The sequence below is a fragment of the Hemiscyllium ocellatum genome, chromosome 7, assembly GCF_020745735.1.
Source record: "Hemiscyllium ocellatum isolate sHemOce1 chromosome 7, sHemOce1.pat.X.cur, whole genome shotgun sequence".
NCBI lineage: Eukaryota > Metazoa > Chordata > Chondrichthyes > Orectolobiformes > Hemiscylliidae > Hemiscyllium > Hemiscyllium ocellatum.
Genome location: NC_083407.1, coordinates 107,723,671 through 107,867,849, shown reverse-complemented (window position 1 = coordinate 107,867,849; position 144,179 = coordinate 107,723,671). Strand labels below are relative to the sequence as shown.

Genomic DNA, 144,179 nt, shown 5'->3' with positions numbered 1-144,179 from the left:
CAACAACAGCTGGGTAAGAAATGCTGACCCAGCCAGCGACGCCCATACCCCGTCCACCAATAAAAAAGTCTCCTTTTCCGCCCCGTTCTTGAATTGCTCCAATCAGATTCCCTGCTGAAACAGACCAATTGGAAGTCACCGTGGTAACCCCCCATCCTCATTCTCAGTCTCCTTCAACATGACTCTCTTACTCATCCAGTCCCTCATGGACCAGCTCAGTGTGCGTCAATGTTTGCCAGGTTATTTCTGAGCAAGTGCTGTTTTATAAGGGTGGCACAGTAACTCAGTGGTTAGCCTGGCTGTCTCACAGCACCAGGGGTCCCAGGTTCGATTCCAGCCTTGGGTGGCAGTCTGTGTGGAGTTTGCACATTCTCCCTGTGTCTGTGTGGGCTCCCTCTGGGTGCTCTAGTTTTCTCCCACAGTCCAGAGATGTGCAGATTAGGTGAATTGGCTGTGCTAAATTGCCCCTAGTGTTGGGTGCATTAGTCAGAGGGAAATGGGTCTGGGTGGGTTACTGTTCAGAAGGTCGGTGTGGACTGGTTGGGCCGAAGGGCCTGTTTCCACACTGTAGGGAATCTAATCTAATCAGATCCCCTTCTAGCACTTTACCGATTGACTGTATTTGATGCCTCGTGCTTGATTTTTTAAAAAAAATTGGACTCTTTGTGATACCTTTTGGCTTTTTAACCTGGAGCAGAGGAGACCCAATTGAGGTCTATAAAATCAGGCACGGATCCATGGTAAGCCAGTCTAAAACGAGAGGGTTATGGTGAAAGGAGAGAGATACAAAAGGGTCCAGAGGGGCAAGTGTTTCACACAGAGGGTGGTGAGCATCTGAAACAGGCTGCCAGAGGTAGTGGTGGAGGCGAGCACAATTTTATCATTTGAGAAATACTTGGACAGGTACATGGATGGGATAGATAGGGAGGAATGTGGACCAAAGGTGGGCAAACAGGACTAGATTAATTGGGCAGCAATGGATAAGTTGGGCCGAAGGGCCTGTTTCCATGCTGTACGCCTCAATAACTCTGTGACCATTCCAACAGTGAGCTGCCTGGCCTCTATCCGATCTCGCAATCCCATAAATTTGAACGGATCCACAAATCTGATGGCCGCGTGTTCATTCCCTCATCAGCCCAGAGCACACTAACCTACATTGCAGCCCAGTCTTGGTAACACTTCCGTGTTTAAAACTCTGATCTTTGTTTTCAGATCCCTCCACAGTCCCCCCACCCCCCATCATCTCTGTAATCTCCTCTACCAGCTCCACTCTCCTCCATTTTGAGCCTCTATCCAATCCTCACTTTTCATTACTCGGTCATTGGCAGCCCCGTCTTCTCCACCCAGTACTTTACAAATTCCGTCCCCAAACCTCGCCTCCTCCGTTCTGCATTCTCCTCCTGTGGGATGCTACTGAAAATCATTTCCATCTTTTACCCAAATTTCTGCTCATTGTGCCGCTGATGTCTCCTTCCTTTGTTTGCTGTTCTCGTTTAGCGGAAAAAGCTCACTTGAAACCTCTGGCGTGGAAAAGGCCTCAAGGGGCTGAATGGCCTCCTTCCTGTTGCTGTGTCCCTGAGTTGTTGTTGTATCATCATCCCGCATCCCATATCAGAGGGATGGTCACCTACTGCCACCCGGTGGCTTTGTGCTGTTATTACACAAGGAACTTTTCCCCAGAAAATTTTACCAAGTCAACATGGTAGATTTAGAAACAAAAGACAACTTACATTGATGTGGCGCCTCTCGTGATGCCCCAAAACACTTTGTTGCACAGTCACTTGTCGTGTGGAGGGGGTAAATGCAGCAGGCCATAATACACAGTGAGATTCCCCCTATTAGTAAGGTGACCAGTTGGTATTGTTGGGATAGTGTCTGAGGAGTGAGACTTGAACTTTCACCTTTGGCTCCGAGCTGTCATCACCACACACTGAGGTACAGCTAACTCCTGAGGATCAGGCCAGGATGTCGGTCTCAACGTTGGTGGAAAACTGAGTGGGAGTTCCCAGGCTGTCTGGCTTCCTTACCTCATTGCCCCTCACCCCTCCAAACCCCAACCCTGCACCCCCACCCCCCACCTCAGAATCAGGGCCTTGAAATAAGTGGGATAGGGCGAAGCTGCCGGGACTTGCTCTCCCTGTGGAAATCTCAGCCCCATCCTAATACACGATGGGATGGGATCTAAACTGAAGGGGGAAATCCTCCCAGCTTGTTCATCTCAAAGATGCAGCCATGGTGAGATCCAGAAGTAAGGAGGGCAGGGGTCCGAGAGGCGAGGTGAGAGACCGGAGGTGAGCGTGTGAGAGAGAAGGTGGGAGAACAAGTGAGAGAGAAGGTCAGAGAGAGGGGAGGGAAAGAAAGAGGTGACATAAGGAAAAGAGAGGCGAGCAGACAAAGGAGTTCAGAGTGAGAGAGAGAGAGAGAAGACAAGAAAGACAGATGAGAGGAGAGAAAACGTGAGAAAAGAGACGAGAGAGGAGGTGAGAGAGGGGATAAAACAGAGTGAGGATTGCAGAGATATACATGAATACAGATGATGGTAAAGACTTGAGCAAGTTGTTTCCCAGGGCTCTTCACGTACAGTACTGAAAATGTGTTGCTGGAAAAGCGCAGCAAGTCAGGCAGCATCCAAGGAGCAGGAGAATCGACGTTTCGGGCATAAGCCCTTCTTCAGGAATTTTTTCCTACAAGAATTTGAGGCTCTCTTCCTCCCTCTACAAGGATTTCTCCTGCTCCTTGGATGCTGCCTGACCTGCTGCGCTTTTCCAGCAACACATTGTCAGCTCTGATCTCCAGCATCTGCAGACTTCACTTTCTCCTCTTCACGTACAGTAGTCTAGCAGTTTCACTCAGCTGCTTTCCAATTGCCAGACTCCATGTTCACATCATTCTGCATCTCCTGCTTCGAAGTCCCAGCATCCTGAAACACCGGGCTCCTGGCAGCTGACCTCTAGTCTGACAGCTTCCCACTCGCCATCTTGCTGAGCTCCTGGTCTGGTAGGGCAAGGAGCAAAGAAACTAGAATTCGCTGCCGCACAGCCAGCTGTGCAGTCCATACAGCATCCTTGTGATATCCCTGTCTCGCCATCCCAAGGAAATCCTCAGCGGCGTGCTAGAGGGATTAGTTGGTCCTGTCAATGGAAGAGATGTTCTTGAACTGCCTTATGTACCTGATCTTCACTGTCCAACTGCTTCACCAGAAAGTGTTTAGACTTGTAACCAGACTTGCTGTCTGGTGAACACATTGCAGTTTACAAATGTAGACAGCAAACAAACACATCATTGATATAGCTGCGTGACCTCAGTCTGCCCCAATGCAGTTTATGGTCAGTGGGACAAGTCTGAAGTCCTGGCAACGTGATAATGTTGAGCTTATAGCCGCCAATTTGCACACAGCAAGGTCCCAAACACAGCAACGCAGGTGATGACTTCAGGAATTCATAATTATAGCTAAAAAGGAGGGACACTGCTCTTGTGTAGATTTGTCACCCAGACATAGTCTGAGAAGGGTAAAAACATGGGGAGGTTTGCTTATGGATCTCACTCAACCTTAGTTGTGTAGCAAAAATGCCTCAATGCTCACAACTTGACTAAAAGCACCAAGCCCCAACAAGGACCCGGGGTGGGGGGTGGGGGAGAGAGATAAGGAGAGTTTATTTATATGATGGAGAACCTTCTGACCCTGAAATCGGAGTCAATAGTATCTTCCGAAAGGGATTGGGATAAAGTAAGAGTTGTTTTGCAGGGAAGGAGAGAGGTGGGAGTCTCGAATTTGGATAGGTACAGGACATCGGGAGTCATTTTTCAGCTCATGGAATGTTTCTGAAGTGTGGTAGCTGCTGTAAACGGAGGAAACATGATGCAAAGCACGATCCCACAAGCAGCAAAGCCCAGGTTATCAGTTCTTCTAACTTTGATCAAGGGGGATAAACATTGCTTACGACACAAGGTGTGATTCTAATGCTGTAGTTTGACATCGTGTGGGGCAAATGTCAGTGCTGAGGATAGATTTGGAGAAGTTGGGGCTGATCTCCCCAGAGAGAAGGCGGCTGAGGGGATACTTGATAGAGGTTTTCAAAGTCATGAGCAGGTTGAACAGAGTAGACGAGGAGAAGCTGTTCCTGCTCATAAAAGAAACAAGAATTAGAGGGCATTGATTTAAGGTGATGTGCAAATGAAACAAAGCTGATACAATCAAAACTTTTTGCAGTTAGTGAGTAGATTGGGTGTGGAATGTACTGCCCTCCTCCCACACTACTGCACCAAACTGCAAAAACATTTTGTGTTTTTCCCTTTGAAGCAAGCACACGGACAGATGTGAAAGCCTGTTTCAACCCTGCTGGAATGTGCTAGCTGGACTTAACACTCTCATGTGCAATACTCTGGGTTTGAACATTCGTGTGCTGTGAAGGTCTCAGTTGAAAAAGTATCCCCTAGTTGCCCCAGTACTGCCAGTAAAAACGGTCCCTCACTCCGAGTGCTAGTGGTCTGTGAACTTACAGAATACCAGAAAGAGACGCCCCCCACTCTCTCTCTTTGAGTGCCTACAAAATCAGGAATCTTGTTAAAAAGAAACCTCTGTTCAACTTTACCTGTAACCTCCACTGCAAAGGTTGCAATGTTCATCTATCCACTCTTCCTAAACAATACAGAGACTGATTCGCCATTTTAACTTGTGTGTGCTTTTGGGCTCACCTATTATGAGTTTTACACCTGTACCTCACCTAGCATTTAGTAATTAATAAACTCACTCTTTTTATATTAATTCAAGAAGGTCCAGTTAAATTGGCTTCTTTTCAAAACGGACGTTCACTTGGATTGGGGAGATTGGTATCTACAAGGAGGAGAGGGGATCCTTTGTAAATTAACTTTACTGTGACCCAATTAAAGGGGGCGAGGGGGTTAAAATTGATTCCTGGGATAAGAGAATCACTGGCTTGGCCAGCATTTATCACACAGCCCTATTTGCCCAGAGGGCAGTTTAGAACCAACAGCACTGCTATGGGTCTGGAATCATGTGTGGGCCAATCCAAGTAAAGATGGCAGTTTCTTCCCTAAAGGACATTAATGAACTAGAGGTTTTTTTTTGACAATTGATAATGGGTCCATGGTCATCATTAGACTTTTAATTCCAGATTCATTTTTATTGAATACAATTTTCACCATTTACCGTGGCAGGGATTGAACCTGGCTCCCCAGAACATTAACTGAGCGAGTAATATCATTAGGTCATCACCTCCCCCCTCCACCCACCTGACTCCCCCCCCCCCCAGTGTTTCAGGACACTATTATTCTGAACCTGTCATTTCTTTATAATTTATTCCTATGATCCACACTGCTGGACTTTTTGTTTCTTTATTTTTTCTCTAACATCCTTCCCCCCTGAGAATTTGTGCTTAAGAATCTGTACCGAGACGCCCTAAGATGGTGTTGTCAGTGGAGAGTTGCGAACTTTTCGATGCACCCATGTGAGAATATGTGACAATAAAGCTAATTCCGATGTAGAGGGGACCACATCGAGAGCAACGGACACAGTAGATGATGTGGATGAACGTGCAGAAAAATCTCTGCCAGATGTGAAAAGATCCTTTAGGGCCTTGGATGGAGGTGAGGGGGGAGGTGAGGACACAGGTTTTACACCTCTTGTGGTGCCTGGAGTGGAGGGTGGGTTGGTGGGGACAACAAAGAGCAATGGGCCCAGCACCGACCCCTGAGGCACTCCACTTGTCACATGTCTCCAATCTGACACGCATCCTTCCACTCTTACCCTCTGCTTCCCACCATCAAGCCAATTGTGTAACCAATTTGCTCGCCCTGGATTCCATGCGATCTAACCTTCCAGAGCAGCCTACCATGTAAAACCATATCAAAGGCCTTACTGAAATCCATATAGACTACGTCTACCACCCTGTCCTCATCAACATTGCTGGTCACCTCATCGAACAAATTTGTGAGGCATGATCTCCCATGCACATAGCCATGCTGACTACTCCTAATCAAACCCTGTCTTTCCAAATGCCTTCATATCTTAGCCCTCAGAATCTTCTCAAGTAACTTACCCTCCACAGATGTTAAACTTACTGGTTTAGAGTTCCCAGGTATTTCTTTGCAGCCCTTCTTGAATAAGGGCACAACATTCTCTACCCTCCAGTTTTCCAGGATCACACCTGTGGCCAACGGTGGTGCAAAAATATCAGCCCCCCCACCCTGCTGAAATTTCTTCTGTAGCCTCTTGCAGTGTTCCTGGATATATCTAGTCAGGACCAGGAGATTTATCCACCTTCGTGCATTCTAATACGTCCAACACCTCCTCTACTATAATGTGGACTGTCCCCAGGATATCAGTTGAAAATGTGTTGCTGGTTAAAGCACAGCAGGTCAGGCAGCATCCAAGGAATAGGAAATGCAAAGTTTCGGGCATAAGCCCTTCATCAGGAATGATGTCCCCAGGATATCACCATGAACTTCCCGAAGCTCCCAAGACTTCATGTCCTTCTCCATGGCAAACACGGAGGAGAAATATTCCTTGAGGACCTCGCCCATCTCCTTCAGGTCCACACATACACATCCACTTTGGTGCTTGAGAGGTCCTATTCTCTCTCTAATTATTCCTTTTTGGAATCACCTTAATCTTCTCAGCCAAGGCTATCTCATGCCCCCTTTTCACCCTCCTGATTTCCTTGTTCAGTAAACTCCTGTATCACCCACATACAGGATCCCAGCTGCCTGTACCTGAGCCATGCCTCCTTTTTTCTGTTCAAAGACTCGATATCTCTTGTCATCCAGGGTTCCCTATTCCTGCCAACCTTGGCCTTCACCCTCACAGGAACACACAGACCTTGAACTCTAGCTATCTCACTTTTAAAGGCCTCCCATTTGCTGGAGGTCCCTTTGCCTGCAAACAAACTACTCCAATCAACCCCTGCAAGCTCCTGTCTAATTTCATCAAAATTCATCTTGCACTAATTTAGAACTTGACCCGTTTTGTCCCTCACCACAACTATTTTAAAATTACTCGAGCAATATTCACTGGTCCCAAAGTGCACCCCCACTGTCACCTCCATGACCTGTCCTGCCCTATTTCCCAAGAGTAGGTCAAGTTTTGCCCCTTCCCGAGGAGGGCCCTCTATATACTGCTTGAGGAAACGTTCCTAAACACATTTAACAAATTCCACCCCTTAACGCTCTGGCAGTTCCACTGTATGTTCGGAAAATTAAAATGCCCTACGATGACACCTCTATTCCCTCTGCAAGTCTACCCCAATCTCCCTGCATACTTGTTCCTCTCATTCCCATTTAGTATTTTGGGGCCTGTAATATAACCCCAATAACACACTCTTATTTCTTAACTTCACTTACAAAGCCTCACTGGATGATTGTTCGATTATTCCATTCTGAGTTTTGCTGTGATACTTGCTTTAATCAAAAATGCAATGCCCCATCTCCTCTCTCCACCACCTCTGACCCGCCTAAAGCTCCTGTACCCTGGCACATTAAGCTGCCAGTCCTGGCCCTCCCGTAGCCATGTTTCTGCAATGGCCATAATATCCCAGTATCACGTACCTCTCCACGCCCTGAGTTCATCAGCTTACCTGTCAGCCCTCTTACATTGAAACAACTGCAAGTTAATCCAACAGCATTCCTTGATCCCTGACTTGTCTCTTCACTTTACTATTTCTGATTACTGTACCTCCTTCCAGCCTCGCACTTGCCTCCCTGCTGTTGAGGATCCCACCACCTCCCTCCATCCTGCCAATCTAGTTTAAACCCTCCCTTTTAGCCCTGACAAATCTGGCTGCCAAGATATTGGTCCCACTCCAGTTCAGGTGTAACCCATCCCTCTTGAACAGATCACCTCTGCCCCAGAAAAGATCCCAGTGATCAGCTATCAAATCAGGGATCAATTTAAAATGGCACCATGGTCAGTCCCGACATGGTGGGCCAGGGGGCATGTTCATGTGCTGTGCTGCGTTATGTTCTCCAGAACATTGTATTGGAAGTGTTTGTGGCTGTAACTCTACACACTGGCCAACAAGCAGTGACTATAATAATAGATGACATTTACAAAGGAACTGCTTACACTTAGATAGAGCTCCAGTTACTTCAGGCAAAGTTTGAGGGTTCAAGTAGATGTTTTTAGCTCTACATGAAGCTGAGGTTACCTACAAATGTGTCTGTTAGTCAACTCCTGAGAGCAGTACTGCCCTTTACAACAGCTGAATTTGTGACTACAATATAATGTACTCTAAATACACTTGACACAGTAATCTAAAAGATGAAGCAGCCTATTTTTTTGCCCCCCCCACCCCCTATAACTGTGGAGGTACTCATGAAGCTACTAACAAAATTACAGAATTGGCAGGTAACAGGAAAATGAACTCAGTACCTACGAGAGCAAGGTGTTAGGTTTTGGTAGGATCTAACAACCAAAAAGGAGCATTGTGTGTCACAATGCTGTCCATCTCTATGACTCTATGACATAAATCCCAGCATAGACCAGTTGGGCTGAATGGCCTGCTGCTGTGCTGTATATCCTACATTGTTATCTGTTCGAGTTACACTTCTTTCCCTTTACAATAGTGCACTTACAGGCACTGACTGATCAGCCTGGATATAAACTCTGTTGAGCTCATTATGTGAGATCTTGCACAACATTTCCACGGTTAGCAATCTCCCAAACTCACTCCAGCTGCAACTTAACCCAGCAGAGACGCAGCCAAGTTTAGACCCCAGGGTCCCTCAATTAGTTACTAATTAACAATGCAGTAAAGGGGCTTAAGCCAAAAAGCATCTAAAATCTAAACCTTACTCCCAATGGATGGCAATAGGAGTGATTCACTTCCAGAGAATCAGTCCAGCGTAATGACTTCGGTAGAAGGTTGGTGACACTCCATAAAATTCCAAGGCTAATTGGATGCATATTGCTAAGCCCAATTGAATTCCATATTAGGTTTTAGAGAGACATACTCCTGTTCCCAACAGAATTTTCAACTTAAAGCCAATTCTATTGGCAAGAGGGGAGCATTGACTACAAGGTGACCAAAAACTGAAATTGCTGGAAAAGCTCAGCAGGTCTGGCAGCATGGGTGCAGAGAAATCAGAGTTAATGTTTCGGGTCCAGAGCCGACAGCAGTTAGAAAAATGCTTTTTTATGCAGAAGATAGGGTGGTGGGCAGGGGTAAGGAGTAAACAGTAGGTAGAGATAGAGCCCACAGAGAGAGAAAGACAGTTGGATAGACAAAAGAGTGGATAACCATCAGCCTGGGAGAATGAGTGTCTACTAATGTGGACTGATAGTGACTAACAATGGCTTGTGTGTAATAGCAGACCATAACAAGGCCTGATGTGTGGGGGAGTGGGGTAAGGACATGGGAGAAGGGGCCTCAAACCCTAAAATTGTTGAACTCAATATTGAGTCCAGAAGGCTGGAGATGTCCCAAATGGTAAATGAGGTGGTGTTCTTCCAGCTTGCACTGAGCTTCTCTGGAGCACTGCAGACAGAGATGTTGGCCAGGGAACAGGGGGTGGGTGGAAGTGACAGGCAGCTGGAAGCTCAGGGTCTTTCTTTGCAGACAGAATGTAGGTGTTCTGGGAAACCTACACTTGCTTTCTCCCAGCGTGGAGAATGAGGTTCTACCATCAGTTCTGAGGAAGGGTCACCAGGCCCGAAACGTTATCTCTGATTCCTCTTCAGAGATGCTGCCAGATGCTGCTGAACTTCTGCAGCAATTTCTGTTTCCGTTTCTGATTTCCAGCATCCGTACTTCTTTTGTTTTTTATTGGCTAAGTAGGTAAAGTATGTCAGCAAATAAGCAACGAGAAACCTTTAAAGAAACAATTCAAAATGTTCAATGAAACTGCATTCCATAAAGATCAAAAACTTAGCAAGATCCACCAGTGACTGATTAGGGATGTTAAGCGTATTGACTGATATACCACTGGTGCAATGCATCGCATGCACAAAGTTGCAAGGAATCCTACTAAACCTGGGGATTAGGAGTTGGCAGAAAGTGAGGACTGTCGATACTGGAGAGTCAGAGTGGAACAGTGTGCCGCTGGAAAAGCACAGCAGGTCAGGCAGCATCCGAGGAGCAGGAGAGTCAACGTTTCGGGCTTAAACCCTTCATCTACGGCACCTGTGGGAATAGGAATGTGGTTGATCAAATATTCCGGATGATCTTTGCCTTTGAGGGATGTGTTCTGTGTTGGGTTTCTCTTGCAAACAGGTGTTGTCACAGTGGGGTGCTAAAATATTTCCTTCAGACAGGCAGATGGTAAACATGGAGTTACCCCGGGTGCTTTTTAATGAAATTAGACAAAAGAAGCAGGAGTGAGCAGGGTTAGGGATCACACAGAGCCAGGAAGGCTATTAGTTAAGCTTTCAGTTAGTTAATGAGAAGATGCCTGATGACCGCTAAGCTAAAGCTTAAATTCTTTGCTGGAGTGAAGCCTTAGACACTGAGGCTTCCTCTTAAAAATCAAAAGGCACAGATTGTTTCTTCCTTCTGTACTGGAGAGAGACAGTATATGAGAATCATAGCTGTTTTGCTGAATTGCGCTTTTGCCAAAGAGTATGTTTATGGGATGCTGACTATATTAGAACAGTTAGTGATTAGTAGTTTAATAGTACATTACCTTCTTAAGTATTTCAATAAAGTTAAGGTTATGCCAATTGATTCTTCTGTATTTCAATTGTGTTGTATGAATAAAGAGTATTTTGCTTACAGCTTAGTGGTGGACAAATCGAATCACATCTAGAACACAGCAACGTAGACTTCACTTTATGTAACTCTAAAAGTTAGGGTCTAGGTCATCTCCTTGCAATACTTTGGAGGGGGAGAGATCCAGTCTGGTCCATAACACTGTGCTCTGTTTCACCTCGTTCCTTCTTCTCCTCGTGACTTAATTACTCTTTCACCATTTTAATGGAGTTATTCTTTCTAGTTACCAACCCACACAGATTGCGGCTGTTCAAGAAGATGGCTTGTCATCACCCACTCACAGGCAGTTTGGCATGGGCACCAAATGCCAACCTTGGCCAGTGATGACAAAGCAAAAAGAAATTTAATTACCATAAGTCCAAGAGGGAGAGCAGCAGAATTAGGCCATTCAGCCCATTGAGCCTGCAGTACTATTTGATCTTGGGCTGATGATAAAGGTGTCCAGCATGAGGCTTTATCCTGCTGTGACCCAGAACTGTTACTTCTAGTGGTCTCCCTACCCTAACTCCACTATCCTCCAGAATCCAACTCCTGATGACTGTTCCTCACGCAAAGTAAATCCAGTTGGTGGTATTTCCAAAACTTTACACTCTTCCGTGCCTCACACATTGACCTCCGTTCACCTGACAGCTCCCGAGGGATCTGGATATTGATATTGAAGGCCTACAGTTTGCCGAGTGACCTGGTCCTTTACGGTTCAATTGTTGCAATCAGCCTGTGCAACCAAAGCACAGTTTGGACGGAGGAAACGCTTTGTGGGAATTGTTGACACTTGGTGACATCTCATTGGCAGGGAAATGCACTCATGATGCTTTCACTGAAACCATATGATGAGCTGGGTCAGTGTCCAAGCTCTAAGCACAGTTCATAATGGTTGGCAATAGGAGTGATTCATTTCCAAAGAATCCAATTCAGCACAATGTCTCCAAATTGAACTTTGGCTGATCCCCCTCAGAATAACAAGGTTACACGAAAGCAGAATGCTTATTCCAAGCATCAAGCAGCCATAAATCATATGACTCCCTGTTATAAACAGCTGGCGTGTCTTTCTTTTCATAGAAATCATAAAATCCCGACAGGCCAGTCAGCCCATTGAGTCTACACCGACCCTCCAAAGCATATCCCACACACACCCACCCCAATCCACTCCCCGACCTTATCCCTGTAGCCCTGCATTTTCCATGACTCATCCACCTGGACACCCTTGGACACTACGGGCAATTTAGTGTGGCTAATCCACCTAACCTGCACATCTTTGGACTGTGGGAGCACACCCACACAGGCACAGGGGAGAATGTGCAAACTCCACACGGACAGTCACCTGAGGCTGGAACCGAACCCGGGTCCCTAGTGCTGTGGGGAGAGCAGCGAGCCAGGAGAAGAAAGTGAGGACTGCAAATGCTGGAGTTCAGAGTCGGACAAGTGTGGCGCTGGAAAAGCACAACAGGTCGGGTAGCATCCGGGGAGCAGGAGAATTAACGATTTCCAGCACCACACTTTTTGACGGTAACTGCTGAGCCACTGTGCTGCCCCTGATGATTCTGTGATTCTTGAGATTACTTCTAAACAATAAATGAATAAAGTGTTTGTCTCTGCGACAGGATGACAACTCTCAAACACAATGATCACAGTGAGATGTTGATACATTTAAGACAAACAGTAGTGCACGTGGAGCATATGAGTTGCAGGGTAGTCTGCTGGAAGTGTACCCTCTCACTGGTCTGACTGAGCTTGCTATATACCCCTTGTGTGAAGGCCATTGCAGAGCTCACTCAGGACATATCCTGGACAGCGGGACTCTAAGTCAGCCCACAGCAAGACCCCAAAAGAAAGCCAAGCCTCAGCCAAGCGGTTAGAATTTCTGCCAGGATCCAGGCAGGCATGTCATTGTAGTTCTGCCAGTATGCCAACTTGACACTGCAAAGGAATCGCACTAGATCTAAACTGAGTCAGAGAACTCATAGTGCAGTATCCGGGAGAGTGCACACATTGGAATGCTCATCTACATCTGGTTTGGAACAGTTCAGTTGCTTAGCAACATCCAAATCACAAACAACCAACGTAATCATCTGGTCACCCATTTCTAATGGAGGTTGATAGCAGCATGGCTGTTTCAGTGATCGCAGAACCAGGCTTCAACAAGATTCACTCTGGACTCCAATCCTTAACGCTTGCAACACCTTAGCTAGACTGAGAACCTAGGCCAGGGAACCTTTACAGATTAAGGGGACAACTTCAGTTCTGGTGTTGCGAGAAGCAGCTGGTTCAGGTTACCACTGATTGCAGTTCAAAGGTCAGGCCTAAGCTCGATTGGGGTGAAAGTGGTTGAGAAAGATTCACTTAGATTGGTTCAACATTTTTTGAGTAGAGTGAAGTCCTAATTAAGTACCTGGATGTTTTGTAGGAAGGTCCAGGGACCACCAAGGGAGCCAAGGCCACCTTCCACATTGACCAGGAAGCAATTCCATGATTCTGCAAGGCCTTATGGGGCAAAAGTAGAGGCAGAAATCAGAGGGCTAGAAAGTGAAGGAATCATCAGACAAGTCCAGACTGTAGAATGGGCAGCACTGGTCATACCCATTGTACCCATCGCCTTTGTGAGATTTCTAAAACTGCTTTTCACAGCTGGATAAATACTCAATACCTCAAGCAGGGCATTTGTAGGCAAAGCTATCAGGGGGCTGCCCTTCATAAAGCTGGGCATGAATCCGAATCCCTACAGCGTGGAAACAGGCCCTTCAGCCCAACAAGTACTCACCGACCCTCTGAAGAGTGTCCCACTCAGACCCATTACCCTATCCTCTTACTCTACATTTGTCCTGACTAATGAATTTAACCTATGGGCATCCCTGAACACTATGGGCAATTTAGCATGGCTAATTCACCTAACCTGTACATCTTTGCTCTGTGGGACGAAACTGTAGCACCCAGAGGAAACCCACACAGACACTGGGAGAATGTGCAAACTCCACACAGAGAATTGCCCGAGGCTGGAATTGAACCCAAGTCCTGGCACTGTGTGGCAACAGTACTAACCACTGAGCCACTGTGCCACCCTGCTTATTTGCACTTGTAATTAGATGAAGACTCCCAGCTGCAATTAATATCATTAAGGGTTTGTACCAATGTATGGATAAGGAGTGAGATAAGGTTTTGGATGGGTAATGATATAGTACTTGGGATCAGATCTGGGTTAGCTATAGTTCAGAACTGAACACAATACTCCTGGGCAGTCATTGGGGTCCCCCATTTATAAACAGCTGACTTAGGAGCGCCTGCATTTATGAACACAAACCAGTCCAGAGGTGTACTTTTAAAGATCTGACATATTGATGTAGAACGACTATTTTATATTATCCTGTGTTCCAACTTGCAAATCAATGCAATAATGGAAAATGCTGGCATCGTGGGGACAGCCTGCACTTGACAGGAAGTATGCACTGGGCTGGGCAGGTAAGACAATTAGTGAGACTAATTCATCAGCTCTTTCACTGCGGCTAGCACAGGCTCAAAAGGACGAATGGTCATTTGCTGCATCTTAGTTCTGTCTGTGATCTAAGTCCTACTCATCAATACCATTGTCCTGACCATTGCTTGCTGAGCAGCAGAATATGAATGTGACATTTTAAAAAGCCATTCCACCTTCAGCCAAGTACGGCATTTGTCTGAAATCTGCTTGAATCGCAATCGACCTCTGCAACATAGGGATGAACACTATATCTAATAAATGGCCCCCCTGGGGCAACGTAGCCCTCCCTCAGTAAAGCACGGAACTTGTTCCCCCCAGTGCAAGAATATTCCATTCACCTAACACTTCCATCAGCAATTCAGAGGGAAGATGAGTTTAGTGTTCGTCGCTCATTCATTCTTCTGAATTGAACTGCTGTGTTTTCCTTGGACTATAAGTGTCATACACTCCAGACTTCAATGTTATTTATATGTTAGTCAATCATCTCATCAAGGATTACCAATTTTTTATTCTTGCCAATGGGCGATGAATGTGTGCGTTAAAGACAGAGCTACTGCAGGGATATATTGGCACGATGGATAGGACACTGGTTTTTAATCATGTACCCCACCGTCTAGTTTATCCAACTTATACTGATAGGTTAAATCCCTCTCCATCTGTTCACTGTGGATCCAATCTTTCAGACCCAGAGATTAATTTTAAAGAGTCTCCCCCATCCTTCAGCTATGTAAGTAACATTGCTTGTTCTGTTAAAGATAACAATGCTGGTTGTTCTCAATGAGCAATCTTGGATCAATAAGGGACAACAGAAAAATATGAATTCTGGTCCAATAGGATGGTTTCTCATTTTGAGACATGACTATCATCAAAGCCATCCTTCATACACCGAATGACAGACCTCTGAAAGATGATTGCCCTGTTATAGAATTTATCATCCAATTCTTAATAACCTGTTGAACATTTGTGCTGTAGAATTGCAGCACGGTGGCTCAGTGGTTAGTGCTGCTGCCTGACAGGGCCAGGGACCTGGGTTCGATTCCAGCCTCGGCTGACTGTCAGTGTGGAGTTTGCACACTCTCCCCGTGTCTGTGTGGGTTTTCTCTCACAGCCCAAAGATGGGCAGGTTCAGTGAATTGGCTGTGCTAACTTGTCCATATTGCTCAGGGATGTGTGGATTAGGTCAGGGGTAAATGTAAGGTAGAGGCATGGGTCTGGGAGCATTACTCTTTGAAGAGTCAGTGTGGACTTGCTGGGCCAAATGGCCTGTTTACGCACTGTAGGGATTCTATGAATCAATTCACAATAAAGCTGTTTGAGATTGGACTGCAAGTGTCCTCACTGTTAGTTTGTGTGGCACGCTGTTCAGTTGTCTGGTCAATGGTAACATCCAGGATGTTGATAGTGTAGGATTCAGTGATGGTAATGGCTTTAAATGCTAAGGGGTAGTGGTTAGATTGTCTCTAGTTGGTGATAGCTATTGCCAGGTCCTCGTGGGGCATTAATGTCACTTACTGCTTGTCAGCCCAAACCAGATATAGTCCAGGTCTTCATGCATTTGGGCATTGACTGCTTTAGTATCTGAGGTGTCACAAATGGTGCTGAACATCGTGCAATTATCAGCAAACATCCCCATTTCTGACTTTATGATGGATGCAGCTAAAGGCGGTTGGGCCTAGGACACTACCCTGAGTAACTGGAGGATCCTGCAGAGATGCTCTGGACCTGAGATGATCTTCAAAAACTACTACCATCTTCCTGTGTGTTAAATATGAGTCCAACCAGTGGAGAGTTTGCCCCCGCTACCCATTGGTTTCACTTTTGCGAGGGCTACTTGATCACACACTTGGTCAAGTGTGGCCTTAATGTCAAGGGCTGTCACTCTCACCTCACCTCTGGGATTTAGCTCTTTTTGTCCATATTTGAATCAAGGTTGTTAATGAGGTCAGGAGCTGACTGGCCCTGGTGGAACCCAAACTGGGCATCACTGAGCAGGTTATTGTTGTGTACGTGCTGTTTGACAGCACTGTTGGTGACACCATCCATCACTTTACTGATGATCGAGAGCAGACTGATGTGGCGGTGTAATTGGTTGGGTTGGATTTGTCCTGGATTTGTCCAGGACATACCTGGGCAATTTTCCACACTGTCGGGCAGATGCCAGTGTGGCAACTGTAACAGCTTGTCAAGGAATATGGAAGGTTCTGGAACACAAGTTTTCAATTCTATTATTGGAATATTGTCAGGGCTTGAAGCCTTTGCAGTATCCAATATTTTTTGATAATCACATAGAGTGAATCAAATTGGCTGTAGACTGGTATTTGTGATGCTGGGGAGCACTGGAGGAGACGGATCATTCACTTCTGACTGAAGATTGTGACAAATGCTTCAGCCTTATCCTTTGCACTGATGTGTTGGGCTTCTGCATCATCAAGAATGGAATGACTTGTGGAGACTCCTCCTCCAGTGAGCTGTTTAGTTGCCCACCAACGTTCATGACTGAACAGATCTGATCCATTGGCTGTGGGATTGTTTAGCTCTGTCCATCAGTTGCAGCTCATGCTGCTCCAGAAATACTCTCCATTGAGCCAGGCTCCATCCCCTGGCTGGATGGTAATGGTTGCTTGAAGAAGGTACCAGGGCATGAGGTTGCAGATTGTGCTGGAGTGCAATTCTGCTGCTGATGATAGCCCACAGCATCCCATAATACCCAGATTTGTGTTGTTGTATCTCTTCAAAGTCATTCAGCAAGGCTGTTAGTACCACATAACATGATAGAGGGTATTCTCAATATGAAGACTTTGCCTCCATGAGGACTGTATAGCGATCATTCTTACTATACTGTCATAGATGCATTTGCAGCTGGCAGGTTGGTGAAAAGGTCACATATGTTTTTTTCCCTTATGTGTGTTCTCACACCACCTACTACAGGACCAGTCTAGCAGTGATTCCTTTAGGACTTGACCACCTCTAACAGTAATGCTGCCGCCAATCTATTGGGCAGTGAACTCCCTCACCTAGAATACAGTCTGCATCCTTTCCATGGCTTGTGCTTCCTCCAAGTTTTGTTGGACATGGAGGAGCGCTGGCTGCATCGGAATTACCATTTTAATTAAGAGGCGCTGAAACTCAGTCAGGCATCAAGAAGATTGTATCTCTTGTTGTACTCACATCTGCCTGATTACTTCATATGTTGAGAGGTGGAAGTTTTCCTGCAACTATCCAACGAAACAACGACACACAAGCCATAATCCATCAAGAAGTAGTATATTAACAGCAACCTTTGAACAAAAAGGGAGAGAAAGCTACATAGACTGATAACAGCAAGGATATTGAAAGTTCTTCTTTTCTGTCCTCTCTCCCTCACTCAGAAACTAGCCAATGAAAAGGAAATGGAATAGCAACAAAATTTAAGTGAGAGCTCCAAAACATCAGAAGGCTCACGTATACAGAAGAACAAGACAACAGTTGGATCCAGTCCTGAACTCAAGGGCTGTAAAAACTGCCTGTAGCTTCCTACCTGTGCAGTCAGCCCAAAACCCTGTGACGGTGCTGCTCCTTTAGCAAGGTTATGCTGTCCTTGGCTTTTTTTCCAGAGAGGTCATAAAAGCAGTGATTCCGAAAAGTCTATCTTAGATGGGTTTTAGGGCCATGGGATTACAGCTAACAGATACTGCTTCAGGCAAAAGGCTTTCAAGTTTAAAAAAAATTGTACAATGAAAGGGTAGTGGCCAGTTCTCCCAGCTCAGCTTTTCTCTGGTTTGGTTTGGGTTTTTTTTAAGCAATCTGGCCGTTCACTGAAAGCAGGCAGTCAGTAAGGCTGCTGGTCCAAGAAACAGCTACACATTACCATCTCTCTCTCTTCCCCGGTAAGATCTTGTGTTTGATTTTACCTTTAATGCCAAGGGTGTTTATGGGGATTGTCTAAGTATTGGGAATAGCATCGTTAAGTTGGGAAAATCTGTTCAGGTTTTGGATAGTTTAAGATATTCCGTATTCTGTGCTCTTTTAGTTGTGTTTCATTCGGTAATCTTGTAAATAAATGCTGTTTTGTTTAAAACTAAGTGGTTTGACCAGCTACATCGCTCCTGGACTATCCACTTTACACCCGCTTAAAACAACTAGCAAAGTTAGGGTGTGGGCCACTTTCTTGAAATGTTTTGAGGGGGTCTGGCCTGGTTCATAACAATCTGTTCTTCTTTACTGGAAAAGTGTGAAGTGAAGGTTGAATTTGAACGCAGAATACAGGGTTAAAGGCAGGATTCTTGGCAGTGTGGAGGAACAGAGGGATCTTGGGGTCCATGCCCACAGATCCCTCAAAGTTGCCACCCATGTTGATAGGGTTGTTAAGAAGGCGTATGGTCATTGGCTTTCATTAGTAGGGGATTGAGTTTAAGAGCCGCAAGGTTGTGCTACAGCTGTATAAAGCCCTGATTAGACCTCACTTGGAATATTGTGTTCAGTTCTGGTCGCCTCATTATAGGAAAGGTGTGAAAGCTTTAGAAAGGGTACAGAGGAGATTTACCAGGATGCTGCCTGGACTGGACAGCGTGTCTTATGAAGAAAGGTTGAGGGAGCTAGAGCTTTTTTCATTGGAGCGAAGAAGGATGAGAGGTGACATGATAGAGGTATACAAGACGATGAGAGGCATAGATAGAGTGAATGGTCAGAAACTTTTTCCTAGGGCAGAAATAGCTATCATGAGGGGGCATAATTTTAAGGTAATTGAAGGAAGGTTTTGGGGAGATGTCGGAGGTAGGTTCTTTACACTAAGAGTGGTGGGTGTGTGGAATGCACAGCCAGCAGTGGTAGTAGATTCAGATACATTAGGGACATTTAAACCACTCTTGGATAGGCACATGGATGATAGTAAAACATCAGGTATGTCAGTTGGTTTGATCTTAGAGTAGGACAAAAGGTCAGCACAACATCAAGGGCCGAAGGGCCTGTACTGTGTTGTACTGTTCTATAATCTATGTTCTTTTCCAGGTTTTTCACCTGTGTATGACATTGTGTTATATTATTTTTCTTTCGGCTAATAAAATCTTTCTTTTGTTAATTCCAGAAAATCATCCAAATTAGTTTTCCTTCATTCTGATCAAGTTAATTATGTTTCAATTCAAATGTGCTAAAGGGTAATAAAAATTTATGGAGTGGAGGAGCCGGTGTTGGACTGGGGTGGACAAAATTAAAAATCACACACCACCAGATTATAGTCCAACAGGTTTATTTGGAAGTACAAGCTTTCAGTGCACTGCTCCTTCAGCAGGTAGCTAGTAGGATCATAGGACACAGAATTTATAATAAAAGAACAAATTGTCATTCAACTGACACGATGTATTGAACAAACTTGGATGGCTGTTAAGTCTTTAGTCACTTAGAATGGGGATACAGGTTTTGATTGATTAATATATAAATCCCAGAATTTCTTTCAAGTTACAGCCCTGAGATAACTTAAGGTTTTATCAGTATATTAAAAAAAATGACATCTCAGCTCAGACAATACATTAAAGGTGTGAGGTTAGAGTCTGTCTGTATCCCGACCTTGAGTCAGACTGGTTTTATTTCCAAAATGCCCATATCTAATGGTGGTGTCCATGTTGACACTCTGTCTTGCAGTGGTTGCCATGACAGGGTTGTACGGTGTTGTGGTTGATGTTGTCCTGAAGGCTGGGCAGTTTGCTGCGGCCAATTGTCTGTTTAAGGTTTGGTGATTTTTTTAAAGGCAAGAAGTGGAGGAGTAAGGAAGAGCTTGGCGAGGTGCCCATCCTCATTGATTATGTGTTGCAGGCTGCAAAGAACATGACGTAGTTTCTCTGCCCCAGGGAAGTACTGGACAACGAAGGGTAGCCTAGCGGTTTCCCATGTCTGTCTCCTGAGGAAGTCAATACGGTTTCTCACTGTGGCACAATGGAACTGGTGATCGATGAGTTGAGCATCGTACCCCGTTCTTATGAGGGAGTCCTTCAGCACCTTGAGGTGTCTGTCTCATTCCTCCTCATCTGAATAGATCCTGTGTATGTGAAGGGCTTGTATGTAGGGGATGGCTGTTTTAATGTGTTTAGGGTGGAGGCTAGAGAAGTGCAGCATTGTGAGGTTATCCGCGGGCTTGCGGTAGAGCGAGGTACTGAGGGTCCGTCCTTGATGGAGATGCGTGTGTCCAAGAATAATACAGACTCTAAAGAGTAGTCCACGGTAAGTCTGATGGTAGGGTGAAACTTGTTGATGTCACTGTGGAGAGAAAGTGAGGACTGCAGATGCTGGAGATCAGAGCTGAAAATGTGTTGCTGGAAAAGTGCAGCAGGTCAGGCAGCATCCAAGGAACAGGATTCCTGAAGAAAGGCTTATGCCCGAAACATCGAATCTCCTGCCTGACCTGCTGCGCTTTTCCAGCAACACATTTTCAGCTCTGATATCACTGTGGAGTTGTTTCAGTGGCTCCTCACCATGGGTCCAGAGGAAGAAAATGTCGTCAATATATATGGCGTATTGTGTTGGTCAGAGGTCCTGTGCAGCAAAGAAGTCTTGTTTGAATGTGCATGAAGATGTTGGCATATTGGGGTCCAAATTTGGTTCCCATGGCCGTTCCGTGTGTCTGGATGAAGAATTGGTTGTCAAAGGTGAAGACATTGTGGTTGAGGATGAAGTGGATGAGTTGTAGGATGGTGCTTGGCGATAAGCAGTTGTTGGTATTGAGTACTGAGGCTATTACAGGGTTGATGTCATCATGGGGAGTGCTGAAATGTTCATTGTGACAAGGAATGTTCTTGGTTCGACTAAGTGATTAAAGAGTTAACAGCATTCTAAACTTGCTCAATACGTTGCATCTGCTATATGACACTTTCATCTTTTACACCAAATTCTGTGTCCTATGATCCTGCTCCACTAACTACCTGATGAAGGAGCAGCACTCTGAAAGCTAGTACTTCTAAAGAAACCTATTGGACTATAACTTGGGGTGTGTAATTTTTAACATTTATGGAGCAAACAATTGAGACATGGTTCAAAATGAGGGGAGTTGATCACCCCGCCTCATAACATATTACACATGGAACCACAATTAGTGGGCGGCACGGTGGCACAGTGGTTAGCATTATTGCCTCACAGCGCCAGAGACCCGGGTTCAATTCCCGCCTCAGGCGACTGACTGTGTGGCGTTTGCACATTCTCCCTGTGTCTGCGTGGGTTTCCTCCGGGTGCTCCGGTTTCCTCCCACAATCCAAAAAATGTGCAGGTTAGGCGAATTGGCCATGCTAAATTGCCCATAGTGTTAGGAGAAGGGGTAAATATAGGGGACTGGGTCTGGGTGCAACAACTGTTCCAGTACAGTAACTTCCCAAGAACGCACTCTTGGTCAAGGCAAGTTCAGCAAAACAGATTGTCTCACATACAGTTCTGCAGCAGACAGAACTCCAGCCTTTAGCTATAAGAGAGAGTGTAAGACAGCTTCCACAGCCAACTTCAAAGCCCCAACTACTGAAAGCTCAATTAAAACACTGGTTCTGGCAGAACCTGTCTCCACCCAGTCATGCTGCATCTATTGTTCCAATTGTTTAAAATAAAAACAAGTTTGGAGGAGACTGCTCTTCACCTCTGTCCCAATCTCTCTCCCTTGCAAAAAAAGTACAAAATACATCTCTCAAAGCCATGCCTGATCCACGGATTTCCTAAAAGCTGTCAGTGAGAGTGAGGCAAGTACCTGTGGTCACTGCTGAGTGGCCTGAGTCAATCTCAGGGCAGTACTGTAATAAATGCAATGCCCATCAACAATCCAGTAGGAGAATGTGCACTAATACTTTTGTAAGAGAGGTATTGCAGAGCCGGTCAGGCAGCTCAGGGTCTCAGACTGAACCTCAGATGATGAGCAATATGGTCACTTGCTGAGCCAGCTCTGCAGCTGACCACCAGAGAGTGGAGCAGTGAAGCCAGTCCTGCCCACAAGTGGCATTACCCATCAACAAGGCGTGGAGGCTGGCACTGGTTTACCAGGGCAGGAAATGTTTCAGAAGGCTTGGCTAATTGCTGCAGTTAATACCAAATGTCTGCAACCTCCTGGAGGCCCTGCTTTATCAGTGAAACCTCCATCCATGATATGTCTACCTCCAGTTTTCTGGGCTATCTGCCGGTGATACATCTTGAGCTTCCCGGATAATGAACCAGAGGCTTCTGAACAGTGTTATCGCTAGTCCATTAATCCAGAGACCCAGACAGAAGATTACAGACCAAATAGCCAAACTTTGGTTGTAGGTAAGATCCTGGAATGTGTTGTGAAGGATGAGATTTCTGAAAACTTGGAAGTGCATGGTCAGCATGGTTTCATCAAGGGAAGGTCATGGCTAATAAATCTGCTGGATTTCTTTGAAGATGTGGGCGGCACAGTGGCTCAGTGGTCAGCACTGCTGCTTCATAGCGCCAGAGTTCGATCCCAGCCTCGGGAGACTGTCTGTGTGGAGTTTGTACATTCTCCCTGCATGGCTTGCCTCCAGGTGCTCAGATTTCCTCCCACAGTCCAAATATGTGCAGGTCAGGTGAATGGCCATGCTAAATTGCCCATAGTGTTCAGGGATGTACAGATTAAGTGCATTAGTCTGGGGTAAATGTAGAGTAATAGGGGTAGAGGAATGGGTCTAGGTGGGATACTCTTTGGAGGGTCAGTGTGGACTCGTTGGGCTGAAGGGTTTGTTTCCACACTGTAGGGATTCTATGATTCTAAGTAACGAGTAACAAGGAGAGCCAATAAGACCATAAGACCATAAGACATAGGATTGGAAGTAAGGCCATTCGGCCCATCGAGTCCACTCCGCCATTCACTCATGGCTGATGGGCATTTCAACTCCACTTACCCGCATTCTCCCCGTAGCCCTTAATTCCTCGAGACATCAAGGATCTATCAATTTCTGCCTTGAAGCCACTTAGCGTCCCAGCCTCCATTGCACTCCGCGGCAATGAATTCCACAGGCCTACCACTCTCTGGCTGAAGAAATGTCTCCGCATTTCTGTTCTGAATTGACCCCCTCTAATTTTAAGGCTGTGTCCACGGGTCCTAGTCTCCTCGCCTAACGGAACAAATTTCCTAGCGTCCACCCTTTCCAAGCCATGTATTATCTTGTAAGTTTCTATTAAGTCTCCCCTTAATCTTCTAAACTCCAATGAATACAATCCCAGGATCCTCAGCCGTTCCTCATATGTTAGACCAACCATTCCAGGGACCATCCGTGTGAATCTCTGCTGGACACGTTCCAGTGCCAGTGTGTCCTTCCTGAGGAGTGGGGACTAAAACTGGAGACAGTACTCCAAATGGGGCCTAACCAGAGCTTTATAAAGTCTGAATAGTACAACGGTGCTTTTATATTCCAACCCTCTTGAGATAAGTAACAACATTGCATTCGCTTTCTTAATCACGGACTCAACCTGCATGTTTACCTTTAGAGAATCCTCGACTAGCACTCCCAGATCCCTTTGTACTTTGGCTTTGCAAATTTTCTCACCGTTTAGAAAGTAGTCTATGCTTTTATTCTTTTTGCCAAAGTGCAAGACCTTGTATTTGCTCACGTTGAATTCCATCAGCCATTTCCTGGACCACTCTCCCAAACTATCTAGATCCTTCTGTAGCCTCCCCACTTCCTCAGTACTACCTGCCTGTCCACCTAACTTCGTATCATCGGCAAACTTCGCTAGAATGCCCCCAGTCACTTCATCCAGATCATTAATATATAACGTGAACAGCTGTGGCCCCAACACTGAACCCTGCGGGACACCGCTTGTCACTGGCTGCCATTCCGAAAAAGAACCTTTATCCCAACTCTCTGCCTTCTGTTAGAAAGCCAAAGCTCAATCCATCCCAGTAGCTCACCTCGAACACCATGGACCCTCACCTTGCTCAGCAGCCTCCCGTGTGGCACCTTATCAAAGGTCTTTTGGAAGTCTAGATAGACCACATCCACTGGGTTTCCCTGGTCTAACCTACTTGTCACCTCTTCAAAGAATTCCAACAGGTTTGTCAGGCATGACCTCCCCTTACTAAATCCATGTTGACTTGTTCTAATCAGACTCTGCTCTTCTAAGAATTTGGAAACCTCATCCTTAATTATGGATTCTAGAATTTTACCAACAACCGAGGTTAGGCTAATTGGCCTGTAATTTTCCATCTTTTGTCTCGATGCAATGGATGCTATCTACCTGGATTTAAAGGAGGTATTTGTCAAGGTGCTGCACAGGAGGCTACTAAGTAAGATAGAGCCCATGGTGTCAGAGACAAGGTGCTAGCATGGATAGAAGCCTGGCCATCTGGCAGAAAGCAGACAGTGGGGATAAAAGGGTCTTTCTCAGGATGGCAGCCAGTGACAAGTGGTGTTCTGCAAAGCTCAGTGTTGGGACCACAGCTTTTCACTTTGTACATTAATGATCCAGATGAAGGAACCGAGGGCGTTCTGGCTAGGTTTGCAAATGATACAAAGAGAGGTAGAGGGACAGGCAGCATTGCGGAGATAGGGAGACTGCAGAAGGATTTGGACAGGTTAGGAGAGTGGACAAAGAAGTGGCCGATGGAGTACAATGTGGGAAAGTGTGAGGCCATGCACTTTGGTAGGAAGAATTGAGGCATGGACAATTTTCTAAATGGGGAGAAAATTCAGAAGTCTGAAGTGCAAAGAGACTAGGGAGTTCTAGTCCAGGATTCTCTCAAAGTAAACTTGCAGGTTGAGTCGGTAGTTAGGAAGGCAAATGTAATGATGTAATTTATTTTGAGAGGATCGAATATAAAAGCAGGGATGTACTTCTGAGGATCTATAAAGCTCTGGTCAGGCCATATTTGGAGTATTGTGTGCAATGTTAGGCCCCATATCTGAGGAAGGATATACTGGCCCTGGAGTGTGTTCAGAGGAGGTTCACGAGAATGGTCCCAGGAATGAAAAGCTTAACATATGAGGAACGTTTGAGGATTCTGGGTTCATACTCAGTTTAGAAGGATGAGGGGGATCTAATTGAAGCATACAGAATACTGGATGGCCTGGACAGAGTGGACGATGGGAAGATGTTTCCATTAGTAGAAGAGTCCAGAAGCCAAGGGCACAGCCTTAGAGTAAGGGGAAGACCTTTTAGAATGGAGATAAGAAGAAACCTCTTCAGCCAGAGGGTGGTGAATCTATGGAATTCACTGACACAGACAGCTGTGGTGACCAGATCATTGAGTATATTTAAGACGGAGATGGATCGATTCTTGAGTATCAAGGGTTACATGGAGAAAGCAGGAAAATGGAGTTGTCAGCCATGATTGAATGGTGGGGCAGACTTGATGGGCAGAATAGCCTAATTCCTGTTCCTATGTTTTATGGTCAAATGACAAATAGTGGAATTTGAATTCAATAAAAATAACATCTGAACCTCAGTCTAATGATGATCATGAATCCATTGTTTAATAATGGTTTAGCAATGCCCTTTCAGGAAGGAAACTGACATCCTTACGTGGGAGAAAGTGAGGACTGCAGATGCTGGAGATCAAAGTGTGGTGCTGGAAAAGCGCAGCAGGTCAGACAGCATCCAAGGAGCAGGGGGAATCAATGTTTTGGGCATAAGCTCTTCATCATTCATTCCTGATGAAGGGCTTGTGCCCAAAACATTGATCTTTCTGCTCCTCAGATGCTGCCTGACTTGCTATGCTTTCCAGCACCCCACACTCAATTACCGGCCTTACCTGGTCTGGCCTACATGTGACTCCAGACCCACAGCAATACAGTTTCTCTCAATTGTCCTTCTGGTGCCCACATCCTGTGACTGAATAAAAAGTGTGTTGGGGGGGGGGGTCTGTGGTGAGGGAATAGAGTTGGCATTGAGGGGACTGGAGAGACAAAGAGCACAGCTTCAGTCTTCCTGGTGTTTCACTCATGACTGCTGCTCCTGACACCCGCTGTTTGGAGGAGGTGCTTGAGGGGCAGAGGCTCCTACACTAGAATACAGCTCGGCCTTGCTCAGCCAGCTGCCACAGATCAGCTTTGCTGGCAGAGACAGAGACTCGGCAACCACGTGCTGCTTAAAGCCTGCATCCCCTTGGGGGCCGGAAGCAGCAAAGACAGGAGGGGGAATTAGGAGAAGGGGTCTCAACATGGAAGGGGTCATCAAAGGTGCGTGCAAGAGAGAGTGAGCAATCAGGGGAGAGGCCGAAACTTACTGAATAATTGCGTCTTGTGGCAGCCCAGCAAGTGGGGCACCTCCCGACTAGCACGGTGGGGACACTTCACAGAAAAATTAATAGAGGCAACTACAATGAACAGCTCAAGGCGAAGTTGTGTGCACACTTGGACAAGAGTAAGACACAGGCAGATTTCCTGGAGATAACATTGAGAGAAACAATCCCCACACATGAAAAGAATGGTAATATAAATCAGAGAGTGCAATTCTCACAGGAGTGCAGGAGCAGGGTGACTGGTGTAAATGTGCATAGATCATTGGAGGTGGTAGGACAGGTGGGGAGAGCAGTTAAGAAAGCATGTAGTGCCCTCAGCTTTATTAAATGGGACATAGAGTCCAAGAGCAATGAGGTCATGTTCAACACTGGATCATCCTCAGATGGAGAATTGTGTGAAAAGGTGAATGCATTGGAGAAGGCAGAAGCAGTTTCCAAGAATGGTTCCGGGAATGAGAAACATTGTGGCGTGAAGAAGTTGGGACTGTTGTCCTTGGACAAAGGGTGGCTGACTGCAGATTTAATGGGCTTTCAATATCCATGGGTGGGCTGCATAGAGTAGATAGGAAGTAGTGTTCCCACTCAAAAGGGAAAAAATACAGGGCATAGATTAAAAGTGATGCGAAAATGTAACAATGATGAGACAAAAATAAAAATCACACAGCAAGCAGTGAGGGTACGGAATACACTGCCTGGAAATGTGGTAGGTTCAATTGAGGGCATTGGAGGATTATTTGGTTGGAAGCAGTGGGTAAGGTTGTGGGGATAAGAGATTGGCATCGGCTAATGATGCTTCAAAGGTGCAGGTCCCCTTTTACATTACTCTACGATTCTGAACTGGCATCCAACATCACTTCAGGAGATCAAAAGCAGTACAGATTTTTTTTGGAAAATCCATTTATTGATTTTTGTATTCAGTACAGACAAGTCAAATTTGGACGCAGCAAACCGTATGAAAAAGACATTTTTGTCACAAACAATATGGACTACTTTATTGCAATGTTCATTAGAAATATATATTACAAAGCTTTGTGGTTTGCAATACACAGTTACAACAGGAACACTGCTTTAGTGTCCTGGGCCACTAAAGCCATCCAAAAGGTAAAGACAGTAAAATGTGGTGAGTGGAACAGCCTTGAATAGTATCCTCCTAAAGGGAGGAGCAGTGTATTCGCTTCCAAGTGTTTTTTTTTACTGGTTTCACCCTCTGGCTGAGTCTCATTCTGAGGGAACGCATTGTGCCACACTTCAGAGCTGGCGTGGGGCCTGATTTATCCTAAGTACTGGGTGACAGGGAGAGGTGAACATGGAGTCACCGGGCACCAAGACTGAACTGGTGGGCACGACAAGAAATTACAAAATGATGAGGGATGCCAGCACGACCCTGCGGAAGGTCTGCTGGCATCCAAAATGGAGATCGATTTAGGTCCAAACTCTTCAGCGGGATGACTGCCCTGGGTCCAGGGACTCCACACATCTCTGTCAGATGGCTCACCGTGCCTTTCCTGTTCCTGCCAGCCCCGGAGATCCCAAACGGGGACAAGCCGGCTTTCCTTCACACCTGGTTTCTTTAAGGATTCCTGCATGAGTTTAAGCTTTGGGTAAATGCCAACTTCTCGCTACCCACTGCAACACCACCACCACCTTGCCAAAGACCGCCTTCCCACACCCTCCACCCCTCACCAAACAAAATACCCCCTGGCAAAGGAAAGCAGACTCTACCTAGGCCTCCTGCACTTCCTGTGCCTCTGAGAATATGGTCATGGGGATTCAGATCAAGTTTAGAGGGTGCAGTCTCATTTCCTCCTCCTTTTACTCAGACAACTCCCACCACAATACGTAACTACGTGCACAATTCAACCTTGGCGCTTGATTGTCAGTGAAATGCAGCAATGCCTGATGTGGTTCTCCAACACAAGAACATGGCAGATCATAAATAAACTATACACGATTGCACAATAGGTGACCAGCTCTATTAAAATGGCAGCCAGCATTAACTGTCAAGCAATGGAGGGGGTCAAATCTCAGCTGGTAAACTTTGCCCAGTATGTTGGCTTGGTTAGGTTCAGCCAGAATCTGTCGTTCTTCCCTCACGGCTTAATGCAGTGCAATGTCTCACCTTCACCATGTACCCAGAGCGATAAACCAAATCCTTCTCTGCACATGGTGAAACGCAACCACTGACAGCCAGCAAATGCTGAGCTATGTTGCGATAGCTTGTAGTCGTCACTGTTCAGTCAACACTGTTTGCAACACTCTCAGTGCTAGGGACTCCAGTCAGGCTGGGCTGACCCAGCAGATACCGCACATCGTTGCTTGGGGCCTACGACGGTGGGCACGGCATTCAACTGTTCACAATCAAGTGCTTTCTCGGTCAGTGAATGGAGGTTGGTGGTGGGGGCAGATGGTATAAGGCACTGGGTTTTGGTGCTGTGTGGTCCGTGTGCCCGTTTGAGGGACAGGAGGGGCAGAGGTAAGAAGCTGGTCGTGCACATATACCGGATTCACACTTCACAGCAACAACCGAGAGGCCAACCAAGCATTTTCTGCCTCTGTTTCAGCTTTCCTGGTGTCCTTTTGTGGTTGGATGACGGCCCTACCCATTTCGCAGATTCCTCCGAAGGCGGAGGTGGGGGAAGAGTTGGGGGGGAATGAGGAGCTACAGTCCAAAGGAGCTGGCCTGGGTGGGTGGTGGAGGAAGAAGGTCGTCAAGTGACAGTGACACCTCTCGGGTCCTGTAGGAGAATCCGAGCGCTGTGGGGTGCAAAATCTGATTAGTACACACATCGAAACATGCACAAAACGGGAAAAGAAACAAAGCAGCATTGGCTGTCTGTGCAAAGGGGGATGTCTGCCTGCCTGACTAGGTGGAGGACTGACAACTCTCTCAGGGATCATCAGGGAGTTGCCAAGAACTCAGGTTGTTAAAAAAATCCAGTGTCATGGGCAAAACAAACTGGAAACATATTCCTCACTCCAGGAACAGGGTGCAAAAGGGACTCCTTTTATTGTGGACTGGAATGTACGGCTGCAGAAAATTTCCCTTAACATGCTCCTCGGAATTCTTGCCTCGCACTGACATCTACGCTGCCGCTATCCCAGTCTGCCCTTGCGTTATTCAAGTGAGGGAATCGAAGGCTACGGAGAAAAGCCAGGAAAGTGGGGGCAGGATCATCAGGCTGGCCACCAATCTCGGCCACATGGCAGAGGAAACTCAATGGGCTGAATGGCCTACTTCTCTCCTGTGCCTTCCGGTCTTAATCAAGTATCAGCCAGTCAGGTCACGGGCTCTCAGTTCACTCGTCCAGTCAGCGCGATGATGGACGTGTCAATCACCTCTCGGCTAATTTGGGGAGGGGATCAGTGGGCCCATCTGATGTATGGCAAGAGTTGGCAACTGGAGCAGAGCAGACCTGAGGCCTAGTAAGCTCGAAATGCACACGCACACACACGCACACGCACACACACACGCACACAGGGAAAAAGTACGATGATAAAAAATAATTCGATATATATATTACAAAAAAAAGCACCTTGGTTTACCTTTTCCTGAAATAACATGAAACTAAAAAAACAGGAAGGGGTGGATTTTACGTGATTTTCTTGGGGAGGAGGGAATTGCATTTGAAGTCTTTAACAGATCCACTTGTACACTCTGTCGAAGAAGCTAGGCTGCAGGATGTGAGCGTAGTCTGCAGCTCGGTAGATAGCTGCCCTCTCGCCCAGCCCTATCTGCAGGAGGACGTCCATGTCTACCTCGGGCCCCACGGCGATGACCGTGGGCACGACGTTATGCTTGCGCATGGAGTCCACCGCCTCGCCGAGGCTCTTGCTGCCGCTGGTGCCGTCGGTGATGAAGACGAAAGAGAGCTCCGCCCCGCGGCGTGCCGCCTGGGGTGAGGTGCCCGGCCTCTGCACCAGGTTGCGGATGCCGTAAATTATGGCGGAGCCCACGTTGGAGGAGGAGTCCAGGTAGGTCATGGTGGCCAGCGAGTCGAGGATGTCGGTGAGGTTACGGCTTAGCCCAAAGACCAGCTGCTGCTCGTCCTCGCTGCCGTACTGCAGCACGGCGATGCGGGCCCGGCTGGAGTCGCCGTTGCCGTTGGCCAGGGGCAGTGTGGTGGCCATCTTCTGGATGAACTCCCGCACATGCCGGAAGTTGGTGCTGCCCATCCTCTCAGAGCCATCGACCATGAAGACGAGGTCCACGGGCCGGTGGGTGCAGGGCGCCACCGCCAACTCTGGAAAAGACACCAAACAGTAGAATCATAGAATCCCCATAGTGTGGAAAGCGGCCATTCGACCCTTCGAGCCTGCAATGACCCGCTGAAGAACATCTCACCCAAAATCCCGCATTGACCACGTCTAACAGCTGACCTGAAAACACACGGACATTACGGGGCAATTTAGCGTGGCCAATCCACCTAACCTCCACATCCTTGGACTGTGGGAGGAAACCGGAGGATTTCCATGCAGACACGGGAACGACGAGCAGATTCCACACAGTTGCCTGAGGGTGGAGTCAAACCCAGGTTTCTGGCAGCTCTGCTAACCACTGAGCCACCAAGCCACCTAACCTGCATGTCTATGTAGTGTGGGGGGAAACCCATGCAGACACAGGGAGAACGTACAGACTCCAGCCACCTGAGGCTAGGTTTGAACCCAGGTCCGTTTTATCCAGCTCCGTCTACCCGTCTGGGCTCTCCTGCCCAGACGGGAATGATGACAGAGAATGTAGCGTGGGCCTGAAGTTAATTTTTTCAAGACTTGACAACTAAGGAAGCACTTTATGATAGAGCAAAGCCCGGCGACCAATTTGTCCAGTGCCAGGCCCTCGTGATCACACAAGGCCTTCACCTCCAACTCAAAGCTGATGTCTCTCTGCTCTTGGCTCCCTCACGCAGGGCAATGGTTTCTCTGGACCCTCAACAGTCAAATCCAGCAAAGAGGCAAGCTATTGCACCCTGACCCCAAAAGGATCTACACTGACACCAAGAGTCCTCAGACTGTCAGCTCTACTGCGGGCCAGCCCTGATAAAAACCTATCGTTCCGTTCCTAGATTTTCAATCGACCCTCAAATTCACAGGGTCAATGACACGTTGCACGATGTTACTCCATGAAGATCTAATGTTCAGGTGACATCCCTTGCCCTGGATTCCCCTTGAGCTCCAGCCCGGATATTTCTTTCCTTATCCACCTGATTAACTATTTTCAGAATCCTGAATGTGTCAATCAAATCATCGCTTCAAATCCTCTACATTCCAGTGAATTAAAACTCAGTGAGTCTGTTCAGAAACTCACTTGGAGACCTGGGTGTATTCTGCTGAACCTGCACTGTACTCCATCCAAGGCCACTTATGATAATGAACTGACCAGTTTAACTCTCCTGACAGAAGGAAATTCAGAACCTCATGTTAAGTCCGGCATTTTCACAGCCTCTGTTATTCAGGACGATATCCAATTTTGTCACTGGCTGGGCACGTGGATCGAGCTAAAATGCTGTGGACCCTACATCACTTCAGATTTGGTTTAAACATGGACTTGTGTAGACACAAGAAAACTTCTCTGTGATTCTAATCTACAGATGCAAAGGCCAGCAACTGCTGGCTTTTGTATTTTAGTTTGCTATCTGACTTTTAAAGTGATCTGTTCACATTGATTTTGAAATCCTTTTAGCCTTCCACTGCTTGTGGTTTTTTTTGTCAATTAAGTTACTAACATCCATCTGTTTATTCGGATAAGCTCCTACTTACCTGCATTGATATCCATCTGCCGCAGTTTTGTCCACTCGCTTAATCTATCAATTTCTCATTTTAATGAACTACTTCTGATGCAACTATTTCTCATGCCACTTCCATCTGTTTATCAGTAAGTTTGGATACATGTATTAACCAACTCTTTAATAAATACAGGGCATTGTTAAGGCCTCAACACAGATCCTTATGGGCACCACTTCCAGTTCCAGTATATACTCCTTATCCCAAATCTCCATCTCCCACTGGCTCATTGCCAGGTCAATACACCCCCTCAGTGTGGTTGGTGCAATCATATCTAATGCCTTGTGGATATCCAGATAAGGTGCATTCATATACCGCACCCCCTACCACCTCCGCCATTCTATGACTCTCCCAACTTTCTCAAAACACTTAGCTGGGCTTGTTTAAATAACACGCGTTTTCTTTCAAATCCACCTTGACTCGCTCCGGTCAGCTTGTGACTTTTCCGATCATTAGAGACTTGAATAACCTCCTCGCATCAGATTAGATTGGAGTTATCATTTCGCGATTTCTCTCCCTCACTTTTTCCTTCAGTAATGAAATCACCAGTTTACGACGTCCCAATTTAAAAGGGACAGTCCCTGAATTGAGACTGCTTTGGAAGACGTCAGCACCCTCTCGTAAAGCATCCCTCACCCACTTCCTTCCAAACAGGGAAGGGACGGCCTCCAGATTTTGTTTTATATTTTTTCAGTTGGGCCAGCAATTATTACCCATCCCTTCATCCACATGACCATCTCAGAGAGGAGTTAAGAGTCAACCACATCATTATGGGTCTGACGTCACATGGAGGCAAGACCTACAAAGGACATTGCAGAACCAGACAGGCTTTTATGACAGTCGACGATGCCATTAACCCGCCTTGTAATTCCAGACTTTAAAAAATTTGAATTCATTTTCATCTGCTGCCATGACAGGATTTGAACTAATGTCGCCAAAGCATTAGCCTGGGAGCTCTGGGTTACCTAGTCCAGTGACTTCCCCACTATGGTAACACTTGCTATTAAGTGTTAATGATGAAGTAATGGCCAGGGAGACACAAATGTCTCCACAGACCAAACAGGCAAATCTAGGTAACATCTGGAAAATGGGCATTTGCTTCTGTAATGCAATCCAACAATCACCCCCAGGACCCGGAACAAAGAAAACGGCATATCTCCAGGGACCACACCATATCAACTCGATCCACACCCAGTCAGCGACAAAAACGGATACACGCCTGCATAACTGAGGCTGTGAAATCACCGGAATTAACGTGGGGTTTTGAATTTTCTTTCCGTCGGGAGAGTTAACAAACTGTTCAGTTCATTATCAATAACAGTCCGCCTCCTCCCCTCATGAATTCTTTTTTGTAGTTCACAGGATGTGGGCTAGGCCAATGTTTAGTGACTATCCCTAAATATACAGAGGGGTAGTTAACAGTCAGCCACATTGCCGTGGGTCTGCAGTGTAGGTCACACTGGGTAAGGATGATAGATTTCATTCCCTAAAGGGCATCAGTGAATTAGATGGGTTTTTACAATTGATGATAGTTTAATGATCATCACGAATTGTACTTAAATTCCATCTGTCAGTCATTTTTATTGATTCGAACTCATGCCCCATTAGCATGGGACTCTGATCTCACTAGCTCTGTCTCTCTCTCACAGAGTATATCCATGATTGGCTTCCATTGGCATGAAGTTACTTCAGAAATAAGCAAGAGCTTTCTTTGTTGTTTTGTTTCTCACTTATCTATCTCAATTTAAAACAGAAAATGTGAACGGACAAAACCAAGAAAACTCCAGGTGAATCAAGAAAGGAATCCAGCGGTTATGAAATTATCCCGTGCTGGATTAGCTCTCCACTCAATGTCAGAAAACGTCCACTCACTAATAGCTCTGATGGTCTACTCAGTAAAAGCTACATCCTTCTAACTGATGGGGCTTCTGTAGTGTTCTGTCACAGCCTCACTTTATCCAACCACCATCATCCCTCTTTCTGCTCATCATGTGCTACTGGCCTTTTAACAGGCCCACTGAGGAACCAAGATCCAAGCAGATGTGAGCAAGTTGTCCAATGAGACCCACCCTCTTACTGACACGGGCTGGTCAAGCTGGGATGTTCATAGTCACGCAGTGTGCCACACACGGCCTTACAGTGACATAGCCTTCAGGCCATGAAGCCTGTGCAACTCTGCACTTTTGCCTTTGATCTCTCTAGGCTGAATTTTAGTGGTCTGAAGGTTTGGGAAAGGCTCTTCCCAGCATCACAATTCCATTTGTTACATCACTCCCAGATGAGGAAACAAACTCAGTCAATAATAGCCATTTCAGATATTTGCCACACAGTAGACATTTGGATCATCTGTACCCAGGTCCCATGTACACTTGTAGGTCCCAAAAGCTTATTCACCTCCAAATTAAACCTCCCACTTCCCTGCAACACTTCATTCCTCAACATACAATAGATGGAGCTCAGTGAGATAGGAATTAAAAAATAAATGCAAATTCGTTGGAAACCTATGGGGAGGCGATGACATCACAGTAATGTCACTAGACTAGCAATCCAGAGTGCCAGGCTAATGTTCTGGGGCATTGTTCAAATCCCGTCAGAGTGGATGGTGAAATTCCAACTCAATAAAATCTGAAATAAAGATGGTGACATGTAACCAAAGCCCATCTGGTTCACTAATGCCGTCCTTAGTTGGATAAATGCTAACCTGGCCGGTGACGCCCATATCCTGTGAATATCCTAAAAGGAAAACTGGCAGGTCTAGCAACAATTTTGAGTGCAAGAGGGAAGATAGGCTTCGATCCACCGTCAGAGGGATGCCAATGAATCCTGACCAAATTGACACACACAAACGGTGAACTTTTGGTTCCCCAAGCCAGGAGATGGCAGACCTGCTAGGGATTTCCAGCACTCTCCGCTTCACGTTTACTTGTGTCGTAGATTAACAAACCATTGCCATTGTCACAGTGATCCATGAGATAGCCATATCCAATGGAGAACAGAGGTTGGTATCATTGAGCACCGGGTTTTGAGGGGCATGCTTTCCCCAACACTTCCCCACTGCTCTAAGGAGGGTCACCGGACCCGAAAGGTTACCCCCCTGCTCTCTCTCCACAGATGCTGCCAGATCTGCTGACCCACTGCGACCCCTTTTCGAGGCCTGAAGCTTCCTGTGACTTCTCAGTATGGTGTGGGATGTGGTGGAGAGTCTGTGAAAATGGGAGCATCTCTCATTAGATTGGGGGTGGGGTGTAATGTCTGGGATTCTAACTCCCCCCCCCACCCACTTTGAAAAGCTCTGACTTGGAGTCCTGGTTTGTTAGGATCTGTGAATAAATGTCCTCTTTACAAATTGTACAATCCATAGTGTGCAGCTACCTTCATAAGTGTTGGTATTGAGCACTGATTGGGAACCTGTTGCTTGTGCACTCATGTCTACCAAATGACCTGTTGTAAAAACCAAAGCCCTCCTGACTTCGAACCTATGGCACAGTGAGTGGCATCTTTGCCTCTAAGTTAGAAGGCCTCAAGCCCCTCTCCAGAGCCTTCAACACTTAAATTTCCAGGACCATGCCAGTACGGCGCTGAGGGACTGGGCACTGTCATTCTCAGAATGACTGATTTTAGTCTGAAACCTTGCCTTGTCTTCTACTGTGGACATAAAAATATCTAAAGTCATTGCTTTGAAGAAGAGACCTTCCTCACATTTTGATCTGATATTAATCCCTTGACCAACTTCACTTAGAAAGAGATCACCTGGTTGTCATCACTTTGCTGTCCGTGAGATCTAACTGTGTGCCTCCTGAATGCTGCCTTCCCCATATAAAAGCAGCAACTGCACTTTAAAAGTATTTTATTCAGTCAGACATTGCTTTTTTAAGGCCCAAGGTCATGAAATGCAAGTTTGTTCTTTTCTTTTCTATTAAAACATCAGCCAGCCTCCAAGAATCATATAAGATGTTTATTAATTGATACATTTACAAGTTGAAAGCTGCATTGAAAGGGCAGAAGTGTGCGTCACCTAGACAACAGGGTGCCAGATGTAGGTCCCTCCTCTGAAGAGAAGTTGGGAGTTGGGGAGGACCAAGGACTGGGGAGTGGGGAAGAGGACTGGAAATGCAAATATCTAATCAGACAATGCTGGGAACACAGCACAAACCCTTGGCCTCCAAGCATTCCAGGGAATCCCAGTCTTTCAAACTCAACACTAACTGGGGTTACCAAGTCCAGGATTAAGCTGCAAGACTCTGATGTAGGACGAAATACCTGGAGGGCCAGGTTAGAGTCTCAGTTGATAAGGGAGTCAAAGAGGAGCAGGCGGTAAGATGGAAGCTGAGGCCTCAATCAGACCTAACCAAATGGAAGAATGGTTAGAAGAGCCAAGGAGCCTTCTCATGCTCCAAACTCATCTGAGCGATTCCAAAAATCTGAGGGGCATTCAAAAGAATTGCGTGCAATTGTCTTTTCACTGAAAAGACTCCTGGCGAACATTAGTCATTAGAATATTGGAGATGGGACAGAAAGCGCTCTTTATGGTAAGGCTTCATCCAGCGGGATGCTCAGGAGTTTGTTTCTCAGTTTGGCTGGGGAAGGCCAAGTGCTGAGAGCCATTCGACGGTGGGAGGCCTCTGGAGTGGGTGGGGCGGAATTCGGATGTAAAAGCTCAGGTGGGTGATTACACCCAGAGCTGACTCCCTCCCGCCCCCACCACGTCCATTTGGAGGGTCTCCACTTCAGCTGCTGACTCCACACTCCCAGCAATGTCTGCCCTCAGGATCCGCCGTTGCTGCACAGCTGGGCCGGGCCATTCCCCCTGGCACCACCCAAGCAACGGACCTAAGCTTGGTCCGGATTCAGGGAGAACCACAAGGTAGTTCCTGTGGCCTTGCTGCACTGCTAAACTGAATTCTTCGGTCACAGCAGCAGATTGATTGATCCAGTACTTTTATTTTAATGGCGATAGTGTGGACCATGAATCCGTTGCAGCGATAAGTGAACCGCTTTAAGCAATGCAAACTGGGCACCTGTCCTGGGACTCAAACTCAACAAGCGACAGTCTAGAAGGAGCTAAACAAACCTCTGCATTAGAATAGTCTTGTGACCCCCTTCCAGCTTGCCCGCTGACCAGCTACACTGGTGACCGGGTACAAGGCTGGGAAGGAGAAGTTGCGAGACAAGCCGGTTTTTCATTGCCCTCCCACACCATGGTACGGGCTGGTATGAACGGTGGGACATTAACCACAGAAGCATCCCTCAGCCCATTCACCTAACATAGCCCCATAGCCTTTTCGGCATTCCCCGTTATATCCTTGTAGATCATTTTAAAAGAATCTATAAATAGGTTTGTCCAATGTTTTCGTTCCTCTCCGGTGGAGAATTTGGCCATCCCTGCGGTGTAAGTCATAGTTGCTACCAGTTTGTTGTAGCTGTCTGGGAGCTTGGTAGTTTGCATGCCTGATCTAAGCTCCTGGATTGTCTGTAACCAGTTATGAGGGTAGGTCCCAAGCATAGGTGAGGGTGGGATATCTGTGTATGCAGCGTTACTGTTTAAGATATCTGAAAACGATTAAAAAAGAAACAGTTTTAGGCTCGCTGACACTGGCTGACAGAGTATACTATTCACTCAGTCACGAGTTACCTCACTTGGTCCCCCTCAAAATGCTTTGTAGGTCGGACTGGCAATTGTGCATCGAGCTGAGGCTTTGAAATGGAAGCGCAGTTGTTATAAACAGGAGCACAGAATGACAGGGAGGGGGCAGAAGGGACAAGAAGGCAGGCAATTAATAAAAAAGCCTTGCATTTATACAGCATCTTTCACCACCTCAGGAAGATAGTGTTAATGCCACTGGGGGCTAACAGTGCAGAGGTGAAATACCGTGCATGCTGAATATCTGAAGCAAACACGGAAAATGCTGAAGAAACTCAGCAGGTCTGGCAGCATCCGTGGAGAGAAACAGACTTCTTGTTTCAAGTCGAGTACGGGTCTTCTGCAGATCTGCAGTTCCCAGGACCCCTGTGCCTGATGCTGCCAGACCTGCTGAGCTTCTCCAGCACTTTCTGTGTGTGTTAGTAATCCAGCGGCCCAGGTCGACGCTCAGCCCGACAGAAATTCAAATCCCAACGCAGGTGGCATTGACACCTGGTTAAATCCATAAATCTGAAACCAAACGCTAGTCTTTTGGGAATGGTAGATGATGATGAAACTATCTTGGTGGTTGTGAAACTCTATCAGGTTCCTCAAGGAAGGAAGTTACCATCAGAACCTGCTCTGGCCTACATGAGACTCCAGAGCCATAGCAATGTGCTTCATTCATATGTCTCGTCAGAAACGGCCTAGTCAGTTCACCAGGAACAGACAGCAAATTTTCTTGCCATGACCACCTCACATGAAAGAATTTTTAACAATGTCCCTAATGCTTTAATGGCATTTCAGAGGAAGCAGCTTAGTAGGGTTTTACAGCAGGAATTAGGTAAATGACAAGGCCATTGGTACAGGGACAGCTACTGGCTCCCTTCTCCTCCTTGAAATAACATCAAGGAAACCTTTCAGTTCTGTAAGTTCTGACCAACATTTGAGAATATTAACTCTTGTTTCCCTCACTCCACAGATGCTGCCAAACTTGTTGAGATTCTCCAGCATTGTTTCATTACAATGGATGTGCCCACCTGAGAAGGTACGGTATAAACCCCCAACTTCCAACCTGTCCTTCCATTCCCCCACTGGCTTCTGTTTGCTCAGGGGGTTTGGTAATGGAATGATTCACCTGTGCTCCCCTGCGCAACATTGTGCTGGTCAGTCAGACTTGCACGTTGACAATGGCAACCATTCCATCTATGTCCATGTATCTAAAACCAAGGACTCATCTGTCTTCAGAGGAGGAAGTGAGGACTGCAGATGCTGGACATCAGAGTCGAGAGTGTGGTGCTGGAAAAGCACAGCAGATCAGGCAACATCTGAGAAGCAGGGGAATCGATGTTTTGGGCAAGAGCCCTTCGTCAGGAATGACGGGCTTACAGCCGAAACGTCGATTCTCCTGCTTCTGTTGTGCTTTCCCAGCACCACACTCGCGACACTCATCCATCTCATAGTGAATGATAAATTTCATCATTTGAAAATCTCATAGACAATTCAGAGATTACAGAAAAGGAGGAAATTAAAACACTAGGAAAAAGTTACTGAGAAACTATTGGGATTGAAGACAGACAAGTTCCGAGAGTCTGATGGCCTACACCCTAGGGTCTTTACAGAAGTGGCAGCAGAAATACTGGATACATTGGTTATAATATTCCAAAATACCCTGGATGTGGGATAGGTTCCAGTGGATTGGATAAAAGCTAATTTAACACCCTTATTCAAAAAAGGAGGGAGGCAGAAATTACAGAGCTATAAACCAGTTAGTTTAACAGCTGCTGATGGGAAATTGTTGGAATGTATTATTAAGAAAGTAGGAATAGAACATTTGGAAAATCAAAATGCATTCCATTGGAGTCAGCACAGTTTTATATGGGTTTTATGTTGGAGTAATTTGTTGGAGTTCTTTGCTGATTTAACAAGCAAAGTGGTTAAGGGGCATCCTGTGGCTGTAGTGTATCTGATCTTCCAGGAGGCATTTAATGAGCTAAGACACAAGATAAGATCTCATCGGTTTAGGGGTCATTGGATAGAGGATTGGCTAGCCAATAGAAAACAGAGAGGCTTGACCTACTGATATTATCAGTAGACTATTAATCCAGTTCATGTTCTGGGGGCCTGAGTTCAAATCTCACCAGGGCAGACAGTAAGGTTTGAATTCAATAAAAATCCAGAGTTAGGAATCTAATTATGACTATGAATCCATTGTTGATTGTTTGGAGGGAAATCTATCATTTAGAGAAGGAAACTGCCGTCCTTACCAGGCTAGCAAACTATTGACTGTCTCTTAACAATAAATGCTGGCCTAGCTGGTGATGGAGTGAACATTTAAAGAATTTGGGATAAATTGGTCTTTTTCTGGTTGGCAAGATGTAACCAGTGGGGTGCCACAAGATTTGTTCCTCAGGCCCCAACTATTTACAATCTGTACCAATGACTTTGATGCAGGGCCAGAAAGCACTATAGCCAAATTTGCAGATGAGATGAGAATAGGTGGGTGACTAAGTAAACTGCGATAAAGGAATAAGAAATTCAGATATGGATAGATTAGCTGAACGGACCAAAGTTTGGCAGATGGAGTTGGAGTTATCGCTTTTGGTTGGAAGAATTAATAGGCAGCTTATTATTTAAATGGAGAGGAACTTCAAAATGCAGAGGGATCGGAGTGTCCTTGTATATGAATCGCAGAAAGCTAGGTACAGTAGAAAATAAGGAAAGTAAATGGTATTTATTGCCAAAGGAATAGAGTATAAAAGTAGTGGTTTTGTTGAAATTGTACAAGGCATTAATGAGACCACATCTGGATTAGCAGGAACAATTTTGGTCCCCTTATTTAAGAAGGGATGTAACTGCATTAGAGGTAGCTCAGGAAAGGTTAACTACACTAATTCCAGATGATGAGTTGAAAGGCGCGTCTTAGGAGAAGAGATTAAGCATTTTAGGCCTCTACAGTTTAGAAGAATGAAAGGAGATCAAATTGTGGTACATAAGATGCTAAAGGGGATTGACAAAGTAGACATAGAAAGAATGATTCCCCATGTCAGGCAATCTGGAACAAGAGGTCATAGTTTTAGGATAAGGGGTGACAGATTTGAAATAGAAATGAGGAGAAATTACTTTCTCAAAGGGTTATGAATCAGTGGAATTCAGTACCCCAGAGTGCAGGGGATGCTGGGACATTGATTAAATTTAAAGAGAAGACAGACAGATTTTTAATCTGTAATGAGTTGAAGGGCGACTGGAAATGAGGAGGAAAATGGAGTTGAGGCCCAGGTGAGATCAGCCACGATCATATAAATGACAGAGCAGGCAGGAGGCAATGAACTGCCTACTCCAGCTCCTGGATCTTACATCCAATCCAGCAAAGCTTCCAAATGTCATATCCAGTGTCCAAGTCACTGCAATAAGAGTCCATATCTTACCATGATGCCCATTCCATTGAGGGTTTAAGGGGGCAATTCCCGCCTGCTCTGAGATCACTTGCTACCACTTCCTTAACTCCGCCTGCTGCCCTGCTTGCTTCAGCTGATCGGCTGTGGAAACCCTCATGCAGGTCTCTTGGATCTCCAGAGATGAATTATTCTACCACATTCCTGGCCAGCTTGTCACGTTTAACCCTGAAAGCCATTCGGCCCTCTGTTGACTGAGTCCTAACTTGCACCAAGTCTCACTTACAGATCCCTCTTGCATCCGCTAACCATCCCAGAACGGAAAAACCAGGAAAACCGGCAAATGGAGTTCCTGTCGTGTGGCAGCAGCATCAGTGCAATTCAGGGGCAGGCTGCAGAAGTGGAAGCAAAGAAGACCTCACTCCTATCCCCTTTACAATCGCTTGGGCTCTGATCGACTTTATGTCTGGTGTGAATCCAGTCAGTCTGCAGTCCACATGTAATGAACGTGGCCTCAGAGTGAGACCCTTTGTGCAATGATATATTTGCAACTTACCTGTTTTACAGGGGAGATCAGGGCAGATAATCTCAGGGTCTGAAAGAGAAACAGAACACGATGTAAAGGGTCAAAGGTCTTAAACTAAACAGGAAGAAATAATATCTTGTATCTCTGGGGTGATCATTTGACGGCCCATTTCAGCAAGCCCTGGGAAAATCTGGCTGCACACCAAGTGATGGCACGCCTCTCGGACCCCAAATCCCCATGAAGGTCACGCCAGGGACTTCAGGACTGGTGCCACGATGAGCGGGCATCTGATAACCTGTGCTCCCACACCCCCCCAAATCCACGTTGCAGATTCTTGCTGGACTGCAGCTTGAGAAAGGGAGGCCATTGCCCGTGAGTGGGACGTACCAGGGCACAGCAGCTCCTCCATCTGATCAATGAACTCCTCGGCCACCAGGTCCGCAAAGAGGTTCATCCTCTGCACCCGGCCGTCCTGTCGGCAGGCAATCGATTTCAGCGTTTCGTCATCCTGCGGCTTGGCAAACATGTCCCCGATGCCAATGGCATTGACAATGACGTCGCCCTTGCACAGGGAGGTGAGCAACGAGTCATCATCCCTGGGGTCGTGGCGGCCGTCAGTGATAACCACAGCAAAGACCTTGGCTTTGTCGCGCTTGTTGGCCTTAATCAGCGTGTCGTACGCAAACTTGAGGGCGGAGGGGGTCCACGTGCCGCCCGCGATCCACTCCAGCTTCTTCACAGCCTCCTTGAAGGACGACAGCGAGTTGATTTTGGGATCATTCAGCTGCACAGCTTCGAAGGTTCCGTCGTGACTGTACTGGACCACGCCAACACGGGCTCCTGCAGTCCCCCAGTTAAAACATAAAACACAATCAGCAATAAACAGAGAATGCGTGCACACACGGTGAGGTAGAGCTCCAAGCAAGAGGGATGTCAGTGCGCCTTCTGCAAGGGCTCGTCAAGTTCCTTTTATATAATGGTGTCCATGCTCAAGTCCTTGCTGAACACACCAGCGGGAGGCTATCAATAACGAGAGGTCACGCTTTCAAGGTGAGAGGTGGAAAGTTTAAGGGGGATACACATGGCACACAGAGGGTTGTGGGGCATCTGGAACACGTTGCCAGCAGAGGTGGTAGAGGCAGGCATGGTAGATTCATTTAAGATGTGGCTGGACAGATGCATGAGTAGGTGGAGAGCAGAGGGATACAGATGCTTAGGAATTGGGCGACAAGTTTAGACAGTAGATTTGGATTGACTCATGCTTGGAGGGCTGAAGGGCCTGTTCCTGGGCTGTAAATTTTCTTTGTTCTTTAACGACATCGAGAGAGAGAGACACACACACAGGGAGGGAGTGCCGTTTGGACCTTCAACCTTAAGAGGTGGGGGCTGGCTCACAAAAGGTTTCAGGAGTGATCTCATTGGAGTTTATTACATTGTTGTGTACCAACTGAATGCACAGACGTTCTACAGAGTGAACTGTCACGTGTGACTGTTTTGCACAGGTGGGCTCTCAGGAGGAGGAGGAGGGGCATTGTGGGGGGTTGGTGATGACCATTTTTGCTCGATGATGCTAATACCGCTGGTCAGTGTGAGGCACACAGAGGAGGTTTTCCAGGAATCACAGAGATTTTAAACATGAATCAGGTCAAAACAAACTAACTGTGAGCATCTCCCACCCTCAGGCGGAGGGGTAACAACTGCTCATCTCAGACCCACGTTTCCCAGGCAACTGTTACCCTCATTACACAGCCTCTAGTGATAGGCCTCATCAGTTCAGATTTCAGAAGAAAATTATCTCTGCGTGAAAAGTTTTAAGAAACACAGCCCAGTCCATTTATATAAATATTTCCTTTGAGGCATTTACTGAAGAATGTTTCCCACAACACAGACGTAGGGTCATATAAGAGGGTGACTTTTCCTGGAATCACTCACCCGTATGAGATTTGGGATCCTTGGCTATTGTGCCCAAGCGGCTGACGGTATTGATGACAAAATTCTTTTCCAGGGTGAAGTTGGTCAGGCCGATACTCTCTGAGCTGTCAATCACAAATACGATATCGAGTGGTCCACACTGCTTCTCACAGTCTGAAAGAAAGAGTCAAGAAAGGGCAAGGAGAAGGGAATGGTAAATAAATAAGGATTAAATTGAGCTCACCAACTTGGTACATCGCATGCGAAAGCCTGTGTAACACTTTTATGTGCTTGAAGGACGCAGTTAATGTAAATTCCAGACTGGCCCAATTAATTAATCCACTCCACTGACAACTTAATAAGTGGACTGACTGGTGTCCAAAGGAATGTGGGTACGTAGCAATTTATGGATGTAAAATGTTAAGGTCCACCCTGTAGGCCTCCAACTATCACTGGTCAGAAGATACAATAGTATTGGAATTGATTATTCCTCGCAATCAATGGATGATTTTCTGAGGGAGGAAAACCATCAGCGATGGAACCCTCTGACAGAGAGAAATGCGAAGGTACTGGTCCCTCCCAAGCCGCACTTACCTGTACACGATGACTAATCTCTAGGAGAGGAGGAAGATGATGTGATTATTTAGTTCTCAGCTGACACACTTGTTTGAAAAGGGGTGGACAACCTGTGACTGGTTCAATACTCCAGTACTCGTCTCTACGGTTCACAAAAGGTGATACTTTGATAGGTTGTGTAAGACACAGACAACTCAAGAGTATTCTCAACTTGCTCCTGGTAAACATCCAGACTGCTCATCTGCGTTGGAGATAGGAAGCTACCTAGTACCCCATGTTAATAAGGTCCACTCAGTCCTACCTCCAACTACAAGATTCCAAACGCACAGATGTTTGAGTTTAGATCATTGCGGTACCTTCCTGGGAAAAGAATGCACAGAGATTGCTGCGCATTGTTCAGGCTTTATTGCTATGTTCCTACAAGGCATGGTTCCCTGCTAAGATTTGCAGTTTACCGTCAGCAAGGCTTTCTGAAGGAAAGTGTCTGAATTTCATTGCGTGTTATGCGATTTGACGTCATCATCAGGATGAACTTACCACAGCACCCACACGTCTCCCTGACATAAGTCATCACATCACAATCCTGGGGAAACAGAGATCAGAAGGTGTTACGGAGGAGGGAGACATCAACTCAACCCCATCCTGAGTCCTCACTAGCGAAACAATCAGGCAGTGTAGATAACTCTGAGAATGTAGTGAAGAGGGAGAATGTGCTTGATAAGTATATGGGATCTGGGGACAGTGAGGAGGGATCGTTAATACTGCCTGATGTGGCTAAAGGGTGTTGATTCATGGATCATTGATGGTAGTTGGCTGCATCTCTGGATCTTCCATCAAACTAGCACGGCCCAAAACACACCTGCCATTGGTCCACTCCCCAGGAAGACTGCCTTCCCACAGCCAACCAGAAGGGAGGGTCCTTTGATTCATAGAATCCTTACAGTGTGGAAGCAGACCATTCGGCCCATCGAGTCCACACCAACCCTCCGAAGAGGTTCCACCCAGACCCACCCCTTGTCCCTGTAACCCTGTATTCCACGTGGTTCACCCACCCTGACACTATGGTCAATTTCCCATTGCCAATCCACCTGGCCTGAACATCTTTGGACTGTGGAAAGAAACTGGAACACCCAGAGGAAACCCACGCAGACACGGGGAGAATGTGCAAACTCCACATACACAGTCGCTGAGGCGGGAATCGAATCAGAGTCCCTGGAGCTGAGGGGCACCAGTGCTACCCACTTGACATCCACTCCCTCTAATACTGACACACTGTGGCAGTAGTATGTACCATCTGCAACATGTACCCACAGCAACTCACCAAGGCCCCCTAGCATCTGGAACTGTAAGATGCACACAGGCATCTTAAATAACTATGGGATTCTCTCTCCAAGTTACTCAAGAGGAGTGTCAAATTCCTGGAGATTTCTAATCCTGCAGGGTTGCGAAGCCTCTCAATCCTGGCCCTGAAGTTAGACACAGCTCAGAATGAACACAAAATGGCTATGTTGACCAGTTAGGAGTCAGTATACACTTAAACAAAACAGCACTGCACCTGACCCCTTCCCTCAAGTTGGTCACCTTCCTGAACTGGCTAATTAATCCTGGGCCCACTCATTCACTCTTCATCCTCAGAGATTAACACTGCTGCCTCACAGCATCAGGGTCCCAGGTTCAATTCCAGCCTCGGATGACTGCGTGTGGAGTTTACACATTCTCCCTGTGTCTGTGTAGGTTTCCTCCTGGTGCTCCGGTTTCCTCCCACAGTCCAAAGATATGTAGGTCAGGTAAATTGGCTGTGCTAAATCGCCCGTAGTGTTAGGTGCATTAGTCAGAGGGAAATGGATCTGGGTGGGTTACTCTACAGAGGGTCAGTGTGGACTGGTTGGGCCAAAAGGCCTGTTTCCAGACTGTAGGGAATCTAATCTAATCCTCACTCTCTGGGTAAACTGCCTGATATTCCAAAGTTCTCCTATGTGATCCTATGGGGGCGCTGTGTCCCCAACCAGCACCAGGTATACCAGGGCCTTATTATTCAGATACAGCGCAGGATGGTCAGCCCTCCAGAACAGTTCTGAAGTCTGCACCAACTAATGTTTAATCTCGTTCCTACTGCTCTAGACAAACAAAATCCCAGGAGAAATGTCATAGGGCCAAATAAAAAAAAGGTGTTTTTTATTCACTTGTGTGGACCTCTGTATTCATTGCCAGAAACATTTGATGTTGGGAGGGATAATGTCTTGACTGTCAGGAATTATCCAGTCAGACAAAGCGGCCTGTGGTTATGGCCTGTGTGGGAGGGTGGGACTCTCCAAAGACGGACGTGTTGGCTGACCAATGGTGAGAGGGTGAGGGTGGGTCACGGGAGGCAGGGGATGTGGCATCAAATGCTCTCGGAATACGGATGCGCAGAGCGAGTGATCCTAATGCGGGGAGAGCTCCCTGAACCCTGCCCGGCCTAGGCCAGGAAACATGTTCAACAGAGGATACTTACAGTGAGGCCAGGGTCGCCTGGAGGGCCAGGGTCACCCTGAAACCAAACAAGAGAAAAAACACATTTAGTTCAAAGTAAAGAGAGACATTCCGTGTCGGATAGAGTGCCTCCTCATCTACTAGCTTGACTAGTTAACTGGCTTTGAAAAATGCCCTCCTCTCTTGACCCAAACATCCCGCTACTCACAATGATGTGGAGCTTCGAGGCTCTTTGGGGTAAGCAAACTTGTCCAATGAGGTTAAAAATCTCACAACACCAGGTTATAGCCCAACAGGTTTAATTGGAAGCACTAGCTTTCAGAGCGCTGCTCCTTCGTCAGGTGGCTGTTGAGCATAAAGCTAGTGCGCTTCCAATTAAACCTGTTGGGCTATAACCTGGTGTTGTGTGACTTTTAACTTTGTACACCCCAGTCCAACACCAGCATCTCCAAATCTTGTCCAATTAGGTCACTCGATTAAATCCACACTGGATTTGATGGGCGAGATATTGTTTATTTTCCTCCATGCCTCAGGGGAGGGGAGAAATCCAAAAGCCCTGACTTGGCCGAAGTGGAGAGAAGGCCCAAGGTATAGGCTCCGGTCCAATGGGCTGCTTTACCGGATAAAAGCTCCAATGAGCTTTGCTGACTGTGTTCGCGGTTGAATGTTAAGAGTTTAAATACATTATCTCTATCCAGTAAGAATAGCATCTTGCAGGATCCAGGCCTGAAGATTCCTACTGGATCTATCTCGATTTGAGATCAGAAAATCTGGTCTCTCTCTTTCTCGCTAGGTTCCAGGGACTCCTGAAATGACCACAATGAGGCTTTATCCAGCTGTTACAAAAGCCCTTGACATATTAGGTGTCAAACGAAATTTGCTCACAAACTTGTCACAACTGTCATTCTCCAAATGCCACCTCCCAATTTATGGGAATGTTTTAGTTCCCATTATCCATTGGTGGTGAGGAACGTAGCCCTGATTTTCTCACCTTCCCAACATGCAAATGAAATTCCTCTGCTGGAAGTGAGGACCATAGACAGACCCTTAGGTATCTCTAAGTTCAGGTTTTGTTTCCATATATGGTGGTGGGAGCACGACTGTAATCCCTACCATTCCAGTGATGATTTGCGCTCGCTGACTGCATCACATCAGTATGGCATTACCAGCAACTGTTTCCTGCAAATATTCTGAGTAGAGTGGTGACATTTTTCTAGGCCGTGACTCAACATTATTGTCACTTAAAAGCACCCTAAGAGCGCGGATCCAGGATCTTCAACACAAGCTACCTCTCCCGATGGGATATTGAAGACTTTTAAGAAGCTGCTTGGAAGTTACAGGATCAGAAAAGACCCAGCATGTGGAAAGCAAGGGGAATCAAATGAGGCCTGGGTTAATTTGAATTACTGTGAGCCTTCTGTTTGACAGTAGGAAGGCCACTTCTGGGTCAAGAGGTGTAGGATTCATTCTGGCAGCTTAGAATACAGTCTCCATGAGCGCTGAACTGCAATGGGATTGATCCAGAGTTCTTCACCTTAACTTGTGCTGCAGACAGTTTGTGGCATCGAACATCAGTGCTGCAGTACAAGATCCAAACTGGAGAACCTTTCGGTCCATGGTGAGGTGTCAAACAAGTGGCACTTACCTCCCTACCGGGCCCTCCTGGGTTCCCTCGGTTTCCTGGCTCACCTATTGGTCCTGGGTCACCCTAGAGGGAAAGGAGTAGCACAGTGTGATGCATCCTTCAGGTAACTCGATGTTACAGTTGCTTCAACGTTTAAAGACTTAATGTCAAAAGGCTGATGGATTGGTGTGGAACTGGCAAGGTATGCTCAAAGAGGAATGTGAAACTCATTAAACTGGAGTGGAGAAGGGATTTTCTTATAACATCAGTTGATTCAGTAAGAGAAGAGGAAACCTGGAGAATACTTACTGGTTCACCAGGGTTCCCCTTAGGACCCGCGTCTCCTTTACGTCCCATTTCTCCTTTCATACCCTGTAGAGAGAAGGCCAGTCTCAGCATTGGGCTAATTGCACTTTGCTCTGCATTGAACAAGTATCCTTCAAACCTGCCTGCCACGCACGAGACTCCAATCACCCTCACCCCAGCAAAACAACCCAAAAGACCATAAGACATAGGAGTGGAAGTAAGGCCATTTGGCCCATCGAGTCCACTCCGCCATTCAATCATGGCTGATGGGCATTTCAACTCCACTTACCCGCATTCTCCCCTAAGCCCTTAATTCCTCATGACATCAAGAATTTATCAATCTCTGCCTTGAAGACATTTAGCGTCCCGGCTTCCACTGCACTCTGCGGCAATGAATTCCACAGACCCACCACCCTCTGGCTGAAGAAATGCCTCTGCATTTCTGTTCTGAATTGACCCCCTCTAATTCTAAAGCTGTGCCCACGGGTCCTAGTCTCCTCACCTAATGGAAACAATTTCCTAGCATCCACCCTTTCCAAGCCATGTATTATCTTGTACATTTCTATCAGATCTCCCCTTAACCGTCTAAACTCCAATGAGTACAATCCCAGGATCCTCAGCCGTTCCTCGTATGTTAGACCTGCCATTCCAGGGATCATCCGTGTGAATCTCTGCTGGACATGCTCCAGTGCCAGTATGTCCTTCTTGAGGTGTGGGGACCAAAACTGAAGATTCCTACTGGATCTACCCCGATGTGAGATCAGAAAATCTGCTGCTTAACACCTCAATGCTGTTTGCGCGCTCTGTGTTGCGTTTGGCGTACAACACCAGCAATTACACTTTGGTTGCATAGATTCGTCCTCGTTCACACCAGGACTAAGGGATAATCTATTTGAGGCAATTTAAGTTGATTAAGAAAAAAAGTCAATCCCTCTGCCCCCAGCGCCTCTGGGGAGGGGATGATTCAAGAGGATGTGCTTTAAAGTGAGCGCGAGGCCATTCTGAGGTGAAGCTGGGAAATCTGTTTTCCGTGTTATAATGGATGTTAAAATGCTGCAATGCTAATCTGGGAGCGGCAAATCAGAAGCACTTGTCTCAGCAAGAGATGAACTCTGCCTTTTCAATTACAATGAATTTACACTGAATCTTCTGTTTCACGGGTTATAATAACTCTTCCAAAGCAACAGCAACTGGAATGGTTGTCATAACTACAGCCACCTCCTTTAGCTTGCCACCTTTGACAATGATCTGCACAACCCACTACACCTCTACATTAACCCACCACACAGCTGTGTTCCAAACCAACAGAGGCCTCACTCACCAGATATCCAGGTGGTCCTCTTACTCCCTCTTCACCCTGAAAAGCAAAGAGGCACACAGCAAAATGAGCTGCTGCAGATCACTGAGTGAAGGAAAATATCAGAATGAAGGCAGTCAATTAACGAGTAAGTTTGGTTATGAGTCAGTCAATTTGCTCGATCTGTGCAAACACTGATGCGGCCGGTTATTCGTGAATAAGGAAGTTACACGCGCACACTCACACTTTCTCTCCCTCTCTCTCACACACACATACACACAGTCTATGGGGTGAATTTGCATTTGCAGAATTGTAATTGCAGATACACTCTATTTTGTTCAAAAAGTGCTCAATCTGCAGGCAAGTCAATCCATGTAACATTTTATAAATTCCTACTTTGGAAATAGAACCAGTCTGACTCAAGACTGGGATACATACAGATTCTAACCTCACACCTTTAATACAGTGTCTGAGCTGAGATGTCACCTTTTTTTTCATAAAACCATAAGTTATCTAGAGAATGTGACTTAAAACAAGTTCTGGGATTTACATGTTAATGAATCGAAACCTGCAACCCACTCTTAAAGATGAAAGACTTAAAAGCAATCTAGGTTTGTTCAATATATCATTTTAATTGCCTGACACTGTTATCTTTTGCTGTAAATTCTGTGTCTTATGGTCCTGCTCAACAGCTACCTGATGAAAGAACAGCACTGTGAAAGCTGGTGCTTCCAACTAAACCTGTTGGGACTATAACCTGGTGTGATTTTTAACTTTGTCGACCCCAGTCCAACACCGATTCCTCCACATCATGAATACAGATGCAATGGATTTGACTGGTGAAGAGCGGTTTGAATTATGGATTGGTGACCACCTTATAAAAATACCGTGCTCAGAACGCTAAAGCGATGGAACACAGAGGAAGAATGATTTTGATCCAAATCAAACGCTCACCATACCTGATGTCAAGTAGGTGGACTTTTTTTGTTGTGTGAGATGAATATCAAAGGGGCTCCGACAGCTGGTTTATGATGCTGTGTGATGCACTGGCTGAGGTCATGAAGGATTCTCCTTCTCAATCTTTTCCTCTGACCTGAGGTGAAACCATAACCAGTTGTCTCTCTCTCTCTCCTTAACAAGACAGCAGCCCTATGGGTCTCTGGGATAATAGTGACTTTACTTTTACTTTACAAATATCAAATGGTCAACATAGACAGTTTAACTCTGGGAAAATCTAATACGAAGAGACATGCATTTAAGGTGAGAGTGGGCAGGTTCTAAGATGGGAGGGGCAAGTTTTTTTTTACAAACAGGAAGTGGTGAGAGTCTGGAATGTGCTGCCAGGGCTGGTGGTGGAGGCAGACACGATAGGGGCATTTAAGGGACTTTTACATCAGCGCTTGAATATACAAGGACTGGACGGATATGGAGGAAGGGGAGGCAGAAGGGATTAGTTTAATTTGGTGTCATGTTCGTCACAATATCGTAGCCCGAAGAGCCCGTTCCTGTGTGGCACTGTTCTATGTTCTACAGTTGCACAAGTTCCAATTTCAGGGGAAGTGATAAACTTGATGAAACAGACAACTTCCATCCCAATCAGTGGAAATGACCATTACGAATATCACAGAGCAGCTCTTTCGCATTCAGCGGAATGCAGGTCATTCTTGCAGCCTGCTATTTAGCACTAAATGGCTGTTGAAGGATGTTGTGTGCTCCAGGAACAATTGATGGGATAATCAGAAAAAACAATACTTCCCAATATTGTGCCAACGTTAAACGGTGCAGGTCAAAACAGGCTCTGCTTCAAGACCCAGCCCATACTGAGCTCACTGATATTAATCAGGGTTTCCTGTCTCGGAATATACATGTGGTATAGGGGTAAGTCAGATAGCTCTTCCTACGAGACAACAGGGGAACGATGGGCTGAATGGCTTCCTGTGATGAAAAGGGACGGGCCATGAGGAAGCCCTGTTGTCCTTTGTCACAACAGGGGCATTGATCTATTTGCAATGAAATGATGAAAAGTGTTCACCCTTGGGATGAATGCAACTGGTGTTCCTACAGCTCACTTCCCAATCTTCCAACGTTTCCCAAAGGTGATGTTAAAATGCCCTTTGGTTTGCACCACCACCCAGTCCACTTTGTGGACACATCTTGTTTGAAGAGCTTGTACATTTTGTCAGCGGGCTTTGGGTTCGGAATGATTATGCTCCATACCTGGGGCGTTCCAGCCTCAGGATAAATAAGTAGTCTGCGAACATGCTGAAAATCTCATCCATAAAGTCAGAAGATAGGTTCAAGATGCAAATAAAACAAGACAGATCGTGTACCTGTTCTCCTCTGGGTCCAGGGAAGCTGAATCCTTGCCTTCCTTTATCACCCTGAAAGTCAATTCAAGAAAGGAGTCACATTGACAGCAAAGCTCTAACATTCAAAAGAGTTGTGTTTATAAAACAACCTCATACCAATGAGATATTTTTAAAGTATTGACCCACCAAGAACACATGGAGTACAAGAGATCTAATTGTAAAGGGTGCACTGGAAACCAGCAGCACAAATCTCAGGTTTAAAATGTTAACTAATGTTAATGTTGAGGTTGAAGGATCTAGGAGCTATCTTCCAATTCAGTTGTAGTACTGACCATCAAAGATCAGGCCCACTCACCGCCCCCTCGCCCCGCTAAGTCTTTCCTCCCTTTTCTGCTTGATCATCTTTCTCCTATATCAGTTCCACTGCCTAATATCAACCCTCCCCTTCAGCAATTTCTTCTCCTCTTCCGATCGCTCTCTTAATCTGATTACCTTGTCTCTCCATGTTATCTTTTCCCTCTGCCTTCCCATCTCTCCTGAAGTATCTCGGCAGCATCTCACCTTGATCGTTCTTCCCAGTCCCATCCTCAGCCCCCTGCCCCGGCATCCAATTGATGCTCAAGTTGAAATGCTCTTCATGTGTGAAATTGCCAGTCTCCTGTAAATGAGACCTGAGCCCAAATCAGTGGGCATTGGCACCAACTGCCACCCAGATGCCAGGCAATGATCATCTCCAACTACAAAGAATGGAACCATCGACCCTGGACATTCAGTGGCATCACCACCGCTGAATCCCTCACTGTCACCATCCTGGATGTCATAACTGACCAGAAATCCAACTGGACTCATCATGTTGACCTGCTCGTGTAGCCACTGATTCTGAGGCTAGGAATGCTGTGGTGAGTAACACACCTCCTGACCCCCCAAAGCCTGTTCACCATCTAAAAGGCACACATTAGGAGTGTGATGGAATACTTCATCACTTTTAACTGCCCTCTGGGCAATTAGGAATGGACAATAAATACTGGGCCTGGCCAGTGATGCCACGTACCACAAGTGAATAACAAAAAGGGAGTTATCATTCTTCTCTCAATTACACACCCAGGTGTACTAGTGGCTGATAGGCCGGAATAAATCCAAACTATAGGGAGATTCCGAAAGAATTACTTATGCATTAAAGACCATGAGGAGTTCTATACTTTCCCCATTGTGCTTTGGCCAAATAAACTGTTTCAAAAAAATAAAGTATGACAATATAATTTTTACAATACCATAAATCATCTATTATTACCTCTTCTTACTTTCAGGGCACCTTGTACAATATTACAATCTCGCGCTCTTTCTTTCAGTTGTGGACGTCCACTTAACAATCCTGCTTGCCTACCTTAGGACCTGATGGGCCTGTCTCTCCCCTTGGTCCAATCTCACCAGGATCTCCTCGCGTTCCCTGAGCAAAACCAAAAGCAGGTTTTAAATGGGTTGCAGATTGCCCGAACCGCATCAGACACAGCTCACGTGACCGAGGCACGCCCATCTGTCATTGGCTGGATGAGTTACCTCATTAACGGGGGCAAAACGGCAGCCTAGATGGACTGGACCTCATATGCACGTGGAAGACAGGCTGGGAAGATTCATCTTTGTTGGCACTGGCAAGCAGAGAGAGTGAAGGCAAGGACACCAAACAATGGGCTGAATGGCCTTCTTCTCCACTGTAACAACTCGGTGGTGCAGGTACCTGCTCTGTCTCACCTTCAGAAAGCATTACTTGCCACCTTGCTGGTAGCACCCTTTTTCAATTCAGCCTGTGTTGAGATAATCCTGATAAGTAACACTTCCAAACAGCCTGCCTTACTATAGCAGTGAACAATGAGTCTGCATATGGCGTATTGTGGGTGCGTGGGCTTTGGAAGGGCTTTGAGTTGATAGCGGGCTCAGAGGGTATGGGTAGATCATACAGCAGCATGGATGTGGCCTGGAGAAGGCGCACAATACAAATGGGTGAGAGGGTTCAAAACGTCTCAATACAACTGGGATGTAGTCCTCGAACATTTAGTGGCCAAGCAGCTGTCCAGGCTCGGCGCCTTTTGAGTCATGAAGTAAATGCACTCGATTCTCATGGCTCAGTGATTAGCACTGCTGCCTCACTGTGCCAGGGTCCCAGGTTTAATTCCAACCTTGAGCGACTGTCTGTGTGGAGTTTGCATATTCTCCCCTTGTCTGCGTGGGTTTCCTCCGGGTGCTCCGGTTTCCTCCCACGTTCTAAATATGTGCAGGTCAGGTAAATTGGCCATGTTAAATTGTCCATAGTGTTAGGTACATTAGTTAGAGGGAAATGGGTCTGGGTGGGTTACTTATCGGAGGGTCAGCGTGGACTTGTTAGGCCAAAGGGCCTGTTTCCACACTGTAGGGAATCTCAACATCTCAACTGCTTCCACCACCCAGCTCTGTAGCAGAAATCAGGTCTGCACAGTTACAGAATGGTGTAGTACTGACAAAGATATACTCCATGTTTATTCCTCTTCAGAACTAATATATATCCCCGGGCGACCTCACTGATGGTCTCGGTGAACCTCAGTTCCCTGAAGACATGTATTGGACACGTACAGAGATACGACACACTGTGACATCAGAGCCCTCAAAGCTGACTTGCACTGATTTAAAAAAAGCCTGCTGACTGCAGAGAGAAAGACACCCAATGTCAGGCTGATGCTCGCTTTGTGCACCAATAATGAGAAGGGCTACAGTGGCCAGTATTGCTGGATCATCCCAGATCCGTGTTGCAAATAATGCAGGAGGAAAAGGTCGGCACCATCGTAAAAATGCACGATGCTCTCCTCAAAAGTCTCCTCGTTCTTGAGCTGTAGGAATATTGGGAACTGGATTAAGAGCAGAATGAGGGAGTGTGGGGGAGGAGAAGTGAGAGGTCCAGTTGGAGGTCAACCAGAGTTGGCAACCTTAGGTTGGGCTACACCGCACTCATTGGTGATAAAGAAATGGCAACTTACATTCGAGCCTGGCGCTCCAGGTGACCCTGGGGATCCTCTTGGTCCAGGAAGCCCAATGTCTCCCTGTAAACAAAGTGAAGATCTCTGTGAGTGAAGAGTTTTCCCTGATATCTCCAGCACAGAAGCCAGTGGAATGACCAGTGTTGGCCAAACAGAGGGGAAAGCTTCTGTCCCCTTCAGGCCAAGTTGACCACGACAGATCTTCCCCTTGGCGTGGCAAAAAAAAATATTTTGCACCAAATTCCAACAAAAGCCCTTCATGCGGCATTAAGATCAGGAGAGGCTCCCATTCAATGTAATAGGATGCTGCCATTCAGCCCCTCAAACTTGATATGCTATTCAATTAGATCCTGGTTGATTCTAGTAATCTACCTCAGGCTTATTTCCCTTGACTATGAAGAAAACTCAATTCTTCTGAGTTTTTGGGGTTTTTAATTGACACCCTTCCTCCTGCACCCAAACCCCTTTTCCAACCTCGGTCACTTCTGAGAAAGGAGGGTTCCAGATTACCTTTGTGGGAACAATTGCCTCCTAAATCTACTCAGATTCCTTCCGACATTCCTTCGAGGGAATCCAAGCCTAGTCCACAGAGTCTTTCACGTAACCCTTTCAATCCCGGTCTTTTTCTGGTGAATCTGCTTTCTGTCCTCCGAAAGTCCAGTAGCCCTTCCCCTTCAAGGCCATTCGACCCTCCTTGAGGGATACTAGGCAGAACTGAACAGCACATTCAGATGGGCTCTAAGCAGAGCTCTGTACAACTAAACTTCTATTTCAGTCACCCACCTGAGGTAATAGTGAACGCTCCAGTAACTTTTTCAAACATTTTTTGGGTGCGCCCCGTTTAGTGATTCTGCACTTTGACCACGTAAGTCTCCCTGCTCATTCACATTCACAGAAAATATTTATTGGATCAGTCATTAGTTTTCCACGGCGGCCATCTTCTGATATTACAAGATGAGCCATTACCTTTTCACCTTTGAGTCCGGCTTCACCTGGCAATCCTCGTACCCCTTCATTTCCAGCGTCACCCTGTACGTGGATGAAGAACGTGGTGAGTAAACTGAAAGGCACAGTTGTTTCAGCTTTCAGCACGGCTTGCCACAAATGCAGCTTTACAGTCGCGCATTGGCGACACCCAAATTAAATGTCCGCAAGAGCAAAGTGACCCTGTTCAATGTCTTTTCCTGTGGCAAGACTGGCAAAACAGGTTGGCATCAACCCCAAGTCTTGCCTGACGACTTCTGGGTTGCCAACTCAGAGTGGGTATATTCTTGAAGGTCTAATGGTATGAACTCCTGCTTTTAGCTGCCACTCCAGATCCTCTGTCTAAGAGCTTTTTGCCTTATGATTGTGTAACAAGTAGGAACGATGGTGGAAGTTGCAGAGATAGACAATATGTGGCTGGATGAACTTGTCCTAGCCATATCCAGGACATTTTTTATAGGAAAAACATATCTTGGGCATGGCTAGGACAAGGTCATCAGGTTGTACGGTGAACCTGGAGAGGTGGGAACCCTCCCAATAACGTCACCCAATGGGCCACGAATGCCACTTTGAAAGGGGCAATGCCACCAGCTGGCAAGTACAACATTTAGCACCAGATACCAACAACCCTGGCACAGAGCAGCTGAGTAAATGGCTGACTCTGCCAATGGAGGTTTCAAGATTGCTGGGACAACTCCTGCCAAACCTCTACCCTTCTCCTTCAGCTTTCTCTCCCTCCCACATTTCACTGGCGTGATCAATGAGAAAGCGCTGGGGAAATGAAGCATAATTTGTCCTCACCTTCTCTCCCACATCTCCTTTCGGCCCAGGACTGCCTTTAGATCCCAGATCACCTCTGCGACCCTAATGTTCAGAATGAAGGAAAAATGAAGGGAAAAACAAGTTGAGAACTTCCCATTGCATTGGGCATTGAGACGTTACCATCTCAGCCTAACAAGCAGCTTGCAAATACGGTTTAATCCTTTTAATTCTAATGTGCAATGGGTTTATACAGGCCACAATTTTAACTCAAAGTGTTTTGAGTGAGTTAAATTTGGGTATAGATATACTTATATGTATATGTTTATTGCTATATACGTGATGTACACACAACCGCATGCCTCTAAAGTGCACATTCTTTATCAATGCCTGGAAATTAACTACATAAACATGACAAAGAAATTAAAGATTACCACATCGCCTTTGGGTCCAGGAGTGCCTTTGTTCCCCTGTGAAGTCAAACAAACAACGCAACGTCAGTCACTAAGAAGTCAACCTTCGCTGGCTGCTTCCCATGCGTTTTATCCCCGTTGTATTCCCGACTTGATCACGGCACATTTCCTTCCACATTGGGGCACACAGACTGGCACCTCCATGGGTCTCACTCTCGCCCGTCCACAGTCATCTCATCCCGTCTTCAACCGGGTTCAGCCAAAGTGCCAGGAGCAGGATCTCACCTTCCGCCTGATCACTGCGTGGGCCCTCTGGTCTGAAATGTGTGGGATCACTGCCAGAGCAAGGGGTAGAGCAGCACTCCATGCTCCCTGCAGCCACAATTGCCAGTTCCATCCCAAATCCCACAGTCGAGGCCAGTAATCTGTAGGGAACTGAGTCTGCTGCACCTATGGTAGGCACATGACCAGCCTGCAGATTAAAAGGAGGGGCTCTTTCACCCCACCGTCAGCTCCCAAACTAAGGGAAAAGGCCACTGGCTCCAATGGCATGCATAGCTCTGGTCCACACGAGGTTAGACGCCAGCTGAAGCTAATTGTCTTAAATCTCATAAAAAGGTTTCTTTCTCTCTTTGTGAGAGAGCCACATCAATTCTTAGCTGGTCCCAGAGCCACAGAGGGCCTGCTGAACAATGTAACAGGAGGAGTTGCTGGAGCAGTTCAGGAGATCTCCTACGTGCCCACCCAGTTGATGCAATGGGCACGGGCAAAACGTGCACCCAAGGCAAAAATGGCTGGAAGGAGAGGGGGACGGATTTCCTGATTTCTCCAGGTTGGCCCACCGGCTGGAGGTACGTTTCGTCAGCATCCTCACCTGAACTGGAATTCTGGGATCAATAGAGTAACTCCTCCCTCCCTTCCTCCCTCCCTCCCTCCCCAGTCACTTAGTCTCCACACACGAGCGATTTGTTACTGAGAAGGACTATCAGGTTAGAATTACAATTAACAGGCAGCAGATTCAAAAGCACTCAATCAAAGTCAGGATTGGAGGCTGTAATGGTTAAAAAGAAACACATTGTGAATGAATCACCTAATATTTCCTTCAAATAAACGTTACTATTGTTCCATTTGCTCATATAAAAAAAGTCTTAAAAGCTGGAGTGGAAACAATGGGCTGGAAGCATGCCACAAAAAGTAAGTGTTTACAGTCAGGGCCTCTTTATCAACAGATTCAGAATGTTAACTTGACGTAACATCAGAAGTATAAATATTTAACACCAGAGGGGAAAAAAAGCCAAGGAATGTCTTTTTAAAAAAATGGACAGAAAAACATGTGGGGAGAAAGCAAGAACGAAGTACAAAGAGAGTGGAGATGGAACAAGATACATAGGAACAGAAAACAGCGCCAGGAGTAGGCCATTCGGCCTGTCGAGTTGGCTCCCCCAGCCAATATGACCACAGCTGATCATCCTTCCTGTTCCTCCTTTCTCCCCACACAACTTTGACTCCTTTATCCCTCAATTCTTTCTTGAAGACATTCAATTTTTGGCCTTGGTAGCACTAAAGGGGTGGAGAGCATGGAGTTCAAGAGATATAAACAAGGCAGAAAGAGTGAGCGAGAGAGAGAGAGAGAGAGAGAGAGAGAGAGAGAGAGAGAGAGATTGAAGATAAAGTAAAGCTCTAACCACAAAAGGAAAATATCAAAAGGAGAATGCATAGCACAGGAAAGGGGAGGCAGGAAGACAGAAACAGCAGACAGAGGAAGGGAGGATGAAAGAAGAGAGGAAGGAATGGAAGAAAAAATGAAAGCAGAAAGACTAGACAGTGAAAGGTTCAGCGAGGACAAAGGTAAGTGACCAGAGCTACGCTCAGTTTCTAAGAAAATTTGGGAGAAATGGACACCAGACAGTAAAAGACAGTGAGAGAGCCAGGATCAGTCTGAGAAATTATGTACAGAATTCCTAGGCTATGGAAGCAGGCCATTCAGTCCATCAAGTCTATACTGAGCCTCCAAAGAGTTTCGCGCCTACACTCACCCCTGTAACCCCACATATGAGAATGGAGTAATCACCAATGCTCTAACGGTCTTCATCATGTCAAAGGGTAATTTGCTCTTACCCACTCAGACTACAACGAACCCAGGTACTAAGATTCAACCACTTGCATTAAAAAGCAGTGGATAACCCAGACCCTACCCCCTTGCTTTTGGTTCAAAATGTTCAAAGTTACCTTTGCACCTTTCTGACCCATTAGGCCTGCACGCCCAGGAGGTCCCAGTTGCCCCTAAGAGAAAACAAAAAGCATTAAATAAAGGCATCTGAAGGTATAATCTATTATTGCACATGTCTTCTGTATCAATCCGGATTCTGGCAGAAAGATGATGGGACCTGGTGCTTGGCCTGTTTTTGGTCACCTCCTATCTCGTTCCCCACCATGTTTTAACCCTCCCCCTCATTTCCTTACCGTGGTAAGAATTGGGAGCCGTATTCAGGCTGGGATTGAACTATTTAAGAAAGTTCAACCTAACCTATTGCTCTCTATTCCTTTATTTATGAAGAGCAGCAAAAGTTCAAGTTAGTGTGTTACAACTGTGTGTGTGTGTGTGTGTGTGTGTGCGCGCGCACACGTGTGCAGGCGCATAACGTGAGATAAGCATCAGCAGTGATGAGATACAATCCAGAGGGACAGCACATTACCTCAATGTGGCTCAGGGATGGATCTTACACAATATCGAAAGTAGGAAGGACATTCTAGGGTGGAGGAGAGGCACGTTCACTGCTTTTGTTTACCTCAACATGCCAGTCCTCACCATCCAGCAGTTCAGAATTCCCGGCACCGGGCATGAAAGAAAGTTGGGCCTGCAGAATCTGACACTCCCCATTGGCCAATGATGGTAGCTCTTCAGAACAACAGACCCATGTCGTCTGCCAACTGGGATTGTGCACGTGCTCAACTGAATGTGGGCACAGACCACTCAGATTGACAGAATACTCAGCCAATCAGCTCAGACTCCTTGACAGGAGCAGGCCCTGGTTTATTAGCACTGTACTCCCCCACCCTTTATTTATTCACAACGCCACAACATCCCACTGGGGTTATACAAGAATGCACAATCCCACCCCGTTAGGTTCACTCTCTCACATCGGCAGTAAAGCTTAAAGTGGCCCCTGCTATTGAGCAATTTTGTCGTTCGCCAAGTGGTTGCCAAATTAGTCATAAGTATCTGTAGCACAGAAGAAGGCCCTTCAGCCCATCAAATATGCACTAGTCAAAAACAACCACTTAACTATTCTCATCCTGTTTCTCAGCACTTGGCCCACAGTTTTGCATGCATTGGCATCTCAAGTGCCTAATTGATACTTGCTAATACTTTCTGCCTCTACCTCCCTCAGAAGCAGTGAGTTCCAGATTCTCACCAGCCTCTGGGTGAAAATGTTTTTCCTCACATCTCTAAACCTCTGCCCCTTATCTTAAATCTATACCCCCGGTTACTGATGCCTCCTTCAGGGGGAAACTTCCTTTCTCGCTATCCTGTCCTACCCTAACAGATACTTGGCTAAACATATTATGCAAAGAAAATAAAAATTGGGTAACTCCCAGATACTTCATACAGAGGAGCCATTTGGCCTTTTGATTAAGCCATGGTCTGGTATCCCACTCTGAGCACTGCGGGCAGGAGCAAGGTAGCTCACAGGTTATAGTGTTCAGCAACTCCCAGTGATTCCATGGGGCAACATGGAAACCAGTGAGAACGGCATGTAAAACATGAACAGCACTAAGAAACATTCTCAGCTTCTGATATAGCAGGACATCTTCACTCAGCATTAGATTAATTGGAGCTGTATATGACACCCTGAATTATTGAATTTATTTGCTGTGTGTACACATAAAGAGACACACACACACACACACACACACACACACACACACACACACACACTATCTTCCGAAGTCTGCCTCAGGAAAGTACTTTGAAAGCTGGACACTTCCATTGCATATGATCATTAAATTAACACTGAAGAAGGAACAGTGTTACAACTTGAGCCCAGTCTGGTGGGTACATATTTGTAGTTCCTCTCTCCCCTGACAGCCATATTGACAGAAGACCGGATTACCAACACAGGCTTCTGCCAAACCTTCACCAATTGGTGCGGGTCAAGCCCAGAATTTCTGAATGAGCTGTTGAATTCCTCAACCCTTGTTTCGCACCAATCCCCCCCACACACCCCCGCACCCCCGCAGCCCCCCACCACCCCCCCCCCCCCACCCCCTCCTAACCCCAAGTGCCTCTGTCCCAAATCAAATCACTGGACTACACGGGTACCAGTTTTCTAAAGAACATTCCCAGATTTACTACTAACTTGACGTTAATTCAGAGGCATTAAGAGCAAGAATGAGATTCTTCAAAGCCAACTCAACACAAGACTAAAACAGAGAGAACCATTCATATGGGTAGTACCTGAATCCAGTCCTAAAATTTTACAGGAGGCCTGATCATTCCAGGGACTACTCTTCACTGAGATTCCTATGATGGAAGATCTACAGCTACCTACATGACATCCAACAGGTCTAGATGTCACTCCTTGCCCCAGGCTTTTATTGTTGTCACCTAGCTAACACCTGCAGTTTCCCAGAGAGAAATCTGCCCGCAATAGGTTAAAACAGCAACATGAAACTGCTCCTGCTGAAAGGAGCACTTTAATTTATCAGCCTTTGTCTGGCTAGGTACCAGAATGCTTTCGCATCACCTCCTGTATCTGCAGCCAAAAGCATGGAGCAATTCATAGAAATCCCTGCAGATAGTGGCCATTCAGCCCATTGAGTCTGTACCAACCCTTCAACGAGCCTCCCAATAAACCCACTCTCCCCATTCCCACAGCTCTCTCCCCTCCCCCTTCATTTCCCATGGCTAATCCGCCTGTCCTGCAGATCCCTAGACACTATGGGCAACTGAGCCTGGACAAATCACCTAAACTGCGCACCTTTGACTGTGGGAGGAAACTGGAGTACCTGGTTGAAACCCACGCAGACGCAGGGAGAACACGTAAACTTCCTCAAAGATGGTCACTGGAGGCTGGCATCAGTGCTAACCACTGTGCTGCCTAAAACTTGTACAACATAGGTCTCTACAATAATTGTCCAACAGGTTATGAATTCTACCATACTCACTTTAGGACCTCGGTCTCCTTCATCACCAGGAGGTCCACTTCTTCCTGGGCGCCCAAAGTCTCCCTGAAAGAAAACACCCAGCATTATTCAACAGTTGGAGTACCCCTGGGAAGACCCACTGGATCTGCTACTGTGACAGGGCTAGAACATTGGATTGGCTCAGTAGATTCTATCAAAGTAGATCCTCAATGAATAAAAGATGCACCAAATTACAATGGGGGGTTACTGACAACTGAACTAGGTCAGAAACTAGACATTTTGCAACAACTACTTCCCCCTGCCAACTCCCCAAAGCCTGTTCACCACCTACAAGGCACAAGTCAGGAATGTGATGGAATGCTTTCAGTTTGCCTGGATGGGTGCCATTCCAACAACAGTACCTTCTAAACCCATGGGCAAGGGCAGTGTGTGTGTGGGAACACCCCTACCTGCAACTCCCACTCCAAACCATGACATGGAAATATATTGCTGTTCCTGCACTGCCACTGGGTCAAAATCTCAGATTTCCTAATATTACTGTGGGTAATGCAGTGCTTCTAAAAGGCAGCTCGCCACCAATTAGATACTGGCAAATGTTGGTATAATCAGCAGAGCTCACATTGAATGTGAAAAAACACATAGAATTATATAGGATTGATGGCAGAACGTTGACCCGATTGCTCAAGTTTGTGTTTTTTCTCCCTGCAAGCCTTCTCCCATCCTACTTCATCTCACTATACATCTCCTGTCAGGGGACCCAGTGCTGTATGGAGTCTGGTTCTGGAAATAAACTCAGACCAATTTCCAAGCTAAAGGCAAATGAAAGTTCATACCAGCAAGTTCAGTTCCATTTCTGATTGCTCATCAGGATCAAGGAAGTCCTGTATTTGGAGTCTCTCTAGTGGATGAAAAATTAGGCATTTGCTGCATGTTCTGGGGACTGACTGGCCCAAGAACACTTGAAAACAGGTCTTACCCGAAATTGGGTCAAGTTATTTTTCAGGCATATACAGAGACTGCCTCACACATAAATGAGAATCCTAAGGTACATTTTAGGTCCCCTTACAGAATCCGGACACCAATGAGATGGCCAGACATGAGGCCTTAAATTTCTGAGACTTATCAGTCACCATCGCAGCTTAAGAGGTAGAATTATTCCCCGGACTCCAAAGTTGTTGGATTGATTCCCCCACCTCCCTTCATTTCCTACTTTGGCCCTTTCTTCAAGCACTTAACTTCAGTCTGATGTTAACGAGATGTACAGCCTGACCTTTGACACCTACAAAGAGCAGCTGGCCCTGTGGAAGCACCAGCTGCTAACGTGAAAAGGTTCAGAGCTCCCAAGTTTAAACCTCAAAAGCTGAGATAAAAGGTACCTGTGAGGTGCAGGATCTTAGCCCCCCCCCCACTCCATAAAAAAAGGTCCAAACACACAATATCTCAAAGTGTTTCTGCTTTCTAACATCAGCATCAATTTTTCCCTGATCTCGGGACACAGCAAGCTGGCAAAGAATCCCTACAGTGTAGAAACAGGCCATTTGGCCCAACAAGTCCACACCGACCCTCTGAAGAGTAACCCACCCAGACCCATTCCCCAATCCTATTATTCTACATTTGCCCCTGACTAATGCACCTAAACTACACATCCCTGAACACTGTGGGCAATTTAGCATAGGCAATTCACCTAAACTGCACATCTTTGGATTATGGGAGGAAATCGGAGCACCCGGAGGAAACGCACGCAGACACGGGGAGAATGTGCAAACTATACATAGACAGTCACCCGAGGTGGGAATCGAACCTGCGTCCTTGGCGCTGTGAGGCAGCAGTGCTAACTGCTACCGTGCCACTCAGTTGTGGAGTGGGGGAACACCAGGTTCTGATTTATGGATGAAACATGCTGCCTTTACGAGGGACCTGGATTAAGGTTGGGCGTTAGGTGGAGTTCCAACTTCCCAGTATTGTGACCTTAATCACAGGAAAGGAACATCCACTGCCAGAGGGGCACAACCCTCCATGACCCACGTCATCTGACCTCTGACCTTGACATTAGAGAGCCAACCAAAACATTCACTCTAGCTTCAGCATCCATTGTTGGTCAACCAGGCTCTTCTTTCAGCTTGAACACTCACTGGGTGATGTAATAATTAAAAGAAAATGTTTCTCTTTTTTTAAAAAGCAGGCACACACACAAACCTTAGGCCCAGGGTCACCAGGAAATCCTCGCTCACCAGCTTGTCCAGGATAGCCAGGGGCTCCCTATGAACAACAGAATCACAGCTTTGTTATACACAGCACAAGGGAAGATGAACGAGGAGCAGCCATTAACCCTGGAAACTCTGGGGGGCTGCAAATACCGTGGATACTCGAGTATAGGTCAATCGCATGTATAAGTAAACCCCTTATTTTTGGACAAAAAACCTTGTATATTCCAAATATCTCCAGTATAAGTCAACCCTAATTCTTCACACAGTTACAGGTCAACATTTATGAGTCAGTGTGCCTGCCCATTGCGGTCCGCTCCAGCTTTCCAGTCTGCTGGCTGCATTGCTCCTTTCTGGGTCTTCTGGTCCACCAGCCATCACACTCCATTCCAGGTTTTCAGAATTACTGTAATGCTACGACAGTACAAGGCGACTGCCATATCCGCGAGTCCGGATACCGTGATTTCAGTTACCTGTGGTTTACCGCAGCCCAAACATATTACAGGGGGAACATTCCAGAACCAGGGAGCAGGGGACTGCCAGGAAGGTAAATTTTCCATTTAGATGAATGGGTTTGCACCGATCTTCCGCGGTAGGTCTTGGAATGTATTCCCTACAGGTACGGGGGTGCGGGACTACTGAACCATTCTACAGTATAGGGACAGTTGTTTTGTAGACAAATATTCAATAACGGCCATAATTCTTTTTTTCTTTTTCTAGTTTATTATTTTATAGAGAGATCTGGCTCTTATTTGTCCATTTTTCGACTCACACCAATTATGAATTTCCTCCTCTCGAAAACAAAAACTTGTGTATTAGTTGACCCCCTAATTTCAGCTTGAAAAAAACCATCTTCAAAATTCCATCTATACATGAGTATATACGGTGTACAGTTCTTTGGGAACACCTTGGTCACCAGTCAGCGAGACAACATTTTGAAATGATCAGTGGCCTTTCAGGGCTCGCCCTTCCTTAAACATAACTGCTGACCAATTGAGGATATGGGAGTCCGAGCTGTTTGCAAGTTGTGCTGCTGGACCACCCCTCACTTCAATTCCATTCTCCATCCCCTCGGGTAGACTCAACTGATTCGGTGCTTTTGTAGTGAGGTCACCATTCCAATGTAGGAAACGCAGAAGCCAATTTATTAACAACAATTCCCACAACCGGCACGGAAGTGATGATCAGACAATCTATTTCTTAACTGATGCTGCCAAAAGTGTAAAGACTGGCCAGGAAGCCAAGAACTCCACTTCTCCCCTTCAAAACAGTGCTGTGAAACGTTATACTGCCACTTTAGACAGGTGTGTCCTCCAGCCAATATCTCATTCGAAAGACAGTATCTTTGCCAGGGCAGCACTGGAGGAGTGTCAGTCTCGATATTTTCACTCGAATGCCACTTGAGTACTTGACCGTCTGACTCAGAGCTAGCCAGTGATGGGCAAAAGGCAATAGAGAGCTCCAGATTTGAGTGATTATCACGGATCTATTAAAAATTCTGATCACCAAAGGGTCAGGCCAGTTTCTGGGAGTCTGAGGTGGAAGAAACTGGGTGAACGCAAGTTGTTGCTGAGTTTAATGGATGGGACCTTGAGCAGCATTTAGAAACAAGGACACTTTATCCTGCTCAACGATTAATGGCATGCAATGAATGGAGCTTTGGCTCCAGTCACTCTCAAATCCCCACCAGATCTCCAAAATGCACTGCACACAACGGGCTCCCACTAACTGGGATTGAGATAATGCCAGTCATCCTTAAAATTGGGTTGCCCAAATTTAGTAACCTTTCAGATACACCAACATACAGATGTATTCATGAGAGGAACAAAAGCAACAACTTGCGTTAATGTAGCACCTTTAACATAGTAAAACATCCCAAAATGCTTCATGACAGCCATAAGATGAAAAATTGATACCAAGCCAAAGGTGTCAATAGGAAGATTGGCTGAAACTTAATGAAATAGGTCAGTTTCATTGGAGGCTGGGCAATAGCACAGGTTTCAGGAGGACAGTAGAGAGAATGGGCCATGAATAGCTGAAGGGATGGTCACCAATGATCGTACAAAGAGACTGGGATTGCATAAGAAACTAGAATACAGAATGGTTGTAGGGCTGTAAAGTAGGAAGAGGCTAAGAAGTAAGGAAGCAGGAGATACGGAGACATTGGATTATCCTTAAAATGAAGTGTTAATACTTATAGAGTCAATGTAAATCAGCAAGCAGGGTTGATGGATGAACAGGACAGGGCAGAGTGTGTGTTCGGCTACAGATGCATTGAAGTGGAGGGTCAGGAGACAATGGACTATTACATCATGGAGGAATGGAATGGAGCAGTCTGGAGGTGATAAAAACATCGTTGAGACGCAGAGGCATAGGAGACAGTTACTGCAAAAACAGAAGCAGGTAATCTTGATGATGTCAAGGATGTGGGAGACAAAGGTTCAATTCAGGGTCAAATAAGGCAACAAAATTGTGTACAGCATTAAACAATGACTAATGGAGAGGGGATAGAATCAGCAGGGAGGGAATGGAGACTGCAGTACAGAGTGGACACAAGGGGCTTAGTTTTCTCCAAGGTTTGGCTGAAGGAGGTTGTGTCAGTCACGTAAATATGGAGCACACCACCAATGCCTTCAGATCATGCAAGGGGCAGAAGTTGGATGAGTTCACCTCGTATCTTTCATGTCTTTCTGCTTTAGGACCCCACAACTTTATCTCACATTGAAGACGCTTCATAGAAAAGGCAACGCCAATCAACAGTGGTCGAAAGAGGTAGTAGGTCAGAAAATCATGATCAGATTGAGTTTAAAAGTTCAGCTAACTGCTCAAGGAAAGGTCGATGGCCTTGGAAAAGTGAGCTGGACAGGGAGCTAACTGTGACAAAACCCAATTCCAGCACAGCACTGGAGGATTGTGGGGATGGTGAGTCAGTTGCCATTTTGGAAACAGGAAAGAGGAATTTACACAGCAGTAAAGGCCAAAGAGGATTTTACCAGCTTCATTTTCACCTAGAATATGTCAGCTCCTTGAGAACTATCCTGAAATCGAGAAGAAGTTGAACCTTCAAAAGCCCTGTCGAGTTGATGAGAAACATTCAACATGGAGGGGGAAAGCAAGCATCTGCCTGTCAGATTTTAGTCATGAGAAACACATGGGAACTCCGTTTGAAGTTGGAAAAAATATTTAAGCCAAAAATATTTATAGATGAAGAAAGATTAATGGGTGAGCTCAGAATGAAGTTCTGGTGATGATGATTGCACCGGTTTGGTATGAAGACAATATAATTTGAAGAGTTGAAAGATTCAAGACTTTCGTTATTCCATCAAATATCATGAGTGAATCAAGACATCACATCATTGGAATCAGATGGACGGAGCTTTGGAAGCAGCGAAGGTGTGATCCATGAGGTGTATTATATTACGGCAGTAAAGGCAGCAACACTCTGAGGATTGGCCCTTTACCGGAATATGGCTTGAGAGCGGTTGATAAATGGGCAGGAAGGAGTAATGGTCGAGAGACAAGGAAAGTATGAGATGCAAGGAAGGATGATTGAGAGAGGCTGTAGTTTCTAACCTGCCTGATTATACTGGGTTTTGGGCAGAATGGAATTTTAGAATCCATGTTTTAAATGGAGGACTAAAGCTTTTCAAATTCTCAAAACTGATTACAAACAAGAGCCTAAAGGAGGATTTCTTGAACGACAAGCATAAAGTAAACCCTCTGGCCCATTTTAACTGCATTACTGAAAAAAAGAGAGTTGAGTACGATGGTGAGCTGAACTAATTCTCCGAAAGGCAACAATGATTCAGTTACCGGGTCACCAGGGTCTCCTTTGCATCCTGGGGCTCCAATGCGTCCAAGCTTTCCCTGAAAATCAGAAATGAGAAAAACATCACGTTCACTCCAATTTCTCTGAATGATCTAATCTTGCCAGCAGCATTCACATTTACTATACTACAGGATCCAAATCGATACATAACAGACATTTGGTCCTGAATGCTAAAGCTGTAATAACAAGTCTATTAAATACATTACACTGTGTGGGTAATGCTACTGAATTAATGATCTAGAAGGCCAGGCTGAAGTTCTGGGATTAACCCTCACTATGACAGCTTGTAGTATTTATAGACAATGGATACATCTGGAATTGAAAACTAACCTCAGCAATGGTAATGCTGAAATGATTACTTGTTCTAAAAGCCCTTCAGGGGAGATAATCTGCTACCTACACACTATCTGGGCGACGTATGACTCCAGACCCACCATAATGTGGTTGTCTCTTAATTGCCCTCTGAGATGGCCTCCCTCTTTTGGATTCCCCATTCTGGGGAAAAGAGTTTCATAGCTTCTCCCTGTCAAGTCCCTTCAGAATTTGGTGTGTCTCTACTAGATCACCTTTCATTTTTCAAAACGCCAGGTAAAATAGTTCAAGCTTTTTCAATTGCTGCTTATAGGACAACCCCCCCAAAGAGTAGTCTGCTTTTAACTGCATCCCCTCTAAGGTAATCTGTCTCTCATTAGGTAAGGATAAAATTGCACACACTTGTGCCGTCATTAATATTCTGCACAATTGCAATAAGATTCCTTTACTTCAGATCGAGTAAATAAAACTTGATTAATCAATAAATATGGAATAAAAATCTCATTTTAGTCACAGTGATCCATGATTGTTGGGAAGACCCATCTGGTTTACATATGTTCTTTAGGGAAGGAAATCAGCTATCCTTACCCAGTCTGCCTACGAGTTGACTACTAACTCTGAAATGATCGAGCAAGCCACTCAATTGCATCAAGCCAACTATAGAAGGAACATTGCTGTAAGAATACTTGCATTACACGGACTAGTCGTGGTTCAATCAGGCCTTTCACAAGTGCAATTAGAGCTGGGCAATAAATCTGGCCCTTGTCAGGGCCACTCATATTTGATGACCAACACGAAGATCAGATTCCAGCATTTTGTCTGCTACTGATGTCAGGCTTGTTGGCCTGTAGCTCTGTGATTGGTCTCCTCCTCTTAATTTGCAACACACTGTTTGCTATCTTTCGCTACCTTCGGAACTGCTCTTACAGAATTCCCTAAATCCGAGATCAGGATCAATGGATTGACTTTCACTGCACCTCTCGCTCTCATGTGAAACGCTTGGATTCAGTTCATCAGCTTCTGGGAATTGTTACACGCAGTACCACAAATCTTGCTGGTACATTTAAAAAAAACGCATACAAGATTTATTTAAATCCTTATTCTCACCAGAGCCCTGGTTCCTCGTTATTTCTGGAATGTGTTCTGTAGCTTCCGCTGTGAAGACTGTTACAAGACAGTTGTTCCAGTCTCTGCCCTTGCCCTTTTATATTTCTGCCTCCAATTAACTCACATTTACTTCCTCTAATCTTTTCATACTGACATTTTTAGAAAGGTTTGCAATCTGTTTTTCATCTCTCTTGTAGTCCACGCTGATATTCTTTTTCTGAAATAAATTCTGGTGTTTGTTTGCCGATTTCTGACATTCCCTCAACTCTAAGGCTTGCTAATCCTTTCGGCAGCATTATAAACCCTTTTCTTTGGTCTGATTTAACTCCCCCTGTCAATTCATGGGTAGACCACTTTCTCTGTGGGATTTGTTTTGCCTTGAAAATAGTATTTTTGGTCAAAATATGTATTAGTTCTCTAAAAGCCACCCACTGTTTGTTTGGTTAACTTCATGTTGTAACTTCCCAATCTATGAATAAAAATTAATTCTAACCACAGTCTTTTCCCCCTTACTGTTGCTTAGCTCTAAATCTTCTTTTTGATTCTCTGAGATAATATACTTTCTCTTTACTGTCTTTATCTCATACCTTACCATTAGGGCTGCTGTTTCTTCTTTTTCAATGTGCTCGTCTCTTCAAAACATTAATGTACATTTAGTTCCCAACATTGGTCACATTCATTGGTCACCACATCTCTGTAATGGCCATTAAATAAAGCCCACGTTTCTAACTTTACTATTAATTCATTCAATTTGTCACAAACTATTCCATACAGTTACTATGCCTCTAGCTTTACACTTTGCCTTGCGATACCTCAGTGACTAATATTCTATTCTCTTTGTTACCATCAGGACTCAGTTGGTTTATTCTTACCCAAACACTGCCCTGTCCCAGAGCCTTAACATTTCTCTCACTTCTTCTGAATTCACCTTTTCCTGAAGCTTTTCCAAAAGAGCTTCTGGAGTGCTCAATCAGCACTCAATAGTACAGGTGCAGTCCAGACTGGAAGCTACATATTTCTGACCATAGACTCATACGATATAGAGGAGGATCTTTGGCTTATCAAGTCTGAACCACCAAAAACACACTCAGCCTACACTTGTCCCATTTCCCCACACTAGGCCCAAAGCCTTGAATGTTATGACACTTCAAGTGCTCATCCAAATACATCTTAAAGGCTGTGAAGCTTCCCGCCTCAACTACCCTCCCAGGCAGTGCATTTCAAACTCGCACCAGCCTCTGGATGAAAAAGGTTTTCCTCAAATCCCTTCTAAACTACTTGCCTCTCATTTTAAAAGTGTGCCCCCTTGTTCTTGACTCTTTGACTGAGGGGACCATCTGCTTTCCATTCACCCTGTCCATCATTTTATACACTTCAAAGAGGTCCACCCTCTCAACCTTCTCTGCTCCAAAGAAACCACCCAGCCTCTCTTCATTACTGAATTGCTCCATCCCAGTGGATCTCTTCCATACAGTGTGGATGCAGGCCATTTGGCCCAACAAGTCCACACCAACCAAATAGCATCCCACCCAGACCCACCCACATACCCTATCCCTGTAACCCTGCATTCCCCATGGCTAATCTGCCTAACCTGCAGATCCCTGGACACTATGGGCATTTTAGCATTGCCAATGCACCTGGCCTGCAGATATTTGAACTGTGGGAGGGAACCGGAGCACCCGGAGGAAATCCACGCGGACACTGGAGAACATACAAATTTCTTACTGACAGTCGCCTGAGGGTGGAATTGAACCGAGGTCCCTGGTACTGTGAGGCAGCAATGCTAACCACTGAGCCACTCAGCTGTACAATCACATCCTTCCTATAGTGTGCTGACCAGACTGCACACAGTACTCCAGGGGTGGCTTAATCAAAGATCTTTACAGCTGCAACATAACCTCCCAACTCTTATAATCTATGCCTCAACTGATAAAGGCAAGAGTTTTGCATGACTTCTAAACTAGTCTCTTCATCTGTCCTGTCTCCTTCACGGGCAAGAACCACAACATCCCTCTGTTCTTCTCAGCTTCCTAGTGTCCAGTGAGTGCTCTCTTGTATTGTTTCTCCTTCCAAAGTGCATCACCCAACATTTATCAGGAGTAAACAGATCTGCCCAATCTGTTTTTATTCTCCTCTAACCTTATACTTCCACCTTCCCTCCTCACTTGTCAACCACCTGGATAATCCTCGAGTCATATAATCCTTCCCTTCTGCCCTTAACGTTCTTATCTACATCACTTATGAATATCACAAACAATAAAGGACCCAGCACTGATCCCTGTCGAACACTACTGGGCGTGACCGTTAGTGTTGAAATCGCTTCATCCACTTGGGATCAAAGAGCCTACCTTCTGTCCATTAATCCCATCTCGACCTGGTAATCCAGCGATACCCTAAAGGATACAGGAGAAATACTGATAGTGTTAGGGATCCATAGCCAGCACTGCAATCTAAAAGAGGTAAAGTATTAAATTAGCTCAGAGGAGACAGTGAGAGAAAGAGACAGCATGAAAGTGAGCAGAGAAGAGAGGGTGAGAGATTGAGATGGAGAGAGAAACAGCATCAGAAAGACAGCAACAAAGAGAGAACATGGGAGAGCGCAAGAAAGAGTGACAGTGAGAGCTGCGTAAGAGAGCATGCGAGAATGACCATGAGACATCAGGAGTGCGAGAGAGAGAGAAGGTAAAAAGAAGCACAAGAGAAATGTAAGAGAGTGAGCATGAGAGGGAGTGAAAGAGGTGGCACCCTAGAGAAAGAATGATAAAGAGTGTGAGAGCATGAGATTGTGAACGAAAGCATGAGACTGAGCTGCAGACCGACGAGAACAACAGGCCCCGAGAGGGAATAACATGAGAAAGTGCACATGATATCACAGCAGAGACCGAGAGGGAAAATGAATGAGAGACAGTATGAGTGTGAACATGAGTGAGAGTCTAACCCATAAAGAGAGTTCTCACCTTCTTTCCTTCTGTTCCAATTTCACCCTGTAATCATAAAGAGGAACATGGTAATACGATATAAATGTTGTCATTAAATTTAAATCCAGAGGATTGGGGAGAGTGAATTGGAAGATTCCCCCACTCTGCAGTGTTATTAAGGCAGCTGGACTATGGATTAAAAAACTCTCACGGCACTGAGTGCCACTGCCCGACACCTTTGGCACCTCCAATTTGCAGCCACCACATTGGATGCCCACTTAGCACCTGCAGTGTTCCTGTGGAACCCAGGTCCGGGAGCAGTGTCACACGTGGCACAGGCCACACTCTGGCGAGGCCCAGTCAGCTTCCTGGGCACAATACCTAATCGATGGAATGGGTTGGGGGACTGGGGGCCCAAACCTTTGATGACACATACAGTCATAGAGATGCACAGCGCAGAAACAGACCCTTCGGTCTAACCCGTCCGTGCCGAACAGATATCCCAACCCAATCTAGTCCCATTTGCCCACCCGGCCCACATCCCTCCAAACCCTTCCTATTCATATACCCACCCAGAAGCCTTTTAAATGTTACAATTGTACATCAATGATGCCAGTTGGATTCTAACACTTGCCGCTCTGCTTGGAAGTCAGAGTTGGAAACTTACCTTTTCACCCATTAGTCCTGGAAAACCCTGTGAAAGGGAGAAAAGAGAAACATTAGTGTAGCCAGTTGGAACATGACATACCGGCACGCCTCAATCCGGTGCACGCCAATTGTCCGAGCTATGTGTTGGCAAAGGGGTATGAGTAACGTGCTCGTGGGATTGCAAGAGATCATGCTGAGAAACAGGAAAGTTTGTAGTTACAAAGCCAAGACTGATTCCTACACAGAGTAACTCACCATTCCTTCCCCCCTGTGTAAAATCTGCAGAATTCCCACCCCATTCAAGTTCAATGGAGATGAAAACTAGGCTGTCTACACTGCCTGATTGCCACCCTGGCAACTAGGGGTCTAACTTACCACGCCCCTTCCAAATGCCCCGTGCCAACCTTCAGGCCCAAATGAGTCAGATACTGAGTATTAGGATAGTCTTCCCTCTTTGAATCACTGATGGGCACAGCTCCCACACTGTGTGCCCTCGATATTCATTGAGCCCTGACTGACCTGCCCTCTGCCCTCACACTGTGAGGGGGCCATTGCTGGGACGGAGGACCAAGCTTAAAGATGGTGGCCAACAGCTCCCAGGTCACATGTCTGACGGACAGCAGCAGCAGATGCAGGCGCCAACAATTGTGACTTGGATGGAAGTGGGTTGTTGACTTCACCAGAACCTCACCCCCTCAGGTTCCAGATCTATGTGATTGGACATCATCTGATGGGACAACTAACCCAATAGCTATTTCCCCCTCTCACTGAGCTCCCCTTTACTCAGACAGGCAAGCGCCCTCACCTCGAAGCAGTGCTTCCCATGTGAATTTATTCCTTTAAACTCCTGAGTCAGAAGCTCAGCTTAGAGTGGAACAATGTGTAGTTTTTGGGTTCACGTCCAGAGGACTTAGAGTAACTTGCATTTACACATTCCACAGTTGCGTTCTTGGACGCAAACATGGGGTCCAATCATTTAGTGTTCAAAATCATACCACTGCAATTTGCGAATTGGAATATAATTTTTGAAAGTTGAAGCATTTGCATTATAAGAAAAAAGGAAATGGAATGTTAGTACCGATAAAAGTGATGGCAAAGCAGTCGGATTATTATAAAAACCCAATTTAAAAGCGTTCTTTGGTTGACTTTTGCACTTCTCGAACCAAGTGAGACCCACAACTGGTTCGCAGGGAGAACCGAATGTAAAAAAAATACAAAGGGATTGAAATTACGGGATTTGTTCTTTTTTTTTTAAGTGCAACACAGAGATATAGATGGAGCTATTCTGCATTCTATACCCATTTAATTGAACAGGCTGACCAACTCCACATCTCACAGCGTGATCATGACCTCAAAGTTAGTCATACTTTTAATCAAAGCGTTGCTTCACCCAGGCACGATCGGCCTACTGTCACTTTTCACTTCCCCTGCTGACACTGCCTTCCATCTCCCTCTGCCTGGATCAATGAAAGGACTACAATCTTGTAGGTGAATGGCAGTGGATGAGCTTTACTCGACATAACTGCAGAAGGACATCTTATTTAGAGCCAGGTTCTAGTTGCATATGACCTGACCTCACTATAACAGAGGTCCTTTGGACATATGTGTCTATATCTAAGCTATAAGCCTCATTATAGAATCCCTACAGCGCAGACAGAGGCCATTTGGCCCATTGAGTCTGCACTGACCCTCCAACGAGCATCCCACTCTACTCAGCTTGGCCAATCCACCTAACCTGTACGTCTTTGGACTGTGGGAGGAAACTAGAGCACCCGGCGGAAACCCACACACCGAAGGGGAGAATGTGCAAACTCCACACAGACAGTCGTCCGAGAGTTCCTGCCGCTGTGAGGCAGCAGTGCTAACCACTGAGCCACTGTGCCACCCTATTCCACATTAAAATATCCTTCCCACCTGCCACATGTTGTAAGTTGTACAGAAAGCAGTTTTTGGACTGAGGTAGAAGGCGCTTACTTTTACAACCAAGAGAAATGAACAGGTTTCCGAGTTTAATAAGGGAAGATTCCTTGGTGTGGAGGGATTAGTGAGTTAGTGGGCTGGGGGATGGGAGACCCAAAGGCACAGCAAAGTCGTCAACAAATGCCTTTGTTTCTTACCTTCGGACCAGGGAATCCAATGGGGCCTTCGATACCAGGATCGCCCTACACAAAAAGAAACAATACATTTGTTTATTCAAACACATGGTAAAAATGAAGTTGGTGCTGGAAACATAAATCTCTTGATAAAAATGAGACTCACCTGCCGTCCCATCGGGCCTGTATCACCAGGTTCACCAGTGCTTCCCTTTTCTCCCTAAAGGCACAAAGGTTGCATATTTACACTGTTTCAAATCTCCACTTTCAAAGGAAAGACTTGCATTTATAATTGCAATTTATCTTATTTCTTAGAGATGCCCCAGAATGTTCTCCCACTTTGAAGTGCAGTGATTATTATCAGACAGGTGAGGCATGTGTCCATTACATATTTAATAGCATTCCACGATCTTTAACGATGAGTAGCTAGTTAATCTGTGCTTGTGTAAGGGATGAATGTTGGCTAGGAGCTAGCAAGAAGCAGTCTCTCCTTCTTTGAGGAGTGCCTCGAGTTCTATTACCTCCAGCCAAGGGGACAGAGTGGGCCTCAGTTTAATGCCCCACCCAAGAAAGGGCTCCTCTGACAGTGCCACACTCCTAGTGTGAACTGGCCACAACCCGTGTTACAGTCAGGTCTGAGCCACAGATATAACATTTCAAGGAGCTGGGTGTGCCACATGTTTCAATGACAAGGCTCCCACGAGTTCCCTGTGCTATTCTCTCCTCTGGCTGTGTCATGATCCTCCAGGACCATGACAGATTGACTCTTTAATTAGCCAGTTTTGAGAAGATTTGTAGCTCAGGTTGAGGTTCTGGATGTAGGTTTGCTCAGTGAGCTGTAAGGTTCATGTTCACACGTTTCGTCACCATACTAGGTAACATCTTCAATGAGCCTCTGGACAAAGCATGGCTGATGATTCCTGCTTTCTATTTATACATTTGGGTTTCCTTGGGTCAGTGATGTCATTTCCTATGGTGGTGACATTTCCTGTTCTTTTTGTCGGGGGTGGTAAATCAGATCCAAGTCAATGTGTTTGTTAGTGGAGTTCCAGTTAGATTGCCATGCTTCTAGGAATTCTCGTGCATGTCTCTGTTTGGCTTGTCCTCAGATGGATGTGTTGTCCCAGTCGAAGTGGTGTCCTTCCTCATCTGTATGTAAGGATACTAGTGAGAAAGGGTCATGTCGTTTTGTGGCCAGTTGGTGTTCGTGTATCCTGGTGGCTAGTTTTCTGCCTGTTTGTCCAATGTCGTGTTTGCTACAGTCCTTGCACGGTATTTTGTAAATGACATTAGTTTTGTTTGTTGCCTGTATAGGGTCTTTCAAGTTGATTAGCTGCTGCTTTAATGTGTTGATGGGTTTGTGGGCTACTATGATGCCAAGGCTACCATGGTGACGAAACTTCTGAGAATGAACCTTCCAGCTCAGCGAGCAAACCTATATCTTTAATAGACGAGTGGGCCTGTTAAGCAACAGAGGGCATTGCGAGCTCACCCAGCAGCCGCATACTGCAGACTCCTCCTGCAACTCGGAAGAGTTCAGTTATCCCAGCAGGGAGCACAGCTCTGTCACCGATACTGGGCGGACTCAGCAGTGAGACTTGTGGGTCATCGGCAGTTAGGAGCTCGTTTCCATTCCTAAATGCTTAAGCTCTGACAGAAACAACCCACCCAAAGGCACAATTGATTATTTCACTTGCACAGACTGGAGGGTCTCTCTAGCTATTCCTGAGCCTTGTCATTTCTCACAAGTCTCACGTTCTCCAGCTGATTTTCTTCAGAAACACGAAAGGGGTCATGCTTCCTCGCTCCTCCAGCCTCGTTGCTGCTAATTGCTAACATCCCACCACTCCACATTCACCTCAGAAACTGGGAGACAGTTAATGAAGAGAGGAGTACATCCCGCAGTGGCAGTGTACCACCTCAGGATTGCTCTTTTGGTGCAGGAACCTCTCTGAAATCTCAGACTAGGTTCAGAGAGTGGGATCCACATTTCTTGAGAACGGTCTCAACCGTCTCGCCAAACCAGCAACTTGCAGGCGCAATCAATTCAGAAAGCATGGGGCTCCACTGTCCCTCGTCAACCAAGGGAGTCAATGTACAAAAGTCCAGTGAATCGAAGACCGCCAGCTTAAATCTCCCAGACTGCAGTCTGAAGTTCCTTCCCCATTCCCAAATGAAAGAGCGTTTTATTTCACCTACCTTTCTTCCTTTGAATCCCTTTAATCCAGGTCCACCTGGATATTCCAGACACTTCATCTTGTAGCACTGAAAATCAAGGCAGTGTAATAGTTAATGTAGGAAATGGATATTCACCTGCCCATGTCCAAACTAGGTCTAGCTTCCCATTGAATAATCCCCACTCGATTATAATAGGTGACTGAAAGCTGAGGCAAAGTAAGTGTCGAATAACTCGCCCATCCTTCACTGTACCCACTAAATGCCTCTTTGTTACATTCATTACAAACAACTAAAGTAAGCGGAAACTCGCAAAGCAAATACAACTGGTAGTCACCGAATATAGCATGAGCAAGCAGCATCCAATACGCTCTCGGACAAAATTTAACAGCAAAGCAAAAAGCATCTCGTTTTACCATCCAGACATGCCAACATTGAAGAGGTCCTGCTCACTTTTCCCTCTCTTCCTCTCCACCTCCTCCCCTTCATCTCAGCGTTCCATTGACAACACCCACCCAAACTGGTTTACTCCTTGGCTCAACTTGGTACACCCCAAAGGCCCATTGCACTTGCTCGTTTCACACACCCCCATCTGGGGTAACCCGATTTCCCCTTCTCCGCACGGTCTTTGTGAATGACCATCTAATCCCCACCGGCAATCATCCCGTGTTTCAAAAGGCAATTCCTGATGAGGAATTGAATCAAAAATAAAAAGGGAGAAAAACTACAGCGGGGTCTTTTGAACTCTTAAAAGGAAAGCTTACCTGGGTCCCAACGGAGATGGAGATGTCATTGTCTTTGCTGGGGGTGTGGAGGGTTATGGGGAGGGGGGCGGATCCGGGGACGAATCTAGTGTGGTGCCAGCATCTACACCATGTGGTAGTGCAAATCAAAGAGAATGGAGACAGAATGACCAGAACAACACAACTGCCCAAAATCCCCAGGGCCTGAAGAGTTGGACAACCTGCCCTCCAGCCAGTCTTGCCTCCTTAGTAGTGGATAGAACCAGAACCTGAAGGTTGCCAAAGGCGAAGAGGACGATTTAATACTCTTCGAAACCAGCAGGGGTTTGGACAGAGCGGACAGGGAGAAACTGTTTCTACTTGCAAGCTGACTGAGGAGTTGGGAGCATCATTTTTCAAGAGCTTTGTCAAAGAAGTGAATGAGAAGTGAGGTAAAGCTTCTTCATACAGCAAGTAGAGAGAGTATGGAATGCACTGCCTGCAAGTGTTGTGGAGGGAGGTTCAATTGAAGCGTTCAAGAGGGCATTGGATGGCTATTAAAAAAAAAGGAACACTGCGCAGGATTACAGGGAAAAAAAAGCAGGCATTGAATTAAAACGCTCAGAGAGCTGGTGCAGAGGCGATGGGCTGAATGGCCTCTTTCTGCATTGTAACAATTCCATGAAAACCTATTATACTCAAGTTGGAAGTTGCAGGCAAAATAAACTGTGGGGCAAACGCAGCTTTCTGAGCCACCACGGTTCAATGAATGTGCGGTAATCTATCATTGCTTAGGAATTGGACCGAAATAGGGTTTAATTCAAGTAAAAAGCATTATCGAGTAGAAACGTAGTCGCACTCACATCATTGAAGGCCTCTGTTTTCTGTAAAACATAAATCAGATGAAAACCAGATTAACAGACTTCACAGTAAAACAGCATCATAGACTAACAAGTCAGATTTAAACAACGACTTCACCTGAAGCAAGCGAGTCACACATTGGGCAGTATACTGGAATGGAGACCAGGTAATGTGCCGCCATCTTTAATCCATCAGAACGGGAGACAAGAATGAGTGTTGCACACAATTGTTTAAAACTTGGATATTACCTTGAGGTCCTGTTGTTTCTTTGCAGAAACAAAGCCTCCTTTGTTTAATAAACTTTAATTTGGTTTGGATTCAGGCCCTCAAAATGCAGGCCCGTATTTTACTGATGAATACTGATGCTGGCCTAGCAGGATAGGCTACAACATTCCTTACCACATCCAAGAGCCATATGAAGACCTGCACTCTTTGTTCGTAGCAAAATGCAACGGTGATGCAGCAGCATCAACCTATCGAGGATTTACCTGCCCTCCTTTCATTGAACTGTAATCCTGAGGACACGTCGTTCACTCTCGAACTTTAAAATGGGTTCATTTGGAACCTATCAGTCATGTCTTGGAATCAGATAGGTTCCTCGTTCAACTGCAGTGTTGAGGGTTGGGTATTTCTGAAGTTAGGTCAAGTGGCGTCAGTTAGGCCACTCCTGGGCTGCCACATCCCATAAAGAGTACACCCAATAGGGCAGAAGTGTAAGATAGGGGTTGTCCTATAGGAGTCTCCAAGAATGGACAGGCCTAAAGGAAAAGGGGATGGTTCCACTTTAAAACAAAAAGACAAATGCTTTCCTTTCTGTGCTGCTTGATTCCCAGTGAGTGACCGGTGGGATTTGGGTGGAGGAGGAGACTGTTTGGCTGACTGTTATTAAAATATCCGACTGGGTAACAAAGTGTCCGTTTGGGTTCCAGTGAATCAGGACTGGCTACTCCCATGGAGCTCGCTCTGTTGAACACTTAGGAAGGTATGACTTCAAGTTATCTATAGGGGCGTTTGTTAGATTGTTAAGGATACCAGAGAACTAGAGGAGGGAAGAGAGCGTATGAGAATAGATTAGCGGGTAGTGTAAGAGGTAATCCAACCATCTTCCATAAGGGTAGCAGAAATGGGTGAGGATACTTTACTGAAAAGGGTGTGTAGGGTGGAGCTATTCTGTATCTGTTTCTTTGTGTTTCTAGTGTCACAGTAAAAGGGACGGGGGGATGGAAATTAGAGAAATTGGCTAGTGTCTAAATAGGTAAAGAGGTTTCTGACACCATTCAAAATCACTAAGGTGGGGTGTGATGCCTTGTTGGTTGCTGACAGACATAACAGGATAGAAAAATATTGGAGTGCCCACCAGCGCTATCCAGTGCTCCAGCTTATAACTTCCACATAAGAGTGTAGGTTGCCAAAGCAACTCCGACTCCTTTAGATTAGATTCCCTACAGGCCATTTGACCTAACAAATCCACACCGACCCTCCAAAGAGTAACGGACCCAGACTCATCTTTCTCTCTGACTAATTCACCTAACACTATGGGCAATTCAGCATGGCCAGTTCACCTGAACTGCACATCTTTGGACTGTGGGAGGAAACCAGAGCACCCAGAGGAAACCCATGCAGACACGGGGAGAATGTGCAAACTTCACATAGTCAGTCGCCCAAGGCTGGAATCCAGCCTGGGACCCTGATGCTGTGAGGCAGCAGTGCTAACCACTGAGCCACCGTGCCGCCCCTTTGAAGGTACTGGTTGGCTCAGTTGACTGGATGACTGGTGTGGGTTAGATTGGTACCAACAGTACAGGATTTGAGCCCCCTGCCTTTCTGACAGGGGTGGACTCAGGACTTGCCTCCTTGCCCTAAGGACCATCTTCAAACTCCCCATCCATGAGCCCAACCAACACTTCATCCAGAACTCCAGTGTGTCCTTAACTGGAAAGGTTCTCAATCTAACAACAGTGCAATGACCAGGTTTTTTTTCATAAAGCCTCTTTAAATCAGTAACTCTCTCATAAAGTCCCACCCAGGCAGATGTAAGCAGAACATGGTCCAAGCATGGTTTAAGGAGCATTCTCTAGTGGGAGATTGATGAATCCCTGTGAAATGCAGGAGGTTAAAATTGTAGGGGCAGAGAAATGTCTGTGAGTTGTACAGTGTACATGCTAAACAGCGTAGGGATAGCAAGGGATGAAACTGTGGAACAATCTGAAGATAATCAAAACATTTCTCAACAGCAGCCAGTCCAGGTTAGTAGACTGAAAAGGACCAAGAGGGGAGATATTAGTGAGGTGCCTGACCCAGTTGTCCATGCTAGTGACCATAAAACTGTTGCTGAAAATCATAAAAACACATCAGGTCAACCGATATGCTTTAGGGAAAGATATGAGCCACCCTTACACGATGCGAGCTCACACCCAGTGCAATGTGCTCGTCTCTCAACAACCCATTGCAATGGCCAAACTAATCAGTCAGTCTGGGGACAACTACAGGTGGACAGCAAATGCTGGCTTTGCCCGCAACAACCTTCACCATAGCGACCGTGCCCACATCCCATGAAAAGAATTAAAGGCTGAGGGAGCAGGACAAGGTGAGCTCAAAGAATGCACGAGAGTCGACAGGAGAGATGCTGAAAAAAAAACGTGACTCAGAGGAACAGGGGAAGGGATGAAAGCAGCTGATTGGATGGTCATAGTCTTCAAGGCAAAGTACAAAGTACAATTAACTCCTCTTCAGAGGCGGTGGGAGGACTAAACGGTAAAGGCAGAAAAAAAGAGAGTGCAAGTTAAACAACTTGTGATTGAGAAGAGAACAGAAAGTGAATTGTTCCATTCCAGAACGATCCCAGAAACCAACAGTGCGTAAAGTATTGGATAGAAAAGTGAGTGTGTGAGGAGATGTTGGGATTGGAGGAGGAGTACCTGAGTGTCTCTGAGCAAGTGGAAGGTTGACAAGGAAAGGGAGGGAATATGTGTCTGGTGGTAGCAGCCCACTGCTGGTGGTTGAAATAGTGGCTGGTGATCCTATGGATATGGGTGCTAGTGGGATGATAGGTGAGGACAAGGGGTCCTTATTGCTGCTGTGGGAGGGAAGAGAGGGGATAGCGACAGAAGAGTGGGAAATGTGTAGGACACTGCTGAGCGCCCCGTGGTGGGGAATCCTCGGTTGAGGAAGAAGGTGGACATATGGGAGGTACCCCTTGTCAGATGTAGCAATGGATAGCCAAGGCACGCGGTCATTCAAAACTGCCTCAGTAGGACACAAGGGAATGGAGACAAGGATCAGAGCAGATGGAGCGACAAGAGAATAAAGAAGTGAGTGGCTGTAACAGGATGAGGTACCAAATCTGATTGAGGGGATTGGCACCCATAGATATTCATGGTGAGTGGTACACTGAAGGTAGACAGTTGAGATTTTGTGAATGCATTGGGATTAAGGATTTTCTTCTGCCAATGGCTGACAACAGAATAAAGTAGAATTGGAGAAAGGAAGGCATGGATGGACAGCAAGATATTGAAGTGCCCAAAAATAGCCTGAGCATATCAGTGAGTGACATTGGTGAACTGGTCAATAGTGTATGCACTTCTAAGGTTGTTTGACCTTAACTCTACAGAACTTTGTATGTGGCAAACTTGTTCATTGTTTATACTGGTCACTGTTTACATGGAAGAACTAAATGTTATATATCTGGTAAACTTGTTCACGTTTTACACTGTGGAACTCTATACTGTTAATCTGTCCACAATCACCTGATGAAGGAGCGTCGCTCCGAAAGCTAGTGTGCTTCCAATTAAACCTGTTGGACTATAACCTGGTGTTGTGTGATTTTTAACTGTTAATCTGGACAGAGTGAATGTGGAGAATCTGTTTTCACTCATAGGGGAGTTTAGGATCCAAGGGCACAGCCTCAGATTGAATGATGGCCCTTTAGAACTGAGATTAGTGGGATTGCCTTCAGCCGGGGGCTACCGAATCTGGGAAATTTGTTACCAAAACAAGCTGTGGAGTCTAAGACATTGAGCGTAGTTATGGCTAGTAAGTTTTTGATTAGAAAGGAGATCAAAGATTATGGGGGAAAGGCAGGAGAACGTGGTTGAGAAATATATCAGCCGTGATCGAACGGTAGGACAGACTTGAAGGACCGAATGGACTAATTCTGCTCCTATGTTTTATGGTGTTATGGGTAATTTGTAAACCTGTTAATTGTTTACACCGTAGAACTGTACATTATTACTCTAGCAAATGTATTCAGTGTTTGTACTGCAGAACTGTACGTTATTAATCTGATTAAACTGGTCATGGACCTAGACATCAATAAATCTGGGAAGCTTTTTCATTCTTTATATTGTAGAACTGTACATTATTAATCTGGATACAGTGGACATAGAAAATATGTTTCTACTCAGAGGACTGTTTACACCACAGAACTGTGCAATATTGACCTGGAAAACCCAGTTCTTATTCTGTAGCACTGTACATTAATAATCTGGTAAACCTGTATTCTATTAACACAGTAGAGCTGCAAATTATTAATCTGGTAAACATAGTCTTTTTTTACAGTATAGAACCATACATTGTTAATCTAGAAAGCCTGGTCATGTTTACACTGTAGAAACATATATGATTAATCTGATAAATCCGTTAATTGCTTACACTGTAGAAGTATACATGACTAATCTGGTAAACCTGTTCATAGCTTACATTGTAGACCTGCACCTTAATAATCTAGTAAAGCTACTCACTTTTTACACTGTAGAACCGTACATTATAAACAATTTCACTTCCAACTTCCATCCTACTCTCACCTTCACCTGATCGATCTCCCCCCTCCCCGCACTTTCCTCGACATCTCTGTTTCCATTTCTCGGGAGACACTGACCACTGACATCCACTACAAACCCACCGACTCCCAGTTACCTTGACTACACATCCTCACACCCTCCTTCTATTCCATTTTCCTGGTTTGTCTGTGTCCATCGCAACTGTTTTACCGATGTTAACTTCGACAAGGGGTGCCTCCGGAATGTCCACCTTCTTCCTCAACCAAGGATTCCCCACCACAGGGCGCCCAGCAGTGTCCTACACATTTCCCACTCTTCTGTCGCTATCCCCTCTCTCCCCTCCCACAGCAGCAATAAAGACCCCTTGTCTTCACCTATTATCCCACTAGCACCCATATCCATAGGATCATCAGCCACCATTTCAACCACCAGCAGTGGGCTGCTACCACCAGACACATATCCCTCCCCCCCTGGTCAACGTTCCACAGGGACCACTTGCTCAGAGACACTCAGGTACACCTCCTCCATTCCCAATATCTCCTCACACTCATTTTCCTATCTAATACTTTAATCACTTTAAGAGAAGTAATGATTTGCCTGCACTTTGCTCAACCTAGTCTAATGTATTCGCTGCTCACAATGTGGTCTCCTCTGGGAGTCAAAATGCAGACTGGGTGACGTCTTTGCAGAGCACTTATGCTCTGTCCGCAAAAAAAAAGGGCCCAAGCTTCTAGCTCCCTACCCATTCTGCACACCATGGTGTTCCCCGACCAACGTTTCTGTCACCGGCCTGCTGCAGAGATCCAGTGAGCCTCAGCACAAGCTCGAGGAACATTTCATTTTCTACTTGGGATCCTGCAGCCTCTAGGACTCAACATTGAGCTCAATAACTTTAGAGCCCCGATTCCATCCTTCCATGTTTTTTACCCTTCCCCACACCCAGCCCTATTATAACATAGGTTACTTTAACACAGTCATTTATTGTCACATGCTTCTAGGCTCATTATCACATTATACAGGTTGCATTCAGTACAGCCAAGCCATTTTATTCTTCTCTTCGATGTTAATGCCACTTATTCAGCTTTTCCTCTGTGCTGGCCAGCTATTCATAGTCAGCAGAACTGGGTACTGCAGATGCTAGAGATTAGAGTCTAGATTAGAGTGGTGCTGGAAAAGCACAGCAGGTCAGGCAGCATCTGAGGAGCAGGAAAATCGACGTTTTGGGCAAAAGCCCTATATCAGGACTAATCTTGACAGCTATCCATAGTCTCCTTGTTTATCTACCCCTTTCATATCTCTCTCTCTCTGGGTCCATCTCCACCTTTCAACTCACCTCTCCCCTCTACACCACTTTCTTTCTCCCTCCCCACCCCCCACACACACACATCATTTTCACCATAAATACCACCTATCCCTAGCTACTAAAAGTTTTGATGAAGATTCGCCAGACTGGAAACATGAACTCTGCTTTATACCCTTTGATGCTGCCAGACCTGCTGAGTTTCTGCAGGGATTTCAGTTTTTTTGTTTCAGATGTGCAGCATCCACAGTTCCTGGTATAAATACCTTCCTATTTCTCCCTTTTTTTTAGCTTTGACAAAGGGTCAGTTAGACTTGAAACGTCAGCTCTTTTCTCTCCTTACAGATGCTGCCAGACCTGCTGAGATTTTCCAGCATTTTCTCTTTTGGTTTCAGATTCCGGCATCCGCAGCAATTTGCTTTTATCCACAGTTCTTTGTTTTATTGATATTACTGTACATTATTAATCTGGTAAACCTGGTCACCGTTTACAGCGCAGTGTACATTACTAATCTGCTAAATCTATTCATGGTTTGCACTATCAAACTGTACACGATTAATTTGTTGAACCTGGTCATTGCAAAAAATGTACCTTACTAAAGTGTAAACAATGTGAAGCTCAAAGTGGAATCCAGTAGATCTATATAAAGTAGTGAGGAGATCCAGTAAAGAGATCTCTCTGATTAAGGTTCCAGATCTCAGGAGAAAGAATCAGTGAAGTCACAAACAGATTGAAAAGGTATCATTAAAGGGAAGAAGATATAAAGAGGAACAAGTGTGTCAGAAGACAAGAGCAGTGGAAAATGACAAGAGATAATGAGAGTGTAATTGAAGGAGAGTTAGGCAGTTCTCAAAGTGAACCTCCTATAATTTGACTTGTTAACACAGAAATACTGGGACAGTTAGACACTGTCTTCTCATGTTTACAGAAGGGACAACAGGAGGAACTTGTAAGGCCATTGTGAAAGTATAGAGATACATCCATATGTACCACACTAACTAGACATCATGTGGATTTAGGAGAGGTAGCACCAATAAAGCAACATCCTTTTGGTTGAACCTGTTCATGGTTTACACTGTAGAACTGCACACCGTTAATGTAATAAACCTGTTCATGGTTTACACTGTAGAACTGTGCATTATTGACCTTATTGAATTATTAATTATTAGCTTTGCAAAATCTATTCAGGCATAAAATTGTAGATTGGGCAAACTTTAATCTTGAAGATTTCTTTCATTCATAACCCTGTAGTATTTTTAATCCTAAATACTTTAACATTGCTGGAGAACTATAAATCATTGAAGTTGCAGTGCTAACAATGTGTGATCTGGATATCTGTCAATGTTGAAGCTGTAAAGTTGTCAATCCTTAATCCTACAGAATGGCCAGTACTTAATCCCATAGAACCATAAATCTTTCACTTGTAGAACAACCGAACCTTAATCTAGGGAACTAGAATTGTTATGTCCTGTAAATCTGTAAATGATTAATCCTCAATTCTTTAGGTCTGTTAATACATAACCTTTCAGAACAACCTTTCTGAAAGGTCTAGAACCATTATGAACTATCAACTATCTACCTCTGTAGAAGTGTCAGTCTATGACCATATAAAACTACAAGTGGCCTCTATGTAGATCTGACATCTTCGAACTTGCAGTTTTGTCAATATTTAACTAAATAGCATATCATCAATGTTATAAAATTGGGAGTCCGTCACCCTGCAGCATCATTAGTCAGTGATCCTATCGAACTATCGATCTTTCACATAGAGACTGTTGATTTTTAAGCTTGTATAGTTGTCAGTGGAGATGGTCTTGTGGTGCACTTGGCAACCTTCCTAAATCTGAGCCAGAGATTCTTGGTTCAAGTCTCACCTCAGGAGCTGATGGCCAAGGATACCACATTCACAATGTGTGCAAACAGGTTGATGGCCAACTACAAATCCCTCCAACACACACACCAATCGGCAGGCGGTAAGCCATAGAGTCATACAGGATGGAAACAGTCCCTTCAGTCTAACCAGTCCATGCTGAGCATAATCAGAGACTAAACTAGCCACACCAGCCTGCTCCTGGCCCATATTCCTCCAAACTTTCCTGTTCATGTACTTAACCAGTGTGCGGTAATACTTGGTCAACTATATGATGGAAAGACACTGGAGTCTCGACCGTCATTATCCATAATGATACCATTTGTGTAAAGGATGTGTGTCACCATAGCAACTCAAGACTCCGAGTGATCTGTAACGCACTGATTTGTCAATCCCTAACTCTAAACCTTTGCATCATTAACCCGATGGAGTAATGAATTCTTAACCATGTAGAAATTTCTATCTCTGACTTTGCAAACTGTCCATGTTTAACACTATTGAACTGTGAAATAATCATCATGTAGGCCTTTCCATCCTTACGGGAGAAAGTGAGGACTGCAGATGCTGGAAATCAGGGTCAAGAGAGTGATGCTGGAAAAGCACAGCAGGTCAGGCAGCATCTGAGAAGCAGGAGAATATGCTCTTCATCAGGAATCAGGCTTGTGGGCCAAGTGAGCTATGAGAAGGGGGAGGGGGGCGGTCTCCATCCTTAAACTTGTTGAATGACCACTGATTAGCTGTGTTAATTTACAATCCTGATCTTTGGATGCCACAGAACTGTCAATGCTTAACCCTTTAGAACCCTTTAATCCCACAAAACATTCAATTCAGACCTTTTAAAATGTTAAGATTTGAAAACGGGATAATCCTCAACTCCAGAGAACCACGAATCCTCACCTTGAGCAATTATCCCTTTGGGTAGGCTTTTCTCAACTCTGTAGCAACAGCTAAATTTCATTGTGATTACACCACCTTTTTTCATTCACAATAAACCTGTAGAACTGTCAATTGTCACGTTGCAAAGCGACGATTCTTTAACTCACTGGAATGGTACAACTGATTTATGTCGAATTTAACTGGATTCGAACGGCAATCCAAACTCCGAAGAAATGTCAACTGTTAATGTTTTACAACTACCCGCTCTTAATGCTGCACCACTGGCTATCCTCTCAGCATGGAAGCACTAGAGTTATGCTAACCCACCAACCAAAACCAGACACTGTCCATCTGGCTGGACAACAGCAGTGGAAAAGTGACCGTTGTGTGGGAATGGGACTGGGAAATCCAATCATAGTGCAACAGTTCAGCCCAATTTTGATGAAAATAATATTTAATGACATCAGCATCATGGACATTCCCCCCCACTTTCAGGAACCTGCGACCTGTCATTGACCAGAAACCGAACGGAATTACCCACATTAATACAGCCACTATAACAGTGGGTTAGAGGAATCCTGCAGCAGCTAACTCACATCCTGCCTATCATCTACAAGGCACAAGTCAGGAGTGCATCCTCCCCATTTGTCTGGAGATGCGCAGCTCCAACAACACTCAAGTTTTACACCATCTGCGACAAAGCAGCCCACTTGATTTGCACCACATCCACAAGTATCCACTTTCCCCCACCACCAGCATTCAATAGTTTTTTTTTTAGATTACTTACAGTGTGGAAACAGGCCCTTCGGCCCAACAAGTCCACACCGACCCGCCGAAGCGCAACCAACCCATACCCCTATATTTACCCCTTAACACTATGGGCAATTTAGCATGGCCAATTCACCTGACCTTAACATTTTTGGACTGTGGGAGGAAACCGGAGCACCCGGAGGAAACCCACGCAGACACTGGGAGAACGTGCAAACTCCACACAGTCAGTCGCCCGAGGCGGGAATTGAACCCGGGTCTCCGGTGCTGTGAGGCAGCAGTGCTAACCACTGTGCCACCGTGCCGCCCTAATAGTGTGTATTATCTACAAGATGCAGGGCAGAAATTCAGCAAAGATCCTCATACACCACTTCCATTTCGAAGGTCATGGGCAGCAGATACATGGGAACACCACTTGCAAGTTCCCCTCCAAGTCAGTCACCATCCTGACATATAACACCAATCCTAACAGTCATTGGGTCAAACTCCTGGCATTCCCTCCCTCAGGGCATTGTGGGTCTACCTACATCACATGAACTGCAGCAGTTTAAGAAGGCAGCTCACCATCACCTTTGTAAGAGCAACGAGGGACAGGCAATAAATGCTGGTCCAGTCCTTTTTAACATGTAGACTCCATTGCAATTTTGCTCTCAGCAAGCTCCCACATACTGCATTGTCATAATATCTGGATCATCTGTTTCAGTTATTGGTTGAGGGATCAATATTGACCAAGACACTTGGAGGACCAGACTGACTCCTTCCAAATGCACTATGATACTTTTCAATTCTACTTACTGGGTCAGATGGGATCCTTGGTTTGACAACCCATCAGAAAATTGACACATCCAACAGTATAGCACTCCCTCAGTCCTGCACTGGGCTTTTGGCCAAAAAGACTTTGTGTTCAGATCTCTGGAGGGGCACTTGGAACCAATGTCTTCTGACTGAGTAACTGCACTATCTATTGACTCACCACTGGCGCCCTACCCAGAGCACACTGGTAGGCCAATCCGACACAGCACAAGCTTGTCCGATGGGTATTTAATAAAGCGTGACCAGCAGAACCTTTTTTACATCAAGGTTTAGTCAGTGAAGACTATTTGTAGTCCCCAAACTTGTGGGCATTGTTGGCTGGAAACCAAGCTCTGACCATAGGCTGATGCACAGAACACAACATAACTCTGGCAAAACACACTACCTACTAACTCAAACAGATTGAACAAGATATAACAACAGCTTGCATTTAATGTCACAAAAGACCCAAAAAATTGATCCAGCTACCTCAGAGCCAGCTCTCAGAGTGTATTGAACCTCTGGCACTCCAGTTGGCTTTATTTTTTTTCATTATATAGTTTTTTCTCCTTTATTTTCTTTTTGCTAAACTTTTTTATTAACCCCCACACTACTGCCTAACCGCAGTAGTGCTTATTTGTCAGCCAGTCAATCTATTCCATCAACCGGTGATCCAAAATCAGTCAGCCTGTTCAGCCAACTGGTCATCCATGCATTCAGTTGGCCAATTCATAGTTATTCAGTCATTTGGGAAGCCAGTCATTTATTCAGTCAATTCACACAGTCAGTAATTAACAGGTCCTTCTGCCTGAAGACGGGTCAATACCCCCCTGTGTGCAAATGCTTCACCCTGAGCTGTTTCCTTCACTGTTTTTGGCCAGGAGGGCTTTACCAATGCTTTCCAGCCACAGAGGTGGGGCTCTGTCTAAGCCTACATCAGCCAGAACAGGAACTGAACGTCGATGTACCTTGCACCAGCTATGCGGACAACTGGGCTCACCAACCGTCACTGCCAGCCTAGAGACCGCCATAACGCAGTCATCAATGGGCAACACAGAAACGTGACAGCTGGAAGGGCCATGAGAGACCAAAAATTAAAAATAAAGCTTCCAAAACAAAACAAAACAGAACAAAATCTCAGGTAATGGATCCTTACCATGACTTTAATGATGCGATCGATTGCCCTGGCCGGCTCGGCCCTGTTGGTTGAAGTCGCCGTGTAGCTGTTTCGGTAGAGCTCGTGTGGGAAGTTGGCGATGGTCCGGAGACCCTGCTCGTATTGCTCGGACTGTGAGTGCTTGAGGTCGTCGGTTGACACCGCGAACACCTTGATGCCGGCGTCGCGCGCCTTCTCCGCGTTGCGCTGGATGCCGCCGCATCGACTGCCTGTCACGTGGCCGTCCGTGATGACGACGGCGAAGCGGTTACGCGACTCGGAGCGGCTCTGCTGCTGGATGTTTTTGGTCATCTCCTGCAGCGCGCAGTCGGTGAAGGTGCCGCGGCCGATGTAATTCACCGCGCGCAGTGCGGTGATGAAATCGGCCTTGCTGGCGGTGATCGGGCTGAACTGCTCCACCCGATCGGAGAAGTGCAAGCCCCCGAATTCCCAGGCGATTTTCACCCGGTTCTTGAACGCACCGTTCGTCATCTTGTTCACCAGGTCCTCGGTGAAGTCCTTGATCTTGTCCACCAGGTTGCCCTGGATACGGGTCTGCAGCGCGACACTCTCCGAAGTGTCAAGGACAAAGTACACCGTCACCATGCATTCCTGCTTCCCTGAAAGACCACCGGATGACTTTTAATAAACAAAAAAAAATCAAAACACACACGCGCACACGTAAGGAAAAGCAAACATCCAGGCGCAAGGACGAAACAAAGACATTCCTGAGGAAGGGCTCATGCCCGAAACGTCGATTCTCCTGTTCCTTGCATGCTGCCTGACCTGCTGCGCTTTTCCAGCAACACATTTTCAGCTCTGATCTCCAGCATCTGCAGTCCTCACTTTCTCCTCGAAACAAGGACACAGCGAGCGATTAGGATTTGGGATGTACCACCTCCAAGCGTGTTGAGGAGTCCAATTGAGCAGTGGATTTTCGGGAGGCAATTGGGAGGAGGGTTTTTGTGGGAAAAATACAAGCTGAGCTGTCGCTCAAGGTGGGGTTTCATATTTAAAAAGAAACGAGGCTGTTGCCGGGGTATAGGGGAGATGCCGTCTCATAATGCCTCCAGGGGTCATGCAGCACGGAAACAGACCCTTCGGTCCAACCAGTCCATGCCGATTATAATCCCTAATTAAACTAGTCCTGCCTGCCCACGCTTGGTCCATATCCCTCCAAACATTTCTTATTCACGGACTTAGCTAAACGTCTTTGTAAACGTTACAACCATGCCCGCATCCAGCACTTCCTCTGGAAGTTGAGTCGTTCCGACCAGAATGGTGAATGACAACCCTGGCCTAACCTGAGGGAGGAAAGGCAGCGCATTTGTCATCTCCGCTCATTCACAGGAGAGGTCACTCAATTCCTAAAGGTGAAAGCTCCTTGAGAAATAAGCACCCTCTCCACCCCCCCACTCCAGAGGAATGCTGCCATGAAGGAGATTGAGCATCAAGGGCAGCTACTTAGGATTGTACGCAATTGGCTAATCAGCGCTACACTGTGTGTTCTGGAGGAGAGCACAGAAGGTCAAAGTTCAAAGTTCACTCAGGTCTTGGAGCATGCTAAGATGACAAATGTGTACAGGAGGAGGCCATTCTGCCAATCATGTCTGTGCCTGCTCCCTGAACCTCTTCTTATCCCACTCTCCTGCCTTTTAATAATTAAACCAATGCCCCCTTGACCAGGAACTGAATGACACAAGAGTGGCTAGCCGTGCTTGATGTTATGAAGCAACTTGAAATGCCTCTCTAGCCTCGGGAATTTCAAATCCACTTTTTTCTAATAAAAAGGCACGAGACTAGATTTTCAACCTGCTATGCTGGTTGCAGACCCTAGGCGTTTGTCCCACCATTATAATAACTGCTTCATTTCCATTCCTCAGTTGATTCATAGTAGTGAAATCTGGCTGTTTCTCAAAGGGACAGACCTTCCATTACTATGGATCTAGAGTCACATGTAGGCCAGACCAGTTAAAGATGGATGGTTTCCTTCTCTGAAGGACATTATTCAACGAGATGGGTTTGTTATGACAACTAATGATACTTGTCAGGATCACCATCACTGAGACTAGCTTCAAATTCCAGGTTTTTTTGTGTGTCTTCACTGAACTTGGTAATGTCACTGAACTAGTAATCCAGAACCTCAAAGACATGACACCAATTCCCTTCGAAGGCAGATGGTCATATTTGAATTCAATAAACAAAATCTGGAATAAAATTAGCTAGTCTAATTGCAACCACTGTCAATGGTCATAAAAAGCCATTTGCCTTACCACTGTCTGTTAGGAAAGGAAATCCGCTGTCTTTACATAGTCCGGCTTACAGGTGACTCCAGATCTACAGGAGTGTGGTAGATTCATAATTGGGCTCTGGGTAACACTAAGAATGAACAATAAGTGCTGACCCAGCAAGCACAATTTTCATTTAAATCATGTAGTTGGATTTGAACCCATGCCTCCAGAACATTAGCCTGGATTCTTGGATTAATGCTTCAGTGGTTTATTCACAGCACTGCAATCTTCCCTAATCAGAACCCCCACAACTGCCTGTCATCAAATTCCAAACACTCAATGGTAAGCATCAAACATCAGGGACTTCTCTGGTCCTACCTGTACAGTCCTCCGGACTAGGTGTAGGGATGAACTGACCTCCCACTGGGTCAAGGAATCCCCAGGCAGTCAGGAGCAATGTGAGAAATGCCGGGAGCATTTTCCCTTTTTGCAGTTCAGCAGCAACACCCTGTGAAGACAGGAGAAGAAATCACAGAGAATCAGAGACTGGAACTGTAGTACTTGCTGACTGGTTAAAAAGGCAAAAGAGATAGGAGAAGATTTCTTGCACAGTGAGTGTTTAGGGTTTGGAGTGTGCTGCCTGAGAGTTTGATGGAGGCAGCTACAATCAAAACCTTCAAAAGGGAACTAGATTTTACCTGAAAAGGAAGGAGGTGCAAGGATACAGGGAGAGTGGCACTAAGTGAATTGCTAATTCAGACAGTCAGTGCAGTGGCAATGGGCAGAATGGGGCTCCTTCTGTGTTGTACTGGTTCTGAGATTCTCGGTTAAGACTAAGTGATATGCTAATGAGACAGTATACATCATCACAGGAAGTGACACAATGTCACATGGTTTTGCTCTGTCTCGCAGCCTCATGGCAAGATGAAGCCACAGAAGTACATTAAAAAGGCAGGTCAAAGTGAACATAGTCCTCTTAGAAAATGTACCTGGGAGACTGTTTTGGGGAACGAGGAAATGTGTAGGGGAGTCAAACATATTTTGCGCCAGTCTTTATAGTGGAAGATACCCCAAACATAGTAAAGGATATAGAGAATGAATAAAGGATCATCACTATTCACTATTAGACAAACGAATGGGGCTAAAGGCAGCTGTATCCCTCTGGCCCTGATGCCTTGTAGCCGAGGATCCTAAAAAAAGTAACTACAGAGAAAGTGGATGCACTAATGGTAGTTTTCCAAAGATCTTTGAATTTTGGTGAAGTATCAGAGGATTGGAAAACTGCCAATGTCACACTCCTATTCAAAAAGGGAAGGAGGCACAAAGTAGGTTTTAGTCAACGCTGATTAGCCTAACATCCATTGTTTGAAAAGTATTGGAATTGATTAGTAAGGAAGTAATAGCAGAACATTTGGAAGTCGTAATCTAAACAATAGAGTCAGAATGGCTTTGTGAAAGGCAAATCATGTCTGACTAATTCATTAGAGATTTTTTTTTAGGAGGTCTCAACTCGAGGGCAACCAGTCATATGCCCGAAACGTCAACTCTCCTGCCCCTCGGATGCTGCCTGACCTGCTGTGCTTTCCCAGCACCACACCTTTCGACTCTGATCTCCAGCATGTGTAGTCCTCACTTTTGCCTGGTTGGGCAACTAGCACATATATTGCATTTGGACTGCCAGAAGGCATTTGATAAAGTAACAAAAAGGTTAAGTCATTAGACAAGAGCCCTTGGTGTTGGAGGCAGCATATTGGCATGGATAGATAAAAGGCCAGAAGGGGGGAAACAGCAAGTGGGCAAAAGGGGTTCTGTTTTAGGTCGGTGACCTGTAACCAGTGGGGTTCCACAATAACCAGTACTGGGACCGCAACTGGTTGCAATCTATATTAATGACTTGGAGGAATGTACTATAGGCAAATTTTCAGATGACACAAGAATAGGTAGAAAGGAAGGTTATGGGAGGCAGACGAACAACAGATTGTTTATCAAGTGAACAAAAAAGTTGTCAAATGAAATATAATACAGGAAATGCAAATTGATTTTAGAAGGGAGAACAAAATAACAGAATATTATTACAGTGGAGAGAAACTTCAGAAAGTTGCAGCACAAAGGGATTTGAGTGTACTCACACATGAAAGCTAGCACGCAGGTACAGCAGGTAATGAAGGCTAATGGAATGTTGGCCCTCATTTCAAGAGGTTTGGAGTCTAAGAGTAGGGAACTCTTACTGCAACTGAACAAGGTGATGGTGAATCCACATCTACAGTACTGTGAATAGTTTTGGTTCCCTTATTTGATAGAAGATACTATTTCATTGGAGGCAGTTCAGAGAAGGTTCACTAGATGATCCCCCCATAGGGAAAGACTATGTTATGAGCAAAGGTTATAAAGGTTGGGACTCTACCCACTGGAATTTAGGAGAATGAGAGGTAATCCCATTGTAACAGAAGCATTTAGGATTCTTAAGGGGCTTGACAGTATGGAAAAAAAAGGGGATGGGGGATAGTTGGGCACTGACAGGGCTTGGTAAGTGATAGCACAGAAGCAGTTTGGAGAGAGAGAGAGAGATATAAGTGAAGTCGAAATCTGCAAGTATGCGACTGCACTAATGGAGAAGAGAACTGAAAAACTGGAATCAATTAAGAATTCCTTGACAAATTACAAATCAAAGTATATACACCTTTTTAATAACACTAGATATCTTTAATGGGAACTCACATGACTTGATATCCTGCATCTTCAGTTATACTGTTGAATCATATGAGGCAATTCCTTTACTTTCCACGGGCATCAATGAATGAAGAATTGTTTTGGCACAGCGCAGTGTTGTTAACTATTAACATGTTGCCTACTTTGCAAAGAATGTGGTCAGGGCAAAATTGCAGCACCTTTCCACCCTCACTGCAGCGTAAGTGTAAGCAATGATAATAACTGTTCTCCAGAACTTAAGGGGAGGTCCGATTGCCATGGTTTGTGACAGGAACCACCAACTTTCCCAGTGCATTACCACTCTGCTAGCTAACTGCTGTTCCCATATCCATTTAGCCAAGGAATTGTTGCATGTAAGAAACCATATTTGCTAAGCTGCAGCGACACTCCACCACAGGCACTTCCACAGCAGGTACAGCAAGACAAGTATCAGGAGTGGGATTCTGGAGTGTTCTTTCTTGAAGCATCATGAGCAAAGTCAATGGAGGCAAGCCTTACCCAGCATGCAGCACTGTATCAAAAGCCCTCTATTTTAATCACTGTCAGGCTCATCTCCTTAACCTACCTTGATTTCTGTCATTCTGGAAATGACAACAACTACCATGAGAATTAGCAGAGGTTCTTGTATCTCTCACTATCAGAAGATGGGGTCTGACAAACTGCAGCTCAGAGGAAGAAAAGGTGCCACAGCCTTTCTGAACTTTAACAGATGTGAAAGCACTAAAAGCACCATTTCAACACTGGTCCTAATGGTAATTTAACAATAAATGCAGGATATCTGCTCACTGAAACCAGAACAGTATTGATCAAGGGCACTATTTGTCACTGGGTGTTTCTTTTCTTCCTGGTGGCAAAAATTGAATAAAGATTCGTGCACCTTGTGTCTTTCACCATGTCTCACACCTGCACACACACACCATGGGTGCTGAGGGAAAAAAAGCACGACCACAGGTAGGCGGTGGTGTGGGGGTAAAAAGAGAAATAAACAAACAAAAGGAAAAGAAAAGAGATAAATAACAATGTTGATATGCACAAGTCATTGCTGAGATATGCCCATTTGCTTCAGCTGGGATTCCATAGGAGGAGTTTCAAACCAGCTGTTCTGTCTGGTACACAAGTCCACACACTGAATATGTATTTATATAGGGCTTCTAACATGGCACTTCACAAGGGTGTTATCAAGCAGCAACTGACAGCAAGCAGACATCAATCAGGTGGTCAAACATTTGGACAATGGTATTGGCTTCAAGGAGGAAAGAAAGGTTGAGGGATTATTGGGAGGGAATTGCAGAGCTTCGAGCCGAGGCAGCTGAACGCATAGCTGTCAGTGATACAGTATAGAAACTGGAGTATTACAAGAGGCCAATACTGGAGGAGCGTGGACATCAGGCAGGGGTGAAGTGTTGAGGAGGTTCACAAATAGAGAGATGGCCAGACCATGGAGATGACTGAAAACGAGGATGACAATTCTAAAGCTAGATCAGTAAAAGGACAGCAAGCACAGGTACCGAGAGTGACTGAGAATTGGTGCAAAATAGGATAAGGGAAGTGGTGTTTTGGAAGGAGTGAGACCAATCAGGAGAGCGCTGGAATAATCATGTTCAGGGGAATCTGAGCCAGTGATTAGCTGAAGCAGAAACACTTTACAGAAAATAAAGAGTGCTTAAAGTACAGGTTCATAGTTCCTTGAAAGTGGAGTCACAGGTAGACAGGGGAGTGAAGGCGGAGAAAGTGAGGACTGCAGATGCTGGAGATTAGAGTCGAGAGTGTAGTGCTGGAAAAGCACAGCAGTTCAGCCAGCATCCGAGGAGCAGTAAAATCTGCTCCTCAGATGCTGCCTGAACCGCTGTGCTTTTCCAACACCACTAATCCAGAATCTGGTTTCCAGCATCTGCGGTCATTGTTTTTACCTAACATCTGAGCAGCAGGAGAATTGACATTTCAGGCAAAAGGTCTTCATCAGGAAGGCATTTGGTATGCTTGCCTTTGTTGGTTAGTACATTGGGTGAAGGAGTTGGGAGGTCATGTTGTAGCTACACAGGACTTTGGTTAGCCCACAATTAGAATACTGTGTTCAGTTCTGGTCTCCCTGCTATCAGAAAGATATTGTGAAACTTGAAAGAGTTCATAAAAGATTTACAAGGATGTTGCCAGGGTTGGAGGATTTGAGCTATAGGGAGAGGTTGAACAGGCTGGGACTGTTTTCCCTGGAGCGTCAAGAGGCTGAGGGCTGACCTTATAGAGGTTTGTGAAATCATGAGGGGCATGGATAGGGTAAATAGACAATGTCTTTTCCCTGGGGTGGGGGGGGGAATCCAAAATTAGAGGACAAAGGTTATAGTGAGTGCAGGCAGGTATAATTACAACATTTAAAAGGTATCTGAATGGGTATATAAATAGGAAGGGTTTAGAGGGATATGGTCCAAATCCTAACAAATGGGACTAGATTAAGTTGGGATATCTGATCGGTTAGGACGAGTTGGACTAAAGGGTCTGTTTCCGTGCTGAGTCTATGACTCTAATTGGAAGCAAAACTTTGTCACATTTTCTGGTATGTGCTCCGCCCACGTCTAACTGGCTAGACCTGGAAAACCGGAGGTGGGGGAAGTCCAGAACTAGAGGGCATAGGTTTAGGGTGAGACGGAAAGGATATAAAAGAGACCTAAGGGGCAACTTTTTCACGCAGAGGGTGGTACGTGTATGGTATGAGCTGCCAGAGGAAGTGGTAGAGGCTGGTACAATTACAGCATTTAAAAGGCATCTGGATGGGTATATGAATAGGAAGGGTTTGGAGGGATATAGACCAGGTGCCTGCAGGTGGGACTAGATTAGATTGGGATATCTGGTCAGCATAGATGGATTGGACCGAAGGGTCTGTTTCTGTGCTGTACATCTCTATGACTCTAGAAGATGGCACCCCATGTCAACACACCCCCACACCCCTGGACAACCAGCTGTCAGGAAATTGGCTAGAGTGCAGGAGAGCAAAAGATTTGCGAGAGTTTGTTCAAGTTACGAGCTGTACCCTTGAGCATAGCTTTAAACTCATTCCCTCCTGGGAATCCACATCCATCAATCTGACAGGGAGGCCCTACACGTGAGAAATGGGTGCCAATTGGTTCAAGGTCAATGCTGGGTGCAATCGAGGAATGAAGAGTTGATCTCTTGAGGTATGGCAAATCTCCAAGGAAGTTCAGTGCAGGTGGGCTGGAGGAGGCTCTCAGAGCTTTGATTTGACCAACTCTTTGCAAACAGTTAGTTTGCACACAGTAGATTTATTTTATGCCAGAACTGTGACCTTAAAGGAAACGGAGGTCAGAGGAAGCCATTCAACTGTTCGAGCCCCAGTCAACTAGATCATGGCAGGTCCAAATCTTAAACACCATCTCCTCCATGATCCATAACCATGGATCCCAGCAAAAAAAACCTGCCCATCTCACTGTTGTAACATTTTCAATTGACCCTAGCAGCATTTTGAGGTTGGGGAGGGGACAATTTTCAGATAACCACAACCCCTCCCTATGAAGACAATACTTCTCAATATTGTTCCCTACTGCCCAAGCTCTGATTTCATGTAAAGCCTCCTTCTTCTGGACTCTACCACCACAGGAAATACTTTCTCTGTCTCATCTAGCAAATCCTTTAATCAGTTTAATTCCTTAATTGGCAATACTTAAGGGAGCGCAAGTCTAATTTATACAAACTATCCTCATAACTTAACCCTTTTAGCCCCAGAATCTGACAAGAATCTGATGTCTGGGCTTTATTAAATCAATGACAATACAGGGACCCTGATACAAGAGCCCTGCAGTCAGCCTTGTCAATGTACACACCAATATTGTACCTGACCAACAGAGACTGCAGCAACATCCAGAAAGAATCTCAGCTGTTTGAACTGTGCCTGGCTGGAAAGGGAATCTGAAGACGATGGGAATAGACGTTGCTTTTACACCCAGTAATGGGACCGGTCAGCAGATTAAGTTCTATGGTGGGAGCAAACCACACAAGCCGGAAAGTGGAAAGATGCTCGATGCCCGGGTACCCAGCACGGGCGAGTCAGGTATCACTCATTCACCTCTGAATCAGAATGTCCACGGCCCAAATCTCACCTGACACTCCCAATGCAGCACTGAGGGAGTATTGCACTGGTCAGAGGCACGGTCCTTCATATGAAATTTAAACTAATGTTCCATCTCACATCTTTGGTTCAATGTAAACATTTATCCTGTCACTAATTTGTGGGGGGTCTTCTGTCACTATGAAATGTATCCACCAAAAATTGCTAGAAACAGATTATCTCATTGCCTGTTTATGGGATCGTGTTATGTACAAACTAGCAGCAGTATTTTCGAGTTATAACAGTGTCTGCACTTCAAAAAAGCTCCATTGTTTAAAAAGCACTTTGGATATCATAAAATGACAATGGGTACACTAAAAATACAAGGTCTTGCTTTCAAGTCAGTGGGCCTAACCAGGTGAGGGAAGGGAGTATAAGCTGACCCCTGGGCCACGATCAGGCAGTTGCAACAGAGTAGAGTCTCTCTAATAATTGTCATCTACTCCCAACTATCTTCCCTACCAGCTGCCTGTATGAAATAGCTGTCACTCTGTGGCACATTGTCCAATGAAACCCACTATTAAGACTGATCTGCTGGATGCCAGGACACTCCAAGAATGCAACTGGGGATTGGCGTGGGATATACTGACTTGGCTCATCCACCCAATGTTTGCCCCTAGTGCTGAAGACCTGAACAGCAGCAACTGATTACAGGCCACACAAGGCTGGGGCAGATGGGCAAAAGGCTTCAGTCACACAGGTACAGAACACCACCAACCCCCTCCAACACACACAGACACACAACCAGGTCAGACCCAAAGTAACACAATGCATGGGGAAGCAAGTTTGCTATCCCCAAATCACCCATCCACCTCAATTTATCTGTAATGTTATACAACAAAGAACCGCAGATGCTGGAAATTGGAAATGAAAACAGAAAGCGACCCTTCTTCAGAACTGGAGCTGAAACATTAGCTCTGCTTTCTCTCCACAGATACTGCGAGACCTGCTGAGTTTCTCCAGCAATTTTTTTTGTGCAGATCTCAAGCACCCAGCAGTCCTTTCGGTTCCTTTTTGTTGTGTGTTATGGTCAGCTAAGTGACATAGTTTACAATGGCATTCTCAAGAACACAGTGCCTCATAAGGAGAGGAAGCTCTTGTACCCATAGTAATCAATACTGTATTAAAGTGACTGCCCTTATTCTACACTCCCACAAGCCATAATCAGTTAATCATGTGCAATACTGTGGTTAAGACACTTCTTAGAGCTGCTATGCACAAGTGAGGACACTAGAGGACGCCGATCTCCAGGAAATGTCCCTTCTTCCCCCAGCCCGGGTGTAATGATTTTAATACTGTATAAGCCTCAGACAAATTTCCAAAAAATAAAATTCCAAAATGCTACGGCTCAGATCCGCAAAACGGAGTGGTTTGTTCGAATCACGAACCTGTCCCCGTCAATGAGATATAAATGAAACACAATCAGATGCTTTGGGAGGGAAAAACTTTTTAACAAATAAGATGGACAGTACAAACTCCTAAACTCCCAATGCAAAGATCGCTCGCCAGAGGTCTGGGAGGCTTCACATACTGAGAAATTGCTTTTTAAAAAGTACAATTTCAACGGAACTCGCAATTAATTACTGCTAAGTCCCGCCGAGTGGAGGGGGCACACTTCCCTGAGCTTCAGCAGGGACCCGTGCACTTTCCATTCAATTTTAAGCATTTTGCAGTCACTGTTACAGCGCCACTTTAAGAGAAGGGGGCTCCATTGCTTCAGTTACCCCACCACCCCCAGACCCAATGGCTCTTAACGGGTTAACGGTACTGGATAAGGGGTAATCGGTGAAGAAAGAAAACGTTAAGCCTTACAAGCAAAATTGCAGAGTTCGACAAAAGAATTCCACAAGCAGTCAAGAGTCCCCCCCCACCCCAAAAATAAAGGTTAAAAAGACTTTGTCTCAATTTATTAAGGTCAATTTCAGAGAGCTTCTTTTCCTCCCAAATCTTAGCTTCGATCTTAATCCAAACAAATGTATAAAATCTACCTCCCACGAACTGTGGCTAAAGTCCTTTTTTTAATTTCTTAAAATAAAGGTAACTTTATAAAAGAGACTCGGCAAAGTTTCGGAAGACGCTCAGAAGGTACAAGTTTTACTACCTGCCAATCTGGTCTGTATCTTCCTCGCTGAAAAGATGAGGTCTTCAAAAAAAAAGATTGTCCCAAGTTCTTTTTTTTTACATGATCCACCGGGCAGTTAGAATGAGAAATGGGGAACAGTAGGATTTTTTTTTGGGAAGCTTATTTTTTTTTCGCGAGGGAGCAGGAGTGCATGCAGACTTGCAGCTGCGCGTCTCTGGACTGGGAGGACCTGAGGAAAAAGTCAATCCCTGCTCAACTCGCTTTACATAGAGGAACTCAGCGCTCCTGAACTGCCTTCCAAGATCCAGCCCTGACCCTCCTCTCGAACCCCCCTTCCAGGGTCCCTCTCTCCCCTCCCAGGCAGATCCTGGCCCCACACACCAGGTGGCACTGTCTCTCCAACCATTCACATTCCAAGTTCAGCCCTTCACAGAATTGGTCTCCACAACCACCACTTCTCAGAACTTTCTGGCTTTGTAACTTTATTTTCTCTATCGAAAGGTTACTGGAAAACGTTTTTCTTTCTGCTTCCTACAAGTCAAGCGAAAGACCCAAAACTCTTTGTTTTGAGAGCACAAAGATACGGGCTTGACATGTCAGTGCTTTGGAGTATTCTGTCTCGCCTTTTTTTACAGAGTCAATGCTCTAAACAAAGGAGACTCTAAATCTCCTGGTTATATACTTTATTAAATCCCACATTACTGCCTAACTGATTATATTTTGCCATTTTAGCCCGTTATGTGCTGGGTCTATCAGAACCCAATTAAGTCCCACACCCCCCCCCCCCTTATTTTGTACTGTTATTTTGGGTAAGGGGGAAAGTGCTAAGTTGGCAGAAGGCTAATTAAAACAGTGTTAATTAGGTACTGGGGAAATTAGACTGGGGGTGGTTATTTGCAGGCAACTCCACACCTGACGTGGGAGTTTCTTAAAGGCCAGTTGACCACAGAGTTGGGGGCCAACATGTTTCTGTAAAACTGAATGATATGAATTGTAAGATTTGAGAATCCTGGATGACGAGATATTGAAAGTTTAGTCAAAACGGAAAAAGAAGCTGAAATCAGACAAGTCCCTTGAGGAATGCAAAGATATTAGGTGAGCTAAAAAAGGACCATGAAATGTCCTTTGCAAGAAGGAGTAAGAAGATATGTAGTACATATGTTATAGGACAAAGTAGGGAATTTCTGCATGGAAGTCCTGAATGAGTACTTCACGTTGATATTCACCAAGGAATAGAGCATGGATGATGGTGTGATAAGATTAGATTCCCTACAGTGTGGAAACAGGCCCTTTGGCCCAACAAGTCCACACCAACCCTCCGAAGAATAACCTACCCAGACCCATTCCCCTATTGGAATTGATGAGTAAGGAACTAATAGCAGAACATTTGGAAAGTCATAATCTAATCAAGTTCAGTTAGAATGGTTTTGTGAAAAGCAAGTCACATCTGGTTAATTTATCATTACTCAGACCCATTCCCCCCCAACTAATGCACCTAACACTACGGGCAATTTAGCATGGCCAATTTACCTGACCTGCACATCTTTGGATTGTTGGAGGAAACCGGAGCACCTAGAGGAAACCCACACAGACACAGAGAGAATGTGCAAACTCCACACAGGCAGTCACCCAAGGCTAGAATCGAACCTGGGTCACTGGCACTGTGAGGTAGTAGTGCTAACCACTGAGTCACCATGCCACCCTAAGGGAGGGTGTATTGATATTCTGGATAGTGTTGGTATTAAGAGGGAGACGATTTGAAAGTTGGGCAGAGAAAGGGCAGATGGAGGGCAAATGTGAGGTGATACATTTTGGGAGGTCAAATGCAAGAGGAAAGTATGTAGTAAATGACAAGGCCCTTAAGAGCATTGATATGCAGGGGGATCTTGGATTGAAAGTGGCATTAAAAGTGGATAAAAGGGAACAGCATGCTTGTCTTCATCCATCAGGGGTATTGAGTGTAAAAGTTGGCAAGTCATGTTGCAATGTACAAAATTTCAATTAGCCACGTTTGGAATGTTGAGTAGTCTGGTCTTTATGAAGATCGGTAGGTCGGGTTGTGGATGAGGGAGTTGGTTAGCTCGCTGAGCTGTTGGGTTACCATGCTGATGTTTCGTTGCCATGCTGGGTAACATCATCAGTGCGACTTCCATGAGGCGCTGTTGTTCTGTCCCGCTTATCAAGGAAACAATCGCCACACGACTAAAGAGTCCAGTAACAATGACTCCTAGCAACCCCGTCAGCACCAACAACATGCTCAACCTATTAGACTTCTACCTCAAAGGGCAGATATACCAACAAGTCAACAGCACACCGATGGGGTCTCCTATCTCAGGCCTAATAGCAGAAGCAGTCACGCAAGACTAGAAAACACAGCCCTTCTCCAGATCCAACTGAAACTATGGATACGACATGTGGACAACACATTTGTCATCATCAAATGTACAAGACTAGACGACACACGCCACCTCATTAACAGTATACTCACCGGCATCATGTTTACCAGGGAGGAAGAGAACAACCAAGTCCCATTTCTAGGTGTCATGGTAGAACGAATAATCAATGGGGAATTCACAACCAAAGTATACAGAGAACCTACCCACTTGGACCAGATCCGTGGGCGGCACGGTGGCACAGTGGTTAGCACTGCTGCCTCACAGCGCCTGAGACCCGGGTTCAATTCCCGACTCAGGCGACTGACTGTGTGGAGTTTGCACGTTCTCCCCGTGTCTGCGTGGGTTTCCTCCGGGTGCTTCGGTTTCCTCCCACAGTCCAAAGATGTGCGGGTCAGGTGAATTGGCCATGCCAAATTACCCCGTAGTGTTTGGTAAGGGGTAAGTGTAGGGGTATGGGTGGGTTGCGCTTCGGCGGGTCGGTGTGGACTTGTTGGGCCGAAGGGCCTGTTTCCACAGTGTAAGTCTAATCAACTCGAACAGTGACCACCCCGATGTCCCCAAATGAAGCTATGTCAGGACACCATTCGAAAGAGCCGTGACACATTGCAACACACCAGAACTCGCAAGGAACACTCACACAATGTCTTTGCTAACATGAGATACCCCATCAGCTCCGTCCTCTGATGCCTGTCCAACAGACAATGTCAAGAAGTTACTGTACCTACCAACAGCCTGGCCACCTTACCCTACATGAAGAACATAGCAGGATTAACTACCAGGCTGTTATGACCACAAGGTATTATGGTGGCACACCAACCAACAGCCAACTACTTACCAGGACAAAGGACCCCAAACCCACAACATGGCATACAAAACCTCTGGCAACAACTGCAACAAGCACTACATCGGGCAAACATGTAGAAAACTGGCCATCCAACATCATGAACACCAACTGGCAACTCAACGACATGATCTGCTCTCCCTCATCTCTATATACACAGACCAAGAGGGCCACCAATTCAACCATGGTAAAGTTACTATCCTAGGACAGGCTAACCAGAGACAATAGAGAGTTCTTGGAAGCCTGGTTTTCTATCAAAAAGGCCATCAACAGACTCACAGAGACAGACCCAGTGTGCAAGGGGAAGTGACACTCACCCCAACAGACCGGACCACAATAAAACCAAGCGGGACAGAACAACAGGTCTTCACGGGAGTCACACTGATGATGTTACCCAGCATGGTAACAAAACATCTGCACGGTAACCCAGCAGCTCAGCAAGCTAACCAACTACCTCATAGTTCTGGCCGCCAGGCGATAGGAAGGGTGTGGGGGTTTTGGAGAGGGTGCGAAAGAGGCTTACCAAGATGTTGCTTGGATTGGAGTGTATTAGCTATAAGGAGCTGATAAACTTGAATTGTTTTCACTAGACCATGAGTGGCTGAGGAGCGATTTGATGGAATTATATAAAATTATGAGAGGCCTAGATAGGGTTGGAGTCTTTTTCCCAGGGTGGAAATGTCAAATGCGAACAGACATAAGTTTATGATGAACCGGGGTGAGGGGAGGTGGCAGAGGCAGAGGTGACAGCTATGTTTAAGACTCATTGAGACAGATACATGAACAGGCCGGGAATACAGGGATATGGACCATGTTCAGGCAGATGGGATTAGTTTAGAACGGCATCATGATCATGGTTGGCAAAGATGTGGTGGCTGCAGGGCCTGTTCTATATTGCTCTAGTTACCAATTCCATTTTAAACATTGTAATTGAATCTGCTTCCACCAGCTTTTCAAACAGCCCATTCCACGTTATAACTCACTGAGTTAAATAAAAAATCAATCCCCACCCCTCTCGCTGATGATTCTTTTCCCAATTGCACTTAAACCTGCCTCCCCTGGTTACTGACCCTTGAGCCTGTGGAAACAGTTTCTCCCTGGCCACATTATAAGAACGCACTTCATCATTTAAAACCCCTCCGTTAGTAGGTTGGCGTGCTTATCTTCTGAAGTGCAGCCTGACAGCCCCAAGGTAAATTCCATCTCACTGGATTGGATTTTGGAATATTTTCTGACATCTTGACAATTTTATACTTCCTCCCTGTTGTGTAATTGCACATATCCCAGAACAGCAGAGTACATTCAGTCAGTTTGTCAATTCGACTGGTTGTCAGGCTATCAGTAGTCTGTTAGTCAGTCTGTCAGTCATGTTTGCAGTTAAAATCATAACAGTGTTTCTGTAATGTCAGCATAGCACCCAATCCATGGATAAATCTGTGCACTTAGAAAAGAGTAGATGGTTGGATAGTAAACTGCATGGTATCTGTCTCAATAAAAGCCCAATGTTCATAAAGAGGCTGTGGAAGGGGTCGTTAGGGCCAACTGCCACGGTTACAATAGAGCCCGGGTGTCTCTGGAGAAGGAGCACGCGGTGTCCACCAACAACCTGGAGTTGTTCGGGGAGAGGGGGGCGCCGCAGGGAGTGGAGTGCATTATTTCCCCCTCCAACTCTATTTTGATTTAATCCCCCCCCCCCCCCCCCCCCCCCCCCCCCCCCCTTCACTGTTTGATCACACAGCATTGCCCTTTGATGTGAAGGGCACTGCTTGTCACTGGCCACTCGGGTGTTTCCTTTCTTCCTGGTGGTGGGAAATGAATAAAGATTCGTGCATCTTGTGTCTTTCACTGTGTCTCACATCTGCATACACACATACCAACATGGGTGCTGGGGAGAAAATAAGCACTGCCGCAGTTAGGCGGTAGTGAGGGCGTAAAGAGAAAAAAAAAGTAAAAAGAAAAAGAATTTTAAAAAAACTTAATGTTCTCAGGTGTTTCCTTTCTTCCTGGTGGTGGAATATAAATAAAGTTATACACACTTGTTGTTTTTCACTGTGTCCAACATCTGCACACACACTCACGACAGGGGTGCTGAGGAACAATAAGCATTATCGCTGTCAGGTGGTAGTGTGGGGGTGGCGGCAGGAAGATAAAACAGGAGTGTCAGAGCTTCTGTTCATTGTGAGAGCTGGCTCTGAGGGAGCTGGATCATGGTCGAGGACTCTCCCCTCCCCATGTAAATAAAGGGGCACTTGGTGATGGGATACCTGCATCTGTGGAGGCTTTCAGGAAAAAAAGGCCTAATGTTATAGATTAACATATTGCGAACACTCAGACCATATCATACTGGCAGTTGTTTTTGACCCAAGAATCTATCACATTCCCACCCCGAGGTTAGAAACAATGCATCGCTATAGTTGGATTATTTGCTGAAAGCAACTAAATGTGATTTCGGGTGGACACTGTGAAGATGGAAGTGTTGTGTGATGAGGGGGCAGTGGGAAAGAGAGCTGAAGATGTGTAGAATGACACTCCCCCTTCAACCCACACTCCCCCCGGCCAGCCTCCTGCCACGGTTTAGCTCCAATGGGCAGCCTGACCTTGTTCTTAATCCCCAAAGGGTGAGCCAGGCCATTCAGCTCATCTATCTCCCCGGTTAGGGACCCCATTTCTAGATTCCCCTCGGGTACCTGGACATTTGAACTACATTAGAATAACCCTAATCATTTGATACCGTTGATAGCCTTATCCACAGCTTGGCAGCGGTTTCTGTGGAGGCTTTTCTTTTCCGTCGGACCAGCAGAATGAGGTTGTCATGACAACTAGAATTGAGCAGGACACCTGATGTACCAGTTCACCCAGACTCTATGCTCCCAGCTGGAATTCCAGTTGGACCACCAAGACTCCGAGGCAGAGGTGGGTTGACTGGAGATTAGAGTCGAGCGGTGGTGCTGGAAAAGTACAGCAGGTCAGGCAGCATCTGAGGAGCAGGAGAGTCGATGTTTCGGGCAAAAGCCCTTCATCAGGGATGAGGATCCTTATAGAGAGAGGAGGAGAACTTCTTCAAGGTAGGTATCCTTGGGAAGAGGATTTGCAGTGAGGTTAAAATCAACTAGGTGGAGGTGGGTACTGCAGATGCTGGAGATCGGTCTCAAGATTAATGTGGTGCTGAAAAAGCACAGCAGGTCACGGCAGCATCTCGTGAGAAGCTCATTCCTGATGAAGGGCTCCTGCCCGAAACATCGATTTTTCCTGCTCCTCGGTTGCTGCCTGACCTGCTGTGCTTTTCCAGAACCGCTCCAATCTTGATTGTCACCAATCCTGGAAGGCAATACAGTGGCCAGGCTCAGTTGGCAGGGCCCTCATCTGAGTCATACTGGCAATGGAGGGAGCACTGCATTGATGCAGTGCCATCTTTCTGGCAGTATATTAAACTGAGACACCCCTGCGCCCCCTCCTTATCATGTAAATGTGAAAGATCCACGGCCCTATCTCCACAAAGATAAAGGGAATTCTCCTTGCTTTCCTGACCAATGTTTATCCTTTAATCCACAACACTAAAAGCAAGTGGATAAAAGCAAATTACTGCAGATGCTGGAATCTGAAACCAAAACCTTTGTCAAAGGGTCAGTTAGACTCGAAACGCCAGCTCTTTTCTCTCCTTACAGATGCTGCTGGAGCTACTGAGATTTTCCAGCATTTTCTCTTTTGGATTGGGGACTAAAAGCAAGTGAGCTGCTCATGTATCTTTCTTCTGATGGGATTTGGATAGGACGGGCTAGGTTAGCATTTATTATGTGTTTAAGAACAAAATAGGTTGATTTCTACAGAATAAAAAAAATCAAGGGGTTTAGGGAGAGACCAGGAGTATGGCATTAACATGGAGGATCAGTCACAATTGTGTTGAATAACAGAGCAGGGCTCAATGGGCCAAATGGCTCACTCCTGATCCTGTGTCCTTTATTGTTTACTGCCAACTAGTTTTGAACAAGAGTACCTTGCTCAGCCATTTCAGAGGGCAGACAAGAATAAACTCCTATACTGTGGGTGTGGAGTCACTGTGCAGATTGCCTTCCCTAACGGGCATTTGTGAGAAAAAGTGGACTTTTGACAGCAAATGTCAATGGTTTACCAAGGCTGACTTTACACTGAAGATTTATAAACTGAATTGTAGATTTTATGATTTCCTGTGGTGGGATTTGAGCACGTCTCCAGCGTATTATTCTACAGCGCTTGCATTATGAGTTCAATAATATTACCACCATCCCACCAATTTCCCAGTCAGTTTGCTGTATCAAGTTGAATGTTGCATTTCCTATACTACAGCTGTGACTGTACTACAGAAGTTTCTTGGCTGGGAAGCACTTTAGGATATTTTGGGGGCATTAAAAGTGTTGTAGATGTACAAGTTCTCTTTTCTCAGCTGTGCATCTTGGTGAGAATTCTCACACAGCAAACCTAACCAATGGTAATGATTAGGAAAACAGTGTCGAGGTGTAGTGGCTGAAACAGAGAAAGTTCACCTCAGTCAACCAGTCACAATTATCATCTTGTGGAAAAGAAAGCCATTTTAGCTTGATGTGTGAGGAATATTCAGAAAAGGACACAATTATGTTTGTTTTCTTCAGTATGTTTATTTTTCCCTCATTTCCTCAATAGTTCGATAAGCAGTTGGTCATGAGCTGCCAGTGGACTAGACAATGATCTAAACTTGGTAAAAGTGAGGACTGCAGATGTTGGAGAACAGAGTCAAGATTAGAGTGGTGCTGGAAAAGCACAGCAGGTCAGGCAGCATCCGAGGAGCAGGAAAATCGACGTTTCGGGCAAAAGCCCTTCATCAGGAATAATGAAGGGCTTTTGCCCGAAATGGTGGCTTTCCTGCTCCTCGGATGCTGCCTGACGTGCTGTGGCTTTTCCAGCACCACTCTAATCCTGACAATGACCTAAACCTGGAGAATGGCAGCAGTTGTCTCTGGGCAGAGGAGACTCTGCACTTTTTTCTCAGCTCCCCTCTCAGGTGGGCATGAGACATGCCCACTTTGGGAAAGAAAAAGTGGACTCCTGAGCACACTGTTGAATACTTATTCTTTAACCAGCATCACACAAAACAGAAGGTCTGGTATTATCACACTCCTGTGGGGCTTGCTGCATGCAAACTGTATGCAAAAATAGTTCATTGAAAGCAGGGTCACGGGTCACAGGTAGACAGGGTGGTGAAGAAGGTGTTTGGCATTCTTACCTTCATTGGTCAGTGCACTGAGTGCAGGAGTTGGGAGGTCATGTTGCAGCTGTACGGGACATTGGTCAGACCACTTTTGGAATACTGCATTCAATTCTGGTCTCCCAGTTATAAGAAAGATGTTGTTATACTTGAAAAGGTGCAGAAAAGATCAACCAAAAGATCCTGGGATCGGAGGGCTTGAGCTAAAGGGAGAGGCTGAACAGGCTGGGGCTGTTTTCCCCAGAGCGTCAGAGGCTGAGGGGTGGCCTTATAGAGGTTTACAAAATTATGAGGGGCATGGATAGGGTGAATAGCCAAGTCCAAAACTAGAGGGAATAGGTTTAAGGTGAGTGGGGAAAGATTTAAAGGGGGCCTAAGAGGTAAGTTTTTCACGCAGAGGGTGGTGTACGTATGGAATGAGCTGCCAGAGGAAGTGGTGGAGGCTGGTACAATTACAGCATTTAAAAGGCATCTGGATGGGTATGCGAATGTGGGTGCTCTCTGGGGGGCTGGTACAGACTCAATGAGCTGAATGGCCTCTCCGGGCTTCTGTGATTCCAGTGGAGGCAGGTTCCTTCTACAAGGGACTGAGCCCACTGAAACGTTTGTCGGGAAGGTGTGGAGGTGAAGTCGAACTATGGGACCGAGCGCGTAAACACCCAAACAATTCATCCACCCAACCCCTTCGACGGAGCTGCGCCTATCACCTCCACCGCCACCCCTTTCCCACATGCACCCCGCAGATGGCAGAGACTGCATGTCGAGCCGTGGATGCGTGCGCTGACTCTGAACTCATCAGAAACCGGAGTGGAGGCAAGTCACCATCCATCCCGCGGGACGGCTAAGAAGCAAACAAAGTACACTGGGCAGCTTCTCCATACATCTGTTGAGGAGGCAGGCAATGATTTATTAGAATATAAAATATGAGCAAGGAGTGAACACTCCCCATGGATTTAAATCTGAGACAATACACAGCAACTGAGTAACCTGTAAACAGAAATGTTCCCAAAGCACAGCCAGATCAGTTTCCAAGATGAAACTTTAACTGTTGAGCAAGGAACTAAATAGATGGGGTTACCGAAGGGCACTGTTACAGAAAACTACTCTATACTCTGCAACATCTATAGACAGCACTGTGTAAAGGGAGTTTTGAAAATAAGTGTCTTGATGAGGTGTAAGGTGTTAAGATTGTTGGATCAAGAGAGTCCAACTGACAGGTAAAGAGGTGAATTCCAGAGCTCAGAATCTGGGCGTCTGAAGGCATGGCCAGGTAGTGAAAATCGCAGAGCTCAGAATCAGAGGACAGCAGAGAACTCAGAGGAGTCTAAGGCTGGAGGAGGCTACAGAGATTGGCAGGCGTGAGACCGTGGAAAGACTTGGACGCAAGGAAGAGGTTTCTGAAAAGTGAGGCGTTGCCGGACTGGGAGCCAATGTTACACAAGGCAACCCAAACAGCAATTCATGAGAAGGAGTATAGGGAGGGAGAGAAATAAGCCTTCCAATCCAGTGAAGCCTCTTTCCTATTTGCGGATGACTTTGATGAACCTCATTTCATGGGAGAATTTGTTTCTTATTAAAAAGCTAAATCTCTTCTGTGCAGAGACTGCTTTCATGAGATGATAAACGCAAATAGAAACCATCTGGCCAGAGCAAAATATTTCATTCAGTGAGTAACTACCACCAACAGTTTCTGTCTCCAGTTAAGAGCTGGTTTATGAGGAATATTTTTCCATTTAAATGAGGTTGGAATGAAAAAAAAGGGTTCCTAAACTAATGCCAACAGGGAGTCTCGATCAGAAAGAAAATCCAGTGGTTGGTGATTGAATTTGAAAATGACAGATTGCTGTGAGCTGGGGGTCTTTCATCAATTCTTTCTTGGGTTCAGGGACAACAATTGCTCTGTTAACCCAAGAAGATTTGACTCATACAGCCCAGTATCTCTCTCTCTCTTTGTGCGGCAGTGGGAAACTAGGCTATAGCAGCGGAGCCCTTTATAATGTGAACTGGAATCACCTGGAGTTTCAGACCTGTACTTTTTTGACCTGCTTTATGAGAACGTACAAACTTGTAACAGAAGACCATTTGTCCCCTCTAACCTCCTCTGGCTTTCGATAAGGCTGATCCGATTGTGACTTCAACTCCGAGTGAATTGAACTGAATGAGCTTTATCGTCACATGTCAAATGGAAAGTTTATAAGTTGCCACTTACAGCGTCATCTTAGATACAAAGGTATAACCTTTAGGTACAGAATAGAGCTCCTACAATGTGGAAACTGGCCATTCAGCCCAACAGGTCCACACCGACCCTCCAAAGAATATCCCATCCAGACCCATTCCCCTACTACTCTACAGTTACCCCTGACACTGCCCCTAGCCTACATGTCCCGGAGTACTATCGGCAAATTTAACATGACTAATTCACTTAACTTGCACATCTTCGGACTGTGGGGAAAAACCCATGCAGACATGGGGAGAATGTGCAAACTCCACACGGAGGTTGTCTGCAATCGAACATGTGCCCCAGGTGCTGTGAGGCAGCAGTACAAACCACTGAGTCATGGCAGAGAAATGAACAAAGAGGTAATATTACAACTTTATGCAGTATGACTATAGGTCAGAGAAAAACAACAAGCAAAGATCAAAAGTGAACATTACAGTCTCTCTCCTAGGGCTATCAGTAGCCAACCAATTCGGGGAAACATCACGTTGGCCAAATCCGCCATACAACACTGTGATGCTGTCCCCCCTCCCACACTGGGACACTGTCACTGTGTTCCACACTGTGCTGCTGTCCCCACTCCCTCACTGGGACACTGTCACCGTGTTCCACACTGTGCTGCTGTCCCCACTCCCTCACTGGGACACTGTCACCGTGTTCCACACTGTGCTGCTGTCCCCACTCCCACACTGGGCCACTGTCACTGTGTTCCTCACTGTGCTGCTGTCCCCACTCCCACACTGGGACACTGTCACTGTGTTCCACACTGTGATGCTGTCCCCACTCCCACACTGGGCCACTGTCACCATGTTCCTCACTGTGCTGCTGTCCCCACTCCCACACTGGGACACTGTCACCGTGTTCCACACCGTGCTGCTGTCCCCACTCCCACACTGGGACACTGTCACTGTGTTCCTCACTGTGCTGCTGTCCCCATTCCCACACTGGGCCACTGTCGCCATGTTCCACACTGTGATGCTGTCCTTACTCCCTCACTGGGCCACTGTCACTGTGTTCCTCACTGTGCTGCTGTCCCCTCTCCCACACTGGGCCACTGTCACCATGTTCCTCACTGTGCTGCTGTCCCCACTCCCACACTGGGCCACTGTCGCTGTGTTCCAGACTCTGCTGCTGTCCCTACTCCCTCACTGTGCCACTGCCACACCCTGATTTTTAAAATGTGCCCCCCAACAACACAACATATCTCTACATTATGAGGTAAAAGCAATGAACATTCTCTGAGACCTACAGCTTGACTTAAATGGGTCAACGTTTCACAGTGATCGCCGTGTGTGAGGGTTGCCTCATATTCCAGAGACAAACACTTTATTCAGTGATTGTTTGTGCTCCCGGGAGAAATAAAAGAATCACATTTTCATTAGAGTTGACGTAGCAGCTCAATGGTTAGCCCAGTTGCTACATCACACCTAGGCCCTTGGATACAATTCCTGCATCGGAAATCTGTCTGCATAGAGTTTGCACACTCTCCCTGCGTCTGTGCGGGTTGTCTCCGGGTACTCCAGTTTCCTCCCTCAGTCCAAGTATGTGCAGTTTAGGTGGCCATGCTCCAGGCCCAGGGATGTGCATGCTGGGTAGGTTAGCCATGGGAAATACATGATTATAGGAACAGGGGTGTTGGTCTGGGTGGGTGGCTCTTTAAAAGTTCAGTGTGATCTCAATGGGAGTTTCCTCACTGTAGGGAATTTACGATTCATTATGGTGCAGAAGGTGGCCATTCAGCCCAGTGTGCCTGCACTGGCTCTATTATCTGGTAGGACTCTGCTGTCTAGTGCCAGTCCCTTGGCTTTTACCCAGTCTAATGCTACTTGCAATACCTCTGCACACCATTCCTACCAAATAAAAGTCATTCAATGCTCTCCCGGATGCCTCATACATTCTTGAGTCCTTCCTTCACAAAACAGCCACTCTTCATCGTCAGCTCCTAGCCCCCAACACCACCGGCCCAGCAAAAGCCCTTGGTTTTAAAATTCTCACTCTCGTGTTTAATTCCCTCCATGACCATGCCCTTCCTTAGCTCTAGAATCCTCTCCAGCCCCATAAGCCGAGCCCACCATGACCTCTGCAACGCCGCCAGCTGTGTGTCCCCATTGGTGGCTGAGCATCTGACAGACAAAACTTTGTAATTCCATGCTTCTACACTCCAACCCACTCCTTAAGGAAACCAAGGCTTTGATCACTCGTGCCAATATCGCCCTCTTTGACTCAAGCATTGTTTAAAAAGAATTCCTATGTCTGCAAAGTGCCTTAGGATGTTTTTCTCCATTCAACTGACAATGGGAATGTGATTTGTTGTTGAGAATAAAACCCCTCTGAAGTAACCTCCCAACATTGGGGCGGCATGGTGGCTCAGTTGTTAGCACTCATGCCTTACAGTGCCAGGGACATGGGTTCAATTCCAGCCTCGGGTGACTGTCTGTGTGGAGCTTGCACATTCTCCCTGTGTCTGTGCAGGTTTCCTCCCACAATCCAAAGATGTGCAGGTTAGGTGGGCGCCGCAGGGAGTGGAGTGCGTTATTTCCCCCTCCAACTCTATTTTGATTTAATCCCTGCCCTCCCCTTCACTGTTTGATCACACAGCATTGCCCTTTGATGTGAAGGGCACTGCTTGTCACTGGCCACCCGGGTGTTTTCCTATCTTCCTGGTGGTGGGAATTGAATAAAAATTTGTACACCTTGTGTCTCTCACTGTGTCTCACACCTGCACACACACAACATGGGTACTGGGGAAAAAATAAGCGCTACCGCAGTTAGGTGGTAGTTTGGGGATAATTTAAGAAAAAAAAACAAAAGGGTGTGATGGAGTAGCAATAATAACACTGGACTAGCCATCCAATACCCCAGACTAATGCTCTTGTACATGGGTTCGAATCCCACCTAGACGAGATAGTGGAATTTACATTCAATTCCTAATCGTGATCATGACCACTGTCGAATGTTGTAGGAAGTTCCAATTAGTTCTCTCATTTCCTTTAGGAAAGGAAATCTGCCATCCTCAATGTAACTCCAGACTCACATCAATGTGGGTGACCCTTAGCCGCCCTCTGGGGCAATTAGGGGTGGGGAATAAATGTTGGACTGGCCGGGTGTGGCCACATTCCATGTATGAATAAAAGCTCAACCATCTAGATAGTGTCTGAAGATAACTACAGATTCAGTCAGGGAAAGTAACAACGTCTCTATGCGTTTTGACTTCTTTATGCCCTTGATACGAAATGAAAACAGAATCAGACACCATGAGGCCTTCAAGTTTGTAACCAAGACCGACTGGCTTTTCACACCTTCACCATGCTGCTACATAGAGACATCCTAGTGTAGACCCCTGATTGGGCAAACAGCACACCCTCCCAGTCACTGCTGGCTGCTCATTGGCTGTCCAACACCCGGTCAGACAAACAATGGGTGGGGTAGGGAGCAGGAGCAAGAGGTGCGTTCACTTTCTGTTCGGTCTCCCTGCCTCCTTGACAGAACAATCCCAAGTTCCAATGCACAGGAGGTCCTAGTGCCATTGTGCCTGTACCAGCTCATCCAAAGAGGCACACCCTCATTTGCACTCTTCCCTGTGGTTTTGCAAAATTTTCACGTTCAAGAAGCCTTGCCATTATTCTGGCAAATAGCACCTCACCCTTTCAATGGCCTTAGCATTCTTCCCAAAGTGCAGTGCCCGGAAATAAGCGCAAGCAGAGGCCTAACCAGTGACTTATGATGTTGGTACGGGAGGAGGCAATGGCCTAGTGATATTATCGCTAGACTCTTAACCCAGAAACTCAGCTAATGCTCTGGGGCATCTGCAGACAATGCTTTTACCTAATGCTCTGGGGACCTGGATTGGAATTCCGCTGTGAATTCAATAAATGAAAGAAAAACTGGAAATTAAGAGTCTGAGGATGACTGTTAATCCATTGCCTGTTCTTTTGGAAAAAGCCCATCTGGTTCACTAATGTCCTTCAGAGAAGGTAATCTGCCATCTTCAATTGGTCTGACTTACATGTGACTTCAGACCCACATCAATGTGGTTGACTCTCAACAACCCTCTGACATGGTCCAGCAATAAACGCTGTCCAGCCAGCAACACCAATATCCCACAGATATCAACAAAAGGGGCCAAAAGTGTGCAAGAAACAGACAAATATTGCTTACATTTTACCACTTGCTTACTGATGTGGCAAATTAGACAACTTCAAGTCTGGTACCATTCTAGTTTATTTACACAGAAAATGGTGACTGTTTCTCTTGGGACTGAATGGCTTAAAGGGAGATTTAATAACTGTTGTTGATGGTTTTGATACTTGGATATTGAGAATCAGTTTCCATTGTGAGAAGATAGGGATGATCTAGATGGCCAGAGGGGGTGCAAGCTGAATTATCTTTAACGAAGTAAGTTGTGATCTGGAACGTACAATCGAAAAGACTGGTGGAAGCAGGGCCTATATAACTGCTGGGAGGGAACTGGATGGACACTTGAACTATCGCACTGGGACTCAGCCAGCAGAGGAGTGGTGGGATCAATGGCCTCTTTCTATGGTGTAGCATGATCCTATTAAGCTAGGTTTCAAACTTCTGAGGAAAAAGCCTCTGTTGGAAAGTGAGAGCCAAGGGTGGGCCACATACAGGGGTCTGTTGTGTGTGGATGCTGGGTTCAAGTCCAACTCAAGGGGATTGAGATGTGCTTCCTTTGGCAATAAGATTGCGTGGTTATGCTAGCTGTCATGTCTCTTTCCTTGGAGAGACTTGGCTGAAATCCATACCATTCAGCAGTGATTAAGAAGAGAGAGAGGTAGACTGGGTGGCAGAGGCTGGGCTTGGGAACACTGACATTGCAATTTTACAATGTTTTGGGTTGAAATCCGGGCAGATGAGGAGGGCCTTTCCATCCCTTTAAGGATCATTAATATAAAGCCCCACTGAAAATCTCAAAGCAAAACGCCGAGAAAAGGGGAATCTCTCATTTCCAGCTTCCCTCAAATTGGAGGAGTGGGGGAAGGAGGGTGGCTGTGTGTATCGGGGAAGATGGGGAGGAGGGGGTAGCAGTGGGCGAGGAGAGAGTAAGTACAGACGTCATCAATTCAGCGGAGAGTAAAACAAGATGCTACACTCGAAATATCTTCTTCATGTGGAAATGTGAGCAGCAAAGAGTTAATGCAATGAGGGTTTTATTGGCAGGACAAATTTAAACCACAGGCCTGATATGACTCAGCCACCCCCTTCCAGATGGGGCAAGTGCCATTGTGATTAGAAACATGTGTAGTTTGAAAGTCTATACCCTTCTCTTCAATGGCAGGCCTGCAACTGGTCTTACTTAGCAGTATACTCAGAGCAATACTGAACCATTCAGCGTGAGGTCTCCGCTGATTGCATATAATATAATTTAACCTTAATTCACTTCAAGGAAAAGTGAGTTCCCTGATGGGATTCTCCACTCTTAAATCACCCCAGGCCAGAGGCTGTCCATCACAGCCCAGCTGATAACGTAACACTGGCCTGCGCGATTATAGTAACTCTTGAGCCAATCTTCGTTTTTTTTTGCATCAAGTAATACCGCTAACACAAAGAGACGAGTGTCGGCTTTCTGCTTGCCTGATTGAGCTGGAACACAGGGACCAGCCAGGTCTGAGTGAGCAGCACTCTCCACCTCTATGGCATAGTTTTGTGGGCTCATCGTCTCATGAAGGAGCAGGGGAGAGAAACCACGTGGTTTGGTGCTGCTCCCAGACCAGACCTTCTCATCCCACACCAGCCCTGAGCAAAGCAGCTCCCTTATATCTTCTGCAAGCATTTATTCCCCAGAGTTAACTCATTAGACAGTCATTATATCACCTCCCCTGCCCCTCAAATACAAATAGGTTGGATGGTTCCTCTAGATCCTGTCAGCTCTGGATGTGGGAGACTGCATGCCTTTTGTTTGAGAACTGATGACCTTGATTCAGATCTTGACCTTGGTTGAGCCTGTGAACTGTTACCGTTCTGACGTTCCTCATTGGATGTTTACCAGTTAAGTGGATAATTATTCAGCAATGAGTGGATATTCCCAAAGCGCCTCCCTCCAGCTACCTCAGCTGTGGAGAAAGGATGTGAAGTAATGTTCTGAGGAAGGGTCGCTGGACTTGAAGCATTAACTCTGATTTCTCTCCACAGATGCTGCCAGACCTGCTGAGATTTTCCAGCAATTTCTGCTTTAGTTTCAGATTTGCAGCATCTGCAGTTCTTTTGGTGTTTTTACTCTTGCATGACTGTACCATTCCAGTCGAAATCCTCTATCCATAGCTGTTGGCCTTAGCCCATGTGGTGCCTATAATAATAAGTAGCCTGCTGCTCTGATGAGGCAACTTTTCATTAACACAGGTCTTTGCAGTCCCATGGGCTCAGCTGTAGAGTCAATCTCTTTGGTAATACACAGGGGTTCTAGTTGATGGTGATAAGCTGCACTGGGTTTGGGTGGACTAGCAACAAGGCTGTATGAAGGTATAAAGACCAGCGTTTTTCCTCAAAAAACACTCAATCATCTGAAACCGAACACTTACCTTCCCATTTCTCCTTGGCAAATCTCAGCGAGATTGTTACACACTCAACTGGCTGCGAGTGGGCTGAAGAGCTTGTTAACAAACTGCATCCATCATTTCACAAGCTACATCAGCCGTGGACACAGCCTTAAAATTATAGGGGGTCAATTCAGAACAGAAATGCAGAGACATTTCTTCAGCCAGAGAGTGGTGGGCCTGTGGAATTCATTGCCACAGGGTGCAGTGGAGGCCGGGACGCCAAATGTCTTCAAGGCAGAGATTGATAGATTCTTGTTGTCTCGAGGAATTAAGGGCTACAGGGAGAACGCTGGTAAGTGGAGTTGAAATGCCCATCAGCCATGATTGAATGGCGAAGTGGACTCGATGGGCCGAACGGCCTTACATCCACTCCTATGTCTTATGGTCTTATGGTCTTATCAGGGATTCCATCCTGGAGCAAATATTTCATGGAAGACCCTAACACCTGCTTCTGCGGCGGTTCACCTCTATCCACCAAGTAAAACCGTCATCAGCAATAAGGTAATCAGACATAGGCCTGTCCCCACTCACTCCATTACCTGGAGTGAAAATAATGGGGATCACTGTCTCTCACGGTTCAGGTCTATGAATAGCCCACTGTCAGCTACGAGATCCTCCGTCTCACTTGAGATTTCTAGCCAGTGACCAAGGGCCTGGCTCTACACTTGGTAATCTCTATGTGCCCCTGGTATATTTTACCCTGCCATAAAACCAGAGTGGCCAGCCTCTCACTAAACACTGGGAAGACGTCTATGCTGGTGAAATACTGTTGAAGCTCAAAATAGGTCCTCATGACCAAGCCACTTGGTCTAGGCAATCTTCGATGAAATATTGACAATGGCAGCATGTTCTCAGTCCCTTTGTTCCGGTCGTATTCGACTGATCTCATACTGGTTTGCTGGCCACTATATCACGCTAACCTGAGTATGTTATTCAACCTCCACATCATTCATTGCAAGGCTGAGGAGTGTTGTTCTGCAGGGCACATCTGCCACTGTTTGTAGTACATCAGGAGACATCTGGGCCTGAGCAGTCCTTACTATTGTTGAAACAATACCTCTTAAAAGGAGAGCTAAGTGAGGTGAGCAGTCTTGATTGCTCAAATGAGGGCATTGCCGAGGCCCACTGTTAACATCCAATTTGGCAGAAATTCTACTTTTAGACCATTTGGCTAAATATTCACTGACTGTGGACACTGGGTGATTTTCTCTAACTTTGTTGAACAGTCTTAGGTCAAAACATATTCAAATGGTCCCAGGTGGGTTTGGGTACAGTAACATGGCCAGTTACTGGCCACTCAGTTGGCCTGCTAACAGGGAAAAGACTTTGATTCTGGTAATGAGCTGAAGTTCTTTCTGAGTAAAGAAGACAGAGATTTTCTGGGAGTGTAGAGACATAGAGGCTTAATACTTTGACTGAACATGATGCTGTATTCAGCATTGAGTTTACCCATTACTTTGAACAATTTAGATTATCAAAGTAGAGTCATAGAGTCAAAGAGTCATAGAGATGTACAGCACGGAAACAGACCTTCAGTCCAACCTGTCCATGCCAACCAGATATCCCAACCCAATCTAGTCCCACCTGCCAGCACCCGGTCCATATCCCTCCAAACCCTTCCTATCCAAATACCCATCCAAATGCCTTTTAAATGTTGCAATTGTATCAGCCTCCACCACTTCCTCTGGCAGCTCATTCCATACACGTACCACTCTCTATGTGAAAATGTTGCCCCTGAGGTCTCTTTTATATCTTTCCCCTCTCACCCTAAACCAATGCCCTCTAGTTCTGGACTCCCTGACCCCAAGGAAAAGACTTTGTCTATTCATCCTATCCATGACCCTCATAATTTTGTAAACCTCTATTAGGTCACCTCTCAGCCTCCGAAAACAGCCCCAGCCTGTTCAGCCTCTCCCTGTAGCTCAGATCCTTCAACTCTGGCAATATCCTTATAAATTTTTTCTGAACCCTTTCAAGTTTCACAACATCTTTCCAATAGGAAGGAGACCAGAATTGCATGCAGTATTCCAACAGTGGCCTAACCAATGTCCTGTACAGCCACAACAGGACCTCCCAACTGCTGTACTCAATACTCAAACCAATAAAGGAAAGCATACCAAATGCCTTCTTCACTATCCTATCTATCTGCTACTCCACTTTCAAGGAGCTATGAACCTGCACTCCAAGGTCTCCTTGTTCAGCAACACTCCCTAGGACCTCACCATTAAGTGTATAAGTCCTGCTAAGATTTGCTTTCCCAAAATACAGCACCTCGCAATTATCTGAATTAAACTCCATCTGCCACTTCTCAGCCCATTGGCCCATCTGGTCCAGATCCTGTTGTAATCTGAGGTAACCCTCTTCGTGGTCCACTAAACCTCCATTTTTGGTGTCATCTGCAAACTTACCAACTGTACCTCTTATGCTCACATCCAAATCATTTATGTAAATGACAAAAAGTAGAGGGTATCAATTTAGAATATCTCAAAAACATTTCTACGGCCATGTCATACCTGCATATTGATATGTTGAACAATATGCACCCCCCTACTCAAGAGGATTTTGATTATCTTATGCATCTTCCATGATCTGAACATATCATGCTAAATGTAACATTTGTTATCCCTTTAATATTGGGGTCTATTCTTCCTACCACATACAGTCTCATATCTGAAACCTCTGTACTTTCAATGGAATTTGATCTGAAAGGACAGCAACACATGCCCTTGTGTCAAGCTTTAAATGAAGAGGAGGTCTACTGACATAAACAAGGTGTGTGAAGTCCAGATCTGTGTGACAACCACCTGATGAAGGAGCATCACTCTGAAAGCTAGTGCTTCCAAATAAACCTGCTGGACGAGAACCTGGTATTGTGTGAGTTTTAACTTTGTCCACCCCAGTCCAGCACTGGCTCCTCCACACCAGGTTTTTTGGATCTTTCGGTACCATTGCTGAAAGTGGGACTGTCGCAGTATTGATATTTTTGCATTAACATGAATTTGACTTATTTCTGCCCTGTGACAGCATCATGTTTCTGTACATCGTGTGAAAATGACCTATCGTTCAACAGACTTTATAATCTTTTGTCCTGGCTGGGTATCAATTATGTCTATGAGGTTTTAATGTTCCACAGCGTTGACACCGTCTCACAGAAGCTGTTGGTTTTAATCCCATATTCTTGCACCCATCAATGATGTATTCACTCTGTTGTTGGAAAGTTCATGGGACTGTACTACAGCAATGTTGCAGTATATTGAATAGATTCAAAGTTGAAATGAATACATTTTTAATCATTAAGGCAGTCAATGGTTATGGGATAAAGGCAGGAAATTGACGTTGAGGATTATCGAATCAGCTCCTTCACTAAAAGGCAGTATAGACTTGGGGGAGTGAATGAGGCAAAAGTGAGGACTGCAGATACTGGAGATCAGAGTCGAGATGAGAGTGGTGCTGGAAAAGCACAGCAGGTCAGGAAGCATCCGAGGAGCAGGAAAATCGAAGTTTCGGGCAAAAGCCCTTCATCAGGAATCATCTTATTTCTGGTCTGATGTTTTATGGTCTTATGCAGTACTTTCTATGTTTGTCTGCTTTTATAACTCTGCATTTCTGTATTCATTTTTTTCAATGAAGCTTTAAATTGTACTAACAGGCTGTTCTATAGTGATTTACAGCCTTCGAGTTTTTCACATCTATTTCTTAATAATAGTGTATCTCTGAACTGCTTGCTGGGCTATCCTGCCTTAATCAGGATTTTGTTTTGCCTTTTGCAATGATGAAAATGGTGGCTCCTCCTTCTTCTGGAGTTCGCTTACCTTCTGCACCTAAGATTATTTTTTTGTTTCTTCCCGGGTAAAATGGATGATTCCTGCTTTTCACAGTCTAAAACTCTAAACATTGTCTTGTGCACAATTTTCTTCATTAAATACCTCTGCCTGTAGCCTTCCTTAATTTTATTGCAAATATTATGGCTCAATTATTGAGTCTCAGTCCTTTTAAATTGTTTACTTGTCCTGACTTTTCTATTTCCACGAGATTCTTCCACTAGATTAGTTTGTATTTGCTTATTATCACCTTAAATAAATTCTAAGGCCTTCTTAGCTGTTTAGCCCTGGTCTAAATTTGTAGCCTGGCCCTTTCACAGTTCTTTAAGGCTGTGCCTCATTGTTCTTAATGTCAATGGTGGCAATGCTCATTTTAAGAGATGAGAACTCGATTTTACACTCCCTTGCCTTCTTTTTTTAGTCTTTGCACCAATTTTCAGGAAGTGATTCCTCAAGGAAATAAGTTCCCTTAACAGACCTTCCTTTGTTAAGGTTCCTATATTTTCATAGTGTGAATGGCTTCTCTCTATTTTCTTTATCCAACACTCTTCATCTCAGCGTTTCTTACCAGCTTCAAAATGAAGTTTTGCCTTTGAGATGCTGGGCATGCGTTTATTGCTGCTTCCTCAGCTGCTGTTGCCTCTTGTCACCAATTCGACCTCAGCTGTTGCCTGACCATCTGGGCCTTCATCAAGTAGTACACTCAAAATGGCACAAGCACTTGTTTGGATTTCTTTTTCTATTTTTCTTCTGCATTTCTTCTCAGGCTATCAGTCAGTTCTATACACTACAAGCATGTGGCATTTTCCCAGGTGACTACTGCTGATACTGTGTCGTATTTGCTACCTCTGCCGCCTCTACCATTTGCTATGTTTATCTTCTTGTGGGATGTGGTCATCACTAGCTGGGCCAGCATTTTTTGCCCATCACTAGTTACCTTTGAGAAGGTGGTGGGGAGCTACCTTCTTGAACTGCTGCATCCATGTGGTACTGGTTAAAGGTGGTTTGCAATGGTTCATGACCACCAATCATCCTTTGTCTCTGTTTTGTCCTTTGGCCCATCTAGTATTTGTGGTGGACGATGAGCCACCACAGAGTATCTAAATAAGACGCTGTGTTCTTTAATAATTAGAAAGTTCATTGCATTACGGCAATACTTACAACTGCATTTGGCCATGCACAATCACTAAGACCTAAGGAAACTGTTGTAGATATAATCTGTTCCCTCTGAAAACTCGAGATGAATTCCTTACCTCTACTTTGAGTGTGTGTGATGTATGACATCAACGGAATGGGTGAAGCCAATGTAATTTGGATATTTAACCCCTTGAAAACCATTACCTTATACAACACAATGTAGCACTGATGATACTGCTACACTGTCAGAGCTATTGTCTTTCAGGGTGAAATATTAAACTAGGGTCTTGTTTGTCTTCCAAGGGGAGGTGGTAGCCCAGTGGTATTGTCGCTGGGCTATTAATCCAGAGACTCAAGACTATTCAGGGACCTGGGTTCGAATCCTACCATGGCAGAAGGTGGAATTTGAATCCAATTAAAAAAAAACTGGAGTCTAATGATAATCATTTGTTGATTGTCAAGGAAAACCCATCTGGTTCACTAGTGCCCTTTAGGGAAGGAATCTGCCATCCTTACATGGTCTGGCCTACATTGCTCCAAAACAGTGCTGGTTGGCTCTTAACTGCCCTCTGGGCATTTGGGGATTGACAATAAATGCTGGTCTGGCCCTCATCCTGTGAATGAATAAAAACAAAGCCTCTATAAGGGCAGCACAGTGGCTCAGTGGTTAGCACTGCTGCCTCATAGCGCCAGAGACTTGGGTTCGATTCCAGCCTCAGGCGACCCTCTGTGAGGAGTTTGCACATTCTCCTCGTGTCTGTGTGGGTTTCCTCCCACAATCCAAAGATGCACAGGTTAGGTGAATTGACCATGCTAAATTGCCCATAGTGCTCAGGGATATGTAGGTTAGGTGCATTAGTCAGGGGTAAATCTAGAATAATAGGGTAGGGAAATGGGTCTGGATGGATTACTCTTCAGAGGGTCGGTGTGGACTCGTTGGGCCGAAGGGCCTGTTTCAACACTGTAGAGATTCTATGATTATCTCCTAGCCATATTTTGAAGATAGCTTAGATGTACGTCCCAGTAGTTTGACTGACATATACCTGACAAATATCACAAGCCTATGTTAATTTGACAACTATGTCATGTGAATTGTTCAGTGAGTGTCATGGGTCGCTGTATAAAGTAGTTATGGATTGATCTTCTTGGAGCACAATGTGTAAAGAAGTTCGCCACATCTTGGGTCAGCTCCTAGGCTTAGCTAAGCTGACCATTGACAGGTCCAGGCAGCAGGGCATGAGGGTGGTCATCAGACCTGACCGTCTGTCTCCCTTTTGTGGTTATACCTGTGCCGGATTGTCCATAGGGCGGTTGCCCACTGGCATGCTAGAGGCCAGCCGCAACTGCAGGGGACTGAAGTGGGTCCTCTCTCCCCAATTTCAGATTTTACATTAGCTAAAGTTTGCCTTCATGTTTGGATTTGTGTTGCAGTGTCCCTAAAAGGGGAACATCCTGAGTTAATTTTGATTGCCCCTAATTTACAGGTTCTCAGGACAGCATCTGCAAGGGTAGGGTGAATAGCCCAGAGTGGGGAGTCAAAAACTAGAGGGCATTGGTTTAAGGTGAGAGGGGAAAGATTTAAAAAGGACCTGAGTGGTAACTTTTTCACAAAGCGGATGGTGCGTGTGTGGGACAAGCTGCCAGAGGAAGTGGTGAAGGTGGTTCCAATTACCACATTTTAAAGGGATATGAATAGATACATGAATAGAAAGAGTTTAGAGGGATATGGGTCAAATGCTGGCATACAGCACTAGGTCAGATTGGGATAGTGGTCAGCATGAATGAGTTGGACTAAAGGGTCTGTTTCTGCACTGTATGACTCTATGACTCCAGGCCAAGCTGACTATTAACAAGTCCAGGCGTTATGCCTTGAAAGGATTAGATTAGATTAGATTCCCTACAGTATGGAAACAGGCACTTCAACCCAACAAGTCCACACCAACCCTCAGAAGAGCAATCCACCTAGACCCATTCCCCTACATTTACCCCTGACACTATGGGCAATTTAGCATCGCCAATTCAGTTGGCCTGCGCATCTGTGGACTGTGGGGGAAACTGGAGCACCTGAAGGAAACCCACACAGACACAGGGAGAATGTGCAAACTCCATACAGACAGGCGCCCAAGGCTGGAATCCCTGGCACTGCGAGGCAACAGTGCTAACCACTATGCTGCCCCTTGTTAGACCTGGTTACCTTACTCTCTTTCCATGGTTATGTCCACACTGGATATCCAAGAAAAGGAATGCGATGTCTGCTGGCATATTTGAAACCTTCTGGAAACTGTGAACTTTGAAACTCTGCTTTGATTTAATTTGTTACTTTATCTCTGAGAGAATTTGGTTTTGTTTGCTCAGTGCCCCATTGATTCTGCCATCCAGTTAACTTGATAACTCCTGTGCTGTGGTTTTCAAAATAGGACAGCGCTAGTGCAAGCACTCAGGAGGCAGCAGATATGCAAGGCTGTGTCCTGTGGATGACCACTACAAAGGGTAAGCTCTGTGCAAATTTCATCATCTGGCTTTCATTCATTCATTCACAATCTGGGTGTTATCGCTGTTGGCTGTGGGAGCTTGCTGTATGCAAATTGGCTGCTGTGTTTCCTACATAGTGGCAGTAGCAATACTTCAAAAGTGCTTCATTGACTGTAAAATAGTTTGGAGCATCCTGGGGTTACCAAAGGTGGGAGGGAAATTGAAAATTGAAATCTTTCCGTTTACTATTTTCACCGGGCAGTAATGTTAATGAGAACCTCCGGATAGCAGATATTATTAGTTTTTGTTAATTCATTCGGAGTGCGGGAATCGCAAACTGGGGCATTATCTGTTGCCTCTTGAGAAGGTGGTGGTGAGCTGCCTTCTTGAACTGCTGCAGCCCATGTGCTGTGGGTAGACCCACAATTCCATTAGGGAGGGAATTGCAGGGTTTTGGCCCAGTGACAATGAAAGGACAGCGATATATTTCCAAGTCAGGATGGTGAGTGGCTTGGAAGGGGGCACGTAGGTGTCGGTATTCCCATGCATCTGCTGCCCTTGTCCTTTTAGTTAGAACTAGTTGTGGTTTTGGTGTCTAAAGCTCTGCAGTGCATCTTATAGTTAACACACACTGTTGCTAGTAAACGTCAATGGAGGAGAGAGTGGATGTTTGTGGATATAGTGCCACTAAAACAGGTTGCTTTTCTTGGATGGGGCCAAGCCTCTTGAGTGTTATTGGTGCTGCACCCATCCAGGCAAGTAAGGAGTATTCCCTTATATGCCCGACTTGTGCCTTGAGATGACAGGCAGGCTTTGGGAGCCAGGAGGTGGTTACTCACTGCAGGATTCCAAGTGTCTTGCCTGTATTTATATGGTGAATCCCAGTTGAGTTTCTGGTCAATGGTAACCCCAGGGATGTTGGTAGTGAGGTGTTCAGTGATGGCAACCCCATTGAATATAAAGAGGCAGTGGCTAGATTCTCTTTCATTGGTGATGGTCATTGTCTGGCATTTGTGTAGAGCAAATGGACATTACCCTGAGGAACACCTGCGCAGATGCCCTGGAGCTGAGATAACCAAACTCAACAACCACAGTTGTCTTCCTATGTGCCAAATATGACTCCACTTAGCAGAGAGTTTTACCTTGTTTCCCATTGATTCCAGTTCTACCAAAGGGTTTTGTGAAGCCACACTTGGTTGAATGCATCCTCAATGGCAAGGTATCTCACTTCATCTCTGGAATTCAGCTCTTTGAACAAAAGCTGTAATGAGGTCAGGAATTGACTGTCATGGTGGTACCCAAATGGACATGACTGAGCATCACTTTACTGATGATTGATAGTAGAATGATAGGGTGGTCATTAGTTTGTATGAATTTATATTGCTTTTTTGTGTACAGGACATACCTGGGTAATTTTCTACATTGTCAGGTCGATGCCAATGCAGTAACTTTACTGAGACAGGAATGCTGCCAGGTGACCATAGCCTTTGCAGTATCCAGTGCCTCCAGCCAATTCTTGATAATCACATGGAGTGAATCAAATTGCATGAAGACTGGTATCTGAGATGCTAGAGTCCTCTGAAGGAGAATGAGATGGATCATCCAGTCAGCACTACTGGCTGGAGGTTGTTGTGATTGCTTCGGCCTTACCTTTTGCACTGACATGCTGAGCTCCACCGGGATATTTGTACAGCCTCCTCTTCCAGTGAGTTGTTTAATTGTTCCACTGCCATTCACAACTGGATATGGCAGGAGTGCAGAGCTTAGATCTGATCTGTTGTTGTGCTGCCACCTCTGCTGGGTCAATCCTGGGGGTGGGATAGTATATATCCAGTGGTAATGGGATAGCATATATCCAGTGGTAATGGGATAGCATATATCCAGTGGTGGTGGGATAGTATATATCCAGTGGTGGTGGGATAGCATATATCCAGTGGTAATGGGATAGCATATATCCAGTGGTGGTGGGATAGTATATATCCAGTAGTGGTGGGATAGTATATATCCAGTAGTGGTGGGATAGTATATATCCAGTGGTGGGATAGCATATATCCAGTGGTGGTGGGATAGTATATATCCAGTAGTGGTGGGATAGCATATATCCAGTGGTGGTGGAATAGTATATATCCAGTGGTGGGATAGTATATATCCAGTGGTAATGGGATAGCATATATCCAGTGGTGGTGGGATAGTATATATCCAGTAGTGGTGGGATAGCATATATCCAGTGGTGGTGGGATAGTATATATCCAGTGGTGGGATAGCATATATCCAGTGGTGATGGGATAGTATATATCCAGTGGTGGTGGGAAAGCACATATCCAGTGATGATGGGATAGCATATATCCAGTGATGGTGAGATAGCATGTACCCAGTGATGGTGGGATAGCACATATCCAGTGATGGTGGGATAGCATATATCCAGTGATCGTGAGATAGCACAGATTTAGTGGTGGTGAGATAGTGTATATCCAGTGGTGGTGTGATAGCACATATCCAGTGATGATGGGATAGCATATATCCAGTGACGGTGGGATAGCATATATCCAGGGGTGAGATAGTATATATTTAGTTATGGGGGGGATAGCATATATCCAGTGGTGGTGAGATAGCACATAGCCAGTGATAGTGTTATAGTATATATCCAGTGATGGTGGGATAGCACATATCCAGTGATGGTGGGATAGCATATATCCAGTGACGGTGGGATAGCATATATCCAGTGATGGTGGGATAGCACATATCCAGTGATGGTGCAATAGCACATATCCAGTGACGGTGGGATAGCATATATCCAGGGGTGAGATAGCATATATTTAGTTATGGGGGGGATAGCACATACCCAGTGGTGGTGGTGTCTTGGACATTGTCTTTTAGGTATAAGTCTGTGAGGATGACTATGCCAGGCTGTTGGATGACAGCTTTCCCAATTTTGGCAGTATGCCCCAGATATTAGTGAGAGGATTTTGCAAGGTCAACAGGAAGAATGGGACTGGAAAACAAGTTGGAAACAGGATAAAGTATTAAATGACAACACCCCACACCCCCGAATCTCCATTCTTCCCTCACACTCATATTTACTGAGGAACATAATAAGAATATTAACAGTTTCCTCAACAAGTTTTGAGAAGATTTGTAGCTCAGGTTTAGGTTCTGGTTGTAGGTTTGCTCGCTGAGCTGAAAGGTTCATTTCCAGATATTTTGTCACCCTACTAGGTAACATCTTCAGTGGGCCTCTGGGTGAAGCACCATTCATAATTTCTGCCTTCTATTTATATGTTTGGGTTTCTTTGTGTTGGTGATGCCATTTCTTGCAGTGATGTCATTTCCTGTGGTGATGTCATTTCTGGTTCTGCCAAACTAGTTAAACCCCATCTACCATCCCTGAGAAAAAGAACAGGAAATGACATCACCACAGGAAATGACATCACCAACTCAAAGAAACCCAAACATATAAATAGAAAGCAGGAGTTATGAACAGTGTTTCACCCAGAGGCCCACTGAAGATGTTATCTACTTGGGTGACGAAACATCTGAAAATAAGTCATCTAGTGAGCAAACCTACATCCAGAGTTTTGTCAACAAGTCAGAGGATGCTGATAAATGGTTGGATGGATAGCCTCAGCATATTCTGTCATATTAAGTTGGATTTGACATCTGATAGAATTTTCCCTGGATTTTATTTTTGTTTTGAGCTCATTTCTTTATTTTGGAAAGCTGTCTGTCAGACTCACATATGAGGCTCCATCAGTTTGATGAAATGTGGTAGAGTAATTGACTTCAAATGAACACATTGGTTTGAGCAATTGTGAAAAGATTATGATAAAATTGCAGGCAGACCCAACAGTCTTAATTATCATGATCCAAGTTTGTCAAAGAACTGAACCATCAAATTGATCAAAATCTCCCCAGGGTTCATCCATTGACAAAGATAGTTGACAGGTTATTAATGCCTGAAAGGTACTCCGCGTTATCAATGTATGAATCAGTTAGCAACTTACAATGAGAAATTCTGGTCGTCCTTCTGTAAGAAGGATGTGGTTAAACCTGAGACGATGCAGAAACCTTTTATAAGGATATTGCTGGAACTTGAGGTATTGAGCTACAGGGGATGCTAAATAAGCTGGGGCTTTTTCCCCAGGAAGGTGGGATGGCCTTATACAGGTTTACAATATCATGAGAAGCATGGATAGGGTGAATAACCAAGGTCTTTTTCCTAAGGTGAGGGATTCCAAAACGCAAGGACATCGGTTTAAGGTGAGAGTGGAAAGGTTCAGAAAGGACCTGAGGGGTAACTTTCTCAAGCAGAGGGTAGTTCATGTCTGGAATGAGCTGCCATAGAAAGTTGTTGAGGATAGTACAATTACAATATTTAAAAGGCATCTGGATGAGTACATGAATAGGAAGGTTTAAAAGGGATATAGACCAAGTGCTGCCTGACCTGCTGCGCTTTTCCAGCAACACATTTTCAGCTTATTTCTCAAGTTCCCCAGCTTCCATGTCCTTCTCCATAGTAGACATGATTTGGAGGTGCCGGTGTTGGTCTGGGATGGACAAAGTTAAAAATCGTACAACACCAGCTTATGTCCAACAGGATTCTTTGGAAGCACTAGCTTTTGGAGCGCCGTTCCTTCACCAGGTGGTTGTTTTCCATCTGAGGTTCCACCTGCTCCAGAGTGTGTGATAACATCTCTGAAAGGTTCAATTAGGAAATATCTGGTAGTTTGGTTGGGAGCTGGGTTAGTCCGGTAGACTGGAAAACTTGCGTGTGCTTTGGAATAATGCCAACAGTGTGAGATTCAATCCCTGCTCTGGCTGAGGCAGTTGAGGGACCTGCCTCCTCAATCTGCCCTGGACAAAAGCCACCCTTGTATAATTGAGGGTGTTACCCGAATGAAAAAGATTCAGAACAAATATGGACCTTGACCAGCCAAAGCAGATGCACGGGCTAACAATCCAGGAAATACGAGTTCAAATCTCCACTCGCAAAACCATGGCTTTTAACTCAGCTATTCTAACTTTCTTGAAGCCTAATGGTTCTCAATCTGATTCTGACTTGCACTGTAAAACTAAACTTGGAAAAGATTTGCCTGTTGGATTGCAACTTGACCCAAATTCCCAGTTACTCACTCTGTCTCTGTCTCACTGTGGCGAAGTCTCTCTTATTCTGACCATGAGACTTAATCTCAGGAAACTCTGCACGACTTTCATGACTAATTATTTCAATTTCCACCGCTTCTTCTCTCTGATTCATCATCTCTCTTGCTGATCTGTTCCCTGCCACTTGCTCCCTCTCTGACTCAGTGCCTCTCCAGAAAGCTGCTGCTCCCACTCGCCATTCCCTCTTGCTCCACTCTCCCCTCAACCGTCGTCAGTGAGGGCTCAGGATAGGGGCCAGCAAGAGGGAGTGATGGAGAGGGGGCTGCGAGTGGCAGCGAATAGGGAGGTCTTCTGGGGGAGGGGGGGCTAAAGGAGGGAAGGATCCGCAAGCAGAGGGTTGAGGGATGTGTGGGGGGCAAGGTTGGTGACAAGAGGGTTGGGCCAGGCCACGGTGATCGAGAAGGTTGGCGTCCTGACAAGGCACTGAACAGGGGTGTAGAAGAGATGGCAAGTCAGGGGATGTAGGGAGTAAGGCAGTGAGCAACAGACTGTGTAGCTTCCCGAAAATCAAAAGAGGCAATAGCGCTATTGGAGGATAGTTTTAAAGAAACTCTGATAAAATGCAAAAGATATTGTAAAAACCCAAATCAAGCAGCCCAAAAGCATGCAGTTATTTAAGACACGGTTAATATCTCACTGGGAATGAGTTAAATCTGTTGCCATTTCACAAGAATCTTGTTAGGAGGGCAATGACCAATATGTGTCCAGTGAGTTACAACAAGAAGCTGAAAAGGGTAGCAAAACTCCACCCTTGTGTGGATTTGAATGTTTTAGAGAACTAAGGGGCACTGACAGGAGCCGGGGATAATCTTGGCTCATTTGTAGACTTGTTGATTGGCCATTCAACCACAAATCCAAGGAGAACCACCTAAATATCAGAAAAGTATTGCACCAGCTCATTGCCAAGTGTCTCATGATTTCATCAGTAAGTTGCAGCCACGTCATCTGTGCACCCAATGCTCCCAGCTAGACACAGTTGCCTGGAAACAGAAGGGGAAAACAAGTGAAAGTGGAAGAGAAAAAAACATTAGTCTTGGTTCAATGTTCAATGGGATTACTAACCCTTCTGCAGCATGAATCAAGAAGCACACGAAGTTCATTACTTTTGGCTCGAACCCAAGGTATTTTGAACTCAGATACATCCATAAATTGTGCAAGACTAGGAAAGAAATTGAGGCAGACTGTCATTGGTGAGACTAATGTAATGGAATATTCCAAGATTGGTTATTCTGGCCAGGCACAGCAGTGGTGTAATAGAATAGTCATCATCACACTTCTGCTAATGTGGCCAAATATTGAAAGAATACTGAAGGAGAGAGGGAGCTGAGTGCTACTTTAAGTGGCTTTGATCAGAATGAACTTTAACGAGCATTATTGCTTCCTGTCACACCGATCACATCTAACAGTTGGGTTAGTTTGTCACCTTATTGAAAGCCATTTTGAAATCCAAATATATTTGCATGTACTATTTCTTCCTTATCTACCATACTTGGTACCTCTGCAAATACTTTTAATAAATTTGTTAGGTGTGATTACTCCTTCATAAAGCCATGCAGGCTCTCTTTGATTATATTATGTATTCATAAATTCTCTGTTTTTGTACCCTTTATAAGCAACTCAAATGTTTACCCAAGCACAGATGTTAAGCTAACTGGCCTATAGTTACTCCAATTTTGTCTCCCTTCTTTTTGAACTAAGAGTGTTTCATTGACAGCTTTCTAAACTTCTGGAACTGTTCTGACATTGAAGAATTCCTGTAAGATTGCTACTGATGCACCCATTACCTCTGGAGTTACTTCCTGTTAATAACCTAAGGAGTAATCCACTGAGTCCAGGGGAGTTACTGCATTTTACCTCATTAGTTTCCCTAGTGCTTTGTCTCTTGCAATAGTTATTGTACTTGTCGTCTCTCCACCTTTTCCCCTCGATTATTTAGTAATTTTGGAATGTTAATAGTGTTTTCTACCATGAAGACTGACATTAAGTACTTATTCAAATCCTCTGCCATTTTCTAGTTCACCATTTTTATTCCCCAGATTTGTCCTCATTGTGGCTTCATCTATCCTTTTTATATATTCAAAGAAGCTTGTGGGGTGTAGGTTTGCTCGCTGAGCTGTAGGTTTGATATCCAGACGTTTCATTACCTGGCTAGGTAACATCATCAGTGGCGACCTCCAAGTGAAGTGAAGCTGTTGTCTCCTGCTTTCTATTTATATCTTTCTCCAGGATGGGGTTCCTGGGGTTTGTGGTGATGTCATTTCCTGTTCGTTTTCTGAGGGGTTGATAGATGTCATCTAGATCTATGTGTTTGTTTATGGCGTTGTGGTTGGAGTGCCAGGCCTCTAGGAATTCTCTGGCAAAAAGAACTACCATTTCGACTGGGGTAACACATCTATCCTGGGACATGCTAAGCAAAGACATGCCAGAGAATTGTTTTAAGGCATTCTCTAACACCCTAATTATTCAATTCACCAGGAAATTGGTCCCAATACAATTGAAGTGAAGCCCAAACCACTGGATTAGCTCCATTCTACCCCCTGAACTGCCCCATTCCTCCCACACCAATTGTGAAGCCACACATTCAACTGCTTGACTTTATTTACACAATGCCCATTTGCACAGAGTCCCAGTCTGCAAACGATGCTGGTGTGTGTGCTCTCTTAGAAACCAAACTCCAGATTCTCGGCGATTCTTCCTCTGACGCATATGAGGAAATGGGCCTTTCACTAAAACCCTGAGAACCTCCATCCTCACACCTACTGTATCTCATCTGTAAGTGCTCTGTAACATTCATTATCCAACTACACCTGAATCATAGAGTCATAGAGTTGTGCAGCACGGAAACAGACACTTCAATCCAACCCGTCCATGCCAACCAGATATCCCAACCCAATCTAGTCCCACCTGCCAGCACCCGGCCCATATCCCTCCAAACCCTTCCTATTCATATACCCATCCAAATGCCTTTTAAATGTTGCAATTGTACCAGCCTCCACCACTTCCTCTGGCAGCTCATTCCACACACGTACCTCCCTCTGTGTGAAAAAGTTGCCCTGTAGGTCTCTTTTATATCTTTCCCTTCTCACCCTAAACCCATGCCCTCTAGTTCTGGATCTCTGACCCCTAAATAACAAAAAGACAATATTTTTTTCTGTTGCCCTCCATATACCCTCCAGAAGAGATTTGTTTAGCCATTCAGAAAAGCTGAAATACTGACCCTGTCTTTTCTGGGGATCATGTTTTAGAATTATTTTTGCTCTTGCAGTTTCAACTAACACATCATTTGTCTTGTGCTCTGTGTATGGAATTTTCAGCACATGACTCCGCACATTGATCTCAAAGGTCTCCCTTTCCTTCCAAAAATCTTTATCCATTCTCCTGGTTTCTGTGAGGTACAGGGAAGTGGATAGAAAGCAACAACCAATGAGCTTTTCCCTTGTTTGAAGCTTGAGTTTCCCCATGGTGAGCACATCCTCCATCTTCCTAGCATTAAATAGACAAATGTATCGATTAGTTCCAGTGTGACACCATCCAGTTCAATCATAGGATCCTTACAGTGTGGAAGCAGGCCAGTTGGCCCATTGAGTCCATACCGACCCTCCGCAGCCCATCCTGCCTAAACCCACCCCATCCCTGTAACCCTGCATTGCCCATGGCTAATCCACCTAGCCTGCACATCCATGGACACTATGGGCAATCCACCTAACTGCGCATTTTTGGACTGTTGGAGGAAACTGGAGCACCCGAAGAAACCCACGTAGACACAGTGAGAACATGCAAACTGCACACAGACAGTTGCCCCAGGGGGGAATTGAACCCAGGTGTTGTGAGCCAGCAGTGCTAACCACTAAACCACCATACCACCCCTAAAACACAACCTCCACTCTCGTTTCTTCTCGTGTATTCCTTCCAACCATCATTTCTTTTTCTTTTGTCTTTTTGATGTCCAAATGCAATTCACATTCTCCAACAATTGGAGTCTAATTGGGTCTGTCTTTGTCATTTGCCATAAAACATTAAATGTTGCTGAATTATCCAGACCACCACTAAAGTGATCTCCCACTGACACTCCTCCCCAAGATTCATTCTCTCAGGCCCATAACTGCCTCTTATTGTACTGGGTTTGCTATGTATTCGCGAGAAAGGTCCTCGTGAGTTCATTTCAAGAATTCTGTGTCCTCTTCTACACCTTTTATATTAATCCTGACCCCTAGTCATATTAGGATACCTCAAATTTCCTACTATTACTGTCCTATGGTTTCTGCATTTCTCAGCAATGTGTTCAATTATATTATCTCCTATATCCCTCTGACCTTTGCTGGAGTCTTTATAGCTGAAAATGTGTTGCTGGTCAAAGCACAGCAGGCCAGGCAGCATCTCAGGAATAGGGAATTCGACGTTTCGAGCATAAGCCCTTCATCAGGGCTTATGCTCGAAACGTCGAATTCCCTATTCCTGAGATGCTGCCTGGCCTGCTGTGCTTTGACCAGCAACACATTTTCAGCTGTGATCGCCAGCATCTGCAGACCTCATTTTTTACTTGGAGTCTCTATAATCTATCCCAAATATGACATTTCCTCCATTTTACCCTGGGTATGGCCCTCCTGACATAATATCCTCCCTCATGCCAGTATTTTGTTTTTAAAATTGATTTTGAAACTCCTATGTTTTATCCCCCTCTCTATCACCCCCATGAAGATCCTGTAACCGTGACTACTGAGCTGAAATTCCTGATCTTTCTTGAAGGAATGGTGAAAGTCATGCGATCCAAGAAATTTCCTGTGCACTCAGTTCAGCTGCTGACTTCACTGGGTCCCTTACGCTGAAGCAAACACTATTGACCAATGAACAATGCCGTCCACTCCCTGCCTTTGTTTCCGTTGTATTCCTGTCTCGCTCACTAATTTTCTGCCTTCGGTTTCCATCTTTGCCCCTTTCGCTTTTTTAACTGTAACCTCAGTCTCCCTTTCCCCACTAAATTTGTGTCATCCATTTTCTGGCAAAACTCCCCGGCAGGCTGCTTGGCCTCATTCCGTTCAGGTGTAACTTGTCCTGCTGGTAGGGATCCCACTTCTCCTCAATATCACTGCTGAATTGTCCTCTTCTACTTGTGGATGCTTCCCAAGCTCTGAATCTCCGGTGCCTCCAAACCAATGACAATTCCTACACATGTGGTTGTCCGTGAGGTGAGAAATGTCCAGAGTTCCCAGCATGTGCGAGCCACAGGGACTGAGGTACCCCACCATGTGCCCTTTCTCAGTGACCACTTATATTCTGTCATTTATCCCATTGCCCCGATCTTAGAAAGAAAAAGCATTTACTTTCTAATCAATCTAACGACATGACACTTTGATTTTTGTTGACCTTTTGTGGACTTGTTAAGGCTATTGCTTAGGAACATGCACTGACCCAGGTTTCCACTATTTATGCTTAGCTTATAACTTTAATTCCTTTACACCTGGTAGGGCCTGAACTGCTATCTAAACTGGCAGTAAGTGTTAGTTTTGTGCGATGCAGCTTTTTCTGATGAATTAATTTCCAAAACCCATGTTCAGCCCAACCTGCTTGCCCTGGGAAAGTGGCCAAAGTCATCAAAGACTCCTCCCACTCCAGTTACTTTTGATTAGATTAGATTCCCTACAGTGTGGAAATAGACACTTCGGCCCAACCAGTCCACACCGACCCTCTGTAGAGGAACCCAACCAGACCCATTTCCCTCTGACTAATGCACCTAACACTATAGGCAATTTAGCACGGCCAATTCACCTAACCCGCACATGCTCTTTGCCACCCTGTACCGAAGGGCAGAAGATACAAAAGTTTGACATGTGGCAACAGATTTAAGGCTAGCTTCTTCCCCACTGTTATCAGACTTATGAGCAGACCTCTCATATATTAGAGTTGATCTTTCTCTACACCTTCCCAGCAGATGTAACACCATATACTGCATTCTGTTCCTTTACCCTGATGTACTCATGTAAGGTACGTTTGTCTGGTTAGCAGGGAAAACAATAATTACCACCAGATCTTAGTACATGTGACAATAATAAATCAAATCAAATGAGAATGATCTCTGGTCAGATGAAGTGAACATGACGGTGTGAAATCCCATTACCTATCTTCCCTCCATTGCAGGCAATTCCTCAGGGAGTCCATTCCAACACAACAGAGATGAATCAATAGTATCCATTGTATCAACAGCTTATATTTTCCTCTAACAGGGCAATAGTGAAAGAATAAAGAGAGGGAGATGGGGCTGAAGTGGAAAAAGATGAATGATATTATTGACTGGAAGCTTTCAGAAAATCTTTCAGTGATCAAAGGTCACCTACAACTCTTTCAAGTTGCTTAGCACAGTTTGTTCAGCTAAAGGGAAGCATCAAAAATGAGCTGCATACTGTAAACCATTAGAGAAGAGGAGTAAAACATCACAGCTCCAAAGGACATCATTTTGGACAATTGAGTCTGATCAGATGCTTGGGAAGATTAGTTAATCTCCTTCCACCTTCTACAAAACACTCCACTCTGTTCCTTTCATGCTCCACTCAAAAACAGTTCGGGGGCTCATTGTTGCTTAATGCTCCATTCCGAACATTTTCCTTGGCACCTTTAGTCAATGCTTAGTTTGCCATTGCCTTACAGTCTGAGGGGCCGGAAGAGGAAACAGGTTCTAAGACTGTATCAGACTGAATGAGAATTGAGTGGGTGTATATTGATGGCATTGCTCTGAACCACATACTGACCACCTAACCATCTGAGATAACTGGCACCTCTCAAAACATCGACCCATTCCCCTTTTCATAACTGTTCGGCTCTTTTTGTGGCAGGACATTCAATCTCCCATCAATCCTTGCTGGTAAAGTAGTTTGATGAAGTGCTTTCAGCCATGTTCTTGGCCTTGAAATCAGGTCTTCCACTCACTTGAAAGATTGAGCCCTGTCTCGTTCTCTCTTGGAAATTGGCTCAGGTAATAGCTCTATCTAATTTGGACAGTGTTCCATAGTCTTTCTCAGCCAGTAAAAGAACACAAAGTGTTCTGTCAGTGACCTAAGTTTGAGACTTGGTGAGGGCCTGATGGATGGTTCAGTGATTTAAAGTGTCATTATATTAATCATTGCTTTGACAAGCATAGAATGGTATATAGTCACTCACAGGAAGAAGCCAGTTGATCCATCAAATTTAGATATGTTTGACTTTTAGAATTTGCACAAGAGGAACTTGGTATACGCTTAGTGAGCCAATAATATCCTTCTGTGTCTCTCTCTATGAGTGAGCCTTGTATTGTTCCCTTGTTTCCACTCTGGGCTAATTGCTGCGCCAGATATCAGTCAACCTCAGCTGGTACGTTCAAAAGGAAATTTGGAAAATTCAAGCCTTTCATTTCCTGTCAGCTGCTTATGCAACACTCTCATCTGTTTGCTATTAATGCATCCTGTCAACTTGGAAGCTTCCACAGCAGGGGCAGTCAGGGTAGTAAATTGTAGCATAATCATTGGAATAATATGGAAAACCATTATGGGCAATTTTCAATGTCATCACAACACAAGGGGAGGGGACATAACCCCGTGGGAATGTGACTTACATTGGCAAATTCTTGAAACTCACAATCCGCTTTCAGAAAGTAATCAAATGTCAGGGGCCAGAAAGAATTGAATCTGTCGACTGTCTCATGGTAAGACCATGGGGCTCAAATCTCTTTCCTCATACATGCCTAGGTTGGCACTCTCCATGTGGGAAATGCAAGACTGCTTTTCAGAAGAGCCAGTGAATCAGAGCTACACCTGCCCTCCCAGGGGCACATAGATGATTCCAAGGAGACTTCCTAGGTGTTTCAACAAACATTTATTCATCAGTCAACATCATTGAATCAGATCAGTTGCTAATGATTACCTAGATTGCTGTGTATTAAGGTGTTTGCATTTTCTGCAGTACAATGATGATGTCATTGTTTAGAAGAAGTACTTATTTGAACATGAAGCCCTTTGAGATTGTAAAGGTTCCTACATAAAATCAAGTCTTTTTTTCTCGTTATTCATGTGCTGTCCTCTGGCTGGTCGGTCAGGCTAGAGTGTCAATGATAGAAATTGACTTGTTGTTTACGATTTTGTTTTGTGAAAGCCCCAGTCACTCACTGGGAAAACTGCCTCTTCAATGACATTCCATTGCAAAGGTATTGGGGGAGGACAAACATCCAACTTGTCCAAATTTCTCCCTCAGTCAAAACCAGTCAAAACAGCTTATCTGGTTATTATCACAGTGATTATTGTGACATTGGGACAGCATGATGGCTCAGTGGTTAGCACTGCTGTCTCACAACTCCAAGGACCCGGGTTCAATTCCACCCCCAAGTGACTGTCTGTGTGGAGTTTGCACATTTTCCCCCCTGTCTGTGCAGGTTTCCTCCGGGTGCTCTGGTTTCCTCCCACAGTCCAAAGATGTGCAGGTTAGGTGAATTGGCCGTGCTGAATTGTCCACAGTGTCCAGGGATATGCATGCTGGATTAGCCATGGGAAATGCATGGTTATGGGGATACGGTAGGGGGTTGGATCTGGGTGGGAGGGGTTGGTGTGTACTGAATGGACCGAATGGCCTGCTTCCACCCTGTAGCGATTCTGTGATCAGAGTGTGGGTTTTGGGAATATGCAATGCACGAATGTAGCTTTTTCTTAATTTCTTCTTTCTAACTCATGAACAAACAAAACAAGTAATATAAAGCTTTTGTAGAACATGAAAATACAATATTTTGTCACTCTCTCTGTCATTTTCCACAAGGATCAAGCACAGATAAGAATGTTTATAAATTCACTGGTGGGACATGGGTGTCTCTGATTAGCCAGTATTCAATATCCATCTCTAGTTATCCTTGAGAAGATGATGGTCAGCTGCCTTGAACCGTTGCAGTCCATGTGCTGTAGGTTGACCCTCAATGCCCTTAAAGAGGGAATTCCCGAATTGAGACCCAGTGACACTGAAGGAACGAATGTCAGGAGAGTGAGTGCCTTGGAGGGGAACTTGCAAATTCCTATGTACCTGTTATCCTTGTCCTTCTAGATGGAGGTGGTCATGAGTTTGGAAGGATGCTGTCACAAGGGGCTGAGTGTGTTGCTTGCGGATAGTACACATCACTGCCGCTGAACTTTGCGAGTGGAGGGAGTCAATTTTATGCCCTGATGGAGTTCAGTTTGTTGAGTGATGTTGGAGCTGCACTTGTCCAGGCAAGTGGGGAGGTATCACATCCTACTCCTGACTTGTAGCTTGTGGATGGTGGACAGTCTTTGGTGAGACAGAGGATAAAGTTACTCACTACAGAATTCCTAGCCTCTGGCCTGCATTCATAGCCATTGCACTTATACTGCTAGTCCAGCTCACTTTCTGACTGGTCATGCCAGGATGTTGATATCCTTAATAAAAGCGAATTACTGCGGATGCTGGAATCTGAAACCAAAAGAGAAAATGCTGGAAAGTCTCAGCAGGTCAGGCAGCATCTGTAAGGAGAGAAAGCTTTGACAAAGGGTCAGTTAGACTCGAAACGTCAGCTCTTTTCTCTCCTTACAGATGCTGCCAGACTTGCTGAGATTTTCCAGCATTTTCTCTTTTGGTTGTTGACAGCCTTAGTTTGCCAGGTAAACATACATGAAGTATACAGCAGAGAAACAGGCCATTAAGCCCAACTGCTCTGTGCCAGCATTTCTGCTCTCGATAAGCCACCTCCCACTGTAAACCCTTCCTCTCATCAGCGTGACATTCCATTACTCGTGTATTTATGCAGCTTCCATTTTAATGCATCAAAACTTTAAAGATGGGTTTTCGTGAAAATGCAGATGAGCCTCTGAGTCATGCTGGAATGTAACAATGCCCTCAGTAGTTGTGTGAGAGAGGATCTGAGAGTAGGGTGGAGCTGGAAGAGCTGGGGGTAGAGATGTCTGCGGCATGACTGCCATGTATATTGTGTTAATAATGACCACATAAAGAAATAACTTTGAGGTATGGCCTGAGCTGATCTGAACAGACAAATTCACACACTACATGCTTCAAGTACTCAGTGTGGTGGTCCATTGTTCATTTCTCTTCACTCGCTGAAATGACAGTCCCTACATTCAGACAGCCTATTTCACACTGAAATCCCTCAAAGGGTTTCCTCACCACATAGACAGGTGTTGTGTTATCACCTTCAGACTGGTATCCAAATAAGAACTCAACATCTACAAGAGATAGTACCAGATGTTGTCACATGAGCACAGACCCTCTGCACTGCAGCCCTTGAGACACAGGGTGTCTCTGGAGATCCCTCCATACTGTTTTTATTACTGGTAAATCAAATCTCCAAAGATCTTCAAGTAAACCAGATCCACAGAAGTTGTTTAGATAACACAAGACTATAATTACATGTAGCTGGGATTTTAACAAACCATTGAAGAAACCAGGCTTGCAGGCTAGCAGACTAAGGCAGCACTCAAAACATAACAGAAATCCAGAACTTCCCACCATATCGAAAACAGAAGGAAATGAGAGTTTTCTGCAAACTGAGAGTACCTATTGGTTGGCCAGGTTCATGCAGACTTCTCAAATCTACCATATCTAAAGATAGTTTCGAATTTGAAGTACTGTTTGGAGTCAGCCTTTGTCTGAGCTAATAGAAAACACACCTACATGTAAACGTGATAAAAAAAAGGGGGCTGTTTTCAGGAGCAGTGCAGAGCCAACAGAATATGTTGCTAGCCAATAATAGAAAAGGAACCTCAAGTGTTGTGCTAAGTTCACAAACTTAAACATAGAGTAAAAAGTCAAAATGAAAGCAGAAGGATGGATTTTTAAGCCCCCCCCCCCCCCCCCCATCTTGAAGTGGAAAGCGATGGATCTAATATGCAAGTTCAAACTGTTTAAACAAAGATCCAGCCATGTTTCAGAAGCAGTTGAACAAGCTGTGACCAGAAGGGGTTGCACAGAGTCAATGCCTCGGGCTTATTTGAAGAGGAGCAGAAAGATTGCAGAAGGCTATGGAACGGCCTAGAAGGCAGGTTGTAGGTAGGAGTCACCTTTAGGATTTGGTGTTTAGAATTGATGTCCTACAGCTGAAAGCCACAGGAATCAATGCACAAGTTCAACAGTAGATGCTATGACATGTGCAATGAATGGGACATTTCAGATGTTGAGCTGTTAGTATGGATTATGGAGTAAGTGTTTGCCTCAACACCTGTCAAAGAATTGCAAAGAGACCTAGTGTCATGAAGTGATCGAGTGATACAGCACGGAGACAGACCCTTTGGTGGCCACCTGTTTGTGCCGACTAAGTTTCCCAAACTAAAGTAGTCACAATTGCCAGTGGTAAAGAAGAGATCTCACAGCTTTGCTTACTGACAGCAGTAAATACTTAGCCATTGGAGCAGACACAGATCCTGCAAGCATTAGATTCAGCCAACTGCATTAATACAAAAATCAAACAATCGATATGGCAAGTGCAATCTACTGCACCCACCATGAAGCTGCCCTGCTGAGAAAGATCTGTGCAAAGAGTACGGTGCAAAAGGACACTGGATTTGCTTATGCAAAAAATCTAACTCCAGAGGTGGAACAGAGATTGAACAGGGTTCAACCAAACAGGTGATAGGTGCAGCATTATAGCAACAGCTATCTAGGAGGGCCCTGAAAGCGCTGGAGAGGATGAAAAATAGATCGATCAGGATGTCGCTTGGGCTGGGAGAATTTTAGTCACGAAGAAAGATTGGACAGATTGAGCCAGGGCATGATCAAGATGTATAAAGTTACAAGGGGCATAGATTGGGCAAACAGGAAGAAATGTTTCCCCTTGATGGAGAAATCAATGACCAGGGAGCATAGATTTCCAGTAAGAAAAAGGTTTAGAGGAGATGAGGATAAAATTGTTCACCCAGAGAGTGGTGGGAATCCGGAACTCGCAGACTATAAGGGTGACAGAAGCCGAAACTCTCATAATTTTTAAGTATTTACATGCGCTCTTGCAATGCCAAGCCATACCAGGATATGTGCTATGTGCTAGAAAATGGAATTAGAATAAGTAGGTGGTTGCTGTTGACCAGCACAGTTTCAATGGGCCAAAGGACTCATTGTGTGCTGTCTATCTCTCTGTGATGTCAGGGAACTGTATAAATGTAAGCTGATATTCAAACCTCACTGCAAGACAGATCCAGGCCAGAACCCAGAGTGGAACAATTTTCCAGCAGAATACAAACCGACGTTCCCCATAGTGAATGTAACACATCGTGCTGGAGAAGCCCAACCAACCAGAAGCTTTGACCGCAATCAATGTCATTCACCAAATAAAACTGGCAAACACATCCCC

At 45.4% G+C, this 144,179-nt stretch overlaps 1 protein-coding gene across 2 annotated transcripts; it reads right to left on the bottom strand.

Moving 5' to 3' along the window:
* Positions 1-27,247: 27,247 nt before the first annotated feature.
* Positions 27,248-102,314, bottom strand: col6a2 (collagen, type VI, alpha 2). Of its 2 annotated transcripts, none has more exons than XM_060827640.1 (29): positions 102,059-102,312; positions 93,510-93,639; positions 90,901-91,520; positions 79,363-79,383; positions 77,802-77,867; positions 75,769-75,822; positions 75,627-75,671; positions 73,529-73,555; positions 72,901-72,927; positions 72,292-72,336; positions 68,509-68,562; positions 64,688-64,750; positions 62,513-62,575; positions 59,573-59,626; positions 57,365-57,400; positions 56,973-57,035; positions 56,154-56,216; positions 55,188-55,250; positions 53,567-53,629; positions 52,204-52,254; positions 49,898-49,933; positions 48,580-48,642; positions 48,292-48,354; positions 46,669-46,704; positions 44,712-44,757; positions 43,620-43,772; positions 42,075-42,527; positions 41,718-41,756; positions 27,248-30,609 (listed from the first exon to the last, which is right to left on the bottom strand). In XM_060827640.1, the coding sequence occupies exons 2-29, from the start codon at positions 93,607-93,609 to the stop codon at positions 30,002-30,004; spliced, it is 3,075 nt and encodes a 1,024-aa protein (XP_060683623.1). In that variant the 5' UTR covers positions 93,610-93,639; positions 102,059-102,312; the 3' UTR covers positions 27,248-30,001. The 2 variants fall into 2 exon arrangements, with proteins under 2 accessions (XP_060683623.1, XP_060683624.1); XM_060827641.1 differs by lacking the exon at positions 27,248-30,609 and adding an exon at positions 36,083-37,696 and having other exon boundaries at positions 102,059-102,314.
* Positions 102,315-144,179: the final 41,865 nt, after the last annotated feature.

What these genes read in the sequence shown, in the direction of transcription:
- col6a2 (XM_060827640.1), bottom strand. Translation starts at nt 93,609, where the DNA reads ATGCTCCCGGCATTTCTCACATTGCTCCTGACTGCCTGGGGATTCCTT. An exon ending in CCGGACTCAAAGGTGAAAAG is followed by an intron (nt 55,251 to 56,153) that starts GTAATGGCTCAT and finishes CTTTGTTTACAG; the next exon opens with GGAGACATTGGGCTTCCTGG. An exon ending in AGGGGAACCCTGGTGAACCA is followed by an intron (nt 48,355 to 48,579) that starts GTAAGTATTCTC and finishes CTTTCCCTCTAG; the next exon opens with GGTGACCCAGGACCAATAGG.